The 137,764-nt window shown below is 37.1% G+C and overlaps 18 protein-coding genes across 24 annotated transcripts; 8 read left to right on the top strand and 10 right to left on the bottom strand.

The window, feature by feature from the left end:
- The first annotated feature begins 1,612 nt into the window (after positions 1–1,612).
- LOC145223058 (receptor-interacting serine/threonine-protein kinase 1-like) lies at positions 1,613–4,190 on the top strand. The gene is made up of 5 exons (XM_080089360.1): positions 1,613–1,913; positions 1,998–2,191; positions 2,958–3,407; positions 3,570–3,772; positions 3,967–4,190. Exons 1-5 carry the CDS (start codon positions 1,875–1,877, stop codon positions 4,122–4,124), a joined length of 1,044 nt encoding a protein of 347 aa, XP_079945486.1. The 5' UTR covers positions 1,613–1,874; the 3' UTR covers positions 4,125–4,190.
- Positions 4,191–4,241: 51 nt separating this feature from the next.
- LOC145223062 (uncharacterized) lies at positions 4,242–7,388 on the top strand. Its single transcript, XM_080089363.1, has 6 exons — positions 4,242–4,698; positions 5,103–5,307; positions 5,478–5,919; positions 5,980–6,215; positions 6,277–6,462; positions 6,539–7,388. Exons 1-6 carry the CDS (start codon positions 4,657–4,659, stop codon positions 7,120–7,122), a joined length of 1,695 nt encoding a protein of 564 aa, XP_079945489.1. The 5' UTR covers positions 4,242–4,656; the 3' UTR covers positions 7,123–7,388.
- A 140-nt stretch (positions 7,389–7,528) lies between these two features.
- On the bottom strand, positions 7,529–13,886 carry LOC145223057 (DNA (cytosine-5)-methyltransferase 1.S-like). Its single transcript, XM_080089359.1, has 8 exons — positions 13,800–13,886; positions 13,444–13,683; positions 13,072–13,252; positions 12,589–12,765; positions 12,004–12,281; positions 11,597–11,749; positions 11,313–11,419; positions 7,529–10,998 (listed from the first exon to the last, which is right to left on the bottom strand). Exons 1-8 carry the CDS (start codon positions 13,884–13,886, stop codon positions 8,070–8,072), a joined length of 4,152 nt encoding a protein of 1,383 aa, XP_079945485.1. The 3' UTR covers positions 7,529–8,069.
- Positions 13,887–14,004: 118 nt separating this feature from the next.
- Positions 14,005–18,944, top strand: LOC145223059 (protein C3orf33-like). 2 transcript variants are annotated; one of them, XM_080089361.1, is made up of 7 exons: positions 14,005–14,058; positions 14,311–14,406; positions 14,519–14,578; positions 14,912–15,092; positions 15,158–15,342; positions 16,247–18,172; positions 18,405–18,944. In XM_080089361.1, the coding sequence occupies exons 2-6, from the start codon at positions 14,314–14,316 to the stop codon at positions 16,553–16,555; spliced, it is 828 nt and encodes a 275-aa protein (XP_079945487.1). In that variant the 5' UTR covers positions 14,005–14,058; positions 14,311–14,313; the 3' UTR covers positions 16,556–18,172; positions 18,405–18,944. The 2 variants fall into 2 exon arrangements, with proteins under 2 accessions (XP_079945487.1, XP_079945488.1); XM_080089362.1 differs by lacking the exon at positions 14,005–14,058 and having other exon boundaries at positions 14,147–14,406; positions 14,933–15,092.
- A 2,075-nt stretch (positions 18,945–21,019) lies between these two features.
- Positions 21,020–36,097, bottom strand: LOC145223620 (claudin-19-like). Its single transcript, XM_080090020.1, has 7 exons — positions 35,990–36,097; positions 34,666–34,786; positions 26,227–26,397; positions 23,465–23,599; positions 21,835–21,972; positions 21,097–21,202; positions 21,020–21,050 (listed from the first exon to the last, which is right to left on the bottom strand). Exons 1-7 carry the CDS (start codon positions 36,095–36,097, stop codon positions 21,020–21,022), a joined length of 810 nt encoding a protein of 269 aa, XP_079946146.1.
- Positions 36,098–40,395: 4,298 nt separating this feature from the next.
- Positions 40,396–42,734, bottom strand: LOC145224860 (uncharacterized). Its single transcript, XM_080091460.1, has 3 exons — positions 42,258–42,734; positions 41,320–41,434; positions 40,396–40,827 (listed from the first exon to the last, which is right to left on the bottom strand). The coding sequence occupies exons 1-3, from the start codon at positions 42,493–42,495 to the stop codon at positions 40,635–40,637; spliced, it is 546 nt and encodes a 181-aa protein (XP_079947586.1). The 5' UTR covers positions 42,496–42,734; the 3' UTR covers positions 40,396–40,634.
- Positions 42,735–44,828: 2,094 nt separating this feature from the next.
- Positions 44,829–54,623, top strand: LOC145224535 (uncharacterized). Its single transcript, XM_080091057.1, has 15 exons — positions 44,829–44,998; positions 45,813–45,853; positions 45,929–46,036; positions 46,578–46,726; positions 47,036–47,239; positions 47,400–47,632; positions 48,581–48,699; positions 49,018–50,916; positions 51,180–51,317; positions 51,748–51,894; positions 52,382–52,604; positions 53,126–53,312; positions 53,695–53,946; positions 54,075–54,279; positions 54,451–54,623. The coding sequence occupies exons 1-15, from the start codon at positions 44,976–44,978 to the stop codon at positions 54,582–54,584; spliced, it is 4,062 nt and encodes a 1,353-aa protein (XP_079947183.1). The 5' UTR covers positions 44,829–44,975; the 3' UTR covers positions 54,585–54,623.
- A 315-nt stretch (positions 54,624–54,938) lies between these two features.
- On the top strand, positions 54,939–65,823 carry LOC145224748 (cilia- and flagella-associated protein 58-like). Its single transcript, XM_080091333.1, has 17 exons — positions 54,939–55,130; positions 55,292–55,445; positions 55,750–55,922; positions 56,277–56,433; positions 56,798–56,992; positions 57,167–57,304; positions 57,572–57,731; positions 58,026–58,120; positions 58,720–58,899; positions 59,217–59,378; positions 59,880–60,026; positions 60,401–60,541; positions 62,252–62,475; positions 63,197–63,350; positions 63,746–63,928; positions 64,512–64,645; positions 65,522–65,823. Exons 1-17 carry the CDS (start codon positions 55,030–55,032, stop codon positions 65,640–65,642), a joined length of 2,619 nt encoding a protein of 872 aa, XP_079947459.1. The 5' UTR covers positions 54,939–55,029; the 3' UTR covers positions 65,643–65,823.
- Positions 65,824–65,963: 140 nt separating this feature from the next.
- Positions 65,964–69,064, bottom strand: LOC145224408 (protein SLC31A2-like). Its single transcript, XM_080090897.1, has 5 exons — positions 68,832–69,064; positions 68,290–68,408; positions 67,623–67,742; positions 67,085–67,264; positions 65,964–66,508 (listed from the first exon to the last, which is right to left on the bottom strand). The coding sequence occupies exons 1-5, from the start codon at positions 68,947–68,949 to the stop codon at positions 66,407–66,409; spliced, it is 639 nt and encodes a 212-aa protein (XP_079947023.1). The 5' UTR covers positions 68,950–69,064; the 3' UTR covers positions 65,964–66,406.
- A 1,725-nt stretch (positions 69,065–70,789) lies between these two features.
- Positions 70,790–81,214, top strand: LOC145224887 (molybdenum cofactor sulfurase-like). 2 transcript variants are annotated; one of them, XM_080091500.1, is made up of 17 exons: positions 70,790–70,900; positions 71,280–71,356; positions 71,542–71,687; positions 71,875–71,992; positions 72,393–72,495; positions 72,555–72,659; positions 72,721–72,827; positions 73,284–73,424; positions 74,159–74,291; positions 74,840–74,962; positions 75,339–75,473; positions 76,626–76,761; positions 77,306–77,443; positions 78,422–78,541; positions 78,876–79,030; positions 79,403–79,504; positions 80,516–81,214. In XM_080091500.1, exons 2-17 carry the CDS (start codon positions 71,287–71,289, stop codon positions 81,150–81,152), a joined length of 2,469 nt encoding a protein of 822 aa, XP_079947626.1. In that variant the 5' UTR covers positions 70,790–70,900; positions 71,280–71,286; the 3' UTR covers positions 81,153–81,214. The 2 variants fall into 2 exon arrangements, with proteins under 2 accessions (XP_079947626.1, XP_079947625.1); XM_080091499.1 differs by lacking the exon at positions 70,790–70,900 and adding an exon at positions 71,139–71,232.
- A 560-nt stretch (positions 81,215–81,774) lies between these two features.
- On the bottom strand, positions 81,775–84,110 carry LOC145224890 (serine/arginine-rich splicing factor 1B-like). Of its 2 annotated transcripts, XR_013859759.1 has the most exons (5): positions 83,825–84,097; positions 83,488–83,681; positions 82,913–83,085; positions 82,265–82,727; positions 81,775–82,074 (listed from the first exon to the last, which is right to left on the bottom strand). XR_013859759.1 is itself a non-coding variant. In XM_080091503.1 (4 exons), exons 1-4 carry the CDS (start codon positions 83,986–83,988, stop codon positions 82,557–82,559), a joined length of 702 nt encoding a protein of 233 aa, XP_079947629.1. In that variant the 5' UTR covers positions 83,989–84,110; the 3' UTR covers positions 81,775–82,556. The 2 variants fall into 2 exon arrangements, 1 of the variants encoding a protein (XP_079947629.1); XM_080091503.1 differs by having other exon boundaries at positions 81,775–82,727; positions 83,825–84,110.
- A 402-nt stretch (positions 84,111–84,512) lies between these two features.
- Positions 84,513–97,215, top strand: LOC145224886 (uncharacterized). 3 transcript variants are annotated; one of them, XM_080091497.1, is made up of 22 exons: positions 84,513–84,719; positions 85,015–85,248; positions 88,101–88,159; positions 88,324–88,443; positions 88,520–88,666; positions 88,731–88,864; positions 88,936–89,065; positions 89,289–89,542; positions 90,190–90,448; positions 90,831–91,017; positions 91,653–91,858; positions 92,839–92,932; positions 93,009–93,126; positions 93,638–93,744; positions 93,850–94,017; positions 94,569–94,796; positions 95,310–95,418; positions 95,684–95,857; positions 96,127–96,225; positions 96,292–96,377; positions 96,726–96,888; positions 96,950–97,215. In XM_080091497.1, exons 2-22 carry the CDS (start codon positions 85,028–85,030, stop codon positions 97,121–97,123), a joined length of 3,237 nt encoding a protein of 1,078 aa, XP_079947623.1. In that variant the 5' UTR covers positions 84,513–84,719; positions 85,015–85,027; the 3' UTR covers positions 97,124–97,215. The 3 variants fall into 3 exon arrangements, with proteins under 3 accessions (XP_079947623.1, XP_079947622.1, XP_079947624.1); XM_080091496.1 differs by having other exon boundaries at positions 84,513–84,749; XM_080091498.1 differs by having other exon boundaries at positions 84,514–84,749; positions 88,550–88,666.
- Positions 97,090–100,038, bottom strand: LOC145224888 (uncharacterized). The gene is made up of 4 exons (XM_080091501.1): positions 99,373–100,038; positions 98,689–99,110; positions 98,281–98,523; positions 97,090–98,204 (listed from the first exon to the last, which is right to left on the bottom strand). Exons 1-4 carry the CDS (start codon positions 100,035–100,037, stop codon positions 97,636–97,638), a joined length of 1,899 nt encoding a protein of 632 aa, XP_079947627.1. The 5' UTR covers position 100,038; the 3' UTR covers positions 97,090–97,635.
- Positions 100,039–100,072: 34 nt separating this feature from the next.
- Positions 100,073–101,043, bottom strand: LOC145224893 (transcription factor BTF3 homolog 4-like). Its single transcript, XM_080091505.1, has one exon. The coding sequence runs from the start codon at positions 100,913–100,915 to the stop codon at positions 100,433–100,435; it is 483 nt and encodes a 160-aa protein (XP_079947631.1). The 5' UTR covers positions 100,916–101,043; the 3' UTR covers positions 100,073–100,432.
- Positions 101,044–101,117: 74 nt separating this feature from the next.
- Positions 101,118–103,071, top strand: LOC145224892 (nucleolar protein 16-like). Its single transcript, XM_080091504.1, has 4 exons — positions 101,118–101,643; positions 101,913–102,094; positions 102,176–102,285; positions 102,646–103,071. The coding sequence occupies exons 1-4, from the start codon at positions 101,537–101,539 to the stop codon at positions 102,793–102,795; spliced, it is 549 nt and encodes a 182-aa protein (XP_079947630.1). The 5' UTR covers positions 101,118–101,536; the 3' UTR covers positions 102,796–103,071.
- Positions 103,072–104,487: 1,416 nt separating this feature from the next.
- On the bottom strand, positions 104,488–110,885 carry LOC145224889 (uncharacterized). Its single transcript, XM_080091502.1, has 5 exons — positions 110,486–110,885; positions 108,249–108,520; positions 107,162–107,305; positions 106,313–106,750; positions 104,488–105,936 (listed from the first exon to the last, which is right to left on the bottom strand). Exons 1-5 carry the CDS (start codon positions 110,821–110,823, stop codon positions 105,551–105,553), a joined length of 1,578 nt encoding a protein of 525 aa, XP_079947628.1. The 5' UTR covers positions 110,824–110,885; the 3' UTR covers positions 104,488–105,550.
- A 3,434-nt stretch (positions 110,886–114,319) lies between these two features.
- LOC145224326 (dol-P-Man:Man(7)GlcNAc(2)-PP-Dol alpha-1,6-mannosyltransferase-like) lies at positions 114,320–118,485 on the bottom strand. 2 transcript variants are annotated; one of them, XM_080090796.1, is made up of 10 exons: positions 118,117–118,485; positions 117,825–117,957; positions 117,484–117,657; positions 117,301–117,382; positions 117,129–117,238; positions 116,855–117,056; positions 116,581–116,712; positions 116,331–116,484; positions 115,985–116,085; positions 114,320–115,414 (listed from the first exon to the last, which is right to left on the bottom strand). In XM_080090796.1, exons 1-10 carry the CDS (start codon positions 118,273–118,275, stop codon positions 115,171–115,173), a joined length of 1,491 nt encoding a protein of 496 aa, XP_079946922.1. In that variant the 5' UTR covers positions 118,276–118,485; the 3' UTR covers positions 114,320–115,170. The 2 variants fall into 2 exon arrangements, with proteins under 2 accessions (XP_079946922.1, XP_079946923.1); XM_080090797.1 differs by lacking the exon at positions 117,825–117,957 and having other exon boundaries at positions 118,117–118,182.
- Positions 118,486–118,666: 181 nt separating this feature from the next.
- LOC145224328 (uncharacterized) lies at positions 118,667–123,245 on the bottom strand. The gene is made up of 4 exons (XM_080090798.1): positions 123,088–123,245; positions 122,115–122,859; positions 119,405–119,598; positions 118,667–119,008 (listed from the first exon to the last, which is right to left on the bottom strand). The coding sequence occupies exons 1-4, from the start codon at positions 123,184–123,186 to the stop codon at positions 118,778–118,780; spliced, it is 1,269 nt and encodes a 422-aa protein (XP_079946924.1). The 5' UTR covers positions 123,187–123,245; the 3' UTR covers positions 118,667–118,777.
- Positions 123,246–137,764: the final 14,519 nt, after the last annotated feature.

Below are 137,764 nucleotides of genomic sequence, written 5' to 3'. Positions count from 1 at the left end.
CCAATTTTTCATTTTCAAAAGAAAAAATCTCATTAGCCTTTACAGTTTTAACAATTTTTTTTGTATATTTTTTTTAATAAGTGGAATCTTCAGTTTTTCTGCATTACATCGATGCTTTCCTTTTAATGACTAAACTGATTTTTTAAATGTTTCCATTCTTTCCATGGCCCTTGCCTCATTGAGCTCAAGGTTTAAACAATTTAAACATCTTGTTTTTCACAGCAATATTGAAGTCATGTGCCATGAACCTATGTCAGAATATTAGTTAAATGTTTAAATATTTGTGTATTACAGAAGGAAATGGTAAAAATATTTTTTTGTAGATGACCTTACCTGTTAACAACTTCTGGAAATTGACCAAAACTTTGTTTATACTTGGTAACTGAAACCCACTCTGAAGGTTTTGAAACTTCTTTATATCCGGGACACAAGCAATATGTTTCAAGGGACTTTAGAAAAAAAATTGAATATTGGTGGCATTTGGACCTGTGAGTGTATTTAAATAAAAATCATGGTTGGTTGGAAGAGGAATGCCTTCAATAAAGCAAAGAAACTGGAGATCTTCATTAACAACAATTTGATACCGGGGACTCCCATAAAAACAGTTGTTCGACAGGTTCCACTTAAGAAAGAACAGTATATAGATTGATCATTCATTATGCCTTTTTTAAATTCCTAATCGATTTTTTGCACCAGCTCTAAAGGCTGATTCTTAAATTCTCAAGTGATTCATAGTTGATGTTTATTTTTAGGGGTAACTCATGTTTTTTAATGATTCTTCTGGAAGAAATTGATTTAGTGAAGCATTTCTGTGGTAAATTTTGGGATGGTAGTCTACCAAACTTGATCCATTTTCGTTTTGTTGTTGATTGTATGTCATCTTTATTGAAATGTAAACTACAGATAAATGCTTTGCCTTGCTTAATTCTGTCCTTGAACTTGTTGTTGCTGGGATCGCGATAATAGAACATAACCTTTAAAAAAATTTTAGCCCAATCATTTGTATCAACACCATATCTCCCCTTGTTTTGGCCATGTGGAATTTTAAGCAAGTTCACATTTTTTGTTTGTGATGAATTGCAATTAACAGCCTGGTATTGGGCAGTACTTAATTGCCTCTATTATTACTCATTTTCATTTCCAGTTGAAAAATTTCGTTTTGTTTACAATCTGTCGATTTTTATTAAGTGCTTTGAAATGTTTATGTGGTTCATTGTTATAGATAATAAAGACAATCCGATTGTTTCATAATGGACAATATTTTTTAGGTTAGTTAACAGCAAACCAACTTAAATTGTGTATTGCAAGAAACTTTTAATATTGGAGTACACTTTAAATAACGTTTTTGTTACAATTAATGTTGGAACCTTTAGAAAGGTAAAAAAGACTTAGGTGGGCCTGGTCGATATACTTGCTTAGTCAAATATTTCAGTTTTATGCGACATATAAGGTTTGAAACACACAATTTATCACATATAGTTTAAAATAAAACTTATTCGCTTCGTTTTTATGAGTTAAAGGCTGACCAAGTAAAAAAAAATCGAACAGAACGCATCGATAGCGTCTTTTCTTAATGCCGATTCCATTGTAGCCTGCAAAAGTGCCACACCACCGCTAGATGGCGTAGCTTCCCACTTTTAATGTATGTGCGCTTTCAGACTAGGGTATGTAAAGACTATGGTTAAATTAATGTAGAAGTTTTTTAACCAAGTCTGCAGTTTGCACAGAATTTGTGTGCATACATTTAACGCATTGTTGAACATTTCTTGAGGCGGAAAAGTTAACTGAGAGGTGGGAGCTAAACCTTGTTTACAAAACGCCAGACCTAGCAGTAGGCAAGCACTCAAGCAGTGAAGCACTACACAGCATTGAAAATGGCGTCGGTTCAACCAGAAGTTTTGGAAAGGTGCTTGGTAAGAATAAGTTGCTCGGTTTGAAATAAACTACACCGCATAATAGTTAATTTATGTTGATTTATAATTTATATTGATTTATAGATGAGCCAGTTGCCACATGATTTGCCTGAGTTGCCAGCAAACGATTTGAAAACCAGTCATAATAAAATGGATTACATTGGGTCTGGGAGTTTTGGTGCTGTACGTCGCTGCTTCCACGACAGGTTGGGAGAAGTTGCTGTTAAGTGTATTCCACTGATTGGCACTCCTGAAGAAATGATGTCTAGCTGGAAATCGTAAGTTAATTTCAGGTTGCAGCATTTGGAAATGCATATTAAAGTGAATAAATTTATGGAGTTTTTAAAAAAAATTCAAAACCTCTGTCTATGTGTTGTGTGTCTTGCTCTTGTTCAAAACTTAAAGTTACCAGATGTTTTTGGGTTAAAATGTTGGTCTGGAAATAATTTTAAAAGTCCCCATCTTGTGCAGATTACTCAACCATAGACTAAACCATTTCCTAAAGTGGGTGATATTGCCCTGCTGGGGCTATTCAAACAGGAAGCAAATTACCGTACAAGGTCCAAGCATGAAAACAAGTGCTTGGTCAATTTGTATGTCAGAGACATTGACTTGGAAGTGGTTTTTGTTTTTACTGTTGTCTTGGTGATCTTTTTAGCACAAGACAATCAACAAAACAAATTTGGCATACCTTTAAATCAAGGGTATTTAGTGAACTTTTATGTTTTGAAAGCTAACTAGTCTAAGCCCTGTTGAAAAGAACTGGATTGCCTCAAAAGTATGTCCAGTAGTTAGTAAATTTCTATAGTTGTATTACTGTACCTTTTGTAGCTTATAAGTAAATAAAGTTTGCATTATTTTATTTTTATGCAAATGGACAAATGGTCACTAGCAATAATGTGGGACACGAACAACCAAAGACTGTATTGTTTATGAGACCAGCATTGAGCTGAAAATTACAACTAAAACTAATGCAGAACTTAAATCTTTTTTTAATGCAGGTTGACTCCAAATTAAAATGGTGTCTTTATACTTTCTTCAAAGGTTTAAAGCAGAAGCAAATGTTATACCACGGCTAAACCACCCCAACATTGTGGAGGTTTATGGTGTTACCAAATGGAACAGCAATGTTGGACTTATACTTGAATATGTTGGTGGAATAAACTTGGAAAAAATAATCAGAGACAAAATCGATTATTCAAGAAGTATTGGCTTGAAGTTAATACATCAACTATCTGCAGCCATTAAACATTTGCACACAGTTGATTCTCAGAAAAAGATTAATCATGGTGATATAAAATCGAGTAATGTTTTAATTACCCCACAATTTGCCTTGAAGCTTGCTGATTTTGGGGCTGCAAATGTCAGAGCAGCAACTGGGTGCCAGTCATCGAGTTTAACATTGGACACATCCACGGTCCACACTCTTTTATATGCTGCACCAGAGATTTTGAGCGGAGAAGGATACAAAGACCATGAAAGGGATGTGTACAGGTGGATTTTTTTGATAAGTTAACTATATTTTGTTCTTTGTGTTGAGTTTTTTACGTAACAAAATACAATTGATTCTGCCTGTTTAGTTTCCAAATCATAAGAATGTGAAGTAAAAATTGATTATCTTAATGTTTAATGGACTGAAAATTTCACTTTTTGCAGTTTTGCTGTAGTGGCATATGAAATTTTAACAGCAAAATTGGCGTATAATGACTTTCGTGGTATGAACGAGCAGGAGTTGCTTGTTGCCATTATGAATGGGCAACGACCTAACATGGAACACATTAGCAATGATGATCCTGTGAAACCTCTGATTGTATCCTGCTGGTCACAAAATCCAACTGATCGACCAAAAATTATTGAAGGTATATTCTTTTGTTTAGTTTGGTGTTCATGCTTGATTTCACACTTGACTTGGTGTCCAAAGTTTTTGGTATCTTTACTATTTTATGAAAAAGTTCAACAATCACAATTGAATGCAAATAAAATTTGACATAGTGGCCAAGATTAGGATCGGGTTCTCATTAACATACGATTCTGAAAACTGATGTATTTTTAGTGGAGAAAAGACTTAGTCAAATAATTGAGAAGGAACTGGGTGACAAAATGGATACTAGTGTTGTAAGCTCAATTAAGATTCCTGATGCCAGTCGGGTAGCAGATCGAGTGGGATTGGATGAATTTCTTTACCCTTACAAGGAGAGCCGCCAAATTTAAGTAGTTCAATGTGCATTGTGACTATTGTTTTATTAAAAATTTTCAAATAAAAACACAAAACATTTTTATGATGTTTTTTTCAGTAAAAAGAATTAGATGTTCAACTAAACTAAACGCCGAAGAGACCAAGAAAGTCTCAAAATCTTTAAACTTTAAAAGGAGAACAAAAACATCAAACAGGGCTAATAGGTTGTTCCAGCTTAGAAGGCAACATATTTAGGTAGATGTGGAAAAAAAACTTACACATTGGAAAAAAATTGCTCACGGTAAAGTCATGGCTCAGTAAACACCGTGAGTCGATGTGTTTGTTTTGTTCAATGGCGCGAAATCCAAATGCTCCAGTGACTAGTCTCACTCTCAGTCTCTCATCTCAACAGCTTCATGTTCATATTGTTACGTTTGAGGACAGAAGTCAGAAATGTTTCACTACTAAATTACATTAAGTTAAGTTGGGCTTTTAATTTGGTAAACTGGCAGTGAGTTACATTCTATCAGAGTTTTGTTTCAAAAAAACTGCATTTCGACATTTAAAATGTCAACCATTCCTAGTTGCAAGGACACAATGAAAATGGAGGTAAGTCATTATTGTTTAAAACCATATCAGAAGTTTTAGTTACACAAAACCTATTGCATAAAGCACGTATACTTGCTTTTATATATATATAGCCTATATTCAACGTTTTACACCATAGACTGTAAAAAGGTGAAGGTGTGACTCTCCATAAAACAGTGTGGTGTCAATTATATCTAAACAAAATTTTGTTACAAAATGAAAAAAATACAAAAATAGTTTTGTAATAATTCAGAAAATGATAAAAAGATGTTTATTTGGTTATGCGCTAAAACACTTTAAAATCAGAAACTAACGTGTCAAAATTTCAGTATTATATCTTTTTAGTTTTATAGAGTAATTGCAATTGTTGGCTGGGTTTACGTGGGTGTTTGGTAATTTTTTTTGCTTTTGTTTTCACACCAAAGGTTGATGTTTCTGGTGTTTCACAAAGAGCAAAGGTGTATGAAGCAAGTAACTTGGTGACCAGCTCTTATCGGGATAAATATTTTATTGGCAAAGGAAATTATGCTGCAGTAAGAAAATGCCTGATCAAAGGACGCAATCAAGTTGTTGCTGCAAAATGTTTTAGCTTATGCTTTGGAGGAGATGAGTTTGATTCCAAGTTAAATGGATATTTACGCGAAATTTCTATCATACCCTTCTTGTCATTGAACATGTAGCTGTATGTATTGTGTTTTACTTGTTTCAACATGAAAAATTGTTTTGTCGGGTATAGGATCACAAAAGATGTAACTTTTGCACTCCATTAACAAATAGAAAACTTGTTTATTTTTTTTGTAGCTTTCTGACAGAGATAAACTCGTTGGTCCGTGTCAAACATAAAAATGTGGTAGAGGTGTTGGGCTTGACAAAATGGGGAACCAATGTGGCTATTATAATGGAATATGTAGAAGGAAAGACTCTGAAATGCTGCTTGCACACTAATGATTTTGAAATACCTTGGGATAATCGCATAAAAGTGGTTTACCAGCTGGCTTTGGCTTTGAAGTATCTACACAACTACCAGCCAGGACGTGGGCTTCGCCATGGGGATATTAAACCCGAAAACATAATTGTCACCCATGATTTAGTGGTAAAATTAGCTGATTTCGGTGCAGCCAATATTATTCGTCAAACTGGTCTTAGTACAAGCACATCTGAAGTTCCTTCAAGTCGCCAATATACAGTCAGGTATGCAGCTCCAGAAACGGAAAACATCAGGATTCTTGCTGATATGTACAGGTATAAGTATTTTCTTGTACGTCTAAAAACATTACCTGATAACTTGTTTTTGACATACAGTTTCGCTATTGTGGTGTATGAGGTCATCACAAAGACAATCCCATTTTCAGAATATGAAGTTCCTGATGGGCTCTTGTTTGCAATGAAAAACAATGGAACAAAGCCACAAAAAGGACTTAAGGAAATAAGGCAACAAATGTTATCAGAAGTGATGCAGTCTATGTTCGAAACTTTGTATCATGTCATGAAATCGTGTTGGGATATAGACCCAAGCAAACGCTGGTCAGCTAATGATGGTAATAAGAAATATTTGCATCAACTTTAAAACTTAGGACTAAAATCTTTCAAATGTGACAGTGGTTGATTATTTGGAAAAGAACAGCATTGATTTCATTGAACTAAATGCTGAACAGGATTCAGATGAAGCATGTAAACCAACAATGGAGAATAAACCTGGTAAACTGAGAAACATGGTAGAACTTTCATCATTCATACCTCCATTTGAAGAGTGCCCCATCAGCGTCAACAATGTGGTCTATCCAAGTTAGTAATCTACTCAAATGCATGTTTTATGGACATAAACAAAAACAACTTGTATTTAACAAAATGTTGTTTTAAGGTGTTGAAGTGTCTGAGCACTGCTTTGGATTTTCAGCATTGACTCCGGAGTCAAACAGGTTTCCTTGTGGCAATAGGATCCTTTACTCTTTGGATGGTAGCTTTGAGAAGGGATTTCTTTGGCACACAACAGTTCATCCAACAACTAACACAAACATAACAGGCTTTACAGAGAAAGTTGATTTAGAAGGAAATCGCGTTGCAAGTGATTGGTTTGAAGCTGATCGTGCAATTTTTAGAACCTTTACTGGAGTTTCAGATATCCAACCACTGTCAATTCCCTCAGAAAAAATCATTTTTGGTTCACCTAAATCTGTAATTTTTACCCTTCGAAATGATGACTCATTGCTACATGACTACACATGTCTTGAGTGTGAGGCTGAAAGTCTTCACATAAAAACTGGTGTGTTGAAACGTGCTTTGAACTACAGTTATATTTCGGGATTGGCTGTTGACAAAACAGCCAGAACGTCGCTTCTACAATTTGCCAGTGTGTTAGCTGACAAGTTTGGTAAATCAAATGTTTGTTATGTTTCATATAGCAGAAATGATAAACAGTGGAAAACATATATGATGAATCCCTGAAGCTTTCTGTCCCTGCATTTCTAATTTGTAGATTATGCAATCACATTTTTAAAACCACCTTTTTGGCTGTATGTGTGGACTTGTTGCTTGAAATGTTATCATGCCTTTTTGTAATTGCTTGTATTGCGCCCAACTATGCCAAATGCTTTCTCGTAGAGTAAAGCAATGATGTGGATAATTTAATTGTGTGTGAAACTTCATTCATTTGTGTATAAACAGCAGATGAGGCTTAGATGTGCCTACAGTACAATAAACAATCACACTTCGTAATTTAGTTTAATTGATTATTTTTGAAAAAAGGAAGGTCAGAAACCAGTAAATTAAACAAAAACGACCAATTGGATTTGTAACATTTATACAGCAAAGACAAATTTTGTCAGATAATTATTATCCAAACTGTTAAATAGCACAGAAAATGTGTTTTATTTTCATCTACTTGAGCAAATACAAGTTCACAAGTTCTTGGGAGAGTTGTATCAATTTTAGATTGTACAGTAACACCCATATAACACAACGGAACATGAAATAATATACCAAGCAACAACACAACAAGTGAATAAGGCAAACAAACTGTAGTGCAGCATTAGTCAATAACTTTACAAAAATATGTTTCTGGTGACAAAAAATGTAATAAGAACGCTATGGATGCATTTTTAAAACAATGCACATTGTCAAAACATAATTTATAGCATTGTAACAACATACTGTAGTGGCAGTGTTTAGCTGAGAAAATTTTAATGTGCAAAGGAAGAGTAGGAGATGTTGCTTTAATGCACACCAATAGACCAGTACATACTACACTTTGGGCCTCTTTATACTTAAATACAAAACCACTGTAGATGTGTACAGTAAGATCAAATTCATCAAGACACAACCAATTTAAGCGCAACATACATCTTTGTGTCCCAAACCCAAAGTAGCTTTGCTTAATATGTACACTTATGGGTTTAGTTTTGAGGCAATTCTTCGGATTTTATTTTCCTTGATGCTTTCCACTGAAGACACTTCTTTATCTCAAGACCAATAGCTTTAGCCATCGGTGGCGGAACAGCATTTCCAACTTCCCTGTGCTTATCCAAAATAGTGCCGAAGAAGCGGTAAGAATCGGGAAAGCCTTGAGAACGGGCGCACTCCCTTACGCTAACCACGCGGTTCTGTTCAGGATGCAGAACCCTCCCTTGCTTGCCCATAGGTTCAGGGTTAGTTACAGTGGTGCTGAAGAAGCCGTCCCACCCAAGACGTCCGTACAGTCCTGCCCAGTGGTTGTGGCGATTTCCAGTATGGGGTAAACACCACGGGATTAAGGTGTTAAACTGGCGATCCAACGGGTCACATGATTTTCCCTCAGCGCATGAGCAAACGCCACGTAGCGCCCCCGTAGAGCTTTTACCTTGCTTCTTATCCTTGTAGTCGTAACGTAGGAGTTTCGTCATGGAACCGTCAGATAGCTTGACGACTTTGTTTGGTAAATCGCGCCAATCGGAACCAGGAAGGCGTGGAATGAGACCCATACGAGCTGCGACCAATGGGCTCATTTCTTTACAGATGTGGTCGCGCAGAACCGCCTGGTAACCTCCAGCGCGTATCATGCGTTGAAACTGACTTTCGCTTTCCCCTCGATAGGATATCTCGAGCTTTGCGTGGCCGTTAGGAATTTCCGGCAAATCCGACATCGTGTCTCGGACTGTTATTGTACGGAAAGGCGCCGATGTAAGACGCTTGATGTTGCTCGAGTAGCGCTGGTCGCCAATTTGGGCCGACAAGCTACCTCCGCGGGTTGAGAAAGTGTGAAGGGGTTCTGGGTAGAGCGGTAACTGCTCGCCAGGGGCTGCGGCAAGAATAATTGCACGGCGACGGGTCTGTGCAACACCGTAGTGCCCTGCCTGTAAAATACCGAACGTGCATTGGTAGCCCATACGTAGCAGGGAAGCTAGGGCTAGTTTCAGCACCATACAGTTCTTGTACGAGACAAAGTTACGTACGTTTTCCAGCAGAAAGAAACGAGGCCTGTAGTAGTCGCAGTAGGATAGGTAAGAGACCACTAGTGAGTTTTTGAATCGAGAATACTCGCGCGAGTTAAAGCGATTCATGCCACTAAAACCCTGGCAAGGCGGTCCTCCACACAAGAGATCAACATCCCCCTTTTGTGGCAGCCTTTGTCCGCAACTGCTCTTTTCCTGTCCGGTCATTACCATCTCTAAAAGCACATTGCAGTCTTCTGTAAAAACAGTAGCTCCAGGGTTGTTTAGGCGATAGGCTTGAGCGGCTGGCTCCCACAACTCAATAGCATAGGCAGGATTAGTAATCCCGGCCTGGTGAAAACCTTCAGACAAACCACCGCAACCAGAAAATACATCCAAGCAACGGAGCTTCCCAAACGGTTGCTCTGGTTCTTCTATCATCTCCACATCCTTTTTGACGCCTGCTTTGGTCAGTTTTACCTTAGTGAGTTTGGTCATTTTGGTTTGAGAGCGGCGTGCATCTTGAATCATCTGTTTCACACCAGTGCGCCTGGACTGCATTGGAGGGTCATAAAACTCCTTTTCTTTGGCGTTATAAGCCTGGCTGAAGTAAAAACGATCGGCGCCGTTGCGTGAATACTCGGCTGGAGGAACTGTAAGATCGTATTCACATTCAACACGGCATTTACCTTCCACCAAGTCAAAATCCAGGGTTACTTCTTCATCCGTCCAATACAACAGGTTCAGATCACAAAAGTAAGTTGACTTGACACTTTTGTGCGTGTTTTCAGGTCTATAAAATTTGGTGACAGTCATGTTTATCTTGGCCCCCGATTTTTTCACGTTGTTGCAGAATATTGAAGTGATCCTGGCAATTCGAAATGGCTTTGCTACTGTTTCGTTGCTCCCTTTGACATAACTACCCTTTCTGTAATATTCAGGATATTCATCTTCATCAATCTCGTCTATCGTCTTTGGAAGTTGCTTTTTCTGTGGCGTCTTCAACTTGTTGCTGAACGAAAAAGCCTCTACCGGCAGATACGCACAATCTCCAATGCAATACTCCACACCGTCTTTGGTGGCCTTGCCATAGTAAACCTTGGTGTCTTCGGAGCGGAGCTCATCTCTTGCCACTGGATTTGCTTCGCGGATTTTAGCGTTGTGGCGATCGCAGGCAGGACAATAGTCCACATCATCTGGGATCTGCATTACAGGAGGGTCTAAAAAGCGAGCACAAGTGCTGTCGTACCACTTCTGGTAAAAGAAACTTGACACACCGTCGCATTTTGGAAACTTGCGATCATCAGCTACTCCTCCAATCGCAAACCAATCTGGATGAGGGGAACGGTGAAAGACTTCCACCCTCCCATGTATGCACTCCACTCCTACATTTTCACAATCGTCAACAAGAAGTAGTTCTCCAGGATCTGCCACCTCTTGGAGGATTGACTCAGTGGCACGGAGGAACCAATCAAGGTGAACCATTTTCTCTCCACTGCTCTCTTCTTCAAATAGGTAAACAATGCGTCCGATAAACGGTTGCTTCTCTGGAGTGTCGCTAAGCACTGATACACAGTCTCCAACATCATAGGAGTTCTCGCCCAACTGCACCGAGGCATAAAACGAGCATGTTTTATTTGACAAAACCGATTCGCCATTCCACCTGGCTTTGGCTTTGATGCTCTTCTTTGCTTTTACTGCTTTGTGAGGCGACTGCTTGGGTTTTTCCGGGACCGCGACGTCATCTATTTCCGGTTCAGGTTCCGGTTCGTCGTCCAGTTCGATGCCAAGGTTCGGACATTTCCGCTGTACGCAGGTTTGCTTGGCTGTTCCTTTTCCACCAAACTTCACCATGTCACGACATGCAGGGCATTTTCCACATTCTGGCCGAAGGCAGGCTTCACAAACGCCGCACCTGCAAACATAAACAGATTCGACTAGGCCATAGATTTTACCTTGAAATGCCCAAAGCTGAGCTTAAAGCGTTGCATTTTTGTTACAGTGCCAAATGGCAACAGACACGCATAAAAAAGAACATAATTTAACATATGAAATGTTGCGAGTGTCAGTGCTATTGATGAAGCATAGGGAGCTACAAAAATCAGATTATCAGTAGGGTTGAAAACAGTAGTTGCGCCCGTGGGTATGATGTCACATCCATCGAACGACATAACGGATTTCTCTTCATAACCAAGCATTTACAGATGTTGGATCTTATTTTTTACACACCTTCGTCTTCTAATTTTGCTTCCAGTAGAAGCATCCACGGTTCCTTGAAAAAATTGCTCCATAATTTCGGCCACCAAATGAGTGGTTGTAGCCTTTGTAGACGAGGCCTGTGCAAAGTAACTTATGTTCAAATTATTGCTAACCTCAATCTGCTATCCACTCTATCCTATACCTAAGTATCTAATAACATCTGTAGCACCATTTTATTCAATTTTTATTATCAATAGCAACTTAGACCTGGCACCAAATTTTAATTGATATTGTTTTTCGATGGGATGATTTACCTTGACATGTTTCTTTTCCTTCATGATGTTTGTTCTTCTGGCCGCTCTACGTTTGCCCAATGTCACACCAGCCAAGTGTATAAGATCCCTCATACAAGGAGTGCCGAGTAATGAATCTTCATCGTCAGTTCTTGCTGAGTCATAGGATTCCACCTTTACACAAAACAAAAGGAAGGTTTTATTTGTCTCAGCAAAACTGTAAATGTTGTCAACTTATATAAACCTAAATAAAGTGATGGGTTCCAAAACGTAATGCTCTTACCAAATAAATACTTGTTTAACACTATTACATAAGTAAATGGTACAGAAGTATGCCTGGTGGTATCATTTTGCTGACCTTCAATAAATCTTTTTTGTTAGAAATTCATGAACAGCTGTTTGTGGCACTAGTTAACAAACTGTTTTACCTGCTCAACTACAAACTGTGCATGTCGCAGCAAAGAATCTTCAGTAAATCTGTTCAGACCCAGTGCTGGAGGTGGAACTGTGGTCTGAATACGATTCACCAAATCTTCATATGCTGCCGCAGGGTTATCAGACAAAAACTCGATAACATTTTTGCTCATGTAAATTTTTTCTTGCACACTGGACCAGTGTTCCTTGTACAAGGCTGATGGTTCCATTAAATAATAGTCAGCAAATGCAGTAGAGAAACCAACCAATGCTCTTTCACCACCATCGAATCCTAACAAGAATAAAAATTTAGAAAATGAGTTATAATTTTCTTCCAAAAATCTTCATTTTTTTCTAGTGCTGGACACTTCAAACATCAAAAAGAATTAAAAATGTTGTATAATTTCATACACCAGAATTTTTCAATGGCAAAAGTTTTGTAATTAATTAAACATTTGTACTAATATACCAAAACATGATCAATAAATATTGGCTGAAAGTGGTAAAAAATCATGTTTAGGGACAAGCTTATAATATTATTGTATTTTTGTAATAATTACAATCTAATAAGCAGCATTGCAGTACATTAATAGTTTCACCTGCTGTCCACCATTCATTGATTGGACCAAATCTGGAACCAGGTACACCATTATCAGTGCTTGAATCCTCATCATATACTGGTTTGATAACTCCACTGAAGAACAGTTCCACATTCCGCTCAACAAGACCAGAATCGAATGAACATACATGAGTAGTTTTGTCATACACGGTGAAGTCTAAAAAGTTTTAACAAACAAAATCAGATCTTTTAATTTACCATTAGAATAGAACATACAAATTGGGAAACAGTATTAAATATACAAAACAACATATAGACAGATTTACAGCAGTATATATTTGTGAATATTCTGTTTATGAAAACTTTTGTAAAATTTCCTAAATTTCCACTTCACAAATAACACACACATATTAGAAACATCAAAAGTGAAAAAAAACTCCCATAAATATATGCCATTTCTATTTGGTATGATCAATAATTCTACCAATAAAAACTACCAGCAACCTGTAATAATGTGGTTTACCCGTTATTTTGTGCTGTGGTCTGCCAGTTTCCTCATTTCCCACAAACAAAGCCAACGATTCATGAGTTAGAACCACAAACTCCTCCTCAGATCCAGGAGGATCACCAGGAAATAGTTTCACATCAGTTAAATGTTGTCTACACTCACGGCACTTGGTACTTTCCACTTTCTTGTCACTTTTCTACAAAATAGCTGGTATCGTGTTCGAGTAAAAAATATAAATGCAATACAAATTTGTTGTTTTGTACTATAACAGCAACAACATCAATTTTCTGGCAAAAACAGACCCTAAATAAGCAAACCTCTGTGAATGGTTTGAGTATAATTCAAAAATAAACCTTTGAAACACGCACAAGTACACACTTCACTTACCATGGATTGCTGATCAGATGCAGGTTTAGAATCTTTACTTGGTTGAATGTTTTCTTTGTCAATGTTGGATACAACCTCACCATTCATCACATTCTGGTCAATACGTGCCCGTTTACCATCTCTTGAGCATGTTTCTTCACTGGTTGTTGTTGGAGTGTCTTTAGTTTTGCAAATGCTTTCTAATGCAGTTGCTGATGCTTTGCGTTTCGGTTTCCTTTTAAACATTTCCATGATGCTGGCCTAAAATGATCATTTAGAACTTCAATAATATGAATTACGATACATCAAACCGGTTTGCCAAACATTGATAAGTAGTAAGTACACGTGAAATTAAATAGCTAACTGCCCTAGTTTACCTGTCTTGCTGGAGGCGAAGACTCGCCTTTTTTCGTTTTATTTTTATCCTCCAGTTGGGCCAAAGTTTCGCATTCTCCAGCCGACATTTTCTCGGTTATGGTTAACTTTACAGATAGAGCACAGAAAGCACCCCAAATCCCCAACTGATGAAGTAAGAACTTAAGAAGGAAAATAAAATTGCAAAGGCGAGAAAATGTGGGAATATTTCCCGCCAAACTCGTTCCCTGGGTCAACAGCCACCGATGTGTGACAAACAAGGTTAAAGGTCAAAATATGACGGTACTAAAGTTGCAAACAAGTCTGTAAATGTTTGCAACCTAATACCTTTTAAACCCACCAAAATGTAATGCGTAATGTATTTAGAAAATTCAGGATTTTTGCTGTGTTAAAATTTAAATCGCACTTTTCTTGCGCTTTACCTTATCATAGAAATCAAATTGCTAATTCATTGTTTACATTTTGTGTATCGCAAGACAAAAATGTCATTCGTTTGTTTGTTTGCTTTTCAAGGACATGAAAATTCTGCAAACCGTTAATTGTTTGTCCCTTGAAAGTGCTTTGAACGGCACAACAAGTTTTATTGACAGAAATTTGCGTTGGATTCAGGTATGTTTTGATGTACTTGCTAAAAAAATTGCTACAACAATAAAACAATCCTGCAATGTTTTCTTTGGAAACTTTAGCAACCCACATTACTTTAATTCAGCATGTGTTGTAGAATGTACCATACGTATTACTTGGAGTTGGGTGTCTCATTGTGGGAAGAAGATTGAAAGTTGTAAGTTTGCTTCATTTTTAAACAGGGTAACGTTAAATTGCATAGCCCCTTCATTTGTCTGATACTGTGAATTGCATTTGCCAACAAAACATCTGCTGTTTAAAATCGTATACCATATGACTACTAAACTGGCCCTTAACTTTTGGCATTCTCATATTTTGACAAGATTTTACTTTGTGCATTAAGTATATATATATATATATATACAGATATCTGTTTATTAAAACTGTTTTTCTGTGTTGTGTTTAGTGCCATTCACAACTTGGAAATATGGGTTTATGATCATTTTAACATAAACTGTTGTTTTCTGCTAATTTAAACCTTTAAAATTAGTGTTTTAGCAAATATTTGCAGCTTACCCAGTTCAAGTCCATATCTGACATCCCACATGAGTTCATGAAACGAAATGTGTCTTTAAGAGGATGTGTCACTAGAGTTTCCCATGATGGTACTATTTATGTCAGACATGTACCAATTATTAAGTTTAAAAAATTTCAATCAATTGTGAAAGAAGGTAAGTATGCTTTACAAAAGAAAATCTTTGTAATTGCATTTTAAAATGAAATGATTGGTGTGCAGGTAACAGATTAGATGCACTTCCAGTAAAGTTGCTTGGCTTGCAATGCAGTGAAGATGAACTGGTAAAACTCCAGCGAGAATTAGAAAAGTTGCAACACACCATGATTTGGTTTCAACTTTGGTCCAATGACTTGCAAGAAAATAGTAATATGAAAAGCCTCCATTGCCTGGTGTCCACACCAAAAGTAAATTACTCCACACTGCTAAATTGTCTAATGGCACCTTTAGCCTAGGGCAGTGGTTCCCAACCTGGGGTTCGCGGACCCCCAAGGGGTCCGTGGGCTGCTTTCAGGGGGTCCGTGGAGGCAAACATTTGTAGCATTAACAGCAGTACAATATTTTTAAGTTCCCAAAGCGTTTTTCCATTCCTGCGTATGAGTGCAAACCATTTATCAAACCTCTGGATCAGAAAAACTTGTGATTGTTACCTCCATTGTGACATCACAACACACATTAACAACATAACTTATTGTGCTTTGTTTCAAGTATTGTACACCAGAAAGGCTCTTGTTGCATTTGACTGCTACAGTATAGTACTTTATTGAGATTAAAGGACTGTGAACGTTGAATAAAATTCTGCCCCCAAACGAAAGTATAATTAAGTATAATGCAGGAAACGAAAAACATAACAAGACTAAATTACGTTGGGGGTCCACGGACCTATAAAATTTCTAAAAGGGGTCCGTGACTACAAAAAGGTTGGGAACCACTGGCCTAGGGCTTTGTTTTTCAGATTGTTATGTTATATGCCTGTTATGTTATATAAAAAATTGGCAAATTAGCCTCATACACTGACACCAGTTTATCAAGCTTTGGTTTCATGTTGTCAATATTTGAAACTATTTTACTAAATTGCTCGTGTGAAAAGATAAAAGAGACATACATGTAACCGAAATTCCTGCAGGTCTTTACAGTTTGTATCCTTCAGCTTCTATTTGAATAAGTATTTATTCTCCAATGGTTTGACCACCATATCAGTTGATGTTACTGTGGTCATACATGTGTATAAATACCACAGAAATAATTTAAATGACTATACATCATGTACTGTAATTGGTTTAATTGTTACAAATGTTTTGTTTACTACAGTGGCCGTTTAACCGATGTTTAAACGTGGATTTGCTTAATGAAGGGATGGCTGAATTCCAACCTTTGCCTCAAAACTTGATGGAGCAACGGAAAGGCCTGGCTCTGGCCGAACGTTTAGTAAAAGCACAAAACTCTGCAATAAAGAAAAGGCGCGGTATTTGGTACGAACCCACTAAAATGCAAAGTTACGTTGCATCGGCAAAAGATGGTTACGCCCAAATCCAACCCAAGCAATGGGGAAGGAATTTTGCTTCATCGTTAAAAAATATACCTAGTAGTTTAACACAGTGGTTTAAACGGAAAACGTAGGCAATATGTACAATGGTCCCACTGTGTTGATATGTGCTTGACGAAATTATGTTTGTTTCTTGGCGCAATTGTGTTTCTTTAGGTTTGTTGGCTGGTAAGTACACGCTTTTTGCAGTGTTATGAGAAGACTTGTCTCCCAGTTACCGCAGTGACCAGGCTAAGGACAACCCACACACATAACAGGAATTTATGTTTTAAAAACAGCCTTTTACCTCCTAAACGGACCCACCTTTGGTTTCGGAGGCATTTGGCGGAATTGCTCTCAAAAAGTTATTTGAACGATTGGATCGGTAACCCTTCACATTTACAGACACCAATAAACTAGGCCTACTGTAGGCTACTGCCGGGATTAAACTTCCCGCAAAAAGTTAGTTTTGTGGAGAATTTAGGAATGGGATTCCACCTTTGTTTTTGCATCAAAAAAACTAGCTGTTCAATGCATCAGCTAGCGATTTTGCAGTAGGCTATTTTTGGTCAAAGTATGTTGTGCACCACTGGGTTATAACATATATCCTGGTCTTTTTTAAAGGTAAGGTTTCGCCCAGGAGATGAGGATTTATTTTTGTTTACGATCATTGGCCCAGGGTCCAAAGTGCAGCCGTGGCTTTCAGAAAGTGGTAAACCTAATTTACATGTAAACAACAGAGTGTATTGAACCGACTCAAAACAAATAACACAACAAAAAGCTTTGCGGAAAATACACAAACACCGTAGTTCACAACAAGTGAAAACGGGTAATTAAGTACCGATAAGTCGCGCAGTTAGCACAGGTGTCTATTAAAAAAAACATTTCTGTCAAAATGCTGAAGGTTATGGCTATTTGGGTTGAGTCAGGTTTGTAAGCAATAAAACTTACTAAAAATGCGTTTCTCACACCATGACTGTTAATTTAATAAATCAGAGTTCTTTGTGCCAGCGAACAGTATTAGAAAAACTAGTGCTGTGAGTTGCTGTTAATAGTCCCGCCAACCTAGCAACCTTGCAAATGCGAAAAAAAGTAGGCCTACTCGTGATCAGACCTCAATAAATAATGCGGGTGATTGCCGACATATGTCACAACACCAATCGTGCCACCAACTTTGACGCGCTTTTTAGCGTTACGCAGCTTTTTTCGGCTTGGTGAATATTTCAGCGGAATTGTGCTGCCACGATTTGTTTCATCCGGCAAAATAAATTCATATCAACACTTCAAAAAGGAAAGTGCTGGCTCGCGGACGTAGTACGTCCCTTTACTTGAATAAAATTGGCATTTAAAAACGTTTAGGCACCCTTGTCTTAGACTTACCCTAATCGTGAATGTTTGTTTACATGTAGCTGGCTACCAAAAATTTAAAATTGATAGTAGTTGTGCTGGTGTGTTTAAATCTGGAAGCGCCGGAGGTGTAGAGTTAAAAAAGGCAGGCCGCCGTTCAAGCGCTATTAAGTTGCCTAATAAGTGAAAACTGTTGCTCGGCCGACAAGCTTATTTGCACAGATGTAATGTCGAACGGTTGCAGTAGTAACTGTATATGTCTTGCAAAACAGATTGTTTGCCAGTAAAAAAGTTGCCAAAGGAGAGGACTTGAATTTAAAGCTCAGACATTGCGAACGCTATGCATGTTATAAAGCTTATACATGGTAAGTTTAACTCAAAGGTGATTGATCGTAGACATATGTATAGGCTATAGCTCTATACTTTAACCGGCTAAAGATTCGACTGAATTATATGTAACCCCTTGTAGCCTATGTGTGGCGGAACGGTTCAGTTGGTGAAATATAGTATTCAAAATGTGATCTAGTGTTTAAAGATGAACTACAGGTAGTCTTATGTTTACCGTCCACCGTTTTTATGGCATATGTATTTTAACAGGATGGATTTCAAATAATTGGATTCTTGTTGCACTTTGCTTTGTAGTCGGAACCTTGTTTGTTGCCGGAGTGACACTATCCTTTGCCGATATTCCAGTATGGGGGAAGTTTCTAGCCGTGTCTGTGTTGTCTTTAGCTTTGATATGCAGCATATACTGTTGCATACAACGTGTAGTTTTAAAGAGTGATGAACATTAACTGCTATTTAAACGGATACCAAGCAATCAGATGCCTTAAAAATTACAAACGGCTGATTCCGTATGTTATTTGTTTTACTTGTTGTGCAGTGCTGTACTTGGCAAAAACTGTTTTCACAAACACGGCCGTATGGTTAGGCTATATCAAGTTTCGTGACAGTATTTGTTCTGTTGGTATGCAATTACACAAAAGAACTGTTGTAAACATGGTTTTAACCCCGATATACAATAGCCTTCCAATTATGGTTTAAATATCACCAAACTATTTCTTCGCACAATGAATGTTACAACAATGTATTGTTGCTTTATGTTTTGGTTTTAACCTAATACAATAAAACACGCGACCCCAGGGTTATTTAATATCTTACTGATTTTCTTTAACTTTTTTCTTTAACAGTAACGGGTTTTCACCAAATCTGCTTGTTTTGTGCCGTTATTCTATACAATCTATATAGGCTACATACATGATGTGTTACTTATTTGTAACATGCTAGATATATTATTTATTTTCACACAATTGAAAAATTAGGACTACTGATCAAAATGTAGTGACCCTTTAAAAGTAGATTTGCTTAAGATAGGAATGGCGTGGAAATTTTGCTTTTGCCTCAGAACTGGTCTGATCAACAGCCTGGCAGACGCGCCTGCTGGTTAATATCTGCGGTACGTTATTGGGACTCTACCACCCAGAAATGTTTACAGTAGTTTAGCAGCTGCTTTTCAGAAGATTGTAACTGGTGGAACAGCGTTGTAAATGGTCTATATGTTTAAGGCTTAAACCCGAAAATACTAGGACGAATTGATCAAATCAAACATTTTCCAGAATCAGCCTTAAAATATAATTTATTTCGGAACCATGCAACAGAATAGCCTAATGCTTTATGAAATATGTGAATGGCTGAACTAGGTTCTAAATCTGGTTTGATTCTTTTTTTTTATTCAACTCCTATACTCATATTTACATCTTTATCAATAGGTTTAAAGCCTTAAACCTAATTACCTTTTTTGTTGGTATATATTTGACAATATGTGGTCATGAGTATTGTTTAATGGTAAGCAGTTTGATTACTACTGCTACTAGGCTGTGTGCAAGAATAGATGTTTGCTTTTTGCTGTTTTTGCGGAACTTTATTGAATAGCGATTTTCACTACAAAAGCATGTGTGCGATGTACAAGTTTGAAAACATAATTATCACGTAGATTTCTTGTCAATGTATCTGCTGTTATACAATCAAGACGAAAGTAACATCTCCTTAACAATACAAGAAATAGAAAGAAAGAAAAAAAACGTTGTTTCCTTGGGTACAAAAATGTTGAATTTACTAAACTAGTTGTAACTTATAAGAATTAATAGTTGTCAAAATGTGTCCATGAAAGTTAAGCAGTTTTAAAAAGCGTTTGATTTACAAAAGTCTGTGTTTACGATCTTTGCATTTATTGATGGTATTACCAGCTTGAAGGTACAGCGTGGGGCAATTTAGCGCAGTTAAAGCGAATAGCGAGAGTAATATACATGTAGAAGGCTGCTATATACGACGCGTATAAAAAAATGAGAACGCAGGAGATAGATCCTTTGTAATTCATTCTGAAAAGAAACTAGAAAAAGGAACAGCATTGCTAAAGCAAAACATAGCATGGAGTATTCTTTTTTTGGAACTCTCCATGGCAAGGGGTTGTCCTGACAACGAAGTCATTACCAGGAGTTCTCATTTTCGGGTTTCATCAGTTTAAACGTATTCCGTTTTCGAACCACTGACGTCTCGGGGCCGAGTCCTGAAAAATGAAATCATTTATTTAATTGTTGTTTTCTTGTGATAATTATAATGCCGCATACAGTAGTAGCGTCCTTTTTTACAACAAATTTATTATTTTAAGTCACAAAACATGTCAGAAAAGATTAATTCATTACCACTAGATGTCGCCACTGAGTCACTACTTTACATATTGACATTTTCTTCGGTTGATAAACTCTGCTCAAAGGGCGAATTGTAAAATCATTCACGATATAGAATCTACCAAAAAGTTGTCAAATCTAATCGTGGTAAATAACATGGAATTATTTTGATTTTCTATAAATATATTATATTTTGCTAAAACTGTCTGCGAATAGGCCCAACAGGGAATTTCAGAGTAATAAACACTAAATTGGTCGCTGTATAACATTTGGTAGGCAAAAACAAATGTATTTCGCGTTTATAAGCATTATCAGTGTCTGAGATATATAAGAGAACTGGATAAAACCTTTAAATACAGCGACCGATTAGTGGTTATCACGCTGGAATTTCCTGATTTTTTGCTTTACTTGAAATGAGATTTCATTAATAAGAAACAATATACTACGTTAGGCCCAACAGGGACTATATTTTGACATCCTACATCAAACCCCAATAGGCTACGCACCAGGTAAAAGTATCTCGGTTTAGACGGAGTTTCTGCTTTTGAGTGTGCCTCTGCAATAAACGGATACAGAACACGTGTAAGCGGAAGTTAACTTACGTTGGATTTGGCTGAGGCTTGTACGAGTAAGGATAGGCGTCGTCCTCTTGTTCACCTCTCAGGTTTCCACACGATCCGCAAGTCAGCAAAAGACCAGCAATAAGCGCTGTAAAAAGATTTTTAATTTGCATGGAACTCCACGATTGGAGCTGGAGAACCAAATATTCAAACGTGAGAGTTGTATTGTTTTATTTCTTAAAAACTTATTTGACTGTTTTCAATTCAAGTGCGTTACAGAAACGTGCCGTTTTGGTTTTGTAATAAAGTATTCCCATTATGACTACATATTGGTCACAGTTTTAAGCAATACTTTTTGTTTTAGAACATAGTTTTCAATTACTTTTCAGTTTTCTGATACTATTGAACATAAAACACGACTGGAAACATGAAGCATTACATGGTAAAATCATTAATTGATTTTTAAGCAGTTTACCAGTAATCGTTGTGTACAGAGTATCTAAAGTTAGTCCCTATAGGCTTCCATCAATAAATGCTTAACATGGCTTTGATGTGGGTTTGTTATCTAACGTGTGTGGACCGTATGTAGCCCGTTTTACATGGCCATTTGAAAAGTGGCCTTGTTAAAGAGGGCCGGTCGGAAAATGTGGCCGTTTTTCGGCCGCTTTTGTGGCCAATTTACATGTTCCCGTATTTATCTTATCCTGTTTGCAAAATCCTGTTTTGTTAGTAGGTGGTCAAAACTTTTCTGTGTTTCACAAACACCGGCCATTCACTTACTTATCCCCCCACATATCCAGCCAATGTAGAGACAGGATCCGAACTCGTACTTAAACGAGTTACTCTGCTGTAGAGGGTCAAAGTAATCCTGCTGGACCTGGACGCCGTACCATATCGTGGTAGTTAAAGTACACAGACCTGCAGGCAGCGACGGATGTCGGAAACGCTGTTTACAGCAGGCAGCGGACGAAAACGACATGTTCAGGCAGTTTGCATAACCCCACAAGCCCACTACCGCACTAGTTTTTGATGTGGGTTTGTTTATTCGTTACATAAATGAAATAAATGCGGATGTTTTACACAAAAAGCGCTAGCGAGTAATCCGACTTAACTTTTTAAACTCCGTGGCGCTTTGAAGTAAATTCACATTTCTACAACGTTTTTCCAGCAAGAGTTGACGTTTATCTATTTTAACGAGCAAAAAACGATGCAGGTGCTTTGTTAACGTTGTTACATGTTCGCTTTGTTTGTTGCTTATATTTGTTTGTTTCTTCACGTTGTATCGATTTAATCTTTAATGCGAACACTGCAAGGTCTTTGCATGGATTTGTTTAGCTAACAAGGTTTCGTTCTGATATTGATTCTTGCTACACGGTATTCATCTGGTCTTGGCCTAATGTTTGTTGAAACGAACACCCCCATATGACTAACACTTACGCGTTACGCCTTTAATTTATGGGATTTACCACCGACAAAGTGGCAAAAAAAGAATACCACACGGTCAAGGTAACACGCTTTTGTTTTGATATCGGCCACCCTTCTTCTAGCTGCCCAAGAATAACTAATAATTTTAGTGTTACAAATACTTGCGTTTTACATTAAACGCGCTGGGTTTAGAACATTATTATTTCATCGTTGGAGTTTTCATCTAAAGTGATCTTGTTAGTACTTCGATTACTGCCAAAGCAAAGCTGATTTTCAATTCAGTCGTTTTCACACACCTACTTGCAAACCCCAAAACCGTACCATTTGTGTTGTCAGGACCGCATTAAGGCTTTGACAAACACTTTTACAACCAGGGGTGCCCAACATGTCGTTTTTGTCCTTTTGTATTAAACGAGCAGAACAGCTTACACGCCCAAACAATTGTCAACAAACCGAAGATTACAACCGAATGTGTGCACTCGTAAACACGTGATCAAAACGTGACGTGGTTTTGCGTAAGCCAGGCATGCAAAAACAAAGATAAATAGCAAAACAGGCGAAAAATGTTTCAAGATCAAACTCTTCAAAATATTTCTGTAGAATATGGATCAGGCTCTTGGCGTTGCCTGAACAAACTCCATTGACTTTACTTAAGAGTAACTAATTAACTATTTGTAACTGTTGTGTTATGTGTGGAAAACGTTGTATGGAATTTTGAACTTCGAATTTCGTACGAACGTCGCGTCATGGCCTTATCTGTGCACAAAATTTATCCGATTTGTCTTGCGGTTTAAACTAATAAAAATTGTTCAACGTGACTTCTGATATGGAATGAACAATTTTGAGGTACATTCCTAGCTGAAATATAAAAGTCACTTGGGTAACCCTTTTGCACGCCGATGTATTACAACCATTAGAACCTAGCCTGAGTTGCTTTTGGCGTCATCCCGGGTAGACAGGGTAACTCTCTAAATTATTAACTTACCGAGTGCCATGGAAACCCAGCCGGCGTACAGACAAGCGCCGTACTCGTACTTAAACTCGCGGTACTGGTAGAGCGGGTTGAAAAACTCCATAGTGATTCTCCATGCGTACCACGACACCGCAGAACCACACGTCACTCCTGCATTGAGATTAGAAGCAAGCGTGCAAGGGTGGTAAAAGCAGAATTAGGGAACACTCACATACGCATACACTGCAAAGGTGGGGGCACAAAACACGCTGGAAATGGACTTGTGCGGTGAAACCGTAACGATCGGCGAAATGCGAAAAACAAGTCAAACTTAAAAGCAGCCCCTTAAATCTTCAAAAAATACATTGTTCTTGTTGGCTATAATTTGTGTTTTGGTGGTTAATCTGTCCAACACTTAAAATGGAAAAAATAATTAGGCAAAAGTGGTTGTTCTTTGTTAAGCAATTATATTAATTTATTCGTGTTGTTCGCATTCCGCAGACCAGCAATTTCACCGCACAAACGTGACCGAGGTGTAGAAATCCATGCGAAGCAAGATTTTGGGAAAACCGTCGCAATCCAATCCAGTTTGCCAGTTTTACTTGTTGTTTCTAATTTTGTTTGATAAAATTATAGAAGAAACTGAGTTAAAAAAAGACCCTTAGGACAGTAAACCTCAATTTAGCCGGGTTCGGTTGACCTTGTATATTATTTTTGGGCTTGACATATGGACCTGACTCTGTTTTGCAAACTGGGATTTCGGTTTATCCAATCAGGTCATAGGAATGCGCTGACTAAAGCTTGGTACGCGCAATCGGGTTGCAAACAAAGTTGTTTGATTTCCTGCATTCCAAACACTACACCTAACATACGCCTTGGGTGGTCTGCGATACTGTACGAGTAAACAAATTCAGCAATTCAAGTAGTATTGGGTGCAAAGTACTTTAAAATAGCCTATTTTGCGTTCTTATTGCCCAAATATTGTGGAAGTCGTTTAGTTACCAGTTTAAAGGGACAACTTAGGTGACAGTTTTCTAATGATTAGATTTATCTTATGCGGCTTTTAATTATGGAAATGTATATGTAAATGTGTTTCAACGTAGCAATAACCACATTTAATCAGTCCCTTAACTGAAAAATTGTTTCATTTGCGAAACAAAACCAATAGAAGTGAAGATATTGGGCTGTCAAGCACCAAAACAAACTAAAAAAAAACAGATAAAATGTGCGTCTTTATGTTATTTAGCCCAAATTTTGGCAAAAACATTTAACAAGCTACGATAACCCCCCAAAACGATCGGATATTTAAACGTTAAAGGCCCCAAAAAACTATAAAAAACATTGTTTTAACAAAACTAAAGGCTTATGGTTCAATTCGACTGGCATGACTGGATCGGATTGGTCCATGCGACACACGTGACTTTCTAACCGGCCAATAGGAAACAAGTGCCCGAAACGATGCCGACATATGATTTAGAACGGGATTCGTTGTCCAGCATTGTGGTGCATCTTAGACTGACCATCCCAATAATAAGGCCGAACAGTGATGTCATAATGGCGATGACCATAAGGGCACGTTGTGCTTGAAGGTCAGCTAGAGGTCAAATTTTTCCATAAGTTTTATTGTCAACTTAAGATAATATAATTGGCAGACTGCATCAGGCAAAAATGTTTGGCAAAAGGTTTAAAAGATTTTCAATTTCATGTGCAAAGAAAGTCTTCGCAAAAAAAGTCGTTTTTACAAATGTCGTTTTTTTATCTTACTGTTTTCAAGTGCTTGTGGTGGATTGTACAAAGCTTGGGTTAAAACGTATGCACTCGAGTTTTGTTACGTTTAATATAATTCAGGTTAAGGACGAATTGTCCTTTTGTATAGTAGGGCATTAGAAAATCTTCTAATAATGCTTAAATGAATATGCCTGTATTGACCAGATTGGCAGTCTGACAACGGTAAAAAGGTCGCACATCTTTGCTCGCCGACAAGTACAGTGATAAGTTTACATTTTATTTTTCAGCAGTTTATTTTTTTCCTACATTTTATTTTTAAAGGTATTTTGGTAAATGCAAAAAGATTATAAAGATTAATCCATGCTTCCCTTATGGCAAAGCAATGTACACAATTATTAAATTGACTTTTCCCAGTTTTGGTTTTATAGAACATGAGTCAGCAGTTTTAGATTGCCGAGCTTTTTAACACGACGAACCCAAACTACCTGCGTGAAATTTCGGCCTACCTCTTAAAAACAGGCTATAACTCATCACTGTAAAATGCCGTATTTCGGCAGCGAGCAAACAATGCTTGTAACCTTTGCCTGCTCATGTCAACAGCACAAAGGCAATGAAAGTTGGCAACATCAAACAAACCTAAATCATACTTGGGTTGATGCCCAAACTCTGCTTCCCATTCCCAATGCAAGCGCTTAGGACCAATAAGCTCTAAAATTTTATGACAACTCATCAGGGCTCGATTTCCTTTCATTTTGTGCAAACCTCTAATTTTTATGACGGTTTATAATCAATTTTGCCCAAAACTATTTAATCCGTTTAAGTCAAACCGACATTTAGGCCGAGAAATTTTAAATTTATACATGACAAATAAGCATGCAAACTTTTCATATGCCCATTGCAAGCAAAATTGAAATTGAATTGTTGGGCATAGGTTTGGACAAATGTAGGTTTGTCGTGTGAAACCAACTATACATTGCCATTTTTCGTTGACAAAAACAAGCTCCACCCCAAGTCACTCTACAACTGTGACCTGGGGCAGCTGCAGTAAGCCTAATTCATAATTTTACACAAACCAGCTATCAGGAAAAATACTCCTGCAATCAGGGAGACTCGACCCTTAGACTTGGAGCCGTTTTCGACCATCGTTGTGCAGTCGAGTCCCAAGAGAGCTATGATGACTCCAAGAAAGGAGAAAATACAGGCAATGCACATAAGCGCTCTGCAAGCCTGGATGTCGGCTGTCGGAAGAAGAAAAGAGATGAAGAATAATGAAGATATTTTGTTGCCAAATCGCCTTCAAAATTTAGTGCATGGACGTGTATTTACATTGTGATGTTTAGCCAAGCATCAACATGTAGGTCTCAACAGACACAAAGTGTAGGTGAGTATAGATAGTTTTGTCACGCGTTTTTTGCTTCACTAAGAGTGACGTAAGTGTGTCGTCATACAGAAAATTTACTTGCAGTTTCTATTAGATCTTGGTTTGGAATTTTTATATATGGTGTACGGTTTGTATGTACAATGACAATACAAAACAAATGCGTGAAGATTCTACCCTACGTCGCAAGTTTCGGTTTACAAGAGGTCAGTTGCTTTGTTTCTATTTTATTTCACTTTGCAAGATCACGTTTATCGGTGTATTTTATAAAACTTGATATACCACACACAGTTGCAAGTACAAACACACCCGCTTTTGTTGGAAGTACGCATAGAATTTGGTTATGACCTGAGTTACGTTGCTTGTTACTTTTAATGCACAGATATGAGCAAACGCTGGATGAGCAAACGCTATTAAAACCAAACAATCTCTTCACAACTGACATCTGAAACCGCACGCCGTTATGCGACTTAATGGAGTTGGTTTTATAAAGGTTAAATGCAAGCTCTGTATTGTGTGCTTTTAGGAGTTCCCCAACGTGGAATTTACGAACTAACTTTATGGAGCAAGTTGTGGCGCCCAATGGCTGGGTGAACGTTATCTCTGTTCCTTTCAAGCTCCATGCGTGCGCGATTGCAAAGAGCTGGAACATTGTCGACACACAGAACAATTTATAATGCCCATAAAATAAAAATATGCGTAGTGCAAATCGAATACTTGCTTCTAGTTGACTTGGTGTACTTAAGCACTTAGAATATCCCAAAATTTGAGGCATCCCAGGCACATCCCAAAATTTGATGGAACATTAAACTTTATTAAACACTTCGGGCGCCAAGTTTTCGTTTATGTAGTTTAAAAAATCATCAAAAACCGGAAACTACGACCAAAATATGTAAGCGACTTACGATCAAGTCCGAGAATACTGACATCGTAGTTGTCGCATTGAAAGTAGCCGGGTTGCTGGCTAACACAGCGCCACCACAGGCCTTGGTAACTGTATTGGCCTCGTAGGAACTGTTCCGAACTCTCTTGCGAGTTCCTAGACCATTCGGCGTAAGCTGTGACTACCAGAATGCCAGCAAAGGAAACTCCACCAACGAGAAATCCGACAAAACCGAATTTACCAGACATGATTTGTATGTTATAAATCGTTTATAATCAACTGAGGGTTGAAAAGACAAGCTCAAGTCGAAACTTAACGCAATAATTTGGACATAAAAATCTTTTAATCAGATTTGTGAGTGGGTCCAAAACTAGAGTCCCAACCCGACCTGAACTTTGAATTAAAAATTCCTAACCCAGCCTAAACTCGAATTAGGTCAAAAAATTGTTAAAACTGGGGCACAAATGAGGCCGAGTCGGGAGTCCGACCCAAACCTAGCTAGTTTTATTCAAACACAAGCCTTAACCCGACCCGAGAATCCAGGTCCGACTTACAACTCAACTGATTTTAACAGCAAACCACAACCGCAAACAACCACCCCAAAAACGGAAGCTACATTCAACTTATTAAACAGGTTTTTATTAAGGCTGTCGATAATTTCATTAACGCTGCAGACCTGAGCTTAATTTAAAACACACGACCAGCTAAACCCAACGTGCAAGCAAACAAAACAGGCAAACACTTCTTTTAGGAGCAAATACACTGAGCAAGTATGTCCAAATAACGTATATCTCAACAGTAATATGCTAAGAACGTGACAAACTTAGGTTTCTGCCGTTTGGTTTCTTTCAAGAACAAGGTTTTGTGTGTTTTTGAACTTGAAATTTTGCTTGAAAAAAATGCTATGCAAATTGATATTCTTTAGCGAACAAGAAATCCACGAATCTGAAGTACAGGGCTATTGATTCTATTGCGAAACACTCAACCATATCTTTTAAATTTTGTTTTACAATCTAAATGCACTTAAATTATTGCAACAAACTCTTGCGTTTAACATAAACCTGCATGGACATCTCCTAATCCACCTTTTAGCGCTTGTTTTCCAACGAAAACCATACGTGACATGTTTCGTTGCTGAAAGTTAATAAGTAACCAACATCAGAGACCTATACAAGCTCCTGAAAAACTTGTTTCCCACAAGTCTGTGCCACCGCTTGAAGTTTTTCTACTTGTTACCGCTTGTTTGTTCGATCGCCTGCAACTTGTTTATGACGTAATAACTGTGTTTATGTCGTGTTTCCTACCTGGAACACGAAGTTGGGAAACGAAACAAACTCAGTGCTCTGCCTTGGAATGCAGCCGAAAATATAGACTGTAATGCTGTTTTGCATTTTATGATAAGATTTATTGCTTTGATATATTTGTACATTTATATTTAGATGTTTTGTTGCGGTATACAGACTTTGTTCGTACACAACTTTTACACAATACAAAGGGTGACATTTTGCATTGCTGTAATGCAGTATGCAATACAGAATAATAATAGTTGTTTTTAACAATTTAAAGCGTTTTTTGTCCGTAGTAGAATCTGTTTATTCGTATTATTAGGGTAGGACCATGGCACAAGAAAACAAATCACCATCGTTATCTTTTTATCTGTGACGCCATTGCTTACCTAACTTACACTGTATTTGTTGACGTATGGCTTGTTTCCGTTACTGTTTTGATGAATCCAATAGAATGTTTTGTAAACAACAAACAACAAGATTCCGCTTTCCTTGCTAATGTCAGACCCAGTGCTTTAGCAACGTCTACGTTAATAATTTTAAGATTAGGTTGAGGTAAACGCCTTAAAAATTCAAGCAGTATTTGCCCTGATTTTTGTGGTTTACTGGGAATTGTTTACATTGTCTATTTGCGGCTACTTCGTTTATATATGTGTACTTGTTAAAACTACACGTGTCACATGTCAAAATAAAAAAAAATGTGTTATTGGTTGTTCTTGTTTTGCGAAATTGCTGTGGTAGTCCACCCTTGCACATGTTTGTTTGTTGCTTTTTCTTGTTTTCCCTACGGTCCATTGTGTTAGGAACCAATGATTGGGTGTTTTGTGTGTTAGTAGCATTATGAAGACACTGTGTTTATTATTTGGTTTCTCTGTTCTTGTCATTATTGAGTCAAGGCTAGGAACAAGAAAAGGTGAAGAAAATGAAAGGCGAAATAAAAGCAACCAAAGACCAGTCGACCTTAAAAACTGTACACATTTCTGGATCAAATCATTTTCACTTATTTCTAAACAGAATTCTAAACAGACCTGTGAGTTCCTCTCCTGGGCCTAAAGCATATCTTTTTTTTTCACGGGGTTCGAACCCAGGACACTTCCGGGGACGAATCCCGATCAAGGTTTTTTTTATGTCTGTATATGGGTCAACCGCGCCAGACCATTCGGGCAACTTCCTGATCAAGTATTACTTACAAGCAGAGTATATCGCCGTCTTGCCGTAGTTGTCACAAATGAAAAGTCCCCACTTGGGGGCGAAACAGCGCCACCAGATGCCGTCAAAGTTTGCAAGTCGACCGAGTAAACCGTCAGAAATCTGCCAATTACTGTGACTCCAGTCCGGAAAAGCGCAGATGAAGACAAGAAGTAAATGCATAAGTACTTGGATGCAGTACGATGCCAATGAGACTGATTTATGCATGGTTTGAATTATTGTCAAAAACCTTGCCAGTTATTATCCAATTACCTATAGATGTTCTGAATGTCAAAACACTGGTGAAATAATACACATTAAGTTGATTCCCAATCCTTTAAAATTAACAGCGGCTAAAGTTTACAAATTCCTCCAACTAACTTGCGTTACAAAATACATTTTTTAAATTAAACGACTTTCTATTGGATATTTGCTGCCTTCCGTATTTGTTAAAACTCAAACTGATTTAGTATTTTGAGCTATGTTTATTTATCAAATCTATCACACAACAAATGTTCTGTTGGTTTGATTTAAGTCATACACTTAATAATACTAACCAAAGTCTGTCCTATTAATAGTACCATTCTTTCGTTGTGCCTCACTTTAAAACCAATTGCCTATTAACCTCTACATTGGTCCTAAGTATGAGCTTGTCGCCACGACAGTCTCTTATTAACTGGATAAGACTACACTTCCTCTTAATTTATTCCACTTGATAGCCTGATATAACCAGCCTAGTGACAAACATATGCTACGTTGCTGGGTTACATAGGTCGTGCGTTCAAACATCACAAACCGCTGGATATTAATTTTCTGTTCAGATAAAGTGTTTGTTCAGTGGGAGGTTTCTTTGTTTCTAACGCTCTAAGTGCTCAACTGATTGGTTGTTGCGACATTTTTAAACAAGTGGTTCAAATGTTGTCGAAAACGTTCCCGCTTCCATGTTATACGGAAAAGAAAACGGTTTCCGCATTGTTGGTATTGAGAGCCTATGCCCTAGTAGAAATGTTATTTTTGTCATTTTCATAAAAGTTACATTTCAAAAATCCAACTGCCAATTTTGTGTGGGGGGGGGGTCGAAAACAGTTTTTGTAAGTAAGTCTACGAAAATAAAACGTTGATCAACAATTTAAAAAACAACAACATCAGATTTAATGAACGGCCGAACCATGTGTCTAATGTTGTTAAAAGAAATCTTTTCCTGAAAGCAGTTTCATTTATTTGGTTTTGTTTTCCTTGAGAAACCTTGAATAACTAACTTTGTGTTTCATATTGTAACTTAAAACCCTTTGGATGCCTCATTTTAGGATGAAATGATTAGATACACAAAGAAAGTTTTTAACCTAATGTGGACCAAATAAAAGAGAAATGTCGATTGGATTTAACAACCCTGTAGCGAATATTTGATTCACCTTTTTGCAAGGTGAGAAAGAAAACAAGGGAAATGCATAAAGACCAGATACAAATGTCATCATACTCTTGTGTTTTTCGACTGGGACAGATAAGTGTTGTAAAAAAAATTACACTTACCATGTCGACTTTACGGCAAAAATAATAAGGAGAAGAAGGATGACATTTCCTTTTAATGACTCTTTCAACCCATAACTTCGAACAACATAACTTTTCACACTTACCTCCAAGGGACATTGTAGGTTTTCCGTAGTTATCGCATTTAAATCCACCCTCCTTTGGGCTGACGCAGCGGAGGAACAGTCCATTAAACCTCTTCATTCTCCCCATAAGATTTTCCTCCAGCTGCCAGGCACTGTGCCTCCAATCCGGAAAGCAAGTCATCCAGCAAATAAAATAGAACATTGCCCACATGAGACCAAGACTACAGATTGCTGATTTTCGACCTCCATGTTTTCCTTTGTTTTCGTTCATGGTTTTCTGGTATTATGGTTCACACACAATTTAACACAGGTATATGTTTTTTGTTAGAGTACTTGCTGAAATATTAAAAAGTATAATTGTCTTGCAAGATATGCCAGCATTCTGATGAAGGCGTCTTGTATAGGACGTCGAAACGTCGATTGTTTATGATAAAACTGCTGGATGAGCAATACTTAATTATATTAAAAAGTGTGTTTGCAAAACAGATATAAAATGCAGAAGTTGTCTACGAGGCTGTATAAAATTAGCTAACTGCCTATATCTTACCAACGATTAATTGTTTTAAACAAAGGTCTAAGTAAGTAAAAAGACACTCAAGTCTATTTTCCAAATGCTTCAGAAACTTTCTTCTGTTCCGTTTTATTGCTTGTAGCAGTAATTCTTTTTTTCGTACTTTTCGAGAAAACTAATTGCACGTATTAACTAATCAAAATCTAAGGGCGTACCATTTATTGACCGCCTAAAACTTATTTACTGGGTTTGCTACTACTAATCCGCTATACTACTATTTTCAGTATTTTTCATAGACTTTTTAACTCATTATTCTAACTCATTAAACAGCAACACACATCAAAGCTATTTTACCTGTTAAAAATATATAACTCAACTTTTATGACAAATTTAAAAAACCTTTGTAACTAAACTGTTATTGTAATTGAACAGAGTTTCCGTAGCTTTAAGATTTCTGACAAGACAACTTTCTGTCTAAGGATCCGACGGATATTACTTGCCTGGATACCACTGGCTCGAGCAGTTGCTACGCAAATCGTGCTGCTTTTTACCTGTCACAAGGAGTTGCTTTCACTAACAAACGAGCTATCAATAGAAATCCAGTTTAAATAGAAAGGAAAACTTGCTTTGTTACTGGAATGCAATTTTTAGGCAATTCATTCTAGTTTGAAAGATAAAAAAGAAAGATAATAAACGAAGATCAGGAAAAACGTTTAGATGAACTTTAATAATGTGTTGAAGTTTGTATTATGCGCATTTGTAAACCTTATTATAACCCACTTGCATAATACGTTTAAATTCTCATGGTAAACTTTATTTCTTTGAATCTCTTGGTTTTTGCAAGAATTCGTGATACAGTTTAAAGAAGAATGTTAAAATAAAATTGCGTTTCCTCCGCAAGATGTCGCTGTGAAATTAGTAAATGTTTACATGGCTTCATATATGTTAGTTGCGGCAGGAACTTGGCCGAATGGTCTAGCGCGCCTGTCCCATGTAAACTTTGATCGGGATTCGTCCCCGGCAGTGTCCTGGGTTCGAACCCCACGAAAAAAAATAATATTGTAAGTTGCAATGCAAGTGCATGATCTGGAATGCGTATTTTTTATTAATTGCATGCATATATACTGTACGGTATTCATATTGTGTCAAAGAAAACAATGCTATTTTCCAATGCCTTGTTTAACGTTGTGCCTTTTTTGTCGACTAGACTAATTTGGGGCAAAACTTGCAGCGTTTGCAAAATGATTTAACGTTTTTCTTTTTTTCCTGCTGTAAACACGAACGTTTGGTTTTCTGACATTGATGTTAATTTGCTAACAACACGAAAAGCTAATTTCTCATTAGTTTTCATTCTGCTCTCTTTGCGTCATTGTTACATGATTGCGCACCGGAGCATTGGCAATAGGGTCAAACGGCAATGACAGGAATTTGAAAGTCTCGTATTCCTGTAAGGCCGCAGCCCGTAACAGTCAACGTGACAATGCAACTTCTAATTGAAGTCGAACTTACCAAAGTGCACCGCTTTGACTTCAATACTCGCCACCGTTACCACTTAACTTCATTAGCAAAGTATTAAATGTCCCCTCATACCTCAATCGACCTTATGTGACACACGGCGAATTAGTCAGGCGGAATAAGCGTTCACACATCAAATGCAAATTGATCCATCCAAAATCACAGAAAACTTGTAAAACTCGCGAGGTGGAAATCGAGGGTTCAAATATGCGAGGTTATTTAAGTTTGAACCGGTTTACGAGTCAAAGGTGCCAAGTTCCAGCTAAATGTTGCTTGAACCGTTAAAAAAATGTTGTTTGTCAGGTAAGGCAAAAACCAAGCGAAAAGAAAAAAACAGAGTTAAACTTGAATTTGTTTTTCCAGCCTGATTTAATAGTTGACATTAAATTTAAGTGAAACCAAAATTGATATAGATGTTCAATACCTTATTTCTTAACAGCATGTTTAAATTCTGGCGAATGTGTAGGAAAACTAATAATTAAAAGCAATATTTCAGTTAGATTACAACAATTTTGTGTAGCTTTATTCATATGTTCAAACCGTATTAGTAACCATGCGATTTTGAAATACCCCAAAAGGAATGACAGATTTCTTTTCACAATAGTTGAAGCAAGTATTCTTATTTGACGCTGACTAGCTGCCTAAAATGACGCGCTGCGGTTTCGACTCTTGCGTCACCATTTCGTTCGAGACGAAAACAAACATGCTAATCAGCAAATGCTAGCAAACGAAACCAGATAGAAACGCATCGAACGTACTTCCAACATAAACGGGTTGTTTCAAGTTCAGGCACCGCGTTTTGTTTTTCAGGTTCTTTTTCGTCGAATTTTAAAGAATTCTCAACATTTATTTTCAAGATGCAAGTGCGTTAATACAATAAATTTAATAATGTATGTAGTAAATGGTGCCTTTGCCAAAAAAGCAAAATACTGTCATGATTTAAGGCCATTAATGCGCGGCAAAATTAGCACAAACTTTCAACATTATGAATGGTCATATGATGATGGAAAAGCTAGATGTTTATATTTCATTAACCAATAACACGATTCTGACTTGTATTTACTGACATGGCAAAACTGATGCGCCCAAAAAAATTTGCAAAAAAATAACTTTTGTTTACGGATGAACTTACACTGTAGATAGATGGTTGGTTTCCCGTAATGATTGCACGAGAATCCCCCGGTTTTTAGAGACATACACTGCCACCAGATGCCGTTAAATGTTGGGATGCGTCCGTACAAGGGGTTTGATATCTGGAACAAATTCATTGATGTCTCCACTTGCGATATAAAGCCACATTTACGTGAAACAAGCGTTGCTTCTTATTGTAAAGAAAGGTAGCCGTTATACCCTAAAATTGCAAATCCGGCGTAGCTTAAAGTTGTAAGGGGTCCTGGAACCCAGCTCAAACCCAACACGAAACCGGTCTAAATCCAGGCTCGAATCCGAAATTTTTTTCATAATAAAGCCCGATTTGGGCCCAAAAGATTTACCATTGTGAAATTTGGACACAAATGTGATTTAGTGTGAAATCCAGCCCGAATCACGACCATTTTATTTAAACTAAATCCCAAACCCGGTCCGAACAACGCTGGTTTAGCTACAAGTGCCTTCTTTTCGTCTGTTTTGAACCCAGGTTTACCTCTTAAAATAATAAAAAAAGTAGTGGGGTTCATAGCACCCTATTGACCACACTTTTTCATACACAATACGTTTTAAGCTGCCTGTTTGCGAGCATAAATTGACCATGTGCTTTCTTTAAAAGTATAGGTCTGTGTTTTCTTTAAGAAACAGTCTTCTCTCTAAAAGTAAGAATGGTGCAAGGCATTGTAATTTGGTTTCAAAATGTACACATGGGTTAAGATACCAAGACTTCAGCGAACAAAAACCGATATTCTTATCGGGCACCGTTGCATAGGTACATGCATTAAAGGCCAAAAGTTAATTTGTAACCCACTTTCGCCAAAGCGCAGCATTAAAACAAGTTCAGTGAAGGTATGCAGGTGCTTATGGCATGCTTGCCCAGATAACGGTTAATAAGCTAGAAGTGTTGATTTTAGATACGACAGGTGCAAAGTGCGACACCAAGGTCAAATATTGACACCAGAAGCAATACACCCGCATCGAATTTGACTCAATTAACGGTATATGGTATTAAACAGAAACAAACTATTATTAAAATTGTTTACATACTTAAAGTAGTAAGAAAAACGTCAGCTCTAAAAAAAGATGTAAAACTTCGGGATCAGTAGTAACTGTTTTTTTTTTCTGACAAACCAGTTTATTTTATGGGCGTATTTAGTGTGGTTATTTTTTCCGTGCCAATTAACTTCAGCACCTCCGTTGGAAGATTAAAGATGCAAGGAAAATGTAAACTGACCAAAAACAATTTAAAAGCGGTTGACAAACCCATTTGACATAAAAGAACCTCCTTCTTCAATTAGTCTTTATCTTACCTGCCAGTTGCTCTGTGACCAGTATGGCAATCCACACACAGCCATCATTCCGTAATGACCCAAAATTCCCAAAGCAAAAGAAGCTGTTCTGATTGCCGGCGACGTCATTTTCGTAATTTTAGTATCGTCTTGAATTCAAAATCACACGATATCTAAGTTGCCAAGATGACGATTGCTAGTGCATGAATATGCAAACCTGTTGACAGTGAAGTATAAAGAAGTTTAAATATCATAAGACTCTCCTTGGCTGAATCCGCAAAACAATTTCTGCTCAACAAACTGCAGCGCCGTTAGATGGCTACACCAGCCAATACGGCCTATCTCTCGTCATCATCTGCACTGATGAGACCCCTTAGGTCGAAACAGTGTGCATTGTCTGCAGGTTATCATTTATTGGCTTCATGCTTTTGCATTGACACCAAGCCGACATTACTTCGGTTCCCAAACAGTTGCTTGGCCATTGTGAGCCAGTTTACTCTGTGGTTTGTGCCCAGTTGTGGCACCTAACAGAATATGTGAAACATGGATTTTTAACTAGCTACTCCTAATAAACTGGAGTATCGTTGGATGGCTACACTAGCCAATGCGGCCTTCTATTGTCACTAGCTCCACTGACGAGACCTTATAGGTCCAACTGTCCGCAGCTTATCATTTCTTCTCAGACAAAAGAAATAACGCACTATGTAACCCATGGGTGCATTGCAAGGCATGTCTCTTTTCGGAATGGCGTAGTTCGTTGCCCAGATCCGTTACGTAACAGGTCGTTTGCTAAGATCTGACAACACGCTAACTTTTCTAGACAAGATAAGAGCACGTAGAAGAAAAATAAAATTTATAATACCGGTCACTAGACCTATTTTTTTCGGTGCAAGTAATCTGGTTTTGGCAAGCGTTTATTTTCGCTGTCAACTTATCGTCGCTTCACCTATCTGATCGCTCTCACTTATGGGACACGAGCGCCGCGTTTTAGGAAGTGAACGACGTTTCTGCTGTTAATAAATAAACCTCGCGCTTGGGTATAACTGGAGTTAATGTAAATTAAAACACCGTTCAAATTGCAAGATCATGACATCGACAGAGCATATAAGACATTAACTTTTCTTCAAGATTGTTAGGAGGCAATTTTTAACATACTGCGCAACGCCGTGTGGCCCAGGACTGCTAAAATACCCTAAGTTTGAATTTAAGTTTTATTCATACACAACGCCTTTTAGAACAAACGTTTTCTCGAATTGGAAAGTATAAGCACTATCGTAGAACAATTTTCCACAGAACAAATAAAAATATGATTTGTTACGCCTTACAATTTTTCTGTTTCTGTGCCTTACTTCCAGGCAACAAGCCGAACAATTAGCAAACGACCAATACCCTTTTTCAACATTTCGCATGGCACGCGCCCTTTGTCTCAAACCACGAGATATCACAATGGCTTAACACACACCCGTCGCGTGTTCATCTCGTGCATATTTTTTCGTTTGCACTGCTTCTGCACTTGTTTTAGCTTTTGTTTCAAACAGAAACCTGGTCGTTTTAGGTGCTTTCGTCTGCTTTGCCTCGTTTAGGAGACAACTTTTATTCCACATCAAGTGCCGTAACTTATTTTGCTTTGTCTGGAGAGTCTATAGTGCACGTAATATAACTTATAGCAAGAAAACTTAACGCGAAAGCCCGAATCCAAGTTTTTTTCAAAAAAAACGCGTATTAGGCCCAAAAGATAAACTTACTAAGGTGACATTTGCACACAAGTGTGGCCTCGTGTAAAGTCAGACTCGAATGGAGTCGGTTTTATTCAAACGGTAGCCTTAGACCGACTCCGGCCCGAACCTGGTCTGAAAAGCCAGACCCGACTTACAAATCTCGCTTGAACGGCTGTGGTGCATGGATTCGTGCCAACAAAAATGGCCTAATTTTAACTTTGATTTGGACTTTTGTGACATGTTAGAGTTCATACCTCCGACAAAAATGACATGTTAGAGTTCATATCTCACAGCAATTAAAAAAAACTGTTAGTTTAAAAAATCTTCGTTTGACCCCTAAGCTTAGAAATTTTACCAAAAAACGTCAAATTTTTGCCATACTCATGAATAGTAAGTAATTCATATGAAGGTAAATTTATGCCAAAATATATTGCGCATGATTTGAAACGATGATTTTTAATATTTTTCATAGCCCCAACAGGGTATAAATCCTTGACTTCACACTTCGGTTATATGCAGCATTTAACTCAAAACATTTTAGACATGTAGTTACGCAATAATTCATATTACCACAAATAAAAATAACCTGTTCATTAGCAATTTTTAATTAAGTGGTCCGAGTTTAAAGTGGTTTTAAGCTTCTGTAAAGCCAACATACCGATATTTTGTTTATTTTGCAAACTGCAAAAAAATTTGTTTTAGCCTGTAGACGATATCTTTATAACCTCCAACAGGCGGCTACAAACTGTTTTCTTAAGTTTGGAAACCGCCTATTTGTTTGAGTTGTTTTTTCAAATTGATAAACCAATTTTGTCCCAAAAATCCTAACCTTCCTTATCGCCAAACTCAAATTTTAGTAAACTCTGTAAAGTTTGGAAATTTTTTGCTGTTCGTATTATCACAACAACATAACGTCTGTGCAAAGTTACAAATTACCACAAACACAATCTCGAAGTTGTATAACTCAAACTACCACTTTGCCTCCAAAAACAACATAAGCGGTTGCCACCAACATTGAAGGCTGTTTGCACATGTTGGCTTGTGTCGCTATGAATACTAACACATGTAACAAGTACCGAATTTAGATGTAGTTCCGGTCACGGCGTTTATGGAAACTTGCGTCATGTTTTATTTGTTCATGTATACGTTTGTTTGAGAAAGATTTATAAGATCTGACAATATCTTTACAGAAAATACTGAACAAGCGTTTTGTCCACCAGGTTGTATATTTTTTTTGAAAAAAAGGCGTTTTACAGACTAAGTAAAAAGTACAAGTTCCTAAAAAACAATCAGTATTTTGTTTAACACCAGTTGAAGGACAAAATCTTTACAGATAAAATTAGATCTCAGTTTTATAAATTTTCCATTTGATAAATTTTGAGTCTGAAGCAGTGCTTCTTTATTTATACTTCTTAAACCATAGACTCAAAAATCGCTAACATTAACATGTCTACCACTATTGAAGCAACGTTTATTAACTATTAAAGGCATATGCCTCCCAAAGGAGCTCACAGGGTGGTTTTCGAATAAGCCTTTTCTTGTGACATCCATAAAAAAAGTTTTTTTTTTATGAAAAGTACACAGCGAAAACTATTTTCAAGTTTGTTTAGATGTCATTGGTTTGCTTGATTTACTTAACCACCTATAGGATATAAGCATGGAAGCGTAGGTTTAAGGGGTTACGAGCTCTAACATTAGTGCTGTCTTTTTATTTCATTCGACAAAGCATTAACGATAAATGTTAGCACTGTGTTACAAGGGTTTGAAACGTTCTGTTCAATTCAACGATTTCCAACCGAACTTTCACGCAAGTTCACCGCGACATTCACGTCTTGTCCAACGTAAGGATACACTAACGTCGGAATTTCTTCTTATCTCGTACTGATTCGCGCAACACCCTTGTACCTGTGTCCGCTATCTACACTCGCATGTCAAACAACCCCCGTTCGTGTTAATTATTATTGGGCAAAATTGTTTCAGGACTCGTTGATAGCAGGTGATAATTAGTAACTCTGTATGGCGTAAGTATAAAGGTTTGCCACAGCAGAGTTGTAAACCGGGCCAAGCTTCTCAGTCCAGATTCCGGATGTAGCTGCCGCGTGTTTGGTCATTATCCACCAATTGTGCGATCCACTATTTTGCGTTCCTTATATTTTTAACGTTGCACGGCTACTTACGGGCTGGTGCAACTGTGTTGCTATGTGTTCTTTTACCAAGCGAAGTACACTCAACCCAACTAAAGATGAAATAAAACGGGCCTAATTTGGATCTGACTTTACATTTATGTGTTGTTTTCACCTTGGTGTTCTAATTTCAAGGCCTTTGTGCTTTTGAAAAAAAAAATGTCTCTTGCGTAAATCATATGAAAATAATCAGCTCCCAAACTTGTTTAAAAACTTATCCCAATTTCAAAAGCCCCACCTAAATCAGAGAACTCTCAAAAAAAACGATCTTATGCCTAAAATAGCGATATGGTCTTCCGCTAAAAGAAACTTTGGAAACTCTTGCCGCAAGTAGTAACCTAATTGGACAGAAGTGTACGAAAAGCGAAGAAGACAGTGTATAGGGCAGGAACTTGGCCGAACAGCCTGGCGCGCCTGACCGATAAGACATAAAATCCGTGATCGGGATTCGTCCCCAGGAGTGTTCTGGGTTCATACCACGTAAAAAATGACAGTGTACGAACAAACGTATAGTACAGATTGCCAATGCCTGTGATTCCATGTTTGTATTGAGTATAGCATATGAGCAAAACATAAATCACAATAATTTGTTAGTAGGATAAAATAATTGGAGTAGCAATGTCACTAACACAAATATATTTGCATTTGGTATATGTTTTTGTATGAATAAAATGTCACAAACCGTTCATATTGTAATCTATTGTTTAACGTAAAACGGACAAAGTCAGTTCAGCCTCAAATTCATAACACAAACAAAAACTTGCACTAAAATTTTGGCAACGCACAAATGTTTAAAACCAGCTTTAAGCACGTGACAACCGAGATAAACCACGTGATGTATTCAAGAGAAACGCCTTTCGCATGACTGGTCGTTGACATACTCGGGGTTGATACAACTGTTGTCTTCAGCGCCTCCTTGTTGCAGAGATCACCGGTACAGCAAGCCGCTTGGCATGTTCTGAAGATAAAACCACAAGTTACGACTGCGACCTTACAAAAAAAACGTGTTACTCAAACAATGGGCCCGGGCGTACAAGTGCCTTCTGAAAACAGCCAATTTTACCCAAACCTATGGAGGAAAAAATATATAAATGCGTCCGTGGGTTGGCTCGGCTAAGGGTCCATGAAGGCAAAATTTTAAAACAAGTATCTATAGAAAACCTTACGTAACAAAACTGCCAATGATGCAGTGCAAATAACAACCTCCAGCGAGTTAACAGCGCAAAGTATAAAACAATGCAAAAAACAATGGTCTATTGATTTTACTTAACGAAGTCAACGGGGACGACATAAATGGCTCCCGGGGGCGGTTATCTGACCCGCTGGCCTTATGCTGCACGCCCCTGTCTTATTCATTTGACATATATATTACTGCATGCCTCCTAAGAAAATGCGGACCAGAAAATTACTGACATCAGAATAAAGGTCCTCTCAAGAGCTCTAAACATACTTGACAGTATTGACAAGGGCTACAAGGTTTCCAACTGCCAGAAGTTTACAGTTGCTCATCACGTTGCTGCAGTTATTTGGAGCGCATGCAAAGCTTTTGAACTGACCGATGAGATCTAAAAACGCAGAATGTACACAGGCTTACACTTTGTCATTAGCATTAACTTATATTTTAAAACACAGCTAAAACAAATTGGTTGATCGAGGAAAATAACGTCCCAATTAATAATTACCGAATCAAAGAATAAGCATGTTACTTTTTACGTCTATTTAGGCTGTTTTTTTTCTTATTAAACTTATGAATAGATCCGTGCATAGTGTTCCAAATTGGATCTTGTAGAAAATTGGCACTCTCTGGCAAGTTTGACTCTACCTTATTCTTAAACAACTTATCCTGCAAAAATGGTGGACAAATTTCGTGTAAGTAACCATGTTCACGATGCGTTGTTGCAAAGTTGCGGGTCGGACCGGATTTCTGTATCAGTTTGATTTAAACGGACTTGTTTCGGGCCTGACTTCATAACACATTTGTATCAAAATATCATCTTGGTGAATCTCATACTCGGGCCTAATCCGGCAAAATTAAATTAGCGTGTTAATGCCCACAATTAACTTTGTGTTGTAAAAGTGCGTGCGTGGAGCACATTGTGAAAACAATGGGGACTGTTTAGTTGCAGACAGTACACACTGCTTCGATTTGCAAGATCTTGTCAGTGCATCTGCAAACAAAATACTGACCTAGAAGCTGATGTAGTAAGTTTTTGATCGCATTTTATTTTCGGTTAAGGTAGTTTACAGCATATGGAATGAATGTCAAATTTATCCTTGGTTAAGAACCGTTGACTTTAGAAAGTCTGAAGTCAACGTAACAAAAAGCCAAAATAAGTTTGACACTAAGTAGTTTTGAACCGTGTATATACTATATATATGTATACTTACTCGAGTACGTAAAGTTCATTGAAAGGCACATAGTGGTACCACCGCAATTAATTTGTTTTGTTTCTGTAGCCACAGGACCTTGGGTTCCTGTATAACACTGCACTGCGAGGGACGAAGAAAATGTCCACATAAACACAGCAACAGGCAATATCAAAGTCATTGTATATCGTAGCATTCTAGTTTGGATATTGCCTGAAATTAAAGCGCTGTAATGTAACATAAGGACTAAATAATTCATGGATGTACGCAGGTTTTTTTTAAGGTTTGGTTTGGGTGACCGCTAAGTAGTTTTAAGAGACCGCAAGTGTTTCATTTAAATACCAAAAAATAGCCATGTTTGCTTAAACGAATTATTTATTAGGCCACTGGCAAATTTTGGGAAACCGCTGGAGAACCCCTTAAAAAACCCTGGATGTACATATTAAAACATAGCTACACAACTTGTCTCACACAAGTAAAAACTTCATGCTTACAACAACAACAACATGTAAGGTCATCACTGTTATAGTTGATAAATAATTTTAAACAGACATTTCTACATGTAATTTTATTAGGTTACCGTTACTATATACTTTACTTACGAGGTGTTTTAATAGCCTACTATATATGTTATAGTAACTTATTTCTCATGTATAACATGTATAACAGATTCGCGTGGGCCACCAGCTTGACTAGCTTGATGGTATACAACCCTTAAGGGTTAAATAGTTAATTAACTATAACAGTGATTTTATAATTCGGGTTGACTGCTGTTTGCAAATTAATAAGCGATAAGCTTTTTGTCTTACTGCAGAAAATCAATTACAGTTCCACTTTAAATATCACTGGCACTATTTGCCTTACTGCAACTACTGCACAAACTAATTCACAATTCAACATTACGACCATTTTTTTCCGCTCTAAGTTGCGAAACTGAAGATTTTAATAGCAGCTGTTTGTTTTGAAACTTTACTGTTAACGTATCACCACGTGAGTCACTTCCTTAGCTTAGTTAACGTACTTCCTATAATAATCGATGAGTTCATGATATGGTCACTTGATAAAGCGTTTCGCGTCATAGAACGTGTTGCGTTCCTCCTGCATACCGCACGAAGTTCCGTCTCGAAATTGCATCATTTGTATTTGCGTGTGTCGCAAATGTCAAACGCAACGTTATAAAAACTCATGTTAGTTTGGCTAAAAAAAGGCGGGAACCTTTTTAGTTGATAAAGCCAATGTTGTCACGCGTTTCAAAAAAGGTATTTTCGCAAGAGCCATGAAAAATGACAGATGTATTTAATACAGCGTATTATTTGTCATGGTATGCCATGCAGGCCCATTAAAGACGTAATGCCGAATCAAGCCGGTTTTCCGTGCATTTCAATTAGTATGTCGTGATCCCTGGTCTTCCTCGCTGCTTCAGGGCTGATCCAAAGTATGAATTGATTCATCTTAGATCAGCGGTTCTCAACCAGTGGGCCATGGCCCACTGGTGGGCCATGGAAGCATTTTCATTGGGCCACAGACCAATCAAATAGAAAGCCTTTTCTAAGAATTTAGTTTCATTTGTGTCGCTACACTCAGTTTTACAAAAATAATGGCTTGGGGAGAAATTGAGAAGAAATGTAAATTAATTTGAATTTAACTATTTACGGCATAAAGTTACTTTGAATTTCTGCAACACTTTATGTTTATGATGTAATAAACTACTTTATGATTACAATAAAGTCAGATAATAGCAGCATGTCAATTGTCCAATTACTCGGTCATAACTGAAAGTGCTTGATTGAAACAAGGGAAAGTGCTGTTTTATGATAATCTGTTTGAAATACGTTCTGCTTTTTTCTGAACCTAGTTTATAGTTGTTGTTTTCTTTCATAAAAATTTACTGGGCCACAGAATTTTTGAGGAGTAAAAATGGGCCACGAAAGAAAAAAGGTTGAGAACCACTGTCTTAGATAATATTATTTGTTATTGTGTTACAATTGCAAACTAATATTCGTCAGCGAGTCAGACGCAGTCATCGAAAGAGCCACATATGGCTTGCGAGATATCCCCGACCGCTGCTTTACAGCTTTTCAAAAAAGCTCAAATGTTTTAGAGGAAACCGGTGAACTGCAATCACCTGAACTGAAAATTGCGTTTTGTGCTTCAACATCTAAGAATGTACGTTACGTTCTTTTTTATACCACATGTCCCCCTATTATACCACATATAAGTACGTTACTGTGATTATGAATGTACATTTTTCCCGTTTTATTGCAGCATTCATGATTTACATATATTTGTCAGTTTTGATGCATACCAGACGATACTTACATTTTAGCCGGGTTTGGTATATTACCTGACACATAAGTTTACTTTTCCTTGATTTTGTGTCTTAGGAATTGCACAGTATTTTACCATTACACAACACCCAATTTATATTTAATCACACTAAAAACGCAGATTTGGGAAAGCTTCTTTACCTCTAGACCCGAGCCACAGACAAAACAATTAAGTGCACAAGCTTTTATGCAATGCCGAAGGCTTGAAACAACACGCGTCTGCTTAAAGCCAAGCGACGTGATTACTTCAATTACTGCAAATTCCAGAGTTCCACACCACAGCGTGGTTCAGTTCTTCTCCGTTCATTTGTGGTGCTGTACCTGTCCGTTCAAGTTGTTGGGGTTTGCTTGTTTCTAGTTGTTTTGCGTTTTCAGTAGTTTTCCCACAGCTGTGTTGAGTGACAAAGCAGCGATGGCCTTCTCGTTCGCTTACAGGTAAGTGGTAATTAAACTGCAGACAAAAGTAATACAGACAAAATTTGGGTAATACAGACAAAATCTCAACTTAAGTACAAAGTAACTGTCCTAATGTAATGACACAAAAATGGATGTTGCAGTACCCTCGGGTTTTATTTGTATTATCCCTTTCATAATCATTGGTAACATATTAGTTACCACCATTTTACTTTAGTTCGTATATCTAACGATTAAAGTTAGGTTTACGAAGAAAATATCAATACAGCATTTCATGGGCGTCTGTAATTTCGCCACTACTGACGCAAAAATGATTGCGCTTGACTTTGGTGCCTTTTTATACAAACTAAGGTTACTAAATACCAGTCTTGTCATTAATTTTGATCAAACCCGTGAAACACAAACCAGGGTTACCCCGGGCGGCGTCAAATTAATATCTGACCTCTACTTGTAAAGATGACCTGCACAAAAAATTGTATTTCTAAAACTTCGAGCTCGACTAGATACGTTCGTTTAAAAGTAATTTTCTAATTTTCTAGCCTAACATGTTATTGGGTGATATTGCTTAAAGTGGTGGGATTTAAAATATTTGTCACCCGGTTCTATCACAAAAAAATTCCAGCCAGTTCTGTTACAAAAAGTCCCAGTAATGCTAACCGGTTCGCTGATCTCATAAAACTTTGTAGGACGGTATTATAGAACCGGTACGATCCGGCTGAATCCTTATGGTGTATATAACCTAAAAGAGTTAAATGACAAAAACTCCTGAGAATAAAAACATTCAACTCGTAATACTAATTCGACCCTTAACTTAATTTCAAAGTCCTTTTTTTAGATTGTACACGTTTCTTCTGCTTGTGATGTTTATCCACGAAGGTAAGATGTTTTAAATTTCGGTGAAATACTATATTATATTATTTCTTGAAACAATTAACCATTAATTTTATGCAGGTTTTTCGGAACCTTTTCAACTTGTCGATACAAAAGCATTTGAAGCAAAAATAGAAAGCCGATCTTTATACCAAACTACAATTGATCAGCTGCCTTTACCCCCGAACTGTAAGTGTAGAACCAAACACCAATAACATTTACCCTTTACTACGAAATCCGGTTGTACACTGCAAAAAAGACAAAAACCAGAAATTTGACTGATTTTTTTAAACCGTCATAGACTTAGCTAAATCATAATATTGACCAGTTTTTTTGATAACTTTTCCAATCCCTTTTAGGTGTGGCTCAATAAGCAGATGATCTTTTAACCTATACCATTAAAACCAAAAAAGTTTTTGGTATTCTAACGCGTGCTATGAAACATATTAAACAGTATATTAATCAGTAACCTTTCGTCAATAAATAACTTTAAGTTAACAAATATAAAATGAACCCAAAAAGTCTAAATTCGTTTTGATCATAAAAATTTCGGTTGATTTTATTCTACAATAAAGTTATTATTAATGTTACTAAATTCCCATGTAAATTATTGAATTACCAAAGCGTTTTAGCACACAATAAAGAGATATGGTAGGCCTAGATTTTCTAAACAAACTCTTTTAATAAATCTGAGAACAGCATTCGATTAAAAGTCCTTGAACAATTACAGATTGCGTAGCTGCCGAAAAGATTTTGGACATTTCGATTCTATATGACACATCACTTACAACTGAATCCTGGCCAAACAATTTTTACAATACTATCGATTTTGTTCTATATTTGTCACGTGCTTTCGAGATGGGAGCAAGCAAGACCAGGGTAAACATTATTATTTCGATTTCTTTCTGTTTACTTCTTTATTTTCCTTTATTTAGTGAGGTAGCTATACTACTTACAAATATGTTAATAAACCAACTTTTAAACAATATGAATTACAGTTGAGATGAACAAAAATTCATTACTGAGATCAGTACTGAAGCATACACGCAGTTTGTGAATGCTTTAGACATAGACTCAAAAGTATCTTAGGAGTCAACAAACCTTCACATAAAATGGTTACATTATTGATCTTACATTATTGATCTAATGTATTAAATGATAATCTGTATCTATACTAAACAATTTCAGATTGCCCTATTGCGTTTCATCAACCACACTTACATCGTTTCAAACTTCACATCAGGCACAAGTCATCTCGGCCTCCAGCAAACCCTACTGACCGAGACGCCGCTAGCCTCTGGATATAAGTTAAACACAGCTGAGGCGTTAGCATTTGCCAAACAGCAGCTGTCTACCCAATCGGCGGGGATGACGGATCGTGAGGCTAAAAAGGTTATTTTGTTTTAAATCATTTTTTCCCAATGCATCGTGAAACGCCTGTATCAAGTCAATAGTTTCAAAGTGTGCCGTGACCAAAAAAATATTATGATTCTATTTACAGAAAAAAATAGAAGAACACATAAACAATCTTACACTGTATTTTCAATCTCAGGTCCTCATATTCATCACGTTCACTCAAATCGGAAGCGATTTTCTATTTCAAGCAGCCAGGGATAAAATACAAACTGCGGGAATCAGTGTGTTTGTGGTGGCGGTGGGCGAGGCTCAAAATTCACGGGATCAACTAAAATCTTTAACATCACGGCCATTTAGCGATTACGTTGAATTTCAAGTTTCATCCGAGATGGCGGGAAACGATGCATTAAACACGGCTCTCATTGACGCGTAAGTTATGAAGAAAACAGATTTTAAATGTTCACAATGTACCTGTGATGCACCAAAGTTTCGGATGGCCGAAACGTTTTCACCGAATATGCTGTTTTGCGAAAGTTTGGAACTTTTTAGTGTATGAAATTAATGCCTAAACTTTCAATATCCCGAACTTAAAACATCAAACAATAACTAAGTGTTGTATCCAGAAAACACGAGCCACGTTGTCCACATAGTATTACATGTTTTCTTCAGTTCACCTGCATTAACAACGCAAAATTCTTATAAACGTTTCCAGAGCCATGCATGCAAAAAAGATTAAGTCGCTTCATACTAAACTAAACCGAACAGCAACACTATGCAAAATTCCTTAAAGCAGCATCACTGACTGTATAAACTTATTTGCATAAATTGCATCGTCATTTCATGTAATTATTACATAGTAAGGTATCATATTGTTTGAACAAAAGTCTGTTAACACTTATATTTTGAAAACACCTTAGCGTAAACGCAAATCTAAATCACCGCAATAGTAACATTTGACTCAGATTTATTTAAGTTGTGGACTGTCAACTAACCGATTTTTTTGTTAGTTGATAAAACGTGTAGTATATTGAACACTGTATTAAGTCTGTTCTTTGAAAGTTGTAGCCAAATATATTGTGTAAATCAGTAGTTCTCAAACTGTGCGTCGCAACGCCCTGGTGGGTTGTTTCAGTTTTCCAAGGGCGTCGCAGAATAGTTGCGTTTCGTGGCTTTTTGTTGTTGTATCAATGCACATAACTTTAATAATAAGTTTCCTCATTAACTTTGATTTACTGGTGCGTCGCAAGTCCAGAAAACTTTTCCAGGGGCGTCGCAATAAAAAAAAGTTTAAGAACCTCTGGTGTAAATTATAAATTGATTGTAAGCACAACCAATTCATTGTTTTAGTATTTTATCTTATCGTGAAGTTAAATTTAGGTATGACGGTTGCGACCAATGTCTTCCCAACCCGTGTGTGCACGGCACATGTTCAATGCCAACTCAGTTCGAATGCAAATGCGATGTGGGATACAAGGGTGTCATCTGCGACGATATAGGTATGTCTACTTGAAAACGTACTAAGGACCAAATTGTTGATATTATCTGAAGATTATATCTAACAATACGCTAGCACACACTCTGTTCAACTTAGAACACAGTTAAATCCTCAAAAATGGGTGGAAAATACATTGCTTCATCAGCGCAGCATTTTTATTAAAGTAGTTTTTCGTTCCCTTTCAAACTTAAATACCCTTTTTATCATAATTTAAAACAAGTAGACAACATCATATAAAACATACAGTTATTGTAATCTGATTCTGAATTAACCGAGACATTACTTTTGTAACACCTAACACCTATTCCTGTATGTACAGATTATTGTGCCAAGCATAATCCATGCCATTCTCAACCCTGCAGTAACCCGATCGACAGAATCATAATCTGCAATTGCACAACCATTGGCAGATATGGCGAGTTTTGTCAGTTCGTAGACCACTGCGTCGCGGTACCCGGCATATGCCGAAACGGTGGCACCTGCCAGACCAACAGAACGATTCAAGTCACAAAATGCATGTGTGCCGAGGGCTATTATGGCGATACCTGCATGCACGTTGACAATTGCATGGTAGCGAATCCTTGTTTGAACCGTGGTATATGCTCACACGATCGAAACACGCATGAATCCTCCTGCACATGCATTTTCCCGTACACGGGTAACACTTGCGCTGACTGCCTTTGCCAAAACGGTGGCCAATGCACCCTTGCAATCGCTTCGGGTTCATGCCAGTGTCCGGTTAACTGCAACGGTAATGTCTGTGAGACCTGTTCACCTTACTGCGTTGTAAATCCGACAGTGTGTCAGAACAATGGCAGTTGCAACAACACTGGGTTGACGTACCAGTGTCTTTGTACAGATAACTGTTCAGGGCAGCATTGTGAGACGTGTACTGCCGGGACATGCGACATGCCTAATATAGCCTGCCCAGTGGGTCACATATGCAAACAAATCCAAGGTGGAAACTCTGTGTGCGCATGCCCTACCGGTTGCTCGGGAGTTGACTGTGGCCAATGCAGCTACTGTGACAGTCATCCATTGGCGTGCGTGAACGGTGGCACGTGCCTCGACCAGCCAATGGGAAAATTTCGTTGCCAGTGTCCTCAACACTGCAATGGTGCGCAATGCGAGACATGCGTTGATCCCTGTGTCGGCTACTGCCGAAACGCTGGCACCTGCACCAACCAAGGTGGCAATTTGACCTGTCAATGCTATGACAACTGCAAAGGCGATCGATGTGATGCTTGTCAACTGCCGTGTGACCTTAATCCAGGTATGTGCCTTAACGGAGGTACTTGTGAGCAATTTCCTATGCCGTCTCCGGTAGGGGATTTCACGTGCCTCTGCAGGGACGGTTGTACGGGTAACCGATGCGAAGTTTGCCCACAGAAATGCGGCATGGACACTTGTCAGAATGGCGGAACCTGTATTGAAAACGTTAACGGCGTTAACGGCGTTAACTGTAGTTGCACGGCCTTGTGTTACGGAGACAGGTGTGAGTCTTGTGTCGAATTCTGCACTATGTACCCAAGCACATGTAAAAATAGTGGCACATGCCAAAATAGGCAGGGAGGAGGTTATTTTTGTTCCTGTACACAAGGTTGCTATGGTAACAGCTGTGAGGACTGTCCATGTTTGGGTGACCCCTGTTTTAACAGTGGGACGTGCATCAACCAAAATGGCAGTGTGACCTGTCAATGCTATGACAACTGCCAAGGCGATCGATGTGAAGTTTGTCTCTTGCCGTGTGACCTCGATCCGAATCTCTGCCTTAACGGAGGTACTTGTGAGCAATTTCCTACGCCGTTTCCGGTAGGGAATTTTATTTGCCTCTGTAAGGACGGTTGTACGGGAAACCGATGCGAAGTTTGCCCTCAAAAATGCGGCATGGGCACTTGTCAAAACGGCGGAACCTGTACTGAAAACGCGAACGGCGTTGACTGTAGTTGCACGGCCTTGTGTTACGGAGACAGGTGTGAGTCTTGCGTGGAATTCTGCACTATGTACCCAAGCACATGTAAAAATGGTGGCACATGCCAAAACATGCAGGGAGGAAGTTATTTTTGTTCGTGTACACAAGGTTGTTACGGGACGAACTGTGAGGACTGTCCATGTTTGGGTTACCCCTGTTTGAACGGTGGGACTTGCATTGGGGTACAAGGTGCTCCCCCGATGTGCCAGTGCACTGATGCATACACCGGTAACAGCTGCGAAGTCGGTAAGTTTATTTATTAGAAGCTATATTTGTAAAGTTTTTAGGGTTTTTTCCACCAACAGTGTTTGAAGTCATAACGCAACGATTATGGGGAACTCCACCCAAAAGATTCTAAGTCGCACTTGCAGTGCATGCCAAGGCATAGATTCAAACTTGTTTTTATTGGCTTTAAGCCACAAACCTAACTATTCTAAAAAAACTATTTAAAACTTAAGTACGTATCAAACCGTCGAAATATTACTGTTATTCGTTAACTTCTGTTTTAGCAATAAGCGACGATTCTGTCAACCCGTGTGATCCCAGTCCGTGTTTGAACGGGTGCTATTGCATTGAATCATGTCAACACTCTGGCGGATATGTCTGCAAGGGATCGTCCGGTTATATTGGCAAGAACTGCGAAATCGGTCAGTATCTTATATGGTTTTTAAAAAATATCACACAAAAGTCACGTTTATCGGTTTAAATCAGTAAAACAAAACTCGGGTTCGTACAATTCCAGGTTCCAGAAGCCTATGAATGTCAAACATTTTGACAGCTTTTTAGGCTTACAAAAATAGGAAATTTTCCTGTGGGCACACATACCAAATGAATTCATAAAACAGGGATACTTATACTACTTCTAGTGCAATAAGGTTGGAATACCACCGATCACAATAGCAATTTATAAACTGTTATTTGAAAGGTCTTGCTGTATTAAAGGTTTGGAGCAATATTGGTCCAGTTATAGTTTGGGCACTGACACTACTTATGAGATAGCAATATTAGATGCAGCCTACTTCGTTTGAATTTGTTTTTGCTTTCCATTTGTTTTTACTGCAATACGAAAAATTTTAGAACCACCTTCTTTGGACTGTCTCCCAATGTCGATAGAAATTCGGGTCCCAGAAGATTTTGCAAGGTCCAAGTCCAGAAGTGGAAGCAACGACATGCAAGTGTTTGTGGGCACCGCTGATTCTGTCAGTAGATCCCCAATGTGCTCAAGTAAGATCGATATCCATTTTATGGAAAACAACTTTGCATTAAATGCTTTGAATGCTTTTAATGCTTGTAACGCCCAAGTAAAGATGTTTGAGTAATACATGTTTGGTCACGCAACAGTCATGCAACGGGACTGGTGGAAATAGACATCCTAATTTAAAATTACCAACACTTGAGTATGGTCACTTTTCAGTTTTCATCCTAAAAGATGAATTTTCGATTACACAATAGCAAAATAACGGAGAAATCAATCCTTTGAAAAACTTCCACACTTTGGCCGCTTTAGAATGATTTGGCAACACTGATAATTCTAATTTTTTAGTTGGCAACCCTGATTTTCGGGCTACTTATAAAATGTGCCTACAGGCCAGCAGACCCTTAACCCGGCACTGCACATTTTGGGTATCGAAATACCACTCCAAAATCTCTTATTTACAGTGCATGTTTCATGCCCATTAAGTATACTAAAACTGTATGAATACACGTTCAGCCTCTCAACCAATCAATGGCCAGTACGTCATCACGCTTTACTCGCCTTTTTCGATGTGTGGAAAAATGCAAAGGCGAAAAATCGGATTGGACGAAACGATTTCCAGCGATATTTGGGTGAATCTCTTTCCCAATGATTTCACAATGGATATGCCAGTTCCGATCGCCACATTCGAATGTGTTTACTCCGGAGATTATACCTTTATCTCCTCACTTCGACCAGTGTAAGTGAAATTAAAAAGTCATTTTTTTCTGTGTTTTACAGAACGGAAGTAAAATACACCTGGTCAGTAAAAACTTTCAAACAGAAGTTTGTAACTTAGTAACTCGTAGTTACTTGATCAGGCGTTTGTTTGAACTCAAACGTGTTAATGTATAAACAAACCATTGCACGTTTTGATAAGCATTGAGTGCTTGGCTACTATAAACAAATGTACGACTTCAAAACAACGTGTACGATATAACAAACTTACATTGGTTCGACATCAATCGTATGAAAAAATCGTCATCAAATCGCGGATCAATCGTACCTTGCTTACAACAAAATCTCTTCTCTCTTTAAAGCAGTGTTTCTTCATCTTTAGAAGCGCTCACGAAGTAATTAAAAGCGTCTCATTAAAATACAGAACTCACAATAATGTTGTTACAAATATAATCACACCTTTTTCCCTGAGATTGACAAAGTTATGAAAACTTATACGTACAAATTTACCGTTCAGCATTAATAATCTTTCTTTTTCCCTAGTTTGACAGAGTTCCCCACCATCAGTGAAGAAGTTAGATTTACCCCACAAGTGAGCTTGTGTAAAACTTCCGCCTGTCCAGCTGCATGTCCCACTGGGTTGTCAATAGTCCGAGAAGCTGTGTACACCGTCGGTCAAATCGTATATATCACCTTGACAACCCAACCAATAGGAAACACAAATATGCAGGTAAATCTGGTGATATTTTGTTCTGGGATTTTAGGTTTTTGATAATAAAACAACAACCAAAGCTTTCCACACTTTTCAATGTTGTCATACAAAAGTGGTCTCTTTTTGGCCATATAGACATTGCTTAATGGATATATCAACACAAGAAACTCTCAAACCAATTGCATATTCCATTTATAATTAACTCGATCTAACATCTAAATAAAATTGTGATAGAACTCCGATAATTGGCGTTCAACCTAAATTCGCTTCGTAGACATTAAGTTAGCTGCAGTAAATCGTTCTCTTTACATTTTACAACAACAATAAAGTTAGAGTAAAAGAGTAATAATAATTATAACTTGATGTGATGTAAGGGGCAATAAGTTTTGATATTTTTCAGAGTATCATGCATTCGACCCTTTCGCGTTTGGTGCTTTCCTGCGGAGAAACCCGTTTCTTTCCTGGCGTTGAGCTGGTGACTGACGGATGCATGGCGCCCACCGAGAATGTCAACAATCTGGATTTTGTTCTAAGTCAAAGCGGAATCGGTCACGTAATATGTCTGTCGTTCAGGGCGGCGAGACTGGCTTCATGCAAAAGTCAGTTTTTTATCCACGCCGACATCCAAATCTGCCAGGCGAAGAATAAACAGGTAAGTTGTGTGTCTCATTGACAGGTAGCTTTTGTGTGTCACAGGTTGCTCAAAACACAGCTATTTTTCAGTCAACTTACACCCAGCTAACGATTTGTATCGGAACCTTTAAAATAAACTATTTTTAGCCTTGTCCGGGCAGTGCCAATGTTGAAAGGTGTTTGAGACCGACCTCAAGGAAAAGACGTGCAATTCCCTCAAGCGAACAACCCATCGTTATAGGCCCATTCTATGTGTTTGAAAAAGGAAGTGGAATTCCGAGATTGAATTACACTGAAGATGGCGACAAAGACCTCCAAGTCGTGGACAAGAAAGATATTCCGTCCGAAAAAGGTAAACAAATTGAAAATGGCTGCAATTTTTAAATACAAATTCAGTGCTTAACATGTTGACAAAGATCTAATTCTAAAATGCAATAATCAATTGAAATTGACATTTATTTAGCCTACTTGCTTTTAAGTCTGGAAAGTCTGAATAAACTTGATGCTTGAATGTTTTTTTCAGATGTGATGTCACTTACACCAGCTGTGAAATACGTACTTGTTGCGTTGTTCATTTTCGTCATTTTAGCTGCTTTAGTTTGTGCTTATTTTGTCTTGCAACGAGCGTCTGTTGCAAAGTCCTACCGTTTTTCCTGATACGTTGATTTTGTTATGTTGTTGTACCGTACAGCAAAAGTATGATTTCAATACACAACAATGAGATAGACAAAGCGTTGTTAAAAAACGTGGCAGTATGTAAGTGAAAATGAGTAAGCAGTTTACAGAAACTTCAAGATATAATTTGTCTGTGTTTGTGGGGCTGTAGTGAAAACAAACATGGCAAACAACGTTGGTTTATTTCAAAATTTAAATAAAAACCGCGATTATTTATCATGCAAAGATAAAATATATTGTTCTTGCATAAAAAAATACATACGGTATTACCCCAATTAAAGAAAGTTAATAGTATTTTGCCCCACCTAGCGGAATGTTGTTGCCATGGTTTCTACCGTTCAATAAAGGTTGAGATCGGGATTTTGTTCTTGGGCCAAGCAACAAAACAAAGATTTCTTTCGTAAAAAGTTTGTAGCCCACAAACGAAATGTCTGAAAAACCTGCATTCGAAGAAGATGCCTTCCAAGCTTTGGAGAAAGATTTCCAGGATGTTGTCAGTGAACTTATGGGAGACAAAACTTTGGAGAGGCAAGTTGTTTTGTTCAAATATTTCAAAGAAATCTTTTTTGAGATGCTTACATTTAGTACTACGTCGCTATTTGGTTGGCAAACTAAATGTCTCATTTAAATTTTTCTTTGTTTTGACAATGGTGTATTTTGCACTTCAATTATGTTTCAAAATTTATTAGGTTTCGAGTTGAATATGAAAAATTACACAAAGCTCTGAAAAAGTCTCATGAAAGTGAAAAGCGTCTCATGAGCAAATGCAGAGAGCTAAATGCTGAAATTGTGACCAACTCATCAAAAGTTGCACAGGCTCTTAAACTGTCACAAGATGATCAGGTTTGTTAAAAATGCAGTCCATTTCTGTAACATTTGTTGCTTGTTTCATTTAATACGCTGTAGCTGCAGCACGTTCCACAGCCATTATCCACCAATTGTGCCCTTCACGCGCAGCTTTTTCTGTGTCGCTATGTTCACCAAGCAAAATAAACTCATCTCATGTTTGTTTTAACACACTGTGTAACATTGGCCTATTTTGCACCAAGGTGTAGTTTGGAGATGACACTGCTTTCATTAAATAATATTTTCACCTTTTTCACATATCTAGATTTCAAGTATGTAAGAGTCATTGAATATTTTTCAGGCAACGATTCAACAACTTAAGCAAGAGCTGGAAAAAGCTTGGAAGATGGTTGATGCTGCCACAGAACGTGAAACAAGAGCTAGAGAAACTATTCAAAGTCTTAAACTTGAGATAGCAAACCTCACCAAGCTCGTGGAACAAGGGGCTGGTCTTTCGATGGGCCAAGAACACAGGTAGATGATAAAACTGACATACATACAAGCTACTAAAGACAAGTTTTCGAAAATAAATTTGCTTCGAATGTTATGCCTTGAGCACTATGCTTACAAATATTTTAAAAAGCCATAGTAAAATTGTCCCAAAATGATGGTTTGTGTTGATTGTGCACAATTTATAATGAATGCTTGTACGTAGTATAACTGAGAATAGAAAATATTTTACAAATAGCAGAATCAGTCAATGACAATGAATTTACATTGAATACATATATTTCACCTAACTGGTATCTTCAGTTCCTTATTCTATATACTTGGTGCACATACACATTATTATGTATACATTCATATTAATCAATTATGTTGTTTTAGTGTCAATGAACTGATTAAGATCAAGGAAGAGGTGACACGAGAAAGGGATGACCTGTTAAGTGAAATTGCAACCATGCGTGATAAACTCACTTCAGCATCAGCAGCTCAGATTAAAGCAGAGTCAGATCGTGAACAAGCTGAAGTTAAAATTGCAGAAGTATGTCTGATATTTTTCAATTGTACTGGCTATTTTAAACTATTTGTAACAGTAACATATTTAGTGGACCCACAAGCTTGAAAAAGATTACAAATTTGATCCACAAAATTGTATTCTCGAACTCACCCGAATATAACTACTACTATTGGTGGGATTTTTGTTTATCAGTTGTGTTATCCTTTCTAAGTACAGTGACCTTCATGACACTTTTTTCACTGTTTTGTGGCACCAAGTTACATCCCTTCTTTTGGTTTTATTTCACCTGGTGATACCAAAAGAAACTGTCAAAATGTTGTGATGTTTTGAATCTAAATACTTGTTTGTATCTTTTTGCTTCATGACACTAATTATGACTTTTACGCAGCTGCAACAAGATATTCAGATGAAGCAAAATGAGGTTCAGCGTGAAACAAGAAAGAGAGAAAAGATGGAAAAGGAACTGACGTCTGAGAAGAAAGAGCTCGAGGGAAGAGCTGGTGAAATCAAATCACTTCAGAGTCAGCTTCAGAGAAACAAAGATGAAAACATCAGACTTGAACAACAACTAAAAGAGCAAAGGGTATGGTACCTAAACCATTTTTTACCTCTGTTGCTTTAAAAATATGTTATGTTTGCAACTTTTTACAGCAACCTAAAATGCTTTAAACAGGGGCACGTAGTTATGTGGTATTGCCAACTTGACATGTGTTTTTCTATTTGTAGTCCTATTTAACCATTAACTTTTGTGTGATAGATTTTGCATGAGAAAGCAGTTCGTGACATGGATCTTCTTAATTCTCGATTGACTAAGCTACAACAGGACTACCAGAACCAGATAGATGCTGCTGATTCCCTGGCAACTGACAACCAAAATAAAGCAGCTGAACTCAAGGTTAAAATATTTAACCATCATAAAAATGTGCCATCTAATCAATGTCAATCTTCCTTATAATGAACTGTGTTCTTGCAAAGCTTGACAATTTACATGCAACTATCATTACCTTAACATTTTACTACAACTTTTTTCCATTTTAAAAACTCCTGCATGTTTAATGTTTTTGAGGTTTTCTGTGCATTATTTCTCTAATCAGATTTCTAAACGACAAAGTTGATCGCTATTGTATTTACTTAACATTTAGTACTATATTTAACACTTTAGGCAAGAGAGGATGAGATTAACCAAATGCGCCAAGAGACAACAAGGTTGACAAAGTTGCGTGAAACCATCCAGAGGCGTTTACAGCTGGTAGAGGAAAGCAAAGCTGACGTTGAAGGTCAAAAGGAAACTCTTAGAGGACAAATTAGTGGCCTTGAACGTGGTATGTACAAGGAAACAATCACCATTTTTCACTTTTTGCACTTGCTTACTAATTGTGCCTTCTAATTTTCTTCGAAGGATTTACATACATTTTGTATTCCTTTGGGTCATAAAAGTCAGGTTTATCCTAATAAAATTTACAAAAATATTGATCTTATTGCACCGATCAGGTAGCGCACAGCCCTTAAACATAATATTCAAGTCAATAAAACACCCAAAGTTTTGCTATAAATTTGAAATGTGTTGTATAAACAATCAAAACAAAGTGTTTATACAAGTTGTCTGTTGCTTGCAGAACTTGATGCAATGAAGAAACAAGCAGAAGTTGATCGTAAAACTATGGACGAACTTGTAAGAGAACGTGACATCCTCAACAAGAACTGCCTGAAGGTAATGTTTCAATTTTGTGTCCCTTTATATTGTATTTTGTTTTCATGCATTATACGACAACATTGCAAACAGAAACACGTAAAAACACAAGACACAGATGTGAAAAACTAGCAATTGTAAATGCTTTAATAGAACAGGAATGTTGAGGGTTAGTTGCTGAGAGTAGTCATATGACTTTTATCACCACTCTTATCTTTTTAAGCCTGTAAGTTTCACCAAATATGTTTTAGACAAATTCACTTCTGGTTTGACTATGTTTACAAAAAAGTACCATTTATTTTAAAAAAGTGCTTTAAAAATTATGTGTTGCTACCTACCCCTTAAAGTTCTCAATTATGTTTTGTTATTTTATTACAATGTAACAATGTTTATTTATCAAAAAAATCTACTTCTTATAAAAGTAAATGTGTGATGGCTCAAACAAGAAACAGTACTTGTCTTTTCCGGCAAAGACTACACTGGTGTTTTAAAAATAGTAAACATTAGTCTATAAATTGGCCTCATATATTTGTGTTGCTATTCTTCTCTTCACAGTCCCAATTATCTGAGTGTTTTATCAGTTAATCTTGTTTGTCTATAACTCCCTCTATTTTTAACAGGCAGCAAATGCTACCCAGAAGCAGCTGAATCTGGTGAGACTTCATGAACAAAGCAAGAAGAACCTGGAACAGGAAATTCAGAACTACAAGGATGAAGCTCAGAAACAAAGAAAAATCATCTACCAGCTGGAAAAGGAACGAGATCGTTACATCAACGAGGCTTCTGACCTTACCCAGAAAGTATGATTTACTTTCACATAAATATGGAGAAGTATACCACGGCTCTATTGCATTAATAAGACAAGGACTGGGTACTGTCAAAAAACATTGGCAAAAAACTTCCTCAAAACTGTAGTTAGACAAATGCTAGAAATAAAGTATTTGCAAAAATTAGTTGCTCCTACTTTAAAACTCTACTTAAACTCCTACTTCCATTAAATTAATTACAGTAATTGGGTGTTAACAATTAACTCTGCAATGCAAGAGAACTGTTATGCATTTAATTACAGTAACTGACTGTAAAGCTTTTCATAACACTAACCAATATTTTGTATTAGGTTTTGCAACACATGGAAGATGTGAAAGTTCGTGAGATGCAGATCTTTGACTACAAGAAGAAAATAGCTGAAGCTGAGACCAAACTTAAACAGCAACAGAATCTTTATGAGGCTGTAAGATCTGACAGAAACCTGTACAGCAAGAATCTCATCGAAGCTCAGGTAGGGCGTATATTATTGAAGCACGATTTTCAACCTATTGTAATGGTAATATTGTAAGATGATTCTGATTTAACAGATATGCATATAATGGCATATTGAACCATATCTTTAAATCCTATTTGGAATATATTCCAATTATTTTGTAAAAAAAATTGCCAAACTTAATGTCCCATTTACTGATTTGTTTGTAGTAAAAAAACATACAACTTAGGCGCTGTGCCAATGGACGTAAAATAACACATGGTTAAATTAATTATTTAAAAATATCATATGTATCAATAACTGCAGATTAGCAAAAACCTGTTGCCATTTGGAAATCACAGGTTCAAAAAACACATGATTTATAATTCATAATGTAGCAACGTTTGGCACTTATTACAAGATTTTTATTTTATCTTTTCTAAACATACCTTTCACACATACTAATATTTAAATGGTGACAATAGTTGAAACAACTGTGTGATAAAATAAGTTATCTTAACACACTTCTGATTTTTACAGGATGAAATAACAGAGATGAAAAGAAAGTTAAAAATCATGAACCACCAAATCGACCAACTTAAAGAGGAGATTACCACAAAGGAGGCAGCATTGGTTAAAGTCAATCTGGATCACACCAGGGTTGAGAAAGAAAAGGAGGCCCTTAAGGTAACTAGTCCAATTCTTTTAATGCTAATCGGTGTGCGTTTTAGCATGTGCTTTTTTGTAGAAACTTTTTTGTAGGTGGGTTTTGTGTCAAGTATAGGTTTAAAAAAAAACTTGCGTCTGGTCTGACTGTACACTATGTATCAGAATTTGGCCACATTTGTATCACAATTTCACTTTCCAATTTGTGGTAAATCCATTTTTATAGCCTAATTTTGGCCTCTTTCAAAAAAAAAGGTCATTGTTTTGTCTATTTTTGGGTTTAGCCCCTAATCTTGCTTACAACTCAGATCCATATGTTTTATAACTAAAACTAATACCCAATAATATAATGATTCCAACATTTACTTTCTTTAACTTAAACCACTGGTGTACAGGCTGAACTGCAGCGAATGAAGCAACAAGCAGCTGAGAGCAAAACTCAGTTGGAGCAGATGGAGAAGGAGGTTGCCAAACTACAACAAGTGATCAGAGAGTCAGATGCTGAGAGGAAGAGACAGATGAAAGAGCTGGACCAGGTAATTATGGGTCCCCTTCCCTGAAGGGGACGCATCTTGATTTCACTCAGTTTTTTTTTTTTTCTTTTTTTTTCTCCTGGGAAGTTTGTCCATGCACTTTTGGCATGAAATCTTTGGTGGATTGGGATGAAACTTTCACAGATGGTAGATATAGTCTTGCAGATGTGCCATCTGCTTCGTTTGACTTGATAACCCCAGTATTTACCCCGCTAGACCCCAAAATGTAAAACGTTTTTGTAGGTTGCTGCGCACCACAAACAGAAAATTTCTGTAGTGTAATAGTATAATAAAGGCACCAGTTCACATTACATGCGTGTTTGTGCAATACTTGGTGGATGTTTTTGCACATGCCAGTCACAGGGGTGTTAACAGCTTTATGACGTCAGAAGCGTTAACCAATATTGCTAATAACGCCCCTAGTGGTCAAAATTGTAAACATTGGCCGATTTGGATAAAATTTTACAGGATTGTTGTTTGGGTTATGGTTGTTTAATATTTTATACTTTTGGGTGTAGAACCCCATCAATTACCCTACTAACCCCCTAAAATGGGTGAAATTTTTGAACAGCGTCGGAATTAAATGAAATTTGGACAGCTTGTATAGTTTATCACTTATAGGTGTCGATTGTTGTGTTTAACCCAACAGTCCCAATATTTACCTCTCTGGCCCCCTAAAATGCGTGAAATTTTCAACAATGTCTAAATTGGATGAAATTTGGACAGCTTGTACAGTGTGACATTTATAGTTGTTGATTGTTGTGTTTAACCCTGTCGCACCAACATTTACCCCACTAGCCCCCAAATTGGGTCCATTTTTTACAATGTATCAATTAAATGAAATTGGACAGCGTTTTTTAGCGTTTTTTCTCAGATGTAAAAAGAGAAATGTAAAATAAAAACATCTTGAAACATGTATAAATGGAATGAAATTTAAATAGTTCGTACTCCATATAGCATATTTATTTATGCGCAGTACTGATCACTGTGTTTGCCCTTACAGCACCAAAATTTTCCATAGTTATCTCTTGACATGCATTATTTACATCTTTGCATGTGTGGGGACCCATAGGTTTCTGCTTGCGGAAACAACAAAGGTTATAAAAGACAGTGGACGACATGGGACCCAATATAAAATAAATGTAGGAAATATATAAATCTTTTAAAATAGGTTATGATGTATATGCAAGGGTAATATGTGCTAAGTCACCCTTCTAGTTTACAAATAATGTACAATAACCGATCAGAATTCCATTTGGCACAGAGATTCTCAAACTTTATATTCTCTATTACCTTTTGGCTAGGAATCCAATATAGTCCAAGTTTCATTAACACACTATATTACTACACACCCAACAAAAATATTTCTGAAATTTTCGCATCAATATGGCATCAGAACTGAAGAACCGCCGTATCCTTTTTTGAACTATTTATCGCGGGTGACAACCTGCCTCATTTTTATGATATGAGTAATTGTTGGTTATAACACCACTAATTGTTGGTTGGCCAACCTATTTTTTACACTATACCCCTCTGTGCTTTCATCCCGGGATGTAAAACGTAGACTTGTAGATTGCTCACCTTTCTAAACTCTCAGGCAATGGTCTGCAATAAGAACTTCATAGTGAGTCACTGTAAAAACGTTTCTTCTCCAAAAGCGAAACATTTTCGAATTATGTATTGTGACGTCAACAATATGTGATTGTTACGTAGGTCATCAGCGAGCGTGACATCCTGGGAACGCAATTGGTTAGGAGGAACGACGAGTTAGCTTTACTCTATGAGAAGATCAAGATCCAACAGTCGACCTTGAACAAGGGAGAGATCCAATACAGGCAGAGGTTGGAGGATATCCGCATCCTTAAACTCGAGATCCGAAAGTTGAGAAGAGAGAAGACGACCCTTACCAAGAGTGTGGCCAGTGTAGAGGACCTGCGGTGAGATTAGGATGATCGCATTTAAGTTTTTGTAGGATTTGATCATCTGTAAATCTTTTGTTTGTTGCAGTCTTAAAAAAATGGTTCGGGTATTTAAGTTGAAAGCTAAAAATATAAATTTTGAAATTCTATAAAAATGAACACAAAAAATCGAATTTAACGAGCCAATGTATGATAAGCTGCAGACAGTGCACAAAGTTTCGACCTATACGTTCTCATCAGCGCAGCCGATGACGAGAGATGAGCTAATGTAGCCCCTTAAACCACTCTGGTTTGTTGGGATCAGCAAGCTGAAATAGCATGCCTTACCAACCTGTTCGATGCTGTTTTTTTGTCGTTACCAGCAGCTGAACTGATAAGACCTTATAAGTCGAAACAGTGTGCACTGTCTGCAGCTTACAACGTTATGTTTTTTTCTATTTTTTTTTTTTTTTTTACAACGTTTTTTTTCTATGACGCCTTTCAGGTTAAAAATTCTTAAACTTGGTAGCAATGGTTCTTAACCTGAGTATTCTAGATTGCAAAAGTTAAAAAATGTACTAAAACAAAACGAAGAAAATGAATTAAGGGACTTGGTACATTGGGTTGAGGATTTTTCCTATTTATAACGATGAAACGCCACTACGTTATGCCATTCTACGAAATAAATTTGAATACATATCTGCAAATTAAAGTATATTGCCTTTTATTTGTTAACTCATTGAACAACGCAACTTTGCAGTCGAGAGGTTTATCACACTCAACGAGAATTGCTCCGAGAGCGCACAAGATGCAAAGCATTGGAGGAAGAACTTGAAAATCCGATGAACATTCACAGATGGAGGAAACTTGAAGGATCCGATCCCAGTGCTTATGAGATGATCCAAAAAGTGCAGGTAGCCTAAATGTCGACTCAAAAATGTTTGCTTCGTATTGCGTATACTTTATTCTGTATTTTGTAAAACAGCAAGGACTTCGTCATTTTAGTTGACGACTTTAGTTAAAAAAATTATTAGGGTTCCTGCCTTTTTTGTTATAACATGTGCAATAAATGTTGTTTTATCATAAACCTGAAAAAATCAATAAATAAGTTTTATAACAGAGGAATAAATGGACAATCGTTCTTCCAAAAGTTGCAATGTTTTCTAAATTTTACACCTGGGTTTGATTTAACAGAATTTTTCTTAAATACCATAAAGTAACTAAACTAAATAATAACTTTGGAAAAGAGTAATATTTTTTTACAAAAGTTTTGATGAGTTCGCTCCTGAAGCATTGGGTTTTTTTACAGGCTCTGCAGAAGAGGTTGATCACAAAGACAGAGGAAGTTGTTGAGAAGGAGTTGCTCATCCAGGAGAAGGAGAAGCTTTACATGGAGCTGAAACACATCTTGGCTCGACAGCCAGGTCCGGAGGTCGCGGAGCAGCTGAGAATTTATCAAGAGACTCTGAGAGGAAAAACCAAACAAATGAAGGTAATAATAATGGACCGGGTTCCTTGGATTTATGACTTAAACCAGTAGCTGTAGCAAGTTAAACTTCCATCCATTGATGTGCCCTCCACTGTTTTACGCCCCATAACGTTGCCGCGTAGCGCATCTATTTCCGGCTTGGTGATTTTTTGGTGCAATTTTATGTTTTCTTTCAACAATAGAAATAAATTTAAGTATTAAATGTATCAAATCTGTTGTTAGACATTTTTCCTTTTTTTCTCTTTTTTGTTGGTTTCACCGTAATGCATAAGGCGTCTATCGACCCATTGGCAACTTTTTTATTTCTGTTTTAAACAGAACCACAGCGTTTGAATACAGGTCTAACCTTGCACTTTTGTCATCTACACCCCACACAACTTAGAAATGTTCAATTGTTCATCTATAAAATTGCCCAAATTTCAAACATACTTTATTAGAAGCGTTAAATTTCCATACGGTGGTATTTGGTTTGGTTTATCTTGTGACTTCGTGCGATTCGGTTAATAGCAATACCCGTTTAACTGCTATCAAGTCATTTTGAGAGTATCCGATTGTTGCTGTCATTATCTGTTTTAACCCTGCACAGAGATTGGCATCGGAGTTGAACATGTACGAGTCGCAATCTTCCGAGTACAAATATGAGATTGAACGTCTCGCTAGAGAACTGCAGGATGTCAAGAAAAAATACTTCCTACACAAGAAGAAAGAACAACAACTGAAGTATGTAGAAAGTAATGATAAGTTACAACGAATCGGTGAATTAGGTTTAGCCTGAAACCGAATATTTTGCGGTTTTATCGAATTAACCAATTCGTTTGTGACATCACGTGAAGTCGTACGCTACGTTTTTAACATGAAACCAGGTCTATGTACTAGACCGCAGAGCTAGGCAAACACTGATGATACTACATTGGGCAGTTGTGTTAAATTTTGGTACTATTTCGTGGGCTTTAAGGTTGCCTCGGCCGTCGTTGCGAATGCATTACTGATTTTTGGTTTGGCATAAACAAAACAACAGTGGTTTGAAAATAACAACAGTTGACGCAATTTTTGTATTTGAAAATTACAAGATTTGGTACATCGCTAGCTGACAGCCAGTTACATTGTCAGCCCGTTTTGAGTTATAGACGCTGTTTCGTCGCTGTTTGGTCAGCGGCCATTATCAACGCTACATCAAAGCAGGCAAAGTGATTAGGGACCCGACAGGCTTATTACTGAGCTTGCGTTCTAGCTCGGTTGATAAATCGCAAGTCCTTGGTTCCTGTCGTGGGTTCGAATCCAACCGGGGCTAGATTTTTCTACATCTACCCCTGCACCTTACCACAAAAGGAATGCTTAAAAAATAGGTCCTGGCGTCATTTTAATACACAGTAAACCAAGGTAAAACCCGGTTCGGTTTATCCGGGTATTTGCTTAATTCGGACAAAACTTGAGATACAAATAATTTGTAATGTGGTAAGACTTTAATTAATCGAAATCAGTTAATCCGGATCTTCGTTAATCCGGTGATTCTTTTTAAACGGTTTCGGATTAACCGAGGTTTACTGTACTATAAAGCTTAAGTCAAATATTTGAAATTAGCGACTTGACTTGCAGGGAGCGCGAACGTAACCTGGCTCAAGCTGGAGCGCCGTCGATCCAGCCTCAGAGATCAGACGGACCTCGCTTCACCGGCGGTGGATTTAACCTCAAATCGCCGCCAAAGGCAGCAGCCTAACCTGATATCCGACCACTGTGTGTTAATTAGTGAATAAACCTGAACTGTCTTGTATTTCTTCGGTACTTCTTTATACAAAAAGCTTTGTTGTTTAAAGATAATATAAATTGAATGTTTATGTTTTTGTTATTTCTGTCAGATTGGTAATAAATAAACGTAAAGAAAACCAACATTGAAAAAATGCTTGCTTATTTTGTGGCTTTTAATAGTTTATCAGGTTAATGTAATGTAAAAGCATTGCTGTCTTCAAATGGTCAAATCGTTGGCAGCAGACTTCTGTTCCAGTGCGCCTGTGCCTTGAGCTGAAAAACCAAATCACGGTTTCTGCATTAAGTCGATTGAAAAATCTTTATTTGTATCGGAGAACTCATTTAACGTAATATTTAAGCGAGACACTGAATAGATGAAGTAGGCGTAGCGATAAAAAACAATAAAAAAGCTACAAAGTTATACGAAGGAAAAAAATACAATAAACAACGTATAGCTACAGCACGAAACTTAAATGAAAATGTGAAAGTTATAAGCGCAACGTTTATTATTGGCAACAAAACTAAGTACCTGTGTTCAGTCAAATAAAAAACTAAAACGTTTTTGAACGAAACAAAACACTTCAGTATATCCATCGGTCAAAAGGCTTTAGAAATGTGGTTTACAAAAAGGACCGTAGCCTATATACAATCGCATAACGTCAAGTGTAAACAAATGTATAAACGAGATGAACATTTAGATTCTGCTGCTGGCATGTTGGTTAAAGTATAAGTCTTTTATTCTTTCACTGTACTAGCGGCGTTGTCGTAACCCCCTGCTTCCGAACTGGATGTCGACGTTTCAGCATAATTTTCGTTGCTACTACGCTTTGTCGCCTCCTGTGGTAAAAATATATTCGCGATCACATCAGTCAACGCCAAAACAGCAACAGTCAACTTTGAGCGGCCGTACTTCAGTAAATTTTAGGCAAGATAAGTTCTGAAATGGTATATTTGTATGATTAAATACTTTAAAGTACTACTGTTCTGTACTGACACCGTTAACTGTTTGTCGTGAGCGTACATTCCAGAGGCGTAGGTCGGGGCAGGCTTTGGCTATTATAAAGCACTCATGACATGATTCGGGCCTGACTTTACATAATTTACCTATAGCTAATGAGCTAGTTGTTGGACTAAACTTAAGGCCCAATAGCCCTTTGGACGCCTTGGTTAAGTTATTGTCTATTAGTGTCAGTTATTTATGTATTCTTTATTATGGGCCTGTCTGTCAAAGATTTAGGCCTGAACGGGACTTTGAAAAACGGTCGGTTTCGGACCGAGCTTAAAACTCCCTTCCATTCCGAAATAAGTAAAATATATGTTATTTTCAGGAGGCCAAGAAACTTTTTAAACATTACATAAGTTAAACAGCGAAGCACGCTAAACGAACATAGTTACTGATTAATTTGCACTTACGTAACTTCTTGTCTCGGCGCGAGTCGAAATAAGGGTGGACTTGGACTGTTTGACGTCATCCGGTGTGACGTAAAATCCACCAGCTAGCAGGTGGCCAACACCCGCACCTAATATGATTGAGATAACGATCCATACGTTGTAAGTCATCACGATTAGCATGAGGATATAAGCAATAAAAACCTTTGTGTAAAATAGTTTGAGCAAATTTGTGTTACAATTAATTTTCATGTCGTTCGACCGGTCTTTTTTGTTGTTGCGATTTCATGATATCTATAAAATAATAATTTCTATACACTGTTGGGATTTTTAGACATCGTAAACATTACATCGAAAGCCTTCAAAGTCTAACTCATGCAGGGTGTATAAATAAACTACAGCGTTACTCTTTAAAATTGTGCATGTACTCAATGCCACACGACGCTTTACTTTCCAAACGTGATACATTCTCAACAAATTAGCGCTTGGTATTAATTTTGGATAAATTCAAGCTCAGTGCTTGCCTATTTTGGATCCCAAGCTTGTACGGAGTTTAAGTTACCTGTATCATATGAAGGAAACTTTGAAAGAGATGAGCGAGCCAAAATCTCCCCGATCTCGGTGGAGAGCACTCGCTCGTTTCTGCGTCGTCATGGCAACAATCAGATGTTGAAGGTGATATCTGCTTCAAAAGCAAATTGTATGAAGGCTTTTTTGGCGACCTCCATTTATTAAAAAATGGATTATTAAACAAGAAAAGAAGTAGCAAAAAAATTGTTTTTCTCATAACCTTTCTTATTTGGAGGTAGATTTTTAGTAGTGAAACCAATTAAGTGTATTTTCTAACATTGTCCCCATAGCTTTTTATGTCATTTTTGCACAGCACGCCATAAACAGTTGACTATATCCGTCTAAACTTTATTTGTGGCGATGAAATTGGTGGTAAGACATTTACACGTTCTTGAAGTTATGTAACTCCCCAAAGAGGATAGCTGACAACAGGCCCGCAAATATTTGCTCTATGGTGCATTCCTCTGTTGTGTAAATTTCAGCACATACGGCTCTTAAAACAAAGCTCACGTGATGTGATACACCAATATTAGAACGCTTTATCTCTAAAGCAAATACGTGAACGTGCAGATAATCGAGGCGTTATTCTACCTTGTATGACCCCGTACGATCAAAGTCCGAGTGTTTTGGTTAATCGTTAATAAGCTTAAAACTCTCACCTGACTGGAAGTGTTTATGACTTTGCGGATCATTTTGTTCGCCCACAGTTGTCGAAGGTTCTTGAGAATTTCGTAAACCATCGCCATCGCAGCAACACCGAAGCACGATCCGATAAGCTCTGCGCAACGGCAAAAAGTGACGTCATATTTTCGTTACGTCATCAGATTTCAAACTCCAATGTATAACACCATACATTGTGCTCAGCACCAAGCATAAAACTCAGTTTTAGGTTGTTTTTCTACTAGTATACTTTTTGACACTGTGTGTGGATGTTTTGCAAATCTACATTGATATCGACGAATTAAAACTTGTTTGTTTTTCAAACCAGCATAGCGATAAGTGTTCTTTCCAAGAATTGCCCAGAGCAAAACCGACAAACACGTTTAGCGGCGACGAAAACAGGTTTTTAAAAAAATCGTATATATTGCGCTGATTACGATCTGTACGAAGTTACATTGGACTTATCAATTTTTTCCCAGTTACACGCAAGCAAAATATTTCTAGTTTTACCTAACAGTTAAAGCACATTTGAAATACTTACGACTGTCATTCTGAATATCCCATCCTTTAAAAACAACTGTAAACGGCATCATAAAATTAAAGTACATCATCATCATCATGCTCGATGAGGAGTTGCCCATATCCATATTCATATCCATGGCAACGGCTGATATAATTACCCAACGCACATGATTTTAACGCACAATTAGTGTACCAATCCGCCACTGTCAAGCATTAGTTATTCAAAATTAATAACTGCCATACACAAGTTTCGCCCGCTATATGTTTTGAAACTTTTTTCTGTATTTTATTAAAAAGTAAAAAAAATAAGCCTTCTGTCTGCATTGAATTGGTTTGGAAACTACGAGAGATAGTTGTTGGTCGCTAACGAAGCAATTTTTTGTTTGTTTTGTTTTTGCGTATGACTTCCTGACCATGACTTACCAATACTTCCTTCGTCTTACGCTACCCATACACTAAATCATTTGCAAAAGCAGACTTACTTGATTGCTCGTTATAAAACTTCATTAGGCTAGCTTTTCCTCAACCTATCTAAAAAATCGCCTCTGCAACCATGCGTGCCCTTTTTCGACACACCAAAGCCTGTCAAAGGTAGTTACACAGCACTAAATTTGGCAAACAGCCTTATTGATATAAACGTTCAATTTGTATTAAAAAGCGACGTCCAAACCACGCGCATCTGTTAATGATCAACTCATTACGTGTTGCTTTTGTTGAAACCTCAGCATAAGTAAGAGTGGCGATTGTTTTTGCCTTTCAAACCGGAACATCGATACACGCGCGGCATGAGGCTATATCTATCAGACAGACTTTTGTTGTGAGTGATGGTTGCCTTCAGAGAATTTTATGCACTGTTTTTAACATTTTTGCCTGCTCATTAAAACTTTACAGCCATGTTTAAACTCCAGTCAACATGAGTTCCTGAGTTTACAAGCTATCTTTCACAACAGCAAATATGCACAAATTCTGTTGTGTCAGCCAAATGAGTCAATATCAAATAGAAGTGGCGCGTTTCTCTTCGACACACATTAAAAACCGCTACCATTTAATTTGCTGCCAACGCTCTTTCACAAGACATTGCTACTTCAAAAATCCACTTAAAGCGTGTATTTGTAACAACAAAAAAAGGATGAAAATAAAAATGTGTGGCGACGAAACACCGAATTTTTTAACATTTCACACCGAAATCCAAAAATTACCTGATTTATATTACTGAAAGTAGCTAATGATATTTTCGCTTCCATTTTTGGCGATATGAAAACAATCATGATGCCATAGATTACTTATGTTTAGTATTCTATGATGATACACGTCCTAAGCCACGTGACAGCGACAAGGCAAGTAACGAGCCAAACTTTGTGTTTCGTAAACAAAAAAGTTAAAAAGGTGTTCGTACATCCGTAATATGTTTACTACGTCTACGTGCATTAAAAAAACTTCCTGCAATCCTAAAAATCGTGTGAGAACATAGAAATCATAATATACAACGTTAAAAATGCAAATTTATAATCTTTGCAATTTTTTTTCCTGTAAATGTTTTTTTTTGTAGAGAGTTACAGTAGAGAGTACAGAGAGTTACAGTTAGACAGTGTTTTGCCACCATTTCTGTAGCCAATCGAAATGAAACCAACCAAACTCAAATCAATTACTTAAGACAGCCAGACGTGTGAAAATAGGTAGATCCCCTACTCGGTTTGTACATTTTGCAGCAGTTCGGCATTTCTCCTTAGTTCTCTTTTTAAAACCCTTGAAATAAATCACAAAATCAGGGATTTGGAGCAAAGTTCACCTTTTTAAATTTGTTCCTAGCATTTACTTGCCCAAGGCTAACCTATAAGTCAAAAGGTGCATTTCCAGGAAAACTTTTGCCGTCTTACATAATCTGACCACAATTAACTGTTGCGTAATATAAAGAGAAAGGTAGCCGGTCGACCACAGACCAAAATATCATAATATATTAAACCTTTCACACTTTAAATAGCACCTTAAAGTGCATATTGCAGTTGCTCTAAATGTGGAAAGTTTAGATTGTTGTCATTTATTTTGCAGCATTTTTCTTCAATTTTTGTTTGTAAGTTTGATTTAAAGGTAAGTTTAAGATTTGGCAGATGAACTAAAAATGTTCTGGTAGTGGTTGGGTTTGCATATTTGAGAATATTTTAGGGACTTTAAATAACAAGTGTATTCTGTCTAAATATACTATTTTAGTGGGCCTAATTGTTTACATATTTCTAAATAGTGCATCCTGTCCCTTTTTTGTCATTTTGCACTCAACACATTGTATTGTCCTACCTTGACCTATATCACTTGCTTTGTGCCTGTTGAAATAGGTCTTGCATGTGGACTAAAGGGTCTTGCACGGGCGCACATGTTCTGCAGACTGGGACAATGCAGTGTCATTACCAGACTATTACCATTGGGTATGATCACCCTATTGTGCATGCGTATTAAACCTGGGCTTTTGCAGGTGCAATATGTCAACTGATACATCATACCCACATAATCTAAAGAAAGTGAGAAAAAAGCAATTTTCACGATTGCAAGGTACTGAATTTTTTTTTTTTTTTATGTAAAGATTTCTTTAAAATTTAATTCCATAGGTGTAAACCAAAAAACCAAAAAAATGTTGAAGTCAAAAATTAAACAATTTCAACATTTTAATATAGTAGTAGATACTAGAGCTGATACATTAACTGCTATACAAGAGTTTATTGTACTTTTTGTGACAGATGGACTGTTTTTGGATCATGCTGGGAGCACTTTGTATGCTGCAAGTCAAATACAAAGCTTTTCCAAAGACTTGCAAGAAAATTTATATGGCAACCCTCACAGTGGAAACCCCAGCAGTGACATCACAAAAGCAATTGTTCATCAGGTTGAGACCCCATCGTTTAATGATTTAGCTTTTGCAGATTATGCAACTGGTCGTTTTTCCAACATCATTTTTTCTGTTTTTGGTGTTTTATTACATTTTGTTTGCTTTTTGTTGTAATATGTAATTGGCTGGATGAAAAATTGAGCTGTTGGTTCTTAGAGAGAGAAAACATTCATTTTTTTATTAGGTGAGATGCACTGTATTGACACACTTCAACGTTACGCTTGACGACTATGACATTGTGTTTTGCCCGGGATCTACTGATGCTTTGAAGATGGTTGGACAATACCTGTCATGGAATAAAGGTCAACCACATTAAATCTTAATTGTTATTTGATACACCAACACTTGCTGTATGATACAACACAAGTACACATTCAATATGTATAACATTCAATATGTATAACATAGGATGGCAATATTTGTCTGATAAATCTAGTTCAATTTGCACAGTGTTTTATGCAATTAACCAGATTTTGTATTTATTTGATTTTCTTAGAATATATCTACAGGTGGAATAAACTGGATTTGTCTGTCTTACAAGGATCTTTGGTCATTGTGCTAAAATCCCATACATTTATTTGAAACAAATAATTTTGTTTTCTGCAACTAGTTTTTTTTGGCTTGGTATTTAGCCTTAAAAACCCTTCGTAAAATCATTAAAACTAAGTACCAATTTATATGGTTAACAGAAGTGTGTTGTAGGTGATTCATTTGTATATTTGGAAGACAATCACACATCCATTGTAGGAATTCGTGAACTAGCCTTCGAAAAGGGATCAAAAAGTTACTGTCTGACTTTACCAAGGTAACCTGGAACCAGCCTTTAAGGTTGAAAACTGTCTTTATTTAATTTATTTTTTCTAGACCATGCAGTAAGAAATCCTCAATCAGCCCTTTCACATTATCCCACTACAATATGCGAAGTATAAAAATTCCCCAATTTTCACAAAATGGAAGTAACCATCACAGGTAAGTTTTACTGTATATACTTCTGGGTAAACATTTACACAACAGTTTATGGTATTTCCAGAAGCTTGAATTTATTTGCTTATCCTGCACAAAGCAACTTTTCTGGATCCCGTTATCCATTGAACTGGATTGATGATGTGCAGAAAAATGGTCTGCCACAAGTACAAGGTACAGATAATGAAACTATGCTAACTTTAATGGTGAAAATAACGGCCCAAATAGACGTAAAAAGCGACATGCTTTATTGTTCAAACGTTTCGGCAAATGTTCATGCCATCATTTGAACAATAAAGCATGTCGCTTTTTATGGCTTATTGGGGCCGTTAGTTTCACTTAAACCTTATAAAAAGACTGTATGCTAACTTGTTTCCTATACATATGGTCAACTTGAGTTTTACTTTTGTAACTTGACAATACATTAAAGATAATAATAATTCAAGTAAAAAAAATTATCTAACTTTTTTTAATTATATTTTGAGTACATTGGATGTGTAGATTTTCCTTTTTTGTTATAAGTAGCCTAACTGATTTTTGCACAATATTAAAATTTAACACAAAAATATTTGGGTTTGTTAGCATGTTTCCTGACCAAACTAAATGACAATCGTTTTTTATACATCATAGATCAGGAAACAGCTAGCGAAAACAAGTGGCTGGTTCTTTTAGATGCAGCAGCATTCGTTTCTACCTCAAAACTTGATTTAAAGGCCTATCCAGCAGATTTCGTTTGCATATCATTTTACAAAATGTTCGGGTTCCCTACAGGTTAGAACCATGTTTGTTAACCTCATTTTTGGAGCACTTTTTTCTTAACATGTTTATAGATATCGAATTTATAGTTGAGAAACGCAGGATTTCGGTAGGTTCCCTTTGTACAAACAGTTGTGGGAAGTGTGTTAAGTGGTCCAGCTTATATTGACATGAACTGTTTTACCACAGTGTATTTGGCTCTGCATACACGGCATATATCGAGAAAGAACAACTAGCGAACACATATTTTCGTACCACTGTCCTACCACGGCCGTTTCACTAAGCGAAATAAACTAAATTGCACTTGAATCGAAATAAACTGCGGAACGTTGAAACGTCAAAAAAACAGTAGTGGGCACAATTGGTATTATGACTAAACGTGCTGCAGCTACATCGTATGATAAAGTACCCGAATGAAACTTGTTTTTTTTTGCAAAAAGTGCGCAATCACAATAAAACACAAAGGTAAATTTATGTAGCTTTGTAATACGGTGTAGCTGCAGCGCGTTTGTCCATTACTGTTTTGCGCTGAATAACGTTTTAATGTTGCGCAGCTATTTCCGGCTTGGTGATAGTTTTAGTGATATTGTGTCGCTATGTTTTCTTTCACCAAGGGAAATAAACTCAACTTAACCCAAATGAAAAAAAATAAAATAGTTTTTTTTTCAAGTTTTATTCCTTTTAGTTTCATTATCCAGTATTCGGCAAAATCTAAACCTCGGTTACTATACACTAGTTAATACTTTCAGGTATTGGTGCTCTTTTGGTGAAAAAGGAGTCTTGCAAGTATTTGTCACAAAAAGTTTACTTCGGAGGCGGAACGGCGAATGGGTATCTTGCTCAAAGCGATTACTTTAAACCAAGAGAAATTCTACACGAAAGGTACGTCCAATGGTCTTTCTGCCCAGATCGATGCAATGGCTACCTATTCCCCAAATTTTTACCGCTAAGAAAAGTACTACAAAAAGTGTTGTTGGTACAAATTTCGTTTTCGTTATGAAAACTGTTTAAATTCAAGTACTCTTTTAAAGTGGTGTCAATTTTAAAGCCAACATTTTAGCAATACCGGAGTTGTAAGTAGGTTGAATTTAAAGCCGAGCCCGAAAACCGGTCCAAAGCCGAAATTGTGTTAAAACAAAGCCCAATATTTAGGCCTGAAAGTTAGATCTACCAAGGTAAAATTACGATAAAAATGTTGCCTAGTGTAATGCCGGGCCCAAATAAAGCCTGTTTAATGTCCATCAGTAGTACGAGTCCGTATAGAATAGCCCGGCCTGACTTTCAACTCTGAGTAGCACAGTGGCAGCATACGTCGCTTCATTTCCTCCGCGTTAGCAACAAGCGCAAATTTCGCGATTTTGTTTTTGTGGCAATTAACAGATTACCTCGCATTTCAAGCGTTGCTCTGAACGCTGTCGTGTTGTTTACAGATTGGAGGACGGCAGTCTCAACTTTCTCGACATAATTGCGTTAAAGTATGGTTTTGACGCTTTGAAGAAAATCTGTGGACCAATTTCGTCGGTGCAGGAACACACTTTCGCACTTACACAACGGTAAGGCTGTGAAAACAAATTTAACGATTGATTTCGTATCAAAGCAGTGACGCAACTTAAATTGAATCTTGCAGCCCAAATCTCTTATTAACTGTCTTGGAAATAGTTTCTTCTAACTTGTTGGTCACCAACGTTTTTCGAGTGTTGCTGATGGATATGCCGCAAAGTTCGTTGTTTGCTCTATGTTGCACAATCAGCATAAATTATATTGATGGTGGATACTGTGAATAGCAAACAAACACCATTTAAAAAACATCTTTTTTTTCCTCAAAGTGCTGTTTATTTCCTTAAACTAGATAACAATCTTGTATTTTATTAGCCAATCGGCAATCCTGCATCTTAGATTTTGATTTAACCCCTTTTTGACCGTATTTAGATTGTACCGAGGATTTCAAGAAATGCGACACGCCAATGGTCAACCAGTGTTCAAAATCTACAGCCATTCAAATTTCGATTCTCGCGTCACACAGGGGCCAATTGTGACGTTTAACGTGACGCGTGATGACGGCAGGTAGGAGATCTTCAGTTCACAAAATAATTTAAAAACAAACAAACAGAACAAAAACCTCAAGGTATATGTTATTTGATGGTTATAGGTAAATCGTACCCAAGTTATTGACTGTTAAAGCAATATTTTTGAAGTAGGAGTCGCAGAGTTTTAAGCAGATCACAAAGACGACATGTTTTAACATATACTTTCTAACAGCATGATGGTTCGGTTTAAGTTTACGAAAAACGAATAACTTCACGTATTTCTCGCACTTTACTCAATGGACATAAGGTTCATTGTAATCTTTATCCACAAAGCAGTTTTCAAGTATGCATTGCATGATGGGCATAGCGTTGTGAAACCACGGCCAATGGGACTGCAAACAGAGTAAAACGCTTCAGAGTTACCTTAGAAAATTTCCAAGTCATTTAAAGAACTACAGGGTGAAAACTTGTTTGGGTCATGGAATTTTGAAGCAAACGTCACAAACTCAGCGCATTTTTACAGATGGATGCCAATCTTAGAAACACAAAACTTACCTGTAAAATCCGCTCGTTCCAGTCCATTTGCCATCGGGGCCAAACACGTTTTTGGTGTGTGTGCAAATAATTGGAACACTAGCAAATATTTGTATACATTGTGTACCTTGCAGGAATGGGACAAAACAAATAAGGTACATGCATGTAACAAGGCCCACCTGGTACTATTCCCTACGATGAAAATACCAAACAATTTAAAAAATCGGATGAGACCTGAATCCTTATGTAATACATTACAAATATAAGCAGTGTGCCTTTATACCAGTGATCTTCAAACTGTGTGCCGTGAAATATTCCCTATTTAAAAGTGCAAACATTCCCTGATTTTTCAGGACTTTATGACGAAATATTGATGTGCATAACAAAGTTTCAAAGCTCATATTTTTTGTCATCGGTAATTAAATGCATTCCTACCCATAACAATAAAATTTAAATTTAATTTTTGAACAACTTTTGTTATGTTTACCTGCAAAGTGTGCAACGGAAGAAAATTTTAGTTCTGTAATGCGCCGCAAGCTTAAAAAGTTTGAGAACCACTGCTTTATGCCTTCAGGTACCATACATGAAAAGCGCAATACCCAACTTAGGTTTTGTAGTTACAGTAATATTCATATTTGTTGTGGTGTTTTTACAGTTTTGTCGGATTCAACCATGTTGTACATCTGGCATCTTCACGCAACATCCATCTTCGTGCTGGCTGCTTCTGTAATGTGGGAGCTTGTAGTGCACATTTGGCCCTTGATCCGCAACAACTGCAGCATGTTTACGAGGTAAAATAATAAAATTAACCATTACTCAAATTCTTATGTGAACTTTGTCTACGACTTTTTCTTCTCTGATAGTTTTAAAAAACATGCTAAAGCATCGAATGTGCACTGTTCGGTACCAACCGTTTATTTATTAACAGTAAAGGGAGATTATCTTTAGATAATGTGGGATATGAGTTAGGAGAGATGGGCCCTGTATTCTTTGGCAATATGGAACTGTAAAGATTTGAGTTTTCTCTTTTGCATCTTTGTTGAGTTTTTAACACAAAAAATGTTTCATCATCCCTACTTGATAACATTAATGTCACAGGTAACACTTTACCAATAAGCGACGTTTGACTTTTTTGCGATGTAGTAAAAGAAATGTTCTAACAATCCAAAATAAAAAATAAGTCACTAAAAATCACAACTAAGGTTGGAAAACAACAATTCGTTAAAAGTTTTTTTCGACGTTTTGTGGATTTTGTTCGTTTGGTGTACGATTTTGTGCTTATAACTGCACGTCGTTAATTTGTGTGGTTATTTATTTGCATACGTCACTTTTTAGAGCGGTCACGTGTGTGGAGATAGCGTGGATTTGGTGGAAGGTTATCCTGTGGGAGCAGTAAGAGCTTCACTTGGTTACATGTCCACCCAAGATGATGTTGACCAATTCCTCGCATTTTTATGCGAATGCTTTGTCCAGGTATGAGCTGTAAAGGTAACTTTTTATCGCCCAAAAATAACCGGGAAAAATGTTTTTCTTTGTGGCCAACTTGCTATACCTAATGCGTTTTTTCGCCTTTGTTGGTTTACAACAGGGGTGTCCAAACTTTTTTAATAGGGGACATTCATCAAGTGAAGACGCTCCAGGCCAACGTTTTGTTTTTGCAAAGTTTTTAACCGGACAATTATAACACAAAATATACGGCATTTAAGGAAATTTTGGGATTTTGTTGCGTGAGCACCATGTACACCTTTTTACCGGTAAATACAGTTCCATTAAAAAGCTTTTACGTGAAGTCGCAAGTCGCCACAACCCAAAACCTTACATTCAAATTATAGCGGACAACATTTGAACATTTGAAACAAAAGCTGCGGGCCGCTTACAATGCCGTCGCGGGCCGCACTTTGGACACCCCTGGTTTACAACAACTTCGTGTTTTATTTTATGTCATTACCCTGATAAAGGTGTATGGGACGTCGAAATGTCGGCCTGTTATAATAAACGCTGCTAATAGAGCCACATATTTGTTTATGCATTATATGCCTGGCAGCTACAGCTTGTTTATTGCTGCCTAATGTTTCATTCGAAAATACATTGCTTTAAATTTTGGAATATTACAAGCTGCGGTAAGAACCAGAGTATTGCGCTTTTATCTCACCCTCCTTTTCGTAGTTTTACATGTTTTTGTTTCTATCCCGCTACATCACCTTTTTCTTTTCAAATTTTGACGAACTTAAGCAAAACGCAATTATTTTGTAAAACAAATAGCATTGATTTGGGTTTTACTTTGGTACTTACTGCAGTCACGAATCAATGACCCTAAATCGTCGTAGTTATCTGCTTCACGTACAAGTAGATTTTATTAATAAAGCAACAGTAGCGCTCTTTTACATAATTTGCTGTGCTTTGATACCTAGTACAGTACTGAATATTATATGTTCTTGCTCCTTGAAACAGACATCAACAATTTACGAGATATTTTACGATGCTTTGTCCGAACCCGAACCACAACAAACAGACGAAATTGTTCTCGAAAAAATCACACTATACCCTGTCAAGTCATGCCAAGGATTAGACGTGAGTGCATTACCAAAACAACTTGGAAATAACACAGTTTAGGTCCATACTGTTTTACCATTGCCAAATTTTAACTAGTTTTGCTGTTTGTGCTCTTAACCCATTACGTTTCAAAATGTACCCAGATTACGCATTCGTGATTTAATCCTATTTTACTAATCCAAATAACGCTTTTAACCATGTGTACCAACAGAATCACTCTTTCTAAAAACCTACTTTCATATGAAGCCCGTTCGTTTGGCTATGACAACTTTTCCCTATAGCACTGCGATTTGGGATTGCCTAACCCCCCTTAAATACCCGTTATCACTATCTTTTAATTTGTGTAATTCAGGTCGACGAATGGCAAATATCCGACACTGGGTTAAAATACGACCGAAACTGGATGGTGGTGAACGAATATGGTGTATGTTTAACACTGAAACGCCACACCAAGCTTACACAAATATATCCTCACATTGATCTGAAAAGGTCGAAACTGGTACTCAGGTAGGATACATTTGTTATTTAGCAGTGGTTTTCAACCTTTTTTTATCCGGGGGGCCATTTTAGCAACTCAGTTTACAGAAATACCACTTTTTCCACAATAACTGGATTAAAGTTTGGCTTTAGGCGAAGAGAAAGATCGAAAATACCGAAACATACCCCTTCGGAAATTATTAATTTAAGATAGCCTAGTTACTTTTTTATTGTTCGTCAAAAGCCTCGTGATCCCCAGTAAACGGCAAACCCAACAGATTGAAAACCTCTGTTTTATGGGATGTTGTTCAACACACACTTTTGAGATCGGTTGATATATTTAAAAATTCAAACACACTTATAAAATTGAAATGCAGGTGTGTCAACATGCTGTTGTTTCAGAGCGAAAGGTCATGGAAGCATCGATGTTCCGCTTGACTGCTCACGATCTGACAGTGACCACGTGACAGCCGATTTTTGCCACACCAAAGTTTGTGGTGACAGGTACAACGCAGGACAGTATATCGTCTTTTCGTTTAAAAGGACGATGTTGAAATAGTCCAGAAGCGCATCGCATGTTCGCCATTATTGGTTACATCACAGGTTTTTATTACACCATTAGCCGCCAGTCTAAATAAAAAGTCTGTATAGCAGAAGAACGAATAGGTTTGGTGTGTAATTTAAAACCCTGTATTATATAAATTCTTAGGCGAAGTATCCAATCGAAGATTTTTCTTCAATACACGGGACAATATGTTGTAGCCGTTAAAGTTTAAACGAGATTTAACTTATAAATCCCAGTAGTTAGTGTGTCTTTCGCAGTGTAACAATGTTAACATGTAAAGTGCCTAAACACCTTACTATACACCAGTGGTTCCCAACCTTTTTGTAGTCACGGACCCCTTTTATAAATTTTACATGCCAGCGGACCCCCAACGTAATTTTCCGTAAGTCTCTCCATGTTGTTTGTTTCTTGCATTATACGTTATTATACTTTTTGGGTAGCATTTTAATCAGCCTTCACAGTCCCTAAATCTCAATTAAGTTCTGTACTGTAGCAACAAAGAGATAAATTTCTTGTGTACAAAGGTTAAATCAAAGCACTATAAATTTCATTGTTAATGTGTGTTGTGATGTCACAATGGAGATAACAATCACAAAAAAGTAGTTTTTCCCAACCCGAAGGTTTGATAAACAGTTTCCACTTGTATGTAGGATTGTAAATCGCTTCGAATACTTACAAATATTTTACTGTTGGTTAATGGTACTAAAAATGTTTGCCTCCACGGACCCCCTGAAATCATCTCCCAGGTTAGGAACCACTGCTATACACGTAAAATTGTTCCGAATGAACTACTATACCACCAAGATGCATTTATCACACAAAGACACATTTAAAGTGTGTTCTGAATGAATAACCATACAACAAACGTGTCATCATCACATTTACAACCAATTTTGTTTTGCCTAGTAGCGATAAAATAACCAAGTTTCAACAAAGTTACTTTAAACCAGAATCGTCGGTCTTGATTGTGGCCCCGTTGCTTCCCTATGGCTAACGCAAGTTCTTGGAGAGAACGCGTCATTGGTACGAAAACTCCCGGATGCAAGACGTCAGAGCAAACGTAAAAATGGCGTCGCTCAAAGCAATGGAGCACACGAACATCACTTAGCCCTAACCAACGAGGCTCAGTACCTCTTACTATCACGTGGAAGTCTTCAACGTATTATTACTGCTATGGCAAGGAGCGATGCCCCTGAAAAGGACGAAAAACGTATGGACACTGACTCTATAGCTGCCCGGTTTAGATCGAATTTTATAATAACAGGGGCAGGAGCCTTTGCTGAAGAGGCCTGGAAGTCGATTTCCATTAAAACAAGCGAAGGGCGAGTTACTTTTCAGTGTGTAGGTTTATGTAACCGTTGCAGTATGGTGTGCATTGATCAAGCCACTGGTCAACGCAGTATCGAGCCCTTGCGGACGTTAGGAACCCTTCCACCGTCTGAGCACATCGTCAGCGAGGTCCAGAAAATCCCCTCGAAGAGGCGCAATCATTTCGGGGTGTATCTGAGAGGATCAAATAACGTTTGCACTGTCAGGGTCGGCAGCCATGTAACACCAGTACAAGAGGAAAGCAAAGTCAAAATATGAAACATGCAATTTGTTTTTCGTCTTTTTCCAGTATTGTCATTAAATATTTTCTCAGCGCCTTATCAGCCTGTTCTAGAGCAAAGGTTGTCAACGTTTGTTCTCTTTTTTCACCTTTTGCAGATTTTGGTGGTTAAATTTACCCCAAGGACTTACATTCATTTTTTCCCGTTCTCTTAATCGGCGAAAATTATACCCAAAAAACATTTAAGAGAACCTCTACATTGAAATCATTTTGTGAAAATTAATAAAACTAAAATGTAGTTGAGTAACCTAATTGGTCTTGTTGGAGAAGTGAGGTCACCTCTGTTTTGACCTTAATCGCCATATAAATAGACATTGCCTTAATCACTAATTTCCTTTCACATCAGATTTATTGATTTGTTGTCAAGCTTAACAGATGTTAATTTATGCAAATAATATCAAGTATTATATTGCAAAATGTTTTATGTTTTTTTCAATTAACAATGCAACTTTTCTTTTTCTTTTCAATTACACAGATGAACATAAAATTGTTTGTTTCTTCATTGTCAGCAGTAAAGTTTGTGCAAAGGCTTGTAAATAGGTGCACTTACACGAACACTTTTTCAAACAACATATTCTGAAGTCATTAAATCACACATAATAATATGGCTGGTTGTTTTATTCACGCAATACTCAGGCAATTTTATGAACAGTAGGTGCAAAACAGAGATATTTCAACCTACTATCAACAGGGACAAAATTTAAAAATTAGAATCATTTCATGTTACATATTTTATCCAATCCGAATTCCGCAGTTCAAGTCCAGGCAATCCTAGCTTGGTATAAATCCTCCCTAGTTAGCTAAACAATCCTGTATCCAAGTTAAATCCTCCTTAGTTAAGTAAATAAGCAGATCCTTAGTACAAGACTGGTCTTAGTACAGGTCCATGTCCCAAGTTATCTAACATACAAAATGATGAGCATCGAAATAAAACGCAATTGTTTACAAAACATCTCACAGCCAAGATTAAGCATCATTTTTTTAAAAGCTTTACAACTTTGTTCTGTTTCAATCACACATATTAAGACATATACAAAGGGCAATTTGTATGCATGAAGTTTATGTAAATGCTTTTACACAAGGTGCTAACCATTGGTCCACAGGGTTATCCAATTATAGTGAAGCGTCCATGAACAGCTCCAATGAAGTCGCAATACTGGGGTGCAATTTAGCAATCTCCACACCAATTTACCATGAGAGTTTAATTACTGAAATTCCAAAAGTTTGCCAGAATAAAAACCTTAAACAGATGATGAAATTACATCGTTAGAAACTGTACAATTTAAAAACTGAAGTTTTTCTGTGACACACTAGTTGTGATTCACATTTTACCAGTTCATCCCCAGAAACAATGTTCATGTACCAAGCCCTCGAAAAGGCTTTTAACGAGACCTGGATCTTCTTTCAGGTGAATAGTCACGAGATCTAGAGCGGGACCTGGATCTTGATCTGTTGCGAGGAGAATAAGATGGAGATCTTCTTGGACTCCGGGACCTTTCACGTGATACAGATCGTTCTCCGTCCACCCGTACTCTTATGTAAGCAGTCTCACCCTAAAATTACACTACAATAATAATACACAGCACAACAAGTCATGCTTAAAACATATGTTCTAATCACAACACTCATATTTCAATAGGGGCATAATTAAAATGTATTCCCGAATACCAACAGTGTTTAGCAAACTTGAATTTTTTGCTAGCACATTTTCCCATTTTGCAAAGCTATAAGCGCCCACCTCATGGGATTTAAACTTGGTGTCATCAAGATGTCGAACAGCAAATTTCATGTCTTCCTTGTTGACAAAATCCACAATACCACTTCCATCCTTGTAAACATCAGAATAAGACACATCGCCGGCCTCACGCATATGATCCTTCAAATCTTGCCAACTTCCAGTGGGCGGAAGACCTGCATGTGTAGTTTGTAAAGTGCTGAATTTTACATATTTGTAACTGCTGACATTGAGTTTTTTGTGTTTGGCCAAGAAGTCACACACCGTGCAGCTTTTCTAACTATGGCACACAGCATACAACTCTTAAACCATAATAAAAAATAATAAAAAAGTTTAAAACAATTTTAAAGATTACATATAGTTTGTTTCAGCTAAAAAAAATACTTATAATTCGTTTGTTGCAATTTATCACAAATAAGGAATTTTTGCAATCAAATTTTTTTTTAAAAAGGACAACTTTGACTTGCTAATGGTTTTACAAATATAAAATGTGTAAAAACTATGTTCAGTTGTGAAAGGTCTTTGCGAAAGTTTAAGTAAACAAATATATATGTATCAATGGTTGACACACATCATACCTGTAACCATCACTCTATATTTGGTCCTCTGTGACGGACCTCCACCTCCAAAGCCACCACCCCCACGTCCTCGAAATGAACTGCTGTAATCCTGGCGCTGAAACGAATTATTGTGTGCTTTGGGATGTTCAACGCGGAGTCTATAACCGTCAAAATTGTAACCATTTCTTCCTTTAACAGCATCGTCAGCATCTCTAAAAATACAATGTGTTTTATTCAATTATCAAAACAGTTTTTTTTTAAAGTAATGTACCGGTATCTAATATCTATCTTCAAATTACAAAGTGCATGTGCAAAAAAATAGGTACAAAAAATCAAATGCACAATTGTTGCACACCTGTAATCGCCGAATTCAATGAAGGCAAACGGTGGACCTCGTCGATTTTTTAAAGTTACACCTCTAATTCGGCCGTACTTGTAAAACAAATCTTCGACTTCTTTTTCGCGTACATCAGGGGGCAAATTACCCACGTAAACCCGACTATCACTGTCACTACCCATCGTAAAGTCGTGCACTACACCAACAATTAAAACAAAAACACCTTGCCTCAAGACCAAACACAATTAAAAGATGCAACCTTAATTGATTTGCCTCGTGAGTGAAGCGAACAAAAAGCTAAATTTGGACACGTGACCGAGTGCAGTCAACCGTTAACATGTATATGCTGTGCCAAAATTTAAATTCAAATATTTTTTTTTTTTTATATAATTTATCCAAATAAAAGCAAGCACACATTTTCCACTTTCCTATATGTTTAAAAACGAACATACAGCATGCGATGCTTTATTGCATGTAATACCTTATCCACCGTGGTGCCAAATGATTTTTACTCGCTGCAAGAGGAAAACCAATAAACTTTTAGGTGGTATGGTAGTGGTTCGCTTGGACACATTATAGTTTAGAGAAAAACGTGCAACGCTAAATGATTTTGTAAGCATGAACTTCATCAATACGAGCAGAAAACCAAACCAAAACATTTTACCGTGATCAACATTGTTGTTGTCATACTCTTCTGCGTCTTCCAACGGAAATTCTGTAGCGGGAGTTTTGATCTTTTTTGATGATTGCTACTTTTTTGTAAACATAGGTTTTATTTCTGTCTTTCAACGCAAAACAATGCTCAAATTCGGATAGATTATTGCATATAAGGAACTTCAAAAAAATGAATAAGGAAGGAAAGAAATAGGATAAGAATTAAGAACTGGCTAATCTTGAACTGTACCACTACTGAGTGAGTAGTTGAGTATACTGTGCTAAAAAGGTTTGTGTTTTTCTCTGTAAAAAACTTAAGTTTCTATATCTTGACACTAACTTACTGTTACATTTTGTTGCATCTACTTTGTTCCTAATATCAACTCTTTTAAATCTCTACAATCTGCAAATTATGAAGAGTTTTTTAAATTGAATTAGAATCGCAGTATGTCGCTATCATTTTGGATAATCCCAAATTCTTAACAAATGGGCATGGGCCAGTGAAGACTAGCAACATTGCATACAATTTTTGTATCTATTTCTTAATACCACAGTTACATCAGAGAAATGGATTATGATGGATCAATTACACCTCCGCTGAGTGATGATGAAGATTCCTCTGAAAAGCTGCAACTTGAATCTTCACCAGTTTTACGGAAGAAACCCAGACATGACATCAAAGCATTATCTCCTAAAACATTGTTAAACACCAGCTGTGACAATATTGAAGTGAACAACTATAAAAATGAAAATGCTGAAGAACATTTTTATCATGAAAATATTACAATGTAAGCAAGTTGTTATGGGTCCCCTTCCCTGAAGGGGACACATATTGATTTTACTCAAAATGTTTGTTTTTTTTCTTTTTTTTTCTTCTACCCAAAGTTTGTCCGACTCGTTTTTCCATGAAATGTTTGATGGATTTGGCTGAAATTTACACAGATGGTAGATATAGTTATGTAGATGTGCATCCCACTTTGTTTTTGTTGATAACCCCAGTATTTACCCTGCTAGCCCCCTAAAATGGGTTATTTTCTTCCCAAAGTTTGTCCGACTCGTTTTTCCATCAAATGTTTGATGGATTTGGATGAAATTTACACAGATGGTAGATTTTGTTATGTAGATGTGCATCCCACTTTGTTTTTGTTAATAACCCTAGTATTTACCCCGCTACCCCCTAAAATGGGTGAGTTTGTAAACAGTGTCAGAATTGGCTGAAATTTGGATAGCTTATAGAGTATGCCATTTATAGATGTCGATTGGTGTGTTCAACCCTGTAGCCCCAACATTTACCTCACAAGCCCCCAAAGTGTAAAACGTATTTGTATGTTACTGGGCACCACAAACGAAAGATTTCTGTTGCTCAATAGTGTTACAAGGGCAAGGAGTTGTATGTTACTCGTTTGTGACTTTGTGGATTGCTTGGTGAACATTTTTGTGCCATGGCAGTTAGGGGGTTGTTAACAGCCCTATGACGTAAGAAACATTAACGGTTGTTGCTCAAAACACCGCTAGTGGTTGAAATTTTAAACATTGGCTGATTGGGCTGAAATTGTGCAATACTATTGATTGAGTCATTGAGGTTTCATATTTTTTTGGTTTATGTGTCGGACCCCATTAGTTACCCTACTAGCCCCCTAAAATGGGTCAGTTTTTTAAACAGTGTCGGGATTGGATAAAATTTGGGTAGTATGTGGACTATGCTATTTGTAGGTTTCAATTGATGTGTTTTTCCTTGTAGCCCCAACATTTACTTAACTAGGCCTCAAAAATAAATGAACTTTTAAAAAACGTCGTAATTATATGAAATTTGCAAAGTTTATTAAACATACTAAGTCCTCAAATGTTATGTTTTGCCCTGTAGCACCACAACTTAACCAACTAATCTCTAAAATGTGTAACCCTCTTCACAATGTTCGAATTGAATGAAAATTGGACAGCTTGTAGAATTTGCTATTCATTTTTTGTTTTACCCCATTATGCCACTTCTTACTCCTTCGTTTCTTTGAAAAAGAACGTTAAATAGGACATACTTCAAACAATACCTGGGGTGAATCTAAATTTATATAGTTTGTTCTCTACATAGTATTAATATTTAAGCCCAGTCCCGATCACTGCGTTTTACCTTACAACCATAGGCGCCGAACACGGGTATGCCAGGTATGCCACGCATACCCGAACGCAAACCTCGGGTATGCCACATACCCCAGAATCGGACCAACGTTAGTCATGCGTTATTCCTTCATGGAAATTTTTCTGATACAGACCAATATGTAACTTACACATTTGATTTCAATCGCGTTTATTGTTTCACAACCCATGAATTGTTCGCATTTATTAAAATTGTAACGCCTTTAGGAAGCATTGGAATTTAAACATTAAAGGGTGGTAAAAAGCACATGAAAGGTATCGGCGCTGACGCTGCGCCGGCTATTACGTCAACAACCACGTAATAAAAAGTTTAGCGTTTGTAAACTAAATTATGAGAATGCAGTTCTAACTTCTAACTATGCCTCTACCACAGGAACAACGGCTGTCTAGTTTCAACAGAAAATACAACAACGCTTATTGTTACGTCACAAACGTTAGGTTGGAACTTTTACAAAAATTAACGTGTTATCTTGTCGAAAGTTTCTGGCAGTTTAGGACACCGTTTGAACTACACTAAACTTTAAAATTAATTATGCGTCACAAACAATTCACTGCGTTAAATATGCGGCACGTTGTAAACGAAACAAGCGACTTTAAAATGTAAAAAAACGATTTTTGTAATGGCTAGGCCAGAAGTGTTTTCTCTTTTTTATAATAGTTATTGTAGAGAAAATAAATGTTTGCACATAAAAGTAATTCGTGACGTAAGGTTGCATCCGAGCTAAATCTTTTTTATCTTTATTCCGCCTCCCTGTAATTTCGGCAAGTGGGTCCCATTTTTTTAATGTACAACGCAGTGTTACCGGGCACAAACATGCATTGATTTACAACAGTAGCAGAAGGGCCTGTCGGTGGAATTCTGGCGTGTAAACTCGCATACTGCAAGCTTTAACGTAGTCTCACCCTACATGGCGACAGGAAATTAATTTGGTATTTCATGACGTCATTTTGTGACGTCATAAAATATGGCATACCCGGGAAAAATTTAAAGTCGGCGCCTATGCTTACAACACTAAACTTTCACATGGTTATCTCTTGAATGCATTATTTACAACCTTGCATGTGTGGGGACCCATGAGTTTCTGCTTGCAGAAACAACTAAGGTTATAAAAGACAGTGGATGGTATGGGACCCAATATAAAATAAGCATAGGAAATATATAAATGTTTTGAAATAGGTTATAGTGTATATGCAAGGGCAATATGTGCTAAGCCACCCTTCTAGTTCCTTTATGTTTTTTGTTAAAACCTAAGGCTGCTATGGTGTGTGTTGACTGTTTTTTTGCCAATTCCAATTTTTGGGTGTCAAAAGTAACTTTTGGTATTTCCAACTATTTTGGTTGTTGAGCAAAATTTGAATGCTGAAAAATCTTGACACATAGTTTTGCCACAAGTAAAACGTGTACATTTTGATTTTGTGTCTGGTACACTAAATAACATGTTATTAGATTGTATATGTTATATATAATGTACCTGTTTAACTTTACTAGTGTGGACCGGAAATCACTGTTCAGGAATGAAAGGGACATCACCAGAAGGTTTTATAAAGGTAAATAAGTGGGTATTATGTTCATTCAAATTGTATTTTCAAATTGTTGCACAGTTCTACGCATTGTTTCAAAATTTTCATTTCAGGAAAAAAAACTGGTTTTTGGTTTTTATAATAAAGTGTTATTCAGGTTATCATTTTATTGGTATGTATATTTTTTGAAGGCATGATGAATCTTCGAGACCTTAGGGATTCAGAAAGTAAACAAAAGTGTGATGAAGTTGACTATCTTGTTAGTTTACTCACCGACATCAATGAATATGTTCTGTCAGATATCAACCAAGGTAGGGAAAGTCCAACATTTTTTTGTTATGGTTTGATATGTTGCTGGTTTGCTTGTGTGCTAAATATTTTTTGCAGCACAAGAATCAACAATTACTGTGTGTACAGATGATGTTACATGCATTTTGAGAATGTTATGCATGCTGTGCAATGAATCAAGCAGCATTATGAATTGCACCAATATCCCGGCATACAGAAATGCAGTCAAAAAGTTTGTGCAATCAAGTAAGTGGCATCATTTCGTGCCCAGTACTTGTTTGTAACGTAATATTCACACCTTTTGTTATAGACAAACCAACATTCCTTCATATGTGCGATTCACAGAAGTTTATCAGTTTTTTCCACATGTACACCAAGATACACACTTGTTTAATGGAAGTCATTTCAGTTATTTTGGACAAGTTTTCCATGCTCAGCTTAGAGGTAAACACAGCACAGCAAATCTAGACAATGGTCTACAATTTTTGTCAGGCCATTAAATTGACTTTTTCTAGGTTCTACATTTTAATGGCCATTCATTGAATGAGTTTGTTGGAATCAAGCAACAGATTTGCAACAAAGTTGTGTTGGATCTTTTATCTGCCAGTGAAAATCTTTTCAATCAACTTGTAGGAAAGGAAAACAGTTAGTACCATCATGCCACTATGCTTACTGGTTATATATTATTTAGACTTTTTTTGTGGTACATCTGTAATGTCACAATAGTTTTTTGTGTGTGGTAAGAACCCAAAATGCTCATTGATTCTGTATTTGATTCAGGCTTTGTGTTTTTGTATATATTTGTATATATATATATATATTAGATTAAACATTTTTCTTGCAGTAACACTATCACTGTTTATCACAGACACTCATTCAGCGTGGAGACTATTATATTCCAAATGTCCTTTTCCTTGTGAATGCTTTCAAGACTTTTTCAAAAACAAGGTTGCCAAACTGTTGGAAGAGCAACAGTTCTGGATAATACTCAACACACACCTGACAAACATCATACAAAACTCACAGGCCAGTACCAATGAAGCAATAGGACTCACCAGTGGGATCAAGTGCAATAATATTTCCACTTCACTGTCTTTTGTTTGGTGGTGGATGCGAGAAATGGTATTGTTGCTGTTTTTTATTTATTTCTTTACCATGGTGGTTTATTGTACTTGCAATTTTAGTTGCCTAAACTTTAGCAACCAAGCTATTAAATTGTAACAAAATAAACTAATTAAAAAAATCCTGTGAGGTTGTATACTGGAACAGGTATTTTGGAAAGTCTTAAACGAGTTTACCTGCACTACCAATATATATATAAATATAGAAACCTCAGTTAATCCAGGCCCATTTAGCCCAAATCATTTGTCAGGATTAGTTGATAAGGATCTGGATTAACTGATGTCAATTAGTTAAAGCCTTACCGCATTACAAATCATTAAGACCTCAAGTTTTGTCGAAACAGATTAACAGAATCAGGTTTACTTTATATCCAAGTTTGTTTAAAACACCCACTATGGCAGAAATTTGTAATTCCAACCTTGTGACTGAATATTTAGCTTTCAACCTAAATTATCTTGGGCGGGGTTGATGCATTACTAGTTTTAATCCTGATCTGATGACCATACAAAGTCGACTTGACTACTAGGAGTTGGTCCTAAATAAAGTGTCATCCAAGTTTTGCTAGGAGTAAATGAATCTAAAACTTGACTCTGCAACCCTGGTAAAAATAAATGATTAAAACTAAAACTGTTATATATGTTTTTCAGCCATGCACTAGCAATGTGACCAGCAGTCATTCTCTCATCACCCGTCTTGTGCGCTTGTCTTTGCGAAATTGTGAATCTGAAGACGAAACCTTAATGTTCCACCTTCTTTGTTATTGTGACATCATAAAAAGTGTAAGAAAGGCAGCATCAATGTCTACATGGAGTACCACCGAGTTGGCACCCTTCTATTTACTTTGGCATCATTACAGCCAGAAGTTTTTATTGCCAAAACCAAAATCTTCAGGAACATCGAGCACCAGTAATTGTTTTCTATATTTTGCCGTAAAATATTTAAAAACATTTATATATTTGTTTCAAAATTAACTTTTTAGGTTATGAATGTTTATGAAATATGCCTGGCAACCACAGTAAATTCATTTGTTTATTTGTTGTTTAGTCGATACAATTTGTTCAACTTTTTTTCTGCAAGTGTTTTCAACCATTAAGCCTATATATTGCAATACTGCCATAGTTATTAGGAAACTTCTTTCAAATGTAAAATTTTAAAGCTTTGACAAATTTCACAATAAAACATTTATTCTTCAGATTCTTTAGTGACAGCAATAGACCTAACATGCATTAGCAACATGGAAGTCTCAAAGATTTGATGTATTAGTTTGACTGTTTTTTAAATGTTACAGATATTAACCACTACTTAACAAGGAATATTTCATTGGATCGCTGGTTGTCTGACTGTCAAAACCTGATAAACTTTCATCCTAGTAACACATCCGAATGTGAAGTGGATAGTTTTTCTGTTTTTCTCAGTATTGTTGCTACTATTGCTGGGGAAAACAATGGTGAAGTTTGGGGACAAATACGTAGCAGGTAAATTGTGTGTTTCATCTTGGCAATGAATGCCAATGAGTGAGTCATTAATAGGAACTATATATATGACGTACTTTGATGGTTGGGAATCAATGTTATTAACACACATGGTTTTTATCCCATCTTGTTTTGCAACATTCAAAAAAACATTATATTGTGAGGTTTGCAGGATGTTATGGGTTGTTGGACTTTCTCTAGCACACCTACTAAAATACAATGTTGATTAGTAGGGATAAGCCGAACCGATCAATAGCCTGAGTACTCAGTACCGAGCACAGCAATTTTTAATGCTCGGCTGATCAGCTGCATGAGCAAAAGAAATAATGTCGACCTTGAAATAAGTTTTGAAAAGAAAACATGCTTCGAACATCCCACTCATATGTAACATGGGTGACATGATGGATTGTGGTGGCTTGCATAAGGGAGTTTTAGAGTTTAAATACGGCCTTGTGGCTACATAAGGGAAGAAAAAGAAGTGTAGAGTGTTTGTGTCACGATACCAAGCACGATGCTCAGTGCTGCGGTTTGGGCCCATCCCTAATTTTTACTTGCAGTTTGGATCCACCCCTACCTTAAATCTTCGTTTATTTAGCATCAACCAGAGCTACATTTTATTTTGTATTTTCAATGTACAGGTTGCTGTCAAGAATTCCAGTATCTGCTGTAAAACATGCAAATGAACAAGGACTGCAACGGTTGTTTTCCCTTTTGCTGGTTCTCCTCTTGACTCTGCCAAAAGAGGATGCTGCAGATGCCCTTACTGAGTGGTTTGAACTCTCAGAAAACTGCCTCCTTGCTTGTGGAAAATCGAGTTTCTTTACACAAAAGTTACTTATAACAGGTAGTTAGTAATACTGACTGAAGATTAGTAAGAAACTGACTGCATACAATAGTAATCTTTTTTTAGTTTTATTGTAAATGAAATCCATCATTATTGCTGTAAAGATGTGTTTTAATTATCTGTATAATGCAGGGGTGGCCAACCGGTCAAAGCCTAAGAGCCACATGTTTTACTGTGTTTCCACAAAGAGCCACATTTCTCTCCCATTTTAAAGGCTACCTTGACAAACATTTTTTACTCAAAAGATCTTCCCTGCTGAGAAACTTTGCGGTATTTTCATCTAACGCGCATGCGCCCCAAACTTAGGCGCCGAGTTTTACAAAAATGCCAAGTGGCGGAACTAAATTCATTGCGACGTCACTAATGCATTCACCACCAACAATCGCTCATTTCAAACCCAAGAGAAACTGCCCATAAAATATATCGTTCGTCATAACCCGAAAAACATCGGATTGAAGCGTTATTTATTTTGGAACACATTTGTTTTAAATATTGCTGTTGCTTTGTGTCTCATTCGCATTGTACGCAACAATGAGCAACCATTCATTGTTCAACAATTGAATATATGCCATCATAATCAAGCCATTATTGCCGTATAAGGTTCCAGTTTTAAGGCATGGTTTGTGGCCATACGGATAATAAGTTTGTTCAAAAGCAAAATTGTTAAAGCTTTACTTTACATTTCACGATTTTTGTACCAGATCGCGACATACTAACCAAAATATCGACAACGATGTAAGAGCCGCATAAAACCAGGCGAAGAGCCGCATGCGAGCCGCGGGTTCGCCACCCCTGGTGTAATGCATCACATTCATCATTAACTATTTTTAGAGTTGTTTAATAACTTAAGTATTAAACTTGAAATTTGATAAAGATACAAAACAAAAAAGGCAATCTTGTACAAAAAGGCAATCAAATTTTGTTGTAGGACATTCTTTAGCCAGCAAAATTTGTATCATTACTGAAACTATGTTTTGTAGGGTTTTATGCTGTCATATACTTTTGCAATGAAAAGGAAATATCATTTCTCATGGTGGCTAAGAAGGTTGCCAAAAACTTTTCCCAAATTTGCAGGTAGTACAAAATTTGTTAACAAAGTAATAAAACATTAAAACCTTGTGAAAAAAAGTCTTTCTTGTTATGTTTTTAGACTTTTGATAAGCGATGTCAAGGCTTCGCAACATCAAGAAATTTGGAAGTTATTTACTTCATATGTTGAATGTTTAGTCACAATCATGCAGTGTTCGTCCTCATACAGTCTTGGTCAGGTGAACACATTTTAAAGATGCTTTGCAACAATGATTCTTTACCTTTCTTAAAACATAGTATGCCAGGCCCATTGAAGGTGTTCAATGCTTATACAGGAAGTCTCCTGTCGTGGGTTCGAATCCCACCACAGGCTAGATTTTTCTAGCCTACACCTTGCCATATGGGAATGCTTGGGTTTGATTTGGTATAATGCCTTCAATTAGCCTGACATACTGCGGTTTATGGAGCATGCCATGATCACTGGCTGCATGGATGCTTAGGAGCTAATCCCTGTATGACTAATGTATGTTCATCTTAGCCGCTTTACCTTCATACCCTCCGAACATTTATACATTTTATCATACTTGTTGACAAGGACTGGCAAAAGTAAGATTATTCTGGAAATTAATATTTAATCATTTTGTGCAGTCATTGGTGTAATTGTGATAATGTTCATTGAGAAATATTCAAAACCAAACAGAAACTTAACGTTGCATCAATACCCCTATAAACATTTTAAACATGTTTCAGATTGAATTTGTGCCACCAAACAGCATTAGCTGTGTCACAGAAAAATGCCGTCCACATGAGGCCATATTTATTGCCACCAGTGCATCTGAGATCTTGTTGTCAATAAGGTACCATTAATTTTGTTTCATTTTTTTGAAACGACAAGTTCTATATATCCTAAGACTCCGTATTTAGTTTTTAGGAATGTTAAACTACAACTTTTTGGTTTACAGACAACAAGTTGAAAGAAACAAAGTCTGCACAAACACAAAGGCATTATTCATTCTTATTGGTACTGAAATCCTACCTTGGTGTAGAAGAGTGTCTGGAACACATGATGAACAAACCAACAGTTGTGTGTTAGAAATTATTTATAACATGACAAAAATATCACAGCAATTGTAAGTTTTATTGTTGTACCTTACATATGTTGATTTATCTTTATTAAAATTTGAAATGATTTATAGATTAACACTAGGTTAATGGTCCTATTTTACTGCAGTATAAATAGCTAAGCTCTTTTTAAAATCATTTTGATTTTTATAGTTAACAAAATGACACTTAATAATAGTTTGCGCTTTTTTAAAGATTGCCATTCCATTAGCATTAAGTAATTTCTTATTGTGCTTATCCTACGCTAGTGGTATGTGTGCAACAGTTTTGGACCACCATCTTAAACTATCCTTGTGCATTATACAACATTTGAGGTACTAAATGACAACCAATTGTTCATTTTAAATAATGTAAGCACTGGGGTCTTATGTGACATGCATGCTGTTGATAATTAAGGAAGTATTTAAAATGATATTAGTTGCTAAAACTCATAACATTGTGGTTGCGGCAAACCATTTGAAAAAATTACATCATAAAAACTATCTTCCTGAAACTGACTCTAGTATTTTCTAATAGTGCTATTTGCAACATGCCTACATATGAATGAAAATTGTTTCAGGTGCAATAAAGATGATGTTTCACCAGTTTCATTTTCTAATTTGTGGAAGTTTTTTGCTTCTGAGGGTAAAGTTGATGCGACATTGAGATGTCAATACATGTGTAAAATCCTCACTGATAGGTCACTGGGTGGTTCTTTGTTTTCTGAGGCTGTTGAAGAGTGGACAATCCAGGGATGGATAAAATCCTGCTACATTTTACCGGATGAAAAGCTTACTAAACTTAACAGGTAGATGATCTAGTTTATGCAAGGATTTGTTACATTATAAGAGAACATTTTTATCCATTTTTTATTCTATTGTATTTTGTTTCCCAAAGTTGGGATTATTGAAAACAAACTCAAAGGTAATTTTACAGGGATCTCTGGATTGTTACAGATTTCCTAAAAAACTTGTTCTTCTTTTCGCTAACATGTTAGTAAATGTGTTACCTGTTTTATGCTAACTTGGTTGTGACAAAGCCTAATAAAAACGACAAATCCACAACTTATTCATTGCATATCATATTATCAACCAAATTATTTTTTTAAAGTTTTTGTGCATACATTACTCTGCTATGTTAGGATTTGAGAAAAAATTAAATTTAACTGTTGTCAACTCATCCAGCCTTATAACTAATGACATGCATAGTTTTGGGATGAGTATAAACAATTCTGTATCAGTCAAAACATTTTTAGACCTAGTTAATATCTCAATAACGTAACATGAACTCATTAGCAAAAGACACAACATGATATGTTTAGGGAAGTTGGGAAACTACAAATGATACAGAAGATCTGTCCGTCAAGTGATGTTTCATTTCATCTCAAAATACTTACTGCTTCATTATCTGACAAATTCCAGAAGTCATCGGTAATTTAAAGTGCATTAAAATGTTCTGTTATAAACCAATTTATAAAGCATTTGTAAAAGAACTGTGGTTGATTGACTCACTGTCTAGTGCTCCCCTGTTTTCCTATTTAAAAATTAATGACTGTCAATCTTTTCTGTGTTCCCAAAATGAAAATACTTTAAACTATGTCTACAGTTGTTGAAGTAAAATACCTTTTTATATTTATTAGTCAGTGTAACACAAACTGTAAAAAAAAATTAATTTTGTTTTGGGTTTTATTTTTAGAAATTCTTAGAGCGAGTTACGTGGTCTGGGATGGCATCCAAATTCTTCATGCCAACAGTTGACACAGCTGTGCGAGTGCTGAAGACACCTGCAATAGATGCCACTACTGTCATGTGTACTTATTGTGCAGTGGGAAGGATAATGCAGGATTGCACTCATATGTTGTTTTCGAATGTAAGTTACAATGATTACAATGACAGCAAATATTACCTGGAATGCAGTTACACAAAAGCAAAGGTTATGGATTTAGAAGTCATTCTGACTCGATATTGACATGCTAAAAGTATGCTTTGTTTTAAACCTTTGGGAGAGCAGTCAAACATAGAGCTCAGAAGAGCATTGGTATTTCTGCTTCTTGCATATGTGTGCTTTAATTCAAAGAAAGTCAAAATTCTTCAAAATTTCATTTCTTTATCACCTATTGTCTTGTTTATCTTTTTCAGGGCAAGCCATCATATGTTTCAAAAATTGTTGAAAGTTTTGTTTTATCTTCCAAATGCACTCCTTACATGAATACATCACTTCTTCACACTTTACACAAGGTAAAAATTTCAGTCCAGTATAACGATTTTTAACTTACAAAACTAAATAAACAATGCTTGTTGCAGTTTGTTATAGGTTTGTTAAAACTTGGAAACAAGTCACTTTACTTGCAGAAGACAGTCCGTGATATTTTTAAACTTCATTTGACAAGGTAAAGTGTTGGTTACTGCAAACCATATAAGCTATTTGAATAAGACAAGGAAAGACATTGTCTTTGAATAGGTGAAGCTTATATTTCTATTAGCTGCTACCCTATTTAATTTTGGATATTTGATAAATGAAGATAGACCCTTCAAACACCACTCTGTAGCACTGGATGACTTCTGTAGTCTGTTTATATTTACTTTGTAAGCTACATTGTTTAAATTATGGCACCAGTTGAGGGTTTAACACATTTATACAATGTTTTTTTAATTAGATGCTTTTTGTCCAAGGCATATTTTGATGCATGTCAGAAAACTATACAAAGTTTTCTATGCAATTATTCTATATTTCATAGGTGGCCTTGCTTTACCACTGTTGGTAAGACAGGATTAAAGCATCCAAGTCCATTTTTGAAAGTTATTTTACATATGTCAGTCACCTCAGATGACCAAGATTGGTTTATCAAACAACTACACATGTATTCCACAAATGACAGCTCTGCTGAAAAACTAACTGTTGTAAGTGAGATTTGTTTTTTGTTGTAAAAATGTCAGTTTACCAATTTATTTCTGTTTTTAGATTGTGGAGATTCTGCATTACTGGCTTGTGGTGCATTTAAAACAGAACTCAAAAATAGATTCTGTTGAATTTTTTATCCCTCTACTTCAGCAAGCAAGAATTCAATTGCGCACCAATCAAGCCTCAGTGGACAAAACAAATACTCTTTTAAATTTAATAAGGAACAATTCTTGACGAGCAGAAATTAGGGAATAAAATACAAAATGGTTTTTACTGAGCTTCGAATATAAAATCGGAATTTCATAAATACAACTTTCAATATCAGGCCTTTGAGTGAATCTGTATCAGTACAACAAATTATATTTTAAGTAGTGGTCAGTAAACTAGAGGCTGATTAAAATCATTGCTGGGCAAAACTAGTCAATGATTTTTACTGCTTTTAGTAAGGTAAGTTTGTGACAAAATGTTTCTGAATATACAGTAAAACGTGTTTAAATTAAACAGTGTTGTTTGTTTAATGATGATCGGCATGTTTCAATGTGAACATCTGCTCTTCCAACAAAGGTACATTGCACTATAAACACACAAAAAATCAATGAAATATATGTCAACAATCTACAAAATCATCAGCAATTCAATTTTTTTAGAAGATTTTTGAGATTAATGTAATAGAATGTGATCATAAACCACTGCATTGAAGGGAAAATTAAACAAATCACAGTGATTCAATGTATTGATGCATCATTTTACTTTGAAACTAGAATATTAGGCATGTTGGTCAGTTTAAAGTCCAGAAGCATTTGTCCAAGAGCTTTTCCTTGTGGGTCCATCCTTAACGATGCGACACCACCACCTCCAAGGCAGTTTTTCAGCAGAAAGTTAAAACCATTGATCTGTGAAAGCTCAAATCTCTCAACCAATGGCTTCTCTGCATTTTTTTCAAACAGATGTTTGAAGTATTCCTCCACATTGGCTGCAGTTAAGTGCTTACGCAAGTAAGGCATGTACGATGGATGTCGTGCCACTACACCGATGTTAGCATTGTTGCCCTTGTCACCACTTCGTGTGTACGCTAAATCTTCCAATACAAAAGAACAGTTGCCTGATTCAAGAGTGTCTGTGCTGTTTGGTGGGGTTGCTTGATTTTGAGAATTAAATGCATTTTCAGGTACTACATGGTCTACTTCAAGGCTTTTGTCATTGAATATTACTTCTGCAGGCTGGTGGGCCTTTGGATAAAGAAATGAGTACAGTTTCAAAACTGGAGAAACTTTTGGCCTTCCACCCACAATTCCACAAAGACCTGGAGCCATTCCTGAAAAGCATTAAATGTTGAAACACCATAATGGTAATACATGGAAATTGAATAACAGAAAATTCATTGAAATTACCTGTTCCTGCAGCAGCGATTTCTCTTGAAAATATTTCTAGTGCTTTTTTGTCCCCATGTTCCACAGCCATCCACACAACAGTCTCTCTTGGACCTTCTCCATCAATGCCATATGCTCGCCGATTTTCACCAAAACCACTCTCATCACCAACTGCTTGAATATTGACCTGACGAAAATCTCCCATTCCAAGTCTGGAAAAGATGCCTCTCACTCTATTGATAATACTTGAAGCAGTTCGATGACCTGAATTAAAATGAGAAAATGAAACATATCAAGTGACTTTTGTACATAATAAAATCAGTAACCAACACTAAAAAAACGTTTGTCACATGAAACATTTTTAAGCCACACCAATGTACAGTGGCACAACAAATAATGTACAGGCCTGATATATGTCAGGCACATTACCTTTTGCTATAGCTCTTTTACCAGCGACACTGAACACTGCAGTGGTCCTAAACCCATCCAAGTATGTAGCACACACTTTGAAACTGTCAGTTGGTGGTAAGCCTCTAACACCTTGCACTAGAACTTGATCCTTAGCAGTTTCAGTCAGTTTAACATTCGTAAAATCACATACAACATCTGGCAATATGTAGGCAGCAGGATCACCAATTTCATACACAAGTTGCTCGGCAACTGTTGCTGGGGTGACCATTCCTCCAGTGGACTCTGGCTTGGTTACAATGAAGTCACCATCTTCCTTGCACTCTGCTATAGGGAAACCAATGTTTTCCCAATCTGGAACATTCATCCAATCAGTAAATATGCCCCCAGTAGATTGAGCTCCACACTCCAAAAGATGACCTGCCAAGCTACCAGCTGCAAGCCTGTGGTTTAAAACATACTTTAGGTGCTTTTCAGTTCATTTAAACTTCATACATTAACAGTTTTTTTATAATGTTTATTGGAAGCATGTTGCTCTATGGTTAGGAGTCTGCACATTCAAAGCAATATCTACTATCCTAAAATTATTCATTGCATATTTAGCACTTTCCACAAGCTGTTTCGTATTCATTTATGTCACCAGTGTAGTGCTTTGTTAACCGAGTCACAATGAATACATTACAAGTAATCTAATTTACAACTTACTTGTCATAATCCGTATGGCACCACCCAAATGTGTGCATGAGAGGAGAAAGAACCAGTGCACTGTCCACACATCGACCAGTAACAACAACATCAGCACCCAAATCAAGTGCTTCCTTGATTGGCTGCGCACCAAAATATGCATTCATGCTCATCACAGACTTGGGAAGAGGCTGATTTGTTCCAAGCTCCCGGATGGATGAATTCAATTGCTTTTGAGTAAATTTGGGCATCATATCATCACCCAAAACCACGGCAACTTTCAAGTCTTGGCCTTGTTTTTTTGCAACATCCATAAGCATTGCTGCACATGCTTTAGGGTTGGTGCCGCCGGCATTACTGATTACTTTAACGCCCTTTTCTTTGATAGTTTTTAAACATGGCCCAATAGCATGATGAACGAAATCTGGTGCATACCCCATTTCACTATTTTTGCGTTTAGCTCCAGTCAGAAGAGACATGGTTATCTCTGATAAATAATCCGAAACCAAGTAGTCTATATTTCCCTTTTCAACCAACTGCTCTGAAGAAGTACTGGTATCACCCCAAAAACCTGAAGCGCAGCCAATCCTAACAGTTTTGGACGAAATTAGCCGGACATGCCCTCTTCCCACCAATGCATTCCAACCAGATTGACGAGAATGTAAGCTTACAAGTTTACTAAACATCCTGTTTAAACTTAGGTTGCTACAAAAATACTGAATACAAGCAAAGAAATTGTTTTATACAGTTTATCAAGTTGATGCCATGCTAAAACTCAACCATATGTAAAACATGTGTTCAACATGTACACTATTTCAATCTCAAAAGTTATTCATTTGAAACAAATACATGTATAAAGCGACAAAACATTTATTTTCTCCATTACTGTCATGATGTTTCTTGTGTAAAATAGGCTGAAATTGGTGGCACGAGGCATTACCATGTGAGAAAACATTCCGCTCATAAAACAATATACCAAGCAAATGAATTTTTCAATGAGCACACAAGGATCTGTACGAATCTGCATTCACATCAAGCAATAATTACAAAACAATTTTGTTGAACAAACGCTCATAGCTATTTATGCAACTTCGAGTTTGGATGGTTCATCAAAATTAGCAGTCAAATCTGGAACATCTTCATTGGCATTTTCATCTCCTGCATCACCAAAAGCTGCATCTGGGCTTATAGCAGCAGACTTTGGTACACTAGTGGCCAACTTTTTGAGGTTGTTGATGTTTTCTGCACCAAGCTGGTTCAAAATGCTTGGCAGCATCTCAGTCAAATATTTGTTCTCAGCATGCCCAGTCACTGCAAATGTGTTGGCCGAAGGCGACGCCTGCACTTTCGGGTTGTTGAAATGAATGACAGTTCCGTCGTCCTTGATCATGTTGACTTCCTCAATGCCCGGAATGTTATTCACGGCGAGTTTTTTCAATTGGGATTGTAGTTTTTTATCATCGGTTGTGGCGGTCCTGTGGATAACCTTCCTCTTCCGTCTTGCCGATCCCTTTCCACCGATTCTTACTTGCTCTTGCAGCTTACTTAACTTATCTTTATTCATGGTGATTGAGATTTTTACCGAAAAGTGCACTAAAACTTGCTTTTACTGGCAAATCACAGCAACAAATATCAAAAAGGCAAATTTTACCGAAGAATTCCAAAATGCGACCAAGCGGAACCACCACGTGCTTGGCGTTAATTTCAGAATTTTATTTTTTTATGAAGCTGATTGTAATACCTTGATACTTATAGCGTTCTACGCAACCTTTTTTACTCTCACTTGACGTGTTAAATGTCCTGCATTAAATCTGTTTAGGGCAAAGTGAAAAATGTCACACTTTGTTGCCCCACTTCTGTTTTATGTGCGAAGTTTTTTCAGGCTCTCAGTTTGGGGTTACCAAGTCTGTGGTTGCGAACATGCCTTTGCATTTTTGAAAGTCTGTCTAACAGTGAAAAGTGATAAAAAGTGTGACTATTTTAAACATTTTATTAAACTTTGACAGAAACAGCAAACAAAAACCAGCAGAGCTCATCCGATTTTTGTTTGTCGTCACGTGTGCCCAAGCCAAGACATATAAGCAAAAAACGTTAACATTATTGCTTTGATAAAAGTAAAACATTTGTAACTGCATACAATCGAATTAAATTCTTTGTCCAAGTAGGCTTCATCAAAGCTGCCAAAATGCCGAGTGCTAGGAAACATCGACGCAAGAAAATGCAACAAATTCCCAGGGACAGAAAACAACTGCGAAGAAAAGAGAAAAAGCAAAAAAGTACAAACATTGCATGGTGAGTTAACTAAGTTGGAAATCTTGTGTTTACTCTTAAATGTGACACAACAAGAGCGTTTCTTTACTCTTGTGTTTTGATTTTCTGCTTCTTACAATCAAATTAATTTCCAGCGTACGTTTATATGTCAAATTTTACCTTCAGTTATACATCATTAAGTGATATTGCAAGTAAGTTTGTATTACTTGTTTATATGGAAGTTGTACAGTTTAATGTATATCTCAAATGTATTTTGTATTGTTTAATATATTTAGTTTTTTTTTATGAAGCAAAGAGATTCGAAACTCATGGGATGCAAGCAAAACTTTGCAACAAAACATGAAAGAAATGGGTTTGGCGTTCAATGCAAACAAAGCCCTTCCCATTCCACGCAAGTTACCTTTGCCAAAAATTATTCAAAATTGTGATTTGGAAACAAAATCTGCTGTAAAAAAACCTGAAGTATTAAAAGGTACGATTGTAAATATATATAACAAAACCAAAAAACATAGCAATAATACAACATTTGTTGGTTTGTATTCATTCATCGTAGCCATGGAAATGGAAGTTGAACTTGGTGAGAAAGAAAAGCAACTTCGACTCCCTTCTGATGATGTTCAATTCTGCACTTACATGTTAGATAAATACAAAGAAAACTACAAAGTATGCCAATAAGTTTTAACTTAATGAGTTTAATGCTGTACTATAATAGATAGTTAAGCTTTTATTAAATGGTACAAAAACATGGCATTTGTGCAATAGACCAAGTAATATATTGTACTAAAGAAGGTGTACAATATCTGTTCAGTAACCACTGATTAGAATCATGACAATCATCTGTTTTTGTGGGTAGATATGATATGTTTTCGGCCTGGTTCAAAGTTTCAAAAATTCTTTTGTTTAGCTACAACAAATGTTTTTATGTTGTTTATTGCTCCTTATCTCCAGCTACAACAAAAGTTTTTATGTTGTTTATCGCTTAATCCTTATCTACAGAACTAAAATACACCTTTTTCTTTGCAGGGAATGTGCAGGGACCGAAAAAATGTCTTTCAATTGACACCAAAACAAATTCGTGACAAAATTCGGACGTTTAAGCGTTGCAAGGGACAATATAAATTATACTTGGATAGCAAACAAGCCGCACACACTGACGTGGAAATGAAGACGTAGCAAAACATATCACACACAATTTTACCATTTACAATTGCTTTGTTGCTGTTGTATGGCTTTGGGAATTTTCGCAGAGTTACGCGGGCTTGGCAAATCGTACCTTGAGAGATTTGTCTTCGAGCTGTGTAGAAAAAAGGTTATTTGGAGTTTTGATTGACTATACAACAATGTGGATACTCTTGGCACCTTAACCGTTGTTACGATGGCTGGTGGGTTGCGCTTCATTTGCATGCAAGTTACCAAACATTCGTTATTTATTAAAAGTCGGTCTGCAAATTTAGAGTGGTCCGTATTTTGCTAGGAGTTTCAACTGTTTGTGTGGATTAGGCGTATTCTGGTAATTGGAAAGCACATGGGTCAGGCAAAAAGAGTAAAACCTCGATCCTTACTTCTTGTTGACAACTAAGCTGTATGATAGGTGGCAATTTTTTTGACCACGTACAATTTCACTTCTTGGTGACCGTGTAGCGACTGATGAACACTCGATGGTCTAGCATGCTGTTTTGTCACTGCGTACTGTTTTTCCTCTTCATGACTGACTAACAACGGTTTGACTGTAGTGTCGCTCAGAGTTGCAAGCGGGCCCGAAATCCGAGCCCGAACCCGAAACGTTTTTGAGAAGCCCGTTTAGGCCCGAAATTTTGATTGACAGGCCTATCCAAAAAAGTCTTGCAACAAAGGATGAGAAAGAAAAAAGAGAAAGACAACAAACACAATGAACAATAGTAGACAATGGGGTAAACAAAACGTTTTAGAGTAGAGTGGGCATTAGGTCAAAGCCAGAGACTTGTTACTTAGCTGAGTGATTTTATTTAAAAAAAATGGCGGACACGAAACTTAAAGTCAGGCCCGTTTTCTAATACCTAAGCCCGAACCCGGCCCGACTTGCAACTCTGGTGTCGCTATATATAGGCACTAAGCGTAACTTTGAGCAAAAGTATTTTTGTTTACTAAGGTCGTGCAAAAACGGTTGTTTGAACGGTGTCTTCGAATACAGCAGGTCCGCTTGGTGCGTTTAGACCAGTGGTTCTCAAACTCGGTTTTCGGGGCCGCATGGTAATAACCAAAGTAATAATTTTTAGTGATTTTCTCAAGGTTTCGTTGTTTTGCGGCTCCCTACACACCTAAAAAAATACCATTTGGCCCCGACAATAACAAAGTTTGAGAACCACTGGTTTAGACCGCCAGGCACTTCGCTTGCTGTACTACAGGTTACTCGTTTCAATCCAACAAAGCCCGTAAGTAGTGCAGTGCAGGTACCCTTTTTTGAAGCGAAGAAACTTGTAGTTACTGCGACGTAACGTAATAATGCTGTATAGGTACTGGTTTTAAGGTTAGCGTTATAGGGTTTGGGGTTTTGGGTGTGTGTTGGGACTATCGTAACACTTTTCCGGCATTATTTGCGTGTTTTACCGTTAACTGCAGTATTTACGATTTGTCGCATAAAAACAGGACAGCTGCCGTATTTCCGGGTCACGTCGCACCTATTATGAGTTTAATCGCACCAAAGATAGTTACCTGCACTATTTTGAAGTTACGTTGCACGAAAAAAGGTTACCAAGCGTATCTATAGCGCATCTGCAGTATTCGAAGGCACACGTTGTTTGATGCAAACTAACGTTTCAGAAGATACCAATCAGCAGTAACCATACATTGGTTTATTTAGTTCAAAAATAAATAAATAATGGCAACGTTGTTCTTGCAAAACAGACACAGTTAAAAGTACCGGTTGAAGTAAGCAAATTAAGCCTACTTTAGATCACAATGTCACCGCAAAGTGCAAAAACACCCTTTTGCCAGGAGCAAAATTGCTCAAAGATTTTGATGGGTTTAGTTTTATTTACCTAGCGAAGACAAAATAATATAAACAAACCTACGATCATCGAATATTGGCAGGGCTAGTTGATTGCCCCTGTAAACTTTTTTAATTAATCGCGCATTTATTTTTTGGGTGACCCTATTAAATTTGTGCAGCTCCAAAGCGTGATCAAATAGTAAACAATTCTGGCAACAGCCATTTGAAAATCTGCAAATAAAAATGCAGCAATTCGCTTTCTCATACACGCGATAATTAAACCAGGTCAACCACTATGTTACGAATATTTGTCATGTGCAAACGCAACCATGCGTGTCTTCTCGTCGTTATGTAAGGGAAAAATCGACCAGTGACATCTGGGTGTTGCTCATTATAAATGCATGTTATGTTTTAAACCAGGTTTTGGCCAAGCAGTTTAGAAGTTGTACTCATTTACTAATAGTTTTTATGGCTCTGTGCATTTAAGAGTGCGATTACCATCTAACTTTCTTTCGGAGAACAACAAGGTTTCTGCTCGAGTTTGATTATTATTGAAGGGATCTCATAACAATTGATAGATATGGATTTTTAATTGTATGCACTCTTAAATATCAATAAAGTTGAGAATCGCCAATGGTGAAAGCAATTTTAGCATAGCTTGACGTCGCTTTGTGTAACCTATACCGTTGATGGTTTCTTGTTGTTTAGAGCATTTTTTGGTATTGATTTTAGTCTGGCCCTTCTCCCATCATTTCTCAGATGTAGGCTATTATGTATACAATATATGAATCACTCAAGTCATGTCAAATTTTTTGTGGTGTTGCTCCTTGATTAAACCGTAAAACGTTTAAAGTGTGGGGCAACTGCTATCGTTCCTGAAGAGGAAAGGCACCTCTATTGACTCTTATAGGCATTTCCTTGCCTTATTTTTCGACTTCATCAAATCATGGCAATCTTTTTTCATGACAAAACGGCGTTCGTTGATTCGTTTTCACCCAAGAACTCGGTGTTGTCGAAAATCCTCTTCATAAGCTGCACGATTTTAAACTTCATGTCTTTGTCCGCCATTACCATCATGAAAGGGTACGATGCGTACACAGATACTGACGTCACACAGGATACGAATTCTAGAATTAAAACACCTCTCGAAGTGGCATCTGCCTCTGTTTTAGACGTTGCAACACTTAGGTGCAGCATGAAGACAGGTAGGGTAGTCAGGGTGAATACAAAGAGGGTGGATGTAAGTGTAAAGAGGGCTTTGGTGTTGAGACGACTAGGCTGTCGTTTTCTTCTTGTGGTTTTCTTGCGAAACGTTTTTCTTCTGTTCGGATACGAACCGCTGCGAGCTGTGGATACAGAATATGTTATTGATGGTGCATTAGTAATTCTTTCAAAAAACACAAATTTATCCATACGTCTTTGGGTAAAGTCAAATTGATATCAATTAAATGGTAGCATTTCTTTTAAACAAAAAAATGTCTTTCAAAAGTTTAATTGGCTTGTAGGCTTATTTATAAATTAAATCGTTTTCGAGCCCATGAACTTTGTCTTGTTTTCGTAGCAACTGCTTATTTTTCAAACTGTAGCATCTTTAGGCCGCACACAAACGCGTTTTGGTTTGAACTTTTGAGTTTTTGGGTTGTACTTTTGAGGTTTTATATTGCCATGTGATGAGATCAGATATCAAATGTTGAAACTACAGCTGCTTAAAAATGTCTTTACCTTGATCGTGGTACATGGACGATGATAATGTGATGAGGCGATTGTTCTTCATTTTTTCACACTTGATCTGTCTTCTCAGGTTCAGTTCCCCGCCATCCGCACTCTTATTAACTTTTGTACACGTTTTCCAGTCTGTCGAACCGTCACTGTGCAGGGTTACTTCGTCATAGAACGTCGCAGTAACGCTCTTTTTGCGCGGCGGCTCTTTGGCAAAGTCACCCCTGTTTACACCAAATGCGGCGAAACCCGGTTTGCCCTTGAACTTCCGTTTTCGATTTGAAACCTCCCTTTCTGTGTATTGCTGAGGTTGTGATTTTAGGCTTCTTTGTGTTTTCATCGGGCTGCGTGGAAATCGTCGTTTTATCGACTGACTGACCAAACCTGCACCCGAATCAATTTGTTGTTTTTTGCCAAGGCTACACTCGCCCATTTCTGCATCTGAGGAGAATATAAAACATGCGAATTAGAAACTAGGAATTTTTATCAGTAAATTGGGCGAATAAAATGTTTGTCCCTTTATTAGACCACATACGAACATTAACGATCGTTGTTACACACAGGAATTTTCAAAATATGGAAACTCAGACCAAATAACTTATTCTACTTGAACAAGGAACTGAATGTGTCATTTAAGTTATAAGCAAAGTATGCGTTCCTCAGTTTTACTCAGACTGAATTTACTTGTTGTTTCCATCTTTAATTATAATAATTAAACTTTATTTTTAAAGGAATTGAAAAGCGACATAACTTTCTTGATTGAAAGAAATTAAAGAATACAAATACATTGTACATAGATTACAAAAAAGTTTCTACACGATTGAACTTTAAGGTGTTTGTCAACTATTATACCGTCGGTTGTTGCCACAATGCCCCATGCTGTTGGTAGTTGCTTTCCCTGTCTAAACGGGAGAGGTGAATCCGTAAAAGTCCCCAAGTTAATTGGTGCGATCTTGCTCTGGCCAGCCGAGCTAATACACGCTATGTATAGCATACCTGAAATAGAAAAAAAGAATTACACTTAATCCTTTCACAAAACGAAATGTTGTTTGTTACGACAAGTGGTCATAATAATGTTTTTGGCACCGGCGTAGAATCCAAAAAAGTATTTTTGTCTGCAAAACGTTTTCGGAAATCTGTTGCACACATAGGCGCTGAGTTTTGCGAAAATGCAAGGTGGCGGACATAAAACATGACGTCACTTTATCTGACGTCACTAATGCGTGCAACCAGAAGAACTCAAATTCAAAGCCAAACAAACTTTTTAAAGAATGCAACGTTAGTCTGGAACACTGTATACGGATCTGTTCATAAGTTTAATGGTGAAAATAACGGCCCAAATAGACGTAAAAAGCATGCCATCATCAATGATGATATCACTGATGATGACATGAGCATTTGCCGAAACGTTTGAACAATAAAGCATGTCGCTTTTTACGTCTATTTGGGCCGTTATTTTCCCCATTGAACTTAGCAACGTTAGTCAAAATCAGAAAAAAAAGATATGTTTGAAATACTGTTTAGTTTGCAATTGCAACACGTTGCTGTAACGTTTCTCATTGGCATAGCAACGTTTAAGAAAAAAAATTCCACGGTGGCCGTCACCGTGCTTTAAAAACCCAAGGTGGCGGCGCCACCCCGCCACCGCCTACTCGACGGCTATGGTTGTACATATTTTTGTTTGCATGTGGCGTTTGTGGCAAGGAACAGAATAGGCGAGGCTGGCTTTTTAGCCTGTAACTCGATCCCAACAAACTGGAATGCCGTTGGGTGACTACACTATAGCCAGTACGGCCCATCTCTCGACAGGCGGCGCTTCTTTTAACAAAACCAATTAGTACAATTACTAATATTCAATGATCAACGATATACCAAACGGCAAAATACTACTGTGAGATTACCCACAGCATTTCACAACCAATTAAAAAGCTACACTCACCTAAGCTGCATGCACATATCACAGTCCACACAAGTCCGTAGGACAACATCGCATCAACATATAGAAATGTAGTCCACTCTCCGACCGGGGGGCGAAACATACAGATGGGAGCGTTAGGCAAAGGGCTGTATGCGGTCTTTGGCTCTGCTACCAGGACAAACGGCGCCAGCGCCAGTCCAAGCGCCAGAAGAACATTGCAGATCGAAGTGGTCATCCGAAATATTGATCTGTGTTCGGGCGAGTATGCCATCGGCTTGGCAATTACCAAACACCTGGAAAAGTCAAAATCAAAAGGTCCATTGGAAAAGCTGTTTTACTTCTTTACCTTTTACGAAAAACAGAGGCTGATTTAAGTGTACTGAAAGCTTCAGTTTAATCCACAACTGGAATCGTCTGTGAAGAGTGCGCGTTGGTATAAGACGATTTCTGTATTGGGACAGTTTGAATGTTTCTACTTCGTCATAGAGCATCGACTATGATTACATCTTTTTAGCTTTCTTTTGTATCCAACACGGTTACTTTATTAGCTAACTAGTAAAAACATGATGTAACCAGACATAGGCTATTTTTTAAAATTGTGACAACGTATAACATAACTACAGGTTTCTGAATAACAAGCTTCATTATTAGGTAAGATGTAATGATGTAAAAAAAACATTCCTTTGATTAAGAAATACCCGAGTTTTTTATCATTGTAATAAAGCAGGGGTCACCAAACTTTTACCCTGGGCCGAATGACAATAAAAATAACATGCGAGGGCCACACACGTAATACAAGCCCTAACGCAACGCCGTTTCAAACTGTGGTCGGCGAAGCACATTTTCCGAACCAACAAGAGCGCAATGTTTTTTTAAGTCAGACCGTGCTGCTGCCAAATAGTAAAATTGTGTTGAAAATTATAGAATCTCTTTTACAGTCGAAACTGATTTATTCAAACACAACTAACAATGGAAAGACGTTTGTTCGCGCACAATAACATAAGCATTGATAGTACAGTGGTTTCAATATCAATCTCTTACTGGTTGTCTGTGCTATGTGTTACTACTGCGTTTCCATATATAAGTTCTAGTATAACTGATTTAAGCTTATAATCGAGAGTTTAAAAACCGATTTAAGCTTATAATCTGTTCTAAGAATTACATTAAAATGTTAATGTAAACGATATTTTAGCAAACTAAATTTGTAGGGGGGAATTAGATTTGAATATAGACTAAAAAGGTGCACAGGACAAAAAAGGTTGGGAGCCACTGCTTTGGTAACATATGTGATGTAACAAACTGCCTTTAGGCTTAGAGTAATTCATGCGGGTTGCGAAACTAGGTGCACATAGGCCTATTTTGTTGCAGTTGCAGAAATACTTTCACAGTAAATTTACTTTCAACGGTTAACTTAAGTTATTTTTTCCAAGATACATTTTAAGACCAAAAACTTTCGTAGTCCGGATAAAATGACGTCATGGACCGGTTTGGTGACCTCCGTTTTAAAGTGAATTGCGTGGAACATAAAATCGGTAACGCGATTCGTTTGTGACGTACGCACGATCATTTGGCACGTCGACACAGGTAACACGGTTTTTTGTCAAATTAACGGATCCCTATAAGAATTAGCTGCTCGATAAAATGTTACAGATCTAGCGTTTGACTCCTTTTTGCTTGTGTAAAAGCTGATGTGTATTACGTAATAGAGGGTGTGACTTTAAATCACAATAGAATCCCGAGTCGTAGGCGGAATTCAAATTATCGGACCCAAAGTCGAAAGCATAAGCCTCACCAATTTTTTTTCAAGTAAGCCTGAGTTAAGCCCAATAGTACATTAAAAGTCAGGCCCGAATCAAGCCGGTGTTATTCATCCCTAGGTCTTGAACCTGAAATGGCCAGTTTGCAACAAGATTTTCGTGGCCTATTTTGATCCGAAAATTTTCTAGATTGCACTTTCTGTGCCTGGCACGTATAACAAAAAAGTTACTTTACTTTTATAACAAAAAAGTTAAGCCAGATGATCTGATTGCGCTTGAAAAATTAAACGTTTGTTTGCCATCGTCAGTAAACAAAATAGGGACAAAATAACTAAAACAGATCATCACAAAATAATCAAATATTTACGTATATATGCTTCCTAAATTTAACAAAATCAACTACAGGAAAAATATTCATGGGTTCAAATTCGACAACATCAAAAGACCAATTGTAACCAACAAACATTCAGACGGACATTTTGTTAGTTGAAGTCTATTTACCTGTCGACATATGCATTGCAAAGGTTAAAGGTCGAAACTCGATGTAGAAAAGCCGTCAGAGTCCCGGTAAACTGACACAAGTTCTCACCAGTTCCAGGCGCCGTGATAAGACTAGGATCAGATGCTGCAGCCAAAGTAAAGGGAAGTGCTAGTCCTCCGGCACAAAGGCCATAAACGCACATTTGACATAAGCCAACGTCCAAACGGCGTTCCGTACTCGCATAAACCGTTCCAAATAGAATTAGATTTTCGCCTAAAGTAACGAAGATAACTATGATGAGGTAAACGGCAAAGAAAGCGTCTTGAGCGCCCTTTCCTGGCAAATCGTCAGCTTCCATCTTATGTGACGCTGTCGCTTACCAAGCATTTTCAAAACTGACCCAAACGCAACCGCGACTTGAAAATAACGCAATAGGCCCCTTTTTCCTGTTTCTTGTGGCTTCGTTGGCGCAACATAACAGAAGCATTGTTAGTATGCAGTCTGCGCTAGGCAGCTGGCAGATCGATTCTTCGTGTGATTTTTGGCGTAGGCATCTGCAGCCGTAAACAAAACAGCCACATAACCAGAAACGGTATTAGGCATCCTAGCGAAATAATGTTCTTGTCAGAACATTAAAATAATGCAATCATTCACATTTCTGTGTAATTATGGACATCTTCAACGCAATTATCCCTCTCCTTTTGAAAACCGTTACCATATACACAAAGCCCCCTGCTGCCGCGGGCAGTTTTTTGGGTCTAACTCTAATTAGTCAAAGATAACATGTTGATTACATTTTATGCGCAGCATAGATTTTCTTGTTCGCTTGCTAATGATATGCGAGTGGTGTGGAACTATGCCAGCGCGCAGCATTTTAGGACGAAACTATGCCTTAAAGTGAATGTTATTCTTTATTTTGATTAATTTTTGTCTGTATTACACGTCTTTACTCTGGTTTAAAATGGTCAACAAATTGATTACAACGCGAATTTTATTAAAAATAATATTTTTTCTATTGACCACTGCTATTGGGTTTTATTGTGAATTTAGGGTAAGAAGTTACTGCACCAGAAAACTTTAATTTACTCACGGGAATCGCTTATTGATGTCGATCAACAATACTAACCATAAAGCAATATGATTTAGTAAAACGTCCCAAAAAGAATTGCCAACTGTTCGGTTTCCTGTTTGACAGACGTATACAGTAGACATTTTTTTGTCAATATTTTCGTTTTTTAAACCTATGGGCCGTTTGATAACTCCCAGATAGATGAATCATAAAGGGGGTTCACCGCATACAAGCGCTTACGTTTAGTAATTAAGTTTAGTTTGTGATTCCTTCGGTTTCTTTAAAGTATGTTTTTTTCTCAGATGTGGGTTGATTCTATTGTTATTTAACTAAAAAAGGAAAGGCAATTGTGGTCTCTACTCGATAATCACTGGGCAATGATGACAACTATTCTATTCTTGTTTGACGAAGTGCAACACACGAAGCTCTGAAGTGAAATGGAAATATATACACTGAAAAGGCCTTGTTTAAACAGCAAATAGTGAGAAATCGTTTTCAGTAAATCTATATGTGGTTATTTAGAAACGCAAAATAATACAATAAAAGCAAAAGAAAGCTTTGAAACTTTTCATGGATTTACAAAGTTATAGGTTTTCAATACCAATATTGTCGCAGTGACAAAAATATTAAAATTATTTACATCAAATTTGCAAACACAATGCAATAAACCCATTTTGCCAATATACGGCATATAGTAAAATAAAAATAAACGACATCATATATTAATTGTCAATACTAACGTTTGTGTCTGTAGAGTGTAGACACTCATTATAGTAAATTTTACACTTTGAGCGTTAAATACTTAAACAGAGTTAGTTTCATTACTCAACATATTCAGTGCGCTATTCGCTTTTTATGCAATAATGTTTAAAAAAATATTTCGCATATTGTCACAGCTCTATAGGGTGTGCAAAAGTTGTTTCACTGCTCAAAAAAATCTGTGCCAAAGGTGACAATAACTATTGATCGAGATCATATTGCCTTGTATATTTACGAAGACCCGTAATTTTGTAATTGCTGATTTTCTACGCCAGTGCTTCCCAAACGGGAGCCGCAGTCCCTTAGGATCCGCAAAGCATTTTTTTGCCGGTCCGCCAAGAGCACGTGTCTTTCTACAATCCTATTTGATGCAAGAAATCTAAGTTTAATTGAGTTTTGAGGGGGGAAATTTTATTCTGTCACAAGTAAAAAAAATCCAATATGTTAGAAAACAATTTTAATATTTTTGTCTGTAAAAACTGCCCTTAAATCACAGGTGGAAAAATTGAGTTGTTAACTTAACATTTCAATTTGCCAAGATAAATGGCATAGGCTAAAGTTTATGAAGGGATCAAAATTATTTTCAAAAAGTTTTGAAAATATTATTCGACACCAATACAGGTTAATTTTTGATTGGTGAAACTGCATGATCCTTTGTGTGACATAAAAATAGACAGAACAGAAAACATTTAAATTGGTTCTTACATAAAGGTTGTCTATATTTACGTTCTGTCAGATGTTGGCATTTAATTCGAGTTGGGTGGTGCTTTAATATATTTATATTTACCAGAGGTTCACATACAGCGGAAAAATGTACCTTTGTAATATTTAAACACACTCAATTAAGACACCTTCAGGACTGGTGGCACCCGCTAAGTTCCAGATCTCGTATGTTATATTTTAAATAGGTAGGCTTATACGTTGGTAGCTTTTTGCTGTACTTAATTTAAGACAGATCAAGAGTTGGAACTCGAGCTACTAATACAAGAATTCACAACAGAAAAGTTTGCAAACTACCGATAGATGGCGCAAAGAAGAGCGTAATTTCTTTAATTAACAGTGAGAATGGGTCAGCGTTTGAAACTAAATTAAATGATAGAAACTAAGCTTTTAGGTGAATTTTATTGCTGTTGTTACTATGAAATTATTCGCAAATGCACTCTAAAATACTCGATATTGCTCTTTGGGCCACCTAACGGTGTTTAGCAAACTTGTCTGTTGTGAGTTCTTGTGTTAGTAGATGTCGAATTAAATAGGATCCAGGTGGTACGCAACGATATAAAAAGTCCTCAGGTGATTCGCGATCGGTATAAGTTGAGAAACCACAAAATAGACGGTCAAAACGCAAATAAAAAAGGAAACGCAAAAGACACCAAACTGCTTTGAGGAAATGACTTCGCATGGGTGAAATTAACTTGTTACAATGCTTTATAGAGCTAAAAACGCCGCGGCGGACTTTATTTAACCCAACGACTGCTAATTTCACACCTCTGTTTTATGTAATGCATTAATTTTTCAAAAATAACTTTGGTAACACTGTTTGGAGGAATTGGACATGTTTATAGAAGAAATAAATTAGCAACTAAAAAACATGGTTCGGCTGTTTCTTTTTATTGTAAGCATGCTGTTTTCTTTGAATTGTAACCTTTGTCACACACGTAACGTAAATTGTGTTTTTGATCAACCACTGCGTCACATTCTACATTGAATCGGTCAAAAGCAGTCAATTGTACAAGAGGTCAACAGAAAAATACATTAAGGCCAGACTGTGATAACAAAATCGATCTTTTATGTGATTGTGTCGTCAAAATACGAATTCACTCCGTGCGCTTCGTCAGAAATGCTTCCTTTCTCGTATTAGACCTTTGCAAAGCAACCCACAAAACCTTTTAATTTTTCTTTCTTTGCACTGTGACATCTGCCGGTTGGAGTTAATTGGCTGTTGTCGATTGCGATGTTTAAGTGACAATCAGCAGTAACAGAATGAGAATACGTCTAGACTTGTCACACACACACTTCCGGACGATCTATGTACATTTTCGTTTATTTGATCGTCGTTGAGTTATCGACGATAAATTACAAAAAAATTTATAAATTATCGTATAGAGTTACAATATCTGCATGGGCAAAATCCGGGGCGGTTCGAATAACTTTCTTTGGCAACACCAAAGTTTCGTTACAATGCATTATGTACTAGCCGGTTGTTACACGTTACTAACCCCAAAGTGCCATTTTTGATAAAATATCATTAATATTACACAGATAAAAGTTTTGTTTTTAATTAAGTTACAAAAGAGAAAGATTTTACAAGATCAGGTCCTTATTGTGATATTGTTAGCTTTCAGAACGCGCAGTTGCATGAATATCAAAATCAGCACAGACAAATAATGTCAACCTTCTAGTCACCCGTGAAAAGATTGTGGAAACTACTGGAGGTGAAGCAATGCCTATTCTTTTTCGCGGTCATACCGTTAAGCTTTTGTACAATTTCCCGGACGGGCATTACTCGGTTATAGCTTCGAAGTATCTTTAATAACAGCCATCGCATTACGAAACTTAAGAATTTCGTATGAAAAAAATCAAAACAGATAAAATTCCCATCATAAATCCCGTCTATCTAAGTTTAAGATGTCATTTATAACAATAGCAGCTATATTCGTTTTTAAATGTTAAAATACTGCACCATTCATCACAACCTATCACAAAGAAATACTAACACGTTGATTCTTGGTAGAATATTTCACCCGTGTACTCATATAACAACGTGATGCAACGATTCTTTAATGCAAAGAAACGGCAAAAATTTGGCTTTTTTGACGCTTGCATATGAGGCACAGACTAGCTTAGCTACTCCCATTCAGGTGGCAACTTATCAATTTATGTGTTAAAATCATTCCTCTGCCAAATGGATAAAACAGGTTCAGTCTTAACATAGGGGGTAGGAAATGGAAGTATAGAGGGTCCCTGTATTCCAATACCATTGTAGCCCAATTCATCCGCTAAGCGTCGGTGGCTTCTTCGCCATACGTCATCCGAAATAGCACCTGTTTCGATTATGACGTGTGTGAGGCTTTTGTCATGACGCAGGGTGTCCGGTTCAATGTGCTCAGTTTTGTTGTATCTAATAAAAAACAATGAAATCAATTTTCAATCATGATTTATTGGAATTACCCTCTCCGATGCCATAAGACAGCAGAATATGCCAACGTGGATACCTATTTACTAGTTTACACAAACAAATATACAAGTATTACAAAATAGCTTAAACGACGCTGTTTTATGTGAGTATGAAAAAATAGGCAACAAAAACTATATTTGCATTACATGACCTGTTTGTTGAAGAAATTTAGGTAGCTATTTTTTAAATATACATTTACATTTTTAGGACGTATTGTAGCGAGGTGTTTATTCCAGATACATCTAAATAGAACAACACAATGTGCGAATACGCCGCATAAGACGAGAGGAAGGCAAACTGTCCGGTTCGCTGTAGTATGCAAGAACACGATAATCGTAGTGAGAGAGGCCTCTACAATATTTTATTTTTTGCAGCACAGACCATTCATTTGTTGAAAAATGCTTTAAGTCTAATACTAATCACAATCAGTAATAAAGACTTGTTTCTAAAATACTGAAAAAGTTTTAGAAGGCAAAATTATTTGCACAACTTTCCAGAAACTTTTTCGCTTACCTCCAAAAGGGACACGTTTCACTGAATCTTGAAACTCCAGTCTGGGCAGCAAGATTACAGATGTGAACGTTTACTGGAGTAACACTTGCCTCACACGGTACCTGTGTATATAGCGCCATCAAGCGACGTAAATCGGTTAAAACATGCATCACTGGAGGTAGCATTTTTTTATGGGGAGCAGGTAGTGGATATGTCAAACAGTTGTGTATTAAGTTATTTTTAACAATCAAACACTAGAGTAGAGGTTTTTAGGGTTGATTTTTATTTTATATGAATTTTTAGAACAACATTTAGGTAACTTAAAATAGCATTTAATTTTTGTATTTGCAATTTGTGGCATTCTTACTATAGCATGAAGACTTTTCATAACATTTCCACCAGGATAATTGAACTCAGCCGCAGCAAGAAAGACAGTAAGAGCAATAAAATTGATTACAAAAGTTCCCAAAGATGTGAGAAAACAAAACTTCCAAAACAATGATTTTCCAAAACGACGATATCTGCAAATTGTATACAACCACATACAAAATCAAAAACTACTAGTCTACAGACACTAACAGAAGAGTAACTGCATATTGCTTTGCAAACAGACTTACAGATTGGAATATCCACATGCTGCAACTGCATTAAACATAGGGATTGTGTAAATGATAAAGCGGAGTTCTTTGTGGGGAAGAAAAGAGAATGCACAGACAAATCCAGTAGCAGGCAGCAAAAGCAATAAGGTCCTAATACAAAAAGATGATGGTACAAAATCAGTAATGGTAAAATTAAATACTTTATTACTGTAACTAAACTCAATTGTTAATTCAGAAATGTGGCTAATTCACAAGTTGCATGCTCTTTAAAAGCTAAATAAGCATTTGTTACCTGTATGAGTCACTTCTTAGTCCCCATGGTATAAAAATGGCAGAGGTCAATAGACACCTTGGCAGCGCAGATGTAAAATACCAGTGCCACGGGGAAGTTCCCCAAGAGCTACTCTTATTCAGTACCACATTAAACCACATGACCTCGCCCTCAGGCCAAAGCCATCGACCCCAAAAATAGGAATCAATTCCAACTGTGGCAACTGTAACAAACCGTTCGATTAGTAGCATTGATTATGGTATCATATTATCACTGCTCATGCAGTTTTACTCACCAAGAACAATTAAACCAACTATGCAAATATATAAAATATTGTTCAAGTTCAGTTCTCTTCGAAATAATGAGATCAGTAAGCAAATGCCAAACAGAATGACAAGTTCAAATCTAAAGTTTACACATTTGTGTTAGCAATTTTGCAGCAAATAGTTCACACATTAGGAGTCTACCTAAAAATGATAATTCCAAACCCAGCTAAACAAACAAATTGTTGAATATCTCGATTTAGCCATGATGCAAGCGCTGGAAGTACTAAAACAAAGGTTAGTACAGAATAAATTCATGTGAAATTTTACAAAAAAACTTAATTTTGTGCAAAAAGAAATTTAACTTTTACAACCTGGAACACTTACCAACAGTGAGAGCAAAAATATTCGGAAGAGGTCTTGAGGCGTAAAAGAACAAGTGAAATTGTGTGACAGTAATTATTGCACAAAATTTGGACGTGTCTTTGCCAAAAACTTTTTCAATTGCCTTCAGAAATTTGAACAAACCACATAGAACCAAGGAACCCAAAACCATGCGAGCTGAAAAAGCAAAATAATAAAGTTTTGTGAAACTTTATTTCCTGCGAAAACAACACTTGTAGAAATAAGGTGTACTACATATTAAGAAAATAAACATTGGATAAACACCTGGGTCTATTATTTGACTCTGTGCTTTTTGACCCATTACTTATGGGCCCATATCATACCTGCATACTGGACAAACAGCCTAGTAAAACCAAAAAACTCCAACAGCAATTTCAATGGATAAGTTAAAGTTGCCACAACTAGAGGTCCCACAAATGATCTAGGAACTACACCAGGAAATTGCTGATGATCATACTAAACATACACACACAAGTTGAATTGTTCAATTAATAGGACAGTGAAAATACTTTTACAGACTTTACTCAGATAGGAATTTTGACAAGCAATAAAAGTAAATCCACAGTATTGGTACAACCTTTAAAAACAAACTACAAAATATGATATCAAATTCACCTTAGAAAGATTTCTTCCGTGGTACAAAATGTCATGGACTGCCTGTAAGTTAAAACTTTCTTCCACTTTGGTAAACGGGGTTACTACCACATATCCAAGTGTAACAGAAAGTAATACAATACTGATTGCTCTATTCAGCATTATAGCTTTTTTATGCATTTGCTGACTTGCAAAGTTTTTTAATTCAGTCTTGTAATGAAATTTAGTTTACAAGGGGAAAGTACCTAACACGTTATTTTGCAACGTCACAACAGAATCTTGGCGTTTGTCTGGGATTTTGTAATATTGATACAAGCAGTGGTGGGATTCAGACGGTTTCACAGAACCGCCTCACAAAATTTCATGACATCAGCGAACCGGTTATTTTTACTGGTTACTGTCAATGGACTTTTTGTAACAGAACCGGCTAAAAAAAATATTTTTTGTGATAGAACCAGCTGAAAAAAAATTGAATTCCACCACTGGTTACAAGTTTGGCTGTGCTTAATATTTATTTTCAAATTGCGACTGAACTTGTTCTCTATATTAGGACAAACTGTTTTTTTTTTCGTTTTTTATTAACGCTTAAAAATGTGCACAAAATATGATTTCTATAAATGCAACAACGCAAACTATCGGAACTTGGACCCAGCAAATTACAAATGTTAGCTCTTGTTTGGATTTAGCCACTATGGAAAGAAGTTGTTCTTGATTTTTCGTTTCCCCATTGCTGATTTTCGAAACTTCTTGAGCGATTTTCAATCAATTCATTGGGATTTGCTGAGTGTACATTTAAGCGTTGAAGGTTGTCCTCCTCTTCTTCTGAAGACTGGAGGTTGCCGTTTTCCTCGTCTCCGTCGAAACGTCTTTGCTTCTTGTGTTTCATCCTACGATTCTGGAACCATGTTTTTACCTAAATAGTGTAAACGTGATAATTTTGAAACATGTAATGGATTAACAGCTGGCCTCGTGTAACTATTATTTTAAGCCTCGACTTCAAAGTAAAGTAGGAAACTAATGTCAAGCCATAGAGAGCGCTTTTAAACGAAAGCGTGTACAGTTTGTTCTATATTTTTATTTTTTGTTGTACTAGCAATGTATTTTGCCAGCGATATGACCTATTTCAGTGGTTCCCAACCCCATGGGAGTCAATAAGATGGTTCCAGGGGTGTCAATAAATCCCAACAAAGAGGTAAATTCATATAAGAGGCCGTAATTAAAAATGAGGTTGGAAACCAGTGGCCATTTTGCTTCCGTTTGTTAACTTATCCATATTGATAAACATTTCTACATTCAAAAATCTGTTTACTTGAGTTTCCGTTAAGTCGAGTGCCCCAGCAAGTTCGATTCTTTCCGGGGTCGAGAGATATTTCTGTCCTGTAAATCGTCGCTCAAGGCCCGCCAGTTGTCTGTCGGTGAAAACTGTCCTGGCCTTGCGTCTTCTGCACTGACGTAATGTCATGGATTCGTGTGAAAACATGGGACCGTTCATTTGTAGATGTACTGGTTAGAAACAAATAAGAACATTAGAATTTGTGGAATGTAATGTAAACTAAACGCTTGGGGAAGTATATAACAAACGTCTAATAAAACAACCTGTTTTGTGTACTACTATTTATTTATATTGAGACATATAATCGTTAAATTAAAAAAGACAACTGTTAAATCTTGAAACGATGTAAGTGTAAATCATGAATTTAAGCAGTGACGTTTGCGATAAACCCACCCAACCCCTTTTTCGCATCTAGACAGTTTAGACAACTTCAGGTAAGACTCCAGGTTTTGGACAGAATTTTGAACCCAACCTTAAACTAAATGGGCGTTTTTACGTTCAAACCCAGGAGACGCCCCATTACGAATCCCTATTAGATTTTTTATGTTAGCATATGGGTCAAGCAATCATAAACCGAGCTCAAGCTATACTAAAAAGTAATTACTTTCTAGAAACTAAACCAATACTTTGCAGCAATCTCCTGCCTAAACCTGCTCAATTAAAAGTCATCCAAGCGCATAAAAGGTTGGATCGGAAGGCGCAAGTCGATAATCGTCGTCGTACAGCATTAAGCTTCCACCTTATTTACTGCTCGACTAAGTTTTAATGAGTTATTACGGAGCAGTTAATTGGGCTTTAACGAAGCGGGCTGGCTGATCCTCTTACTCGGCGGGGAAGCAAAGAGTTGACTGTTTGAATTGATGCAATCAGGCCTGACGGGGATTGCTTGTGCATTTGGGATTTAAGATTTACTTGACATTGTTGGAGAGCAAATTGCTTCGTCGCTGATTGAGTTGATTGAGCATTGAATCGATGTTTGTTGAGTTGAAACGCGAAATAAACTGGTTGTTTAAAAGTTAAATATAAACACTCACTACATTGTAGTTGGCCATTTGAAACCACAGTTTTATATTCCTTCAGCACATTTTCAGATAATGTAAGCTGATTCATGAAATAGGTTAACCAATTATTGAAACGTGATGAACTTTCAAAATAGTTTATTATTAACTATAGTAATGGTGATGTGTGTTAAGTTGACACGCGAAATAAACTAGTTGCTTGCAACTCAAAAATAAAACACTAAGCAGTTGGCCCTTCTAAATCACCTTGTTGTATATTCGTTCATGACAATTTCAGATAATAAGTTATAGGCTGATTCGAAAACAAAATTGATCAAATTGAAACTTTTTTAAAATTATTGAAACAAGCTTTCAAAATATTGTTTTTAGAGTATTTTGAAACACTAATCAGCTTAAATGTTTATGTAATAATAAATGTAAAGATATGGATCTGGATTTTGACCTATTTTTAACAAAAATTTGTGATATTTTCCCAAGCTAGCTATTGAAACCATACAGAGTAATAGAAACAACTTTTCACTATAGTGTTAAAGGAAGAAAAAATGTTACATCTTATGCCTCTTAATTGGCCTTCGGTAAGGGTTAAGCGAAAAACCAGTGCCGACAAAGCGTATAATCGTGTGACACTCTCGGCCCGTCTGACTTGCTATAATGCGACCGAGTCCACAAATTAACCCTCCCAATTACTACGCATGGCTTAATCTTCGCAATAGGAAGTCCGTAGTGTTGCTGCTAAGAGGCCTTGACAACTAATCGCGGCAAATATACAGGGAGGTCGCATGAACCGTTGCTTGCTGGGAACAAAAGCGATTATTCCAGACGCTTGGAAATGTCATCCCACAATCGATAAAAATGTCTCAGATTATTTGTCGGAATGACGGGAAAACCATTCGTTATTTCTTGCTAATTGAGTCCGTTGCTCTCCTACAGCGCAAGGATCGACGATATTAATGGGGTTTTTGGCACCTGCTCAGTAAATTACCCTTTCTATTGGTTTGAGGTAATTGCGTTTTATACTCCGCGATATTGTATCGGATAAGACCTATAGGCAGGGTTGCCATCGACTTGAAACCAAAAATAAGGATCTTTGCATTGATACGAGCCATGACATATCATATGCAATATTTTGGCCAGAAACAATCTGTTCCAGCAACCCCTTGTTCGTAGAAAATGTTTCGTGCATCTCTCACAGCTCAGGTCTAGGTTTACTTTCACCTGTAGCAGGGATTTGACTCATAATTGTTGAAAATAAGACAAAAGAAGGACTACAGTCAAAAATAAGGACATTTCTTAGAAATAAGGACAATACATTTTTCTGAGACATTGCCCTTAAAAATAAGGACAAATCTTAGAAATAAGGACGGTATGGCAACCCTGCCTATAGGTGATAAGTAAGTTACCTCTTATATGTTTATAAAATTGATATTTATTTTCACAAAAATATTTATTACTAAAAATAGTTTTTTTCTTTGAAAAATGTATCGAAACAAACATAACTGGTTTAAAATGAATGTTGGTTTTAAACGCCATCTTCAAAAGAAATATTCGTCCAATAATTTCTCAAACTAAGTCAACGTTTTGTTTTAATACAGGTTCCCTTCCCACTAAAATGTGGGTTTCAAACTGTAATAAACTCTGTTTTTGTGGAAATATAAATCCAATCTCACCTCCTGAAGGGTCTGATCCGCCATTTTGCAAAAACGGCATTCTGATTCCAGCTGGCCCAGGAAAAGTTGAAAATCCAGCGGCGTCTTGTGAAGCCAATTTACCGCCCCAGTGTTGCGCGGCCAGGCTCGTCAACATGGCCGCCGACGAAGGACGCTTAGCCGATAGAGGGTAATTGAAATACATAAAGCTGTCTTTGTCGGTGCGCCCATGATTCCCAAACGCGGTCAAAAAGCTGTTGAGACCTGGAGCCGGATGCAAGGAAAATGGCATGCTGTGGGATCCAGGGAGGTTGTGGCGATCTTGGAAGAGCAAAGATGATGATCCTCTGTCTTCGTCGCTGCTTCCACCTCCGCTTGAGCAAGATCCGTCAAGGGTGATGTTTCTAGCGTTGTCTGCCTCGCATGAAAACTTCTGTAGCGTTCCAGCTACTGACAAACGCTGCGCATACTTCATGGCCGCAGCAGCAAAAGCAAGTGATGGATTTTCGAAGGAAGCAAAGGTCGGCCAGGTGATTGGGCCAATATTGGGGTCACTTGAGGACCGTTCGGATCTCACTGACAAAAACGTTTTAGCAGAAGAGGGAGGACTCACAGAAGTTGATCTGGGAGGCGAAATTTCAAAGCCAGAGGAAGACGAGAAAGATTGGTTGATACTTGAAGAGTTTTGACTGATGTTGTCGCAATTAGCGGATGAGAGGGGTGTCCGTAGATCAGAACCTTCAGTCTTCGTTTGTTCTTCAGAAGGCTAATGATAAAATAACGATGTCACACAAATGTTGATGAAATTGTTTGTTAAGTTAAGAAGTTTCTGCCTAAAATTACTTTCTTCTAAATTTAATTTGTTTATTGATTTTGTTTGTCCAATGTATTATTTTTTTAATTCCGTTATTTTTTTTAGTTTATGATCCACGGTTTTACCATTTATATTAGGCTACCACAAATTGAATGCTTCATGCAATAAAAGTTAATTTACCCGAGCTAGTATATGGTCAATCAAAAAGGACTTGGACGATTTTTCTCTTCTGTCAATGGAGTTTTTATCCAATTCGTTGGTTGTTGAAACAATCTCCATAATTTATGTGACAATTGTTACTTATCTGTAACTTGTGATCTTTACGCAAAAGTAAAAAAATAATTGATAAAAAATTATCGAAACTTTTACATAATGTAGCCTACGTTATCTTTGCAACCAAATAAAAGCAAAAAATAATTTAAAAAAAATGTTTTAACATTTTTGTACTTTTTCAACTTTCTGCAAAACTAAGTTTTCCACTTGACTAATTTTCTGACAAAAAAATTAAAACTTGTGTTAAGTCCAAACTGTTCAGAAAAACTTACAACAATCTTTATTACAGTTACAAGTACATAATTTCATAATATTCGACCAACGTCTCCACTGCACATAAAGTCCTGGACCGAAGATCGTGCAGTCATATATCAACCAAGGACACTGCCTTTTTCTCAAAACGACGATTTTCTAGTGCTTATTGTTAGCTTCTGAAGCCGCCATAATATGCATCTGCAGTGGCGACTGGTGTGTATACGATCGCGTTTAAGCTAATTCCTTTATTAATCTGCTCGATCGCCGACGGCCCGCGGACGATTAAAGAAGAAATTTAAAAACCCGATTGGCGCATAATAATTTCGCGGCACTCGGCGCTATGAAACAATTATAATGTTCCCTAGTAAGTCTGTTGCTGCGTAGAACATGACGTCCAGTTACTCGAGCTAATCTCGTAGCTAAAGGTCAAATGTGTATTGCGGGCCGTTTTGTAATAAACGTTTTAATCTGCCTTTGTCGCTTCCTATCGTCTGGTCGCAATAGGAGCAATTGTAGGCATGTGTGTATTTCACATTTGTGTTTTGTCGTAGCTTTGAACAAAGATGTGAAAAATGTCATCTCTTGTTAATCTGTGGTATTCAAACAATTTAATTTTTTTGGCAAAAAAGTTTTACTTTTATAGTTTGTAATGGAATTTAGCTGTTTGAGAAGTCATCATTTCTCAATTGAGTCTTGATCATAGTTCGCCATGCTTATTGCCGGCGTTTTTTAAAGCAAGCCCAAGCATTTCAAGGCATAAGCTAAAAGATCTTGCCTGCGATGGTATTCGAACCCGGCTCCTATCCTGGGCTGGCGTTCTTTTAACTCAGATACACTTCAAGGAACATGTGTTAATTCTTTTTATTGCTTCTACTAGGGTCACATTTTCAACACCACACAGTGGCACATTTTCTACGTATTGGTAATTTTGGGGCAAAGGTTACGCGGGTGATCGTTTATCGATTTCGGATGCTCACATGTTGCAAGGAACAAATGGACAAAGCATACGCTTACCCGTATACACATGTAATTGACGTCCACACGCGGCCGAGCAGGTGCTTATATAACGGGTAAAGCAGCCGGGTGAAAAGGATCAAATGGGCTATACATTTTACTGCATGGGTTGCCCAATTAGTTGTTGAAGAATAGGACGACATAATCTTTTGACGATTGAAAAGGAATCGATACCACACATACCCTAGATGGCTTTCCTGCAAACGCTCTCTGGGTTTTGTTTTCTCGCGTTATGGCTCAGCGCTAAACAATCGATTTAACACCTGACCAATTAACGAAACCGTTTGCATCCGTTTATTCCCTTTTTTGCGTGCTTTAAATCAGCGCAATACGTCTATGGAGGTATAATTACAGCCTGGACGAAAAACTTATTCAAGCTTTTAACTCAGTGAAAACTTTACATATCATACATACCAAAATAACAATCTTTAAGCTTTGACTTTTGTAAAAAATTTAAGCACAAATAACTAAATAACGAACTTTATCCCATAAAAAAATCAGAGCCAGTAACTTTATCAGGTTTTAACTTTAAAAAAAAAAACCTTTCGAGCACAGATACCAACTATCAAATGTTAGGCTCTGAACTTTGTGAAACTCCAAAACGTTTTGATTTTTGTAAAAAAAAATTAAAAGACCCATCACCAAATATACAAACTTTATGCTTTAACTTTTGCAAAACGCTTTTTAACATATATTTCCCTATATCAAGCTTCAAGCTTTGATTTTTGCAAAACTTTTTTTTTGTACAGATTGAAAGTGACTTAAGCTTTTGACTTTTGTGTAACGTTTTAAAGCACAATTAAATTGCTCTCGATGTAACTTAGTTTTTTAAATTTGTTTAACTCAGCATAATTTTTTGTTGCCGAATACATATCTTTGTTGCAATAATACAATAGGCTACAGTTGAAATCAAACTGATGAAATATTTTGGGAACATTTTTAGCTCGTTGCATACGAACAAAAAGAAGCAAGCTCACTGTAGATTATTCTTTTTAGTGTATATTTAGTTTAGTTCCCTATTCTTGTTTGGGAATATTGTGAACACAGGTGGAGCTACAGCAATTTGCTGAGTCAGCAATTATTGCCCGAAAGCCTATGCTCCGTTGCGCCACCTTTTGGAAAATAGCAGGCGTGTCTGTGAGGTCTTGTGTTAGTAGATTTTCCCTAAACACATTGCTTTTTGAGAGAATACTGAATCTCAGGTTGAAGGCGAATTCCGTATGACTAGTTCTGACCAGTGTTGGGATTCAAATTTTTTGTCAGCCGGTTCTATCACAAAAGTCATATTTTTCAACCGGTTTTGTAACAAAAAGTCCATTGACAGTAACCAGTAATGCTGACCGGTTCGCAAATCTCATAAAATTTCGTGAGGCGGTTATATACAACACATTTGCACTGTACACAACAATGACCCAACATTCATTGGCAGACAGTAGTGTGTTTGACGTTATAAACAAAGCACTAACCAAAACAATTGTTACCGATTTCCTTCGTACGATACCACCACAAACTAACCAAAATATCCACGGTGGCCGCTGTGCTTTAAAAACCCGAGGTGGCGGCGCCACCCCGCCACCGCCTACTCGGCGCCTAAGCTTTCGGGTTATGCAACCAAAATTCTGGTTATGCATTGAAACGTTATTCCAGCGTCATATACAACAGAGCCTGAAAAACTGTGAGTGCAAGCAAAAGATTTTAGCTTCCATGAGTTGTATGATGCTGCTTAAAATGTCGCGATTTCATTGAAAGAAAATTCAACTAACCTAAATTCAAAACTTGTGGCAGTTATTACCCACCTAACTTTTATGTGCACAGCAAAAACAAACAACAACGGCAAACCCTAAGAGTGGCGTTAAAAACACACAGAACCTTAAGCAAGAGGCAAAACTTTTGCAGCTGTTTAGTTTGCAGGAACAATACAGTTTGTCTTTCAAACATCGTTTTCGAATGGTTCTAAATTGGTGAGATTGAAGTTAATTGTCACCAAAACTTCATTAAACTTAATTAGGTTATGTTGTCAAACACAGAAGACAGTGTTTCATACCGGAACGGAACGGAACGTTATACCGGAACGAAATAAATAATTTTTGGCTCAAATACCGGAACGAAATACCGAAATAAAAAAATTCAAAATACCGGAACGGAACGAAATACCGTTATTTTTTATTCCGGTATTTCGTTCTGAACATTTGACATGAAACAATTACTGAAAATTTCGCGCCGTTAAGCTCTTACAATTTACATTCGTTTGACCATCATTGACAAATGTTATGGGACGTAACAACTATCGACAATCATTTTTGTGTGTTGCAACTTTCTTTTTTCGCTTAAAGACCAGAGAGAAATGTTCTTTTGTTTAGACCGAAATACCGAAAAATACCGTTATAAATTTATTTCGGTCAGACCGGAACGAAATGAAAATATCGGTCCAGAACGAAATAACGAAATAAATAATATGCTCAGAACGAATAACGTTATTTCGTTTCGTTCCGTTCCGGTATGAAACACTGACAGAAGAGAACCAATTACACAATACAAAATCTTCAATCCACAAATCAATACAAAAACACGTACCCTTCTATGGTTTGCGGAAACATCATCACCAAGTATATACCCACGATACATGTTTGATTTCTTATCTACCTACAAATCGAAATTTGATGCTGATGCCCCTGATGCTAGTAACTTAATACACAATAAACTCATGCTTGCAAACACTTGTCAGCCAAAATTTGTCACAAATACGGCAATATGACGTCACACTGCCTCCTACCCAATAATCGGTTTCATGGTAACTTTCAACTGTTTGAGCATTTTTCGTTAAAAACGAAATAAAAACCGGTTGTGCATTTACATGCTCTGACAAAATGGCAAATTTATATCCGTATTGGAAAAAATGTGGCAACGAGGAAGGAATTTTCATTCCTGTACGTACCGTGGGGTTGCAGAAAGAGAGGTAAGAGAAGGAAAAATGTGTATTGTTGGTTATTGCAAGTTTTTATCCGCAACTGTGCTTTTTACAGGGGTCTTGACCTAAGAGTTTGGTCATTTTCGATGCAGGTAATAATGGTTTAACGCAGTAGTTCTCAAACTGTGCGTCGCGTTTCAATTTTCCTAGAGCATCGCAGAATAGTTTCGTTTTCGTGGCTTTTTGTTGTTGTATCATTAAACACAACTTCAATAATAAGTTTCCTCATTAACTTTTATTTGCTGGTGCGTCGCAAGTGCAGAAAACTTTTCCAGGGGCGTCGCAACAAAAAAAGTTTGAGAACCACTGGTTTAATGTCATAACTGCTGCTTGATTAACCTAGTTCATAAAAACTACTGGCCTACACACAAGTTATTGTTTTGAAATTATTATTAATCACACCAGTACAGCTTGAGAAAAATAATTTTAACTAACTAATGCATTTCCACAAACAGGATCGTGGATCAGTTGTTAATCGAATTTTCAACTTTCCTGTTTCGCCGAACTCCTCTATAGGTATGTTGTCTTGTGAAGATTTACGCTAGACTCACTTCGTGGCATGTCAAAATTTAATGTTTCACTTTGTTACGTAGAAACCGATTTGGAGAATTCCAAAAACGCAGTTGGACGTCGTCCTTTATCATCTCCCGAAAAGAAAAACATAAAAGGTACAACACAAATAATAATAATATTCTTAAACAATCACATCAGATCCCAATTTTAACAATAAAAAAAATAATTCAAATCGAGAATGCTTGTTTTCAACAGGTTGCATCATAGCGAGTCATCATCATGGATGCTGGTTCTTAAGACAGACAGTTGACAACAGATATATAAAGTTGCCTCCGAGAGATGTCGTGCGGTTCCAAACAGGGCGTCCAATTCGCCCGCTTTCAGCTCACATTGAATCCGGCTTTTACGGGAAAGATATTGCAGCAGTTTGGAAAATTGTTTTGGCAGCTCGAACCTCTTCCACTGTAAAACCGGATTGGGTGAAAAATATGTGTTCAATTTTCTTAAATGACAGGGGATGGACGCAGGTCAATTACTTACTTCGTAGAAATGCAAAGCAGTTTAAAAATGACTCCAAAACTGTTATTGTAAGAGATTCGACTACGCAAACCACGCCATTAAAATCACGAAGTTGTAAGCTTCAACAAAGTGAAGTTGTTCAAGTTACTGCTATACCCTTACCAAGCGAACCGTATCGAAGGGTTCTAAGGTGGCCTGATCCCTGGAAGCCATACGCTGCTACGACTAAAACATCCACCAGCTTGAGAACAGAAATACAATGTGTTCCAGAATGCCCTGTGCACAACCAATCTACAATCACTGACCCAGAAGCATTAAGAGGTGCAACCTTAGTGTCATGGGGCACATCACACTTGTCTGAAAGTGGTCAAACTAACAAAGCGTCACCCTTGCACCGTGATCAAGCGAGATCTTTAAATTCTGCTGTGATGTCGTCTGTTGTTGACCTTCCAAGGAAATCAAACATAAACAGATTTCAATATGGTCCACGTTCGGTCTTACCATTTGCATATAATGAGGTTGAAGATAACAGCAAAGTGCGGAATTCCAGTACCCAAACTCCGCCACCAAAACCACCCAGAAGAAAGCTATTGGCACAAAAATTAAAAACTACAGAGGTTTTTGTTTTTGCAGCGACTCCTTCTGCAAGTCGGCCAGTCATGCCACGACCTCACAGATGGAAAGATAGATTGAATAGTCGAGAAAGATCACGAATAGAATTCGTCAATCAAGCGACAAAACAAAATACAACAATAATTCAAATATCCGATGCTGATACTACGGGAAAACTGGAAACTAAAAATGCTCTGAAGCAACCGTCAAAAGTAAAAGAAGAATTTTCAACAGAGGTGCAAAACGAGGATCAATCGAGTTGGCCCGTTGCACAGCAGACGTTTATGGATTCCAAACCAACTGTTTCTCTGGAAGGTAACGTCATTGCTATTGAGCAAACAAACGAAAAACCCACAAAAAATGACAAAAAAGAGTCGAAGGGCAATAATAAGAAAGGTTCTTTAATTCAACCAATGGTCGTTGCTTTGGGGCAAGCTCAAAATGACACACTAAAAGATGTTTCAGACAGCAAAAATCCTAAACGTAAAAAACGAAAGAGATTTAAGATTAATTGTTGTGTATCGTAAACGGATTCAACGGACATTGTCCGTCAGAAGCTGCCTTTACGAGTTGACTGCTCTGACCCGTGTCAACCATATTTTCGATAAACATTGCAATTTCCAAACAAGAAAAAAACGTTTTTGGTTGTCATATTACTATTTCGCCATTGCATTTTTTGTTCCTTTTTCCTTTTTGCATTATTTTTTATCGTATTTATTTGTATCGTAATAAAAAAATCCACATAGCTATGGCTTTCATGTAGAAATTCTTGTTAATATTAGATTGGGACCCAAATATGCGCAGTATTTACTCGCATCCAATTCGCATAACTTGTAAGTCTTGTTGCTAGAAATGTCATTTGTAATGATAAATAACAACATACCAAATGTAGTATCGAAAAGTGATAAATTGGATAGTGCTGTGGAATCATTATCTTTTAAGAGTTTACGGTAATATTTACGTAAGGTACTGATATTTTAGGTTAGGAGTAGTTGTCTTTTAAGGTGAATAAAATAAGCCGATAGAAAATGGTATGCTATGTTGTTGCTTCGGAACTATAGGACGTAAAAAAATAAGTGTGAAAGTTCGTTTCTGGTTCAGTCATAGATTAAATCAGAGCGAAACAGATATGAAAACGAAAGGGGATACGGTTACGCAATGCAACAAATTTAACCATTAGCGACACAACTCGAATTTCGACATTTTCAAAGGTCAAAAAGGGTGCTCGTTATGACAGCAGTAGCTATGTTTCATCAAACGGGCTGATACATTTTGTGAATTACCAACAAGCTAAAGTACAGGCATAAGTTAATGGTTTACTGTTAATGAAACTAATTAGTGCAAAGCAGTGGTAGGATCTTGATATTAATTAATAACTTTGTTTGTTTAATAACAATATTATACAATAATAGGGCGATTTCTGGTTTTAAACATTGTATAAGTTAGTGCAAGTTGTAAACGGCCCTGAAAGTGCCCGAACCCGACAGTACAAGCCCGAAACCCGGGCCGAACCCGAATCGTTTTTGAGAAACCCGTCTAGGCCTTATGCGAGTCGAAATGTTGCAGATCATATTGGCAGTTAAGGTCTATAACCATAACCATAGTTAATGTATTGCAGATTAAAGCCTGTAAAAGACAACAAGTGTTCTGAAAACGCTGAAAGCCACCTTACGATGAATGGAACGATTACAACACCTTTCTTCACCACAGAAGAAGCAAACGCCACTTTTGATGAGTTTGGCTCTCGTCTTTATGAGAGAATCGCGATTCCACCGCTGCTACTCGCATCTTTCTCTATTTGTTCATGTTCTTTGGTTTATCAACATCAAGGAAATGAAAGGACAGATGTACTCAAACTAACCAACCGTCTTGTATCAATGGTAGCCGTGTTCTCTATTCCGGGCTGCGTTATCTTTGCATTGGCCTCTCTTTCTTTTAGGAGTAATTGGAAATGGTGTGTAGGATCCATCACCCTGCGAAACGCATTTTTGGCTGCTGGTAAAATAACCGTGTTTACAGTTCTTTGGCTTCGCCAAGGAACCCTGAACAATTCCATTACTTTCAACAGCAAATATATTAACCCTTTAACTGCCACGGGCGCATAAATGCGCATGGAGACATGCCTCGTTGTTAACAGCGACAAAAATCGTATTAGTGCGAATTTTTTTTCCAACTGGGGTGCGTTGGAAAGCTTATGCATATTAGCTTCAATTTATTCGAAAAAAAGGATATGTTAGTATTTGAAAAAAATTAATTACAGTAAGGAGAAAGTGAAAATTCAGAAAAAAACAAGTTTTTTTCAAATTTTTGTTTTTGAGCTGTTTTTTGATATTTTACGCTTGACTGATTCACAGACAGCTGCTTGGAGTTGATTTCAGGGCTTTGCGTGCGTGTTGCGGCCATCTTTGTTTACAATTTGATATGTGTGCAGCTGAATTGGGCTTGAAAGTGGGTAGTTAGGGCCTGTAAATTTGCCTTGATTTGCTTGAATATACAACTGTATGAGTCAGTTTAGCTTTATTATTAGTGGTGACAACAGTTATTTATCAAAAAAACAACTGTTGCGGAAGAACTTTGACTTTGGAAGTTGGTGCTTGCTGACCTATATTATGATTGTATCTGTCCCACAAATGCATTTACATTTGTCAAATGATGAGGAGATGTGTGCCTCACGAATGGACAACAAATACAGAAGAATCAATGCAAAGTACCTTGGGAAGGCTTGAAATTGTGTTTTTTCTGCAAACTTATATGCACTGTGTTTACAAATTTTACATGTTGTGGTGTAATAATACATAATAAACATTCCATTTAAAAAAACTTGTGAATGCCCTATGTGTGTACAGCTGGTTGGTAAACATTATAATAAGTCAGTGAAATGTCAAATTAGCCAATAAATATTATTGAAAACAAGTTCCATACCCTCAAAAACATTAATTTTATTATTTAATACTGTAAAATAACAAACTGAAATTAATGATTATGACGTCATGAGCTAATTAATGACGTAATCAAAATAACACAGATAAAAAAATTTAACGAAGTGTTTGTAAAACAACTTGTAACTAATAATTGTAACGAAAAACATCAATAACCTGCAATTTCATGAAAAAATAGAATTAAAATGACGTCATCGAAAAATTTTTTATCTTAAAATTGTAGAAAATTATATACCCAACAACTTTCCCAGAGAAAGTTTTTGCCTATCTTCTATCGATTTTGCATAAAACCTAAAAGAGCAAGAGCATGTCTAAACATCATTTTTTGTCAAAACAAATTCGGAACAATAAACGCACAATCGCTGTAATCAGATATGTAACCTTGACTTTAGTGCCAGTCAGCCAGGTGACTTTCCTTGTTGTGACAACGGTTAGAGGAAAAGCTGCGACCACCCGGGGATGCGAATTCACTAACCAATCGTTGTTGTTTCCTACGGGCTATTCCATTTTCATCTTTACACTGAGTCAGGTTAGCGTTGTGGGTCTTTCCATTGCCCCCTTGACATTGCAAATCTCTGATCAACATGTGCGCAAAACCGTTGTCCGAATCAGTGTGAGCACAGCAGCAGTGTTCATTTCTGATTTTTTTTTTCTTAATATTGTGTATATGTCAATAGGAAAAAGTGAACAATGGTTTTTTCCTCTCATTCACCATTGCATTCAGGTTTTTCACGTGTTGTGCTTAATTTTGACTTTCCGCGACTATCACATGCGTTTTTAAACCCCTTGCGTGCAAATAACAAGGTAGCAAACAAAGATAATTCAACTCCAAGGACTGATGGCCTCCGAAATATTGCAAATGTTATCGAAACAAAAGGTGAAATTTCGACTGACAATGTGGAAAGGAGTGGCAAAATTCCAGTCTTTCTAAAAGAGATCTCGTAAATGTATTGCAAAAGGAAGCAAAATATCAGTGAAATAGGGCCCCAAAGATTATTGACCGGGGCCCACAAAGTTGTTTACACTTAGGCGATATGGACAATCACCATGTTTGAATGAAGCGAATCTTTTAAACCTTGTATTGTATAACATTTTTTTTGTTTCTTACAGTTTAATTCCACACCCGTTGATTTACTTTTTGTGTCGTATCGCTTGTTTTTCATATTTGATGCCATTTTGTGGTAATGTGTTATCCATTTTCGAGACAAAATTGTATAATGCATTTTGTGAAAAAAAAAAGAATAAAGATGATTAGTGTCGTGACTATTAACACAACGATCGATATTTCGCTTAAATGTTCTTGCTGTATGAGGTGCAAACTATCAAAATCCAATTAAATTTAGACATATTTGATATTTTACAAAGGGTTATAAAGTTAAGATTTCACTACATTTGTATGACACAAAAACTGTATCACGGTTCAATAGAAACAATTGCACATTTTAGTGTAAGGAATTAAATAAAGGAGTTCTAACATTTTCCAGAACGTCCTAGCTGTTAATATATCAACTTTTTCACAGTCCGCGTCAAGGTTATATGTATTCGAACTATATGCCTGTTTTTATAATTACAATTAGTTAAGTCAGATGCGTTTGTTTTACCTTGTCAGAAATCGTAGGTATGATGCACTTAGGAACAATTTAACATGCGCAAACATGCCCTTCTGCTTTCTGTCGTTTTTAGCGTCGTCTGGCGGATAAAATGTAGCGCGATTTTTGTGCTTTTACTAACATTTCTCAGCTAATTTAAACAACGCAAACCCACGTAAAAAAACAGGTTAAGCGTTACATTTGAGATACATATGTTTTGTCCAATACCATTAATCCTTTAAACTTTTGTAATAAAAATATTTGCAAAAAATAAATAAAGGTAGAGATAAGGCAAGAAAAACGTCAACTACATTTTCCTTGTCTAAATTAGAAAATGTAATATTATTGTCACACAGGATTTCGAATTGGTATTTTGTTGTTTTATAGGTTTTTAAATAGAAACACTTGGCAACCATCAGATCGCCAGTCATGTGCCTCACCTGCGTGACGTCACAAAACATCACCTGATCCAAAAATAGAAATAGGCATAACCACAGTTTATATGAAACACAAGTTGTCCAACCCATTGTTACGCAATAAAGTCTATGAAGCCATTCTCTGTCCAAAATTATCCGCTGGGTACACAATTATAACATATAAATTGTCTGATTTTTTATAAACTGTAGTGCTTATACGGGAATTTGATTTGCCAAATTCAACAAAAACTTCGGGTTCTAAGATTTGAACGTAATATTACAAGCTTATTTTCATGTTAACTTTAAATATTTGCATTCAGCGTGCTTTATCACGCTCAAATGTAAGAGCCCAAAAGTTTTATTTTATTTGGCGAATCAAATTCGCGTTAAAGCTTACCAGTTTGTAAAAATCAGAAAAATTATGTGTTTTTCCTTATACTTGCTGTATTATTTCGGACACAAAATGGTGTCCATGAGGCTCTATCGCGTAACAATTCGTTGGACTACTGTTGTTTTATATATACTTTGGGCGTAACGAAGGCGAGTCGCGGTCAACGAAAATAAAGTTGCTGTGTTGGCAACAATCAAGCAGCGATAAAGAAAAGCTTCTTGACTGTATGACGATCCCTATTCGACGTCGTAGACTATTTTGAGGAAGATTGCTTGAAAATTTTCCTGCATTATTATTCGTAGTTCAGATCTGATTACAGAACAGAATGACAAGCTGATATATCAAGCATTACATATGACTTGACTACTTGTGTAGTGTTCATGTGTTCGTCGGATAAACATGTGTTATGTGGTTAAAATGAAACCAAGATTAAAAGGACTATATGTATGACTTGTGTGTGTTTTGGGTTGTAGTAATATGCGTATTTGTTTGAAGACCCTGTGGAATTTTTGATCAACTTTTTATTTGTCAAGTAAGAGTTGTAAAAATAACAGAAAGGTTTCTAACATTTATTTTCGTTTTTAGACAGCTTTACAGTTGTATAAACTATAAAACTTATACCATGTTTCTGTGTCTTTTTTTGTAATTTGTTCTATTTTATTATTATCAGTTCATTTACAAAAGCAATCCATGTTGGGAATATTCTGTTACAGCAGGGGTGCAACCTTTGTCATTGTGAAATGCATATTTACCATGCATAGATCGCTGGCCGCACCTTTATATTACACATCATGATGATTTTACTTTGTTGCATACCAAATATGCCTGACTACAAATAAAATTCGCATTTTCTTCTAGCCATATATTGTCAGGTTGTAGAAAAATAGCAAAGGGCGCATTAATCTGCTAAGAATATTTAATAATTGGACTCGTTTGCCAGTACATTTAAAATCCACGCGTCGCACAGCCTTTAATCAACGGGTCGCATTTGGCCCGCGGACCGCAGGTTGCACAACCCTGTGTTACAGGTCTGATATCATTCCATTTATTTAAGTTTATTGGTTTCATGTGATAACTACTGTTTGATTGACCTAGTTACTAGGTCCTAGTACATAAAAACTATAGGCCATTGGTTTACTTTTACATGTACCAGGGATTTGACTAGTAATTGTTGAAAATAAGACAAAATAAGGAGTCGAGTCAAAAATAAGGACATTTCTTAGAAATAAAAACATTGAACTTTTTTAAGACATTGCCTTTCAAAATAAGGACAAATCTTCGAAATAAGGACGGCATGACAACCCTGGTTATAGGGCTGTTTATCATTAAGTCCCCAGCGGGCACTTAGCTAGTTAAATATTCAAAAAAAATGCTGGCACAGGGTGTAAAGTCAGCCGGATCAAGCCCGTTTCCTTTAAGAAACCTAAGCCTGAGCCCGAGCCCGAGCCCGAGCCCGAGCCCGAGCCCGAGCCCGAGCCCGAGCCCGAGCCCGAGCCCGAGCCCGAGCCCGAGCCCGAGCCCGAGCCCGAGCCCGAGCCCGAGCCCGAGCCCGAGCCCGAGCCCGAGCCCGAGCCCGAGCCCGACCCGACTTTGAACTCAGGGTCAGTGCCTATTAATTTGTTATTTACGGCTTACATACGAAAGTTCTGCAAGTCGATATGTTGCAGATTATATTGTCAGTTAAGCATTAACTATAACCACGGTTTGTTCATTGCAGATTAAAGCCTGTTAAACAAAACAAGTGTTCTGAAAACGCTGAAAGCCACCTTACGATGAATGGAACATTTACAACACCTTTCTTCACCCCAGAAGAAACAAACACCACTTCTGATGAGTTTAGCTCTCGTCTTTACGAGAGAATCATGATTCCACCTCTGCTACTCGCATCTCTCTATATTTCTTCGTGTTCTTTGGTTTATCAACATCAAGGAAATGGAAGGACAGATGTACTAAAACTAACCAACCGTCTTGTGTCAATGGCAGCTGTGTTCTCTATTCCGGGCTGCGTTATCTTTGCCTTGGCCGCTTTTTCTTTTCAGAGTAATTGGAAATGGTGTGTAGGATCCATCACCCTGCGGAACATATTTTTGGCTGCTGGTAAAATAACCGTGTTTACAGTGCTTTGGTTTCGCCAAGGAACCCTGAACAATTCCATTATATTCACCAGCAAGTATATTAAACGCACAATCGCTGTAATCAGATATGTAACCTTGACTTTAGTGCCAGTCAGCCAGGTGACTTTCCTTGTTGTGACAACGGTTAGAGGAAAAGCTGCGACCACCCGGGGATGCGAATTCACTTCCCAATCGTTGTTGGTTCCCACGGGCATTTCCATTTTCACCTTTACACTGAGTCAGGTTAGCGTCGTAGGTCTTTCAATTGTCCCCTTGACATTGCGAATATCTGATCAACACGTGCGCAAAATCATCGTCCGAATCAGTGTGTGTATAGCAGCAGTTTTTATTTCTGATTTTATTTTTCTTAATGTTGTGTGGATGTTTAAGGGAAAAATTGACCAATGGGCTTCTCTTGAGTTTTTTCCTCTCATTCACCATTGCATTCAGGTTTTTCACGCGTTGTGCTTAATTTTGACTTTCCGCGACTATCACATGCGTTTAAACCCCTTGTGTGCAAATAACAAGGTAGCAAACGAAAAAAATTCAACTCCAAGAATTGATGGTCTCCGAAATATTGTAAATTCTATCGAAACAAAAGGTGAAATTTCGACTGACAATGTGGAAAGGGGTGACAAAAGTCCAGTCTCTCTAGAAGAGATCTCGTAAATGTATTGCAAAAGGAAGCAAAATATCAGTGAAATAGGTCCCCAAAGATTATTGACCGGGGCCAACAAAGTTGTAACACTTATAGGCGATGGACACAATCGTCATATTTGGATGAAGCAAATGTTTTAAACCAGGGGTCGACAACCTTTTAGGCGACGCGTGTCAATTTACTTGTTATTTCCATGTGTTAATGACTTCGCGTGCCAACGTTTTTTTGAATAATAGTGGTTCGTTCCAGCAGATATCAATAATAAAGAGAAAGCGCACTGTTTTGTGCATGAGTGCTGAATTTCAGACAATGACATGATAAAAACTGATAACAGGCAGTGTAACAGGTTAAATTGTTACTTCAATATAAATAGGCAAATCGGATGGCGTGCTATAAAAAACCACCTGCAGTGCCAAACTTGGCGCGCGTGCCAGGGGTTGTCGACCCCTGTTTTAAACCTTGTATTGTATAAGATTTTTTGTTTCTTACAGTTGAATTGCACACACATTGATTTACTTTTTGTGTCGTATCGCTTGTTTTTCATATTTAATTTGATGCCATTTTGTGGTAATGTGTTATCGCCTGTGTTGTCAATT

This window comes from Phallusia mammillata, chromosome 4, assembly GCF_965637545.1.
Source record: "Phallusia mammillata chromosome 4, kaPhaMamm4.hap1.1, whole genome shotgun sequence".
Lineage (NCBI taxonomy): Eukaryota > Metazoa > Chordata > Ascidiacea > Phlebobranchia > Ascidiidae > Phallusia > Phallusia mammillata.
Note: the sequence above shows the minus strand (reverse complement) of the source record. Positions and strands in the feature narration are given on the sequence as shown.

Excerpts from the sequence above, each read along its gene's own strand:
- LOC145224860 (XM_080091460.1), bottom strand. The coding sequence starts at position 42,495 with ATGAATTATTTAGTCCTTATGTTACATTACAGCGCTTTAATTTCAGGC. Across the intron at positions 41,435-42,257 it reads AATGAACTTTACGTACTCGA|ATCTCATCGGTCAGTTCAAA; the intron begins GTAAGTATACAT and ends CTGCGTTTTTAG. Across the intron at positions 40,828-41,319 it reads GCCCTTGTCAATACTGTCAA|AACATGCCAAGCGGCTTGCT; the intron begins GTATGTTTAGAG and ends TTTTATCTTCAG.
- LOC145224535 (XM_080091057.1), top strand. The coding sequence starts at position 44,976 with ATGGCCTTCTCGTTCGCTTACAG. Across the intron at positions 46,037-46,577 it reads GCTGCCTTTACCCCCGAACT|ATTGCGTAGCTGCCGAAAAG; the intron begins GTAAGTGTAGAA and ends GAACAATTACAG. Across the intron at positions 52,605-53,125 it reads ATCTCCTCACTTCGACCAGT|TTTGACAGAGTTCCCCACCA; the intron begins GTAAGTGAAATT and ends CTTTTTCCCTAG.
- LOC145224886 (XM_080091497.1), top strand. The coding sequence starts at position 85,028 with ATGGATTATGATGGATCAATTACACCTCCGCTGAGTGATGATGAAGAT. Across the intron at positions 91,018-91,652 it reads TGGGGACAAATACGTAGCAG|GTTGCTGTCAAGAATTCCAG; the intron begins GTAAATTGTGTG and ends TTCAATGTACAG. Across the intron at positions 94,797-95,309 it reads AAGCTTACTAAACTTAACAG|GGAAGTTGGGAAACTACAAA; the intron begins GTAGATGATCTA and ends TGATATGTTTAG.
- LOC145224326 (XM_080090796.1), bottom strand. The coding sequence starts at position 118,275 with ATGCATAAAAAAGCTATAATGCTGAATAGAGCAATCAGTATTGTATTA. Across the intron at positions 117,383-117,483 it reads TATTTTTGCTCTCACTGTTG|TACTTCCAGCGCTTGCATCA; the intron begins GTAAGTGTTCCA and ends CCTTTGTTTTAG. Across the intron at positions 116,086-116,330 it reads TGAAAAGTCTTCATGCTATA|GTACCGTGTGAGGCAAGTGT; the intron begins GTAAGAATGCCA and ends CTATATACACAG.
- LOC145224408 (XM_080090897.1), bottom strand. The coding sequence starts at position 68,949 with ATGGATATGAATATGGATATGGGCAACTCCTCATCGAGCATGATGATG. Across the intron at positions 67,743-68,289 it reads TCATAAACACTTCCAGTCAG|ATATCACCTTCAACATCTGA; the intron begins GTGAGAGTTTTA and ends CTTTTGAAGCAG. Across the intron at positions 67,265-67,622 it reads GTTTCCTTCATATGATACAG|GTTTTTATTGCTTATATCCT; the intron begins GTAACTTAAACT and ends TTTTACACAAAG.
- LOC145224887 (XM_080091499.1), top strand. The coding sequence starts at position 71,150 with ATGTGGACTAAAGGGTCTTGCACGGGCGCACATGTTCTGCAGACTGGG. Across the intron at positions 75,474-76,625 it reads GTGACGCGTGATGACGGCAG|TTTTGTCGGATTCAACCATG; the intron begins GTAGGAGATCTT and ends GTGTTTTTACAG. Across the intron at positions 79,505-80,515 it reads ACCAAAGTTTGTGGTGACAG|AATCGTCGGTCTTGATTGTG; the intron begins GTACAACGCAGG and ends ACTTTAAACCAG.
- LOC145224889 (XM_080091502.1), bottom strand. The coding sequence starts at position 110,823 with ATGGAAGCTGACGATTTGCCAGGAAAGGGCGCTCAAGACGCTTTCTTT. Across the intron at positions 106,751-107,161 it reads CATTGTGGCAACAACCGACG|ATGCAGAAATGGGCGAGTGT; the intron begins GTATAATAGTTG and ends TATTCTCCTCAG. Across the intron at positions 105,937-106,312 it reads GTCCATGTACCACGATCAAG|CTCGCAGCGGTTCGTATCCG; the intron begins GTAAAGACATTT and ends CTGTATCCACAG.
- LOC145224888 (XM_080091501.1), bottom strand. The coding sequence starts at position 100,037 with ATGTTTAGTAAACTTGTAAGCTTACATTCTCGTCAATCTGGTTGGAAT. Across the intron at positions 99,111-99,372 it reads TGCCATACGGATTATGACAA|GCTTGCAGCTGGTAGCTTGG; the intron begins GTAAGTTGTAAA and ends TTTAAACCACAG. Across the intron at positions 98,205-98,280 it reads AATCGCTGCTGCAGGAACAG|GAATGGCTCCAGGTCTTTGT; the intron begins GTAATTTCAATG and ends AATGCTTTTCAG.
- LOC145224328 (XM_080090798.1), bottom strand. The coding sequence starts at position 123,186 with ATGGAGATTGTTTCAACAACCAACGAATTGGATAAAAACTCCATTGAC. Across the intron at positions 119,599-122,114 it reads CGGATCAGACCCTTCAGGAG|TACATCTACAAATGAACGGT; the intron begins GTGAGATTGGAT and ends GTTTCTAACCAG. Across the intron at positions 119,009-119,404 it reads TCGACTTAACGGAAACTCAA|GTAAAAACATGGTTCCAGAA; the intron begins GTAAACAGATTT and ends TACACTATTTAG.
- LOC145223059 (XM_080089361.1), top strand. The coding sequence starts at position 14,314 with ATGAAAATTCTGCAAACCGTTAATTGTTTGTCCCTTGAAAGTGCTTTG. Across the intron at positions 15,093-15,157 it reads TCAATCAATTGTGAAAGAAG|GTAACAGATTAGATGCACTT; the intron begins GTAAGTATGCTT and ends ATTGGTGTGCAG. Across the intron at positions 15,343-16,246 it reads GCCTGGTGTCCACACCAAAA|TGGCCGTTTAACCGATGTTT; the intron begins GTAAATTACTCC and ends TGTTTACTACAG.
- LOC145223062 (XM_080089363.1), top strand. The coding sequence starts at position 4,657 with ATGTCAACCATTCCTAGTTGCAAGGACACAATGAAAATGGAG. Across the intron at positions 4,699-5,102 it reads AGGACACAATGAAAATGGAG|GTTGATGTTTCTGGTGTTTC; the intron begins GTAAGTCATTAT and ends TTCACACCAAAG. Across the intron at positions 5,308-5,477 it reads GTTTGATTCCAAGTTAAATG|GCTTTCTGACAGAGATAAAC; the intron begins GATATTTACGCG and ends ATTTTTTTTGTA.
- LOC145223057 (XM_080089359.1), bottom strand. The coding sequence starts at position 13,886 with ATGTCGGCTGGAGAATGCGAAACTTTGGCCCAACTGGAGGATAAAAAT. Across the intron at positions 11,420-11,596 it reads AGGAAAAGAAACATGTCAAG|GCCTCGTCTACAAAGGCTAC; the intron begins GTAAATCATCCC and ends TACTTTGCACAG. Across the intron at positions 10,999-11,312 it reads AGCAAAATTAGAAGACGAAG|GTGCGGCGTTTGTGAAGCCT; the intron begins GTGTGTAAAAAA and ends TTATGTTTGCAG.
- LOC145224748 (XM_080091333.1), top strand. The coding sequence starts at position 55,030 with ATGTCTGAAAAACCTGCATTCGAAGAAGATGCCTTCCAAGCTTTGGAG. Across the intron at positions 58,121-58,719 it reads TCAACAAGAACTGCCTGAAG|GCAGCAAATGCTACCCAGAA; the intron begins GTAATGTTTCAA and ends TATTTTTAACAG. Across the intron at positions 63,351-63,745 it reads AGATGATCCAAAAAGTGCAG|GCTCTGCAGAAGAGGTTGAT; the intron begins GTAGCCTAAATG and ends GTTTTTTTACAG.
- LOC145223058 (XM_080089360.1), top strand. The coding sequence starts at position 1,875 with ATGGCGTCGGTTCAACCAGAAGTTTTGGAAAGGTGCTTG. Across the intron at positions 2,192-2,957 it reads ATGATGTCTAGCTGGAAATC|GTTTAAAGCAGAAGCAAATG; the intron begins GTAAGTTAATTT and ends CTTTCTTCAAAG. Across the intron at positions 3,408-3,569 it reads CATGAAAGGGATGTGTACAG|TTTTGCTGTAGTGGCATATG; the intron begins GTGGATTTTTTT and ends CACTTTTTGCAG.
- LOC145224890 (XM_080091503.1), bottom strand. The coding sequence starts at position 83,988 with ATGGGTAGTGACAGTGATAGTCGGGTTTACGTGGGTAATTTGCCCCCT. Across the intron at positions 83,682-83,824 it reads ATTGAATTCGGCGATTACAG|AGATGCTGACGATGCTGTTA; the intron begins GTGTGCAACAAT and ends TTGTATTTTTAG. Across the intron at positions 82,728-82,912 it reads CCAAGTTTAAATCCCATGAG|GGTGAGACTGCTTACATAAG; the intron begins GTGGGCGCTTAT and ends GTGTAATTTTAG.
- LOC145224893 (XM_080091505.1), bottom strand. The coding sequence starts at position 100,915 with ATGAATAAAGATAAGTTAAGTAAGCTGCAAGAGCAAGTAAGAATCGGT.
- LOC145224892 (XM_080091504.1), top strand. The coding sequence starts at position 101,537 with ATGCCGAGTGCTAGGAAACATCGACGCAAGAAAATGCAACAAATTCCC. Across the intron at positions 102,095-102,175 it reads AAAACCTGAAGTATTAAAAG|CCATGGAAATGGAAGTTGAA; the intron begins GTACGATTGTAA and ends CATTCATCGTAG. Across the intron at positions 102,286-102,645 it reads AATACAAAGAAAACTACAAA|GGAATGTGCAGGGACCGAAA; the intron begins GTATGCCAATAA and ends TTTTCTTTGCAG.
- LOC145223620 (XM_080090020.1), bottom strand. The coding sequence starts at position 36,097 with ATGACGTCGCCGGCAATCAGAACAGCTTCTTTTGCTTTGGGAATTTTG. Across the intron at positions 26,398-34,665 it reads ACCAACCATCTATCTACAGT|CCGACATCCAGGCTTGCAGA; the intron begins GTAAGTTCATCC and ends TTCTTCCGACAG. Across the intron at positions 21,051-21,096 it reads AAGCCTCAGCCAAATCCAAC|AGGCACACTCAAAAGCAGAA; the intron begins GTAAGTTAACTT and ends CGTTTATTGCAG.